Genomic DNA, 144,179 nt, shown 5'->3' with positions numbered 1-144,179 from the left:
CGCTAAACAATTAGCCCTCTAGCAATAGCAATCAAGCTAGCTTTCTAGCCAGCTGGCCAGCCTCTAAATTAGTTAAATGTAACAACTTAATGTTTAATCGCACGCTTTTGCCACATCGTAGGAAAGCACATTTCTATCGCCAGATAAGTGACAATTTTGTTTGGCTTATTTTCGGTAACCAGTGTATGATGAAGGCATGTCTACCTCTTAAGAAATGTGATCAGTTTCTGTTTAAACAAAGCTGCTGCATCTCAACCTAAAATACACGTAAGTGTTGCCTGAAATGATCTGATTAGCTGCGGTTAATTAATTCTGTGTTTTGATTGGCAGACCCCAGTAGAGGACGTGCCTTTGGCCATTGCTCCGTTCCAGGGACGAGTTCTGGTGGGAGTTGGGAAACTGCTGAGAATCTACGACCTGGGCAAAAAGAAGCTGCTTCGCAAGTGTGAAAACAAGGTAAGGCAAGGACCCAAACACACATTGTGTGTTAAGCAAAGCTGTTCAGAGGCCAGTTTGGTCAAATGAGGTTTCTCAATCTCAAATCTACCTGTATTAACCAAATTTCTCTTAACTTAATGTGATAAAAGAAACTTGATTACAGGTAAATCCAAAGCTGTACAGTCTCTCTCTTCTTAAGAAGCTACTGTCTGTGGGTAACCTCAATTCATTTGTAGATAAATAACCTGGAACACTGGCTTTTCTGACCTGGTTTAAATAAGTTGAATTGTTTAATTCAATAATGAGTCTCCTGTTCTTCCGCCTCTTCCTTTTGAAGATTAGATATAATTCTGCAGTATGTCAATTTAAAATGAATCACCGCAAAGGTGCACAGTCCTGTAAGGACAGAAAATAGGCTCTGTCTATCAAAGTGCCTGCTTTTCTACAAAGAATAAACAACCTTCAGCCTGGGTATTTCTTTCCCTCCAAATATCTGTATGATAACTGACGGTCACATCCATGTGCATCGGTATAAGGTTGTCTCCCTTTTTGTTTGCAGAGGCTTTGTGTTTAGGAGTTCAAAAGTTATGACGTTGACATAGTTGTCAAAATATACATTTTAGAGTTTCTGAGCACTAGTGGCACTGAAGATGTTTTAATGAGTTAATGTCTCATTTGTATCTAGCTGGTAGTGAAAATGTGCTAGCAATCTGTTTTGTTTTTTTTTACAAAGAAAACTGCGCAGGCTACCTGTAAAAGCATGGTTGATGTACAACTCTTTCTGCATAACTGTTCTATTGTAAACCAGATGCATGATTTGCATTTTAATTGATACCACATACACACTAGGGGTGGTACGGTTCACAAAACCCACGTTTCGGTTCGTATCACGGTTTTAGGGTCACGGTTTTCGATTCTGTACGGTTCTTATTTTTTTCTTTTAATCTTTAACACTCCAGAAATATATTTATACTTCTATCTATATATATATATATATATACATATATATATATACATATATATATATATATATATATATATATATATATATAGAGATGTATAGCTAAAATTAGCATATTGAATGCATGTTGCGCAATACATGCACACAGTGGCAGTTCTATCTATTGTTTTATTTCCGCTGTCATCATAGGTAACATGAAATCCAAAATGTTCCCACACACCAGACTTATACGACGCTAGCACATCCTCCAACTCCGGGCAGCCTTCCTCATCTCTCCCACTTGACATTTCTGCATGTGACGTGACCTGCAGCACTCCACGCTCCACCTGGGGAGTGGTCGGCTCGGCGCCTCACAAAATCTGACGAAAATCTTTTAAACTGACCTTTGTCGATCAAAAAAGCAGACAGATTCAGCAACTGTATGGCCTATTCCTGGATTAAAATGTTTTCATAAACACGTTTTGGTGAACTATTTTTCGGAAAATACGAGATCGTATTCAGAACGAGACGCCATTAGAGTCTGTTTTGAAATTCGGGAGCAGCAAGAACCACGTGACGCGTTCGTCCAATCAGCTGCCATGTGTTGCGTTCGTCACGCTCATTCCCATCGTCGTTTATATACTGTCTATGGTCGTTTCCAGTAAGTGTTTTAACATAGGTGTTGAAAGTGGGCACTACGGCAGTAAGTGGTTAGTGCACATTAACGGTGTACTGACGTACCGTGCGACGCACACACACGCTCCGAACCGAGCAGTTCGGATGTTTTTTCATGAACCGTACCACCCCTAATACACGCACGTGTAAGTGCAGCAGTTGTGGACTGTACCCAGCTGAGGCTTGTACTTGTTTTTCTTACCTGTTTGGTTCCTCCCTTATTGGTCATGTCCTTCAAAAATAACCAACAGGAACAATGAACAGTGCTGCAAACTGCAGCTTGCAGAACAGGGCCACATCACATCGTGTTTTCCTTTGTCCAAACAAATGCAATTTTTCTCCACAGTATACATGTCATGACTTTTGAGTGGACTTTATTGCTCGCCTATTTAGCACGTTCCCAACCTGGTGACTGGCATCTACACCATTGGCCAGCGTGTGATTGTGACGGACGTTCAGGAGAGCCTGTTCTGGGTTCGTTACCGACGCAACGAGAACCAGCTCATCATCTTCGCCGATGACACCTATCCCCGCTGGGTGACCACGGCCTGTCTGCTCGACTACGACACCATGGCCTCTGCTGACAAGTTTGGGAACATCAGCATCGTAAGTCTGGGGACACGTGTTGGGTGTGTGCGAATATCTGACTTGTATTAAATGGCAGAGAGTAGGCGCAATTACCTCTTTGTAGCATTTGACTCAAAAACCTCAACAGTGATCGTAACACAAAAAATACAACAACTTCTGGAGCCCAGTAGGACTGACGAGCTAAATAAATTCATGTCTTCAATTTCTATTTCATTTTCTCAGGTACGTCTTCCCCCCAACACCAGCGATGATGTGGATGAAGACCCCACAGGGAACAAAGCTTTATGGGACAGAGGCCTCCTTAATGGAGCATCACAGAAGGTAAAACCATCATTCGTCAAACCGTCTGCCCTGCGAGGCTTCTGAAGGTGTACAGTGTAATTAATCTACATTTTTTCCCTTTTATTAATGTCTAGCATACTGTAGGAACCAGTGATACAGATTCCCTGAATGAAATGCTTTCTCTATTTCACTGGTCATGCCAGCATATGTTGTTGTGGTGTAGAGGTCTTCAACTTGACATAATCCTGACAGAACATGCCAGCCTTAAAGATGGCGCAAAATGAACCTAGGGGTTAATAACACGTGTGTACCGAGTCGACCGTTCTCTGGGATATGTTTTCATGCTAATCGAATGTGTCTCTAGCTTGAAACAAGCTAGTGCGAACCGCTGATTAGCTTATAACGCTAGGCTTTCGGGGCACTGGAAGAGTACAAATAATTGCTATTTCTGTACACTAACAAGGCTCAAAATAGCACCACTTCCACGGTAGCATAATGAGGGTCCATAAATGTTAACCGAAGCATTGAGAACTTTGTAAGTGTACAGACCGTTTATTAAAAAGATAGTTTAGAAAGACATTACCATTCGCGTAGACAGGCGGGCGCCATCTTGGGAAAACAGTCATGACCAGTCGAACCACGTACGCCCTGCTTGAGCTATGTTACTGGTTACTGGTTGCACAGCGTTCGTCGGGCCAGAAATAGAAAATACACATACACAAAGTGCATAACCTCGTCAACCACAAGCTTAACCTACTCACAGATGCAAGTGTGTATACACACACACACACACTCTCATCCCATATTTAAATTCTGGTCAAAAACTGTTTAGGTAGCAGATAGACTGGGAAAGTCCCTCAAATTTAGACATTATGAGTTGGTCCCAGTTGTCATTGTGACACAATGTTTGTCTGCTATTTCTGCCTTCGCGCACATTGATTTGAGAATTCCATTTGTGTTTGGAAATGGGGGAGGGGGGGGAGAGAGGGAGAGCGAGATCTGGCTGGATGAACTTAATTATCCATACATGGCTGGGCTAATGCGGTCTTACATTAAATTAGATGCATTCCACTTTTATTTGATTAATTTATCTCAAAAGATGAAGGTCAGGGAGACAGAGCGGTCTGTTGAGTAAAAGGAAAAGACTGACTGTCTTAACCCCAAACGTGTGTGTGTTTCTGTCATGTTTTAAGCTGTCTACCGGGGAGTCCATCCCTTCCCCAAGGCTCCATTAGCCTGGGCTGACTTACTTTCTTCAGCTCCTCAACACTTAATAAACAAAATGCTTCATTCATAACGTTGACATTCAACTTCTAAATTGACATTTAAATGCTGCCCAGCTTCTCTTTTTTTTTTTTTTTGCATGTCTATTCATTCTGTTAAAACTCAAAATGTTGGGGGCGGCCTCTAGCTCACCCAGTAAGAGCGTGCGCCCCATGTAGGCTGAGTCCTTTGCAGCAGCCCGGGTTCAAATCCGACCTGCGGCCCCTCTCTCTCTCTCTCTCTCTCTCCCCCCACTTTCCTGTCTATCCACTATCTAATAAAGGGAAAAAGCCCCCAAAAAATAGTCTTTAAAAAATTCCACTATTAATAACTCCAGAGTGTTGTAAAGTCCAAAACTCAAAATGTAGGGGAAAAAAAGATAGACTTAATCATTTCCAAAATTCTCAACATGTTTCTATCTTAACGAAATATTCTGCTTCAACCATATTTGTTGGCGTTTTAGCCAATCATAAACAACAATTTCACTGCAGTCAAAGAGAGAGGCACGCACCTGTATCAACGGGCTGGTCTAGAAGCAATCTAACAGCACCATCAATTACATTTCTATAACCAAATTAAGGTTTAAAAAAAAAAAAAAAAATTTCGGGTGATGTCACAAAACATGACAGACATCCAAAGCCTTATTCGAGAGAGAAAAAAAAAAAAAAAAAAAACTTACAGAAGCTTTGAATGTTAAAAAAAAGTGGCATTCGGTTCAGCCCTTTGTTGTCTTATATCTGTGCTCTGGGGTGTTTAATCTTGAGAAGGGCTCACTAATCCCCTCTCAGGAGACATTGTTGTTGGTCTCATCCACACCTGTTGTTTCACACCAGAGGGAAGCTGAATTCTAATGTCTGTTGTCTTTTTTGCGTGTATTCTTGGTCTCATGGCATCAGTGTCATGTATGTCCTGAATGCAGTTTACTCAGACTAATTCTGTGGTTTTATTGCTCCTGAATGCTGCCTTTGTATCCAGGGTACATACTGACCTCACATATGACCTCTGATTATTGGCAAAATGTTTTTTTGATGATTATTGGATTAGATTTGACCATCCGGACGAATTTCCTCTAAGCAGAGAATGACTGTGTCTTCTTTGTGACCTGGGTACAGAGGCCACTGTTCGTGTACTTTATACGTACATGCAGCTGTTAGGAGGGTCTTGGGACCTGCATGGCTTCAATGACTCATCTGTTGTTTTATCATATGATCTGATTCCTCCTATCTTAACGGAGCTCCTTGAGATTTTCCATTAGACTGTCACAGGTCCTCAAATTCCACTAATCAAAATAATAGCCCAATCGGAATAAAAATGCCTGTAACCACCTCAACCGGAAGTGACTGGCCCGATCAGAAGACATTTTCATCGGGTTGAGAGTTGGGCTGGGCGATATGGAGAAAATCAAATATCACGATATTTTTGACCAATACCTCAATATCGATACTGCAACTAAATTGTAGTGTTGACTATTGTTGCTTTCAAAAAATATTTACACAATGAGATTTTTGATAAATAATCGTCAGTAATCTGGATATAATGACTAAGTGGGTAAAGGCAAATAATAGAACGGCCACAACAGTCTTGTAAGTTCAGAAATCGACATCACTTTACTGTAATGCAGCCTTTAAAACCAGGAAAAGACAACACTTATGTCATATTACGATAGCCAAAATCGAAGACGATATCTAGTCCCATATCACGATATCGATATATTGGCCAGCTCTAGTTGAGAGCATTTTTACTGTATCAATTTGGATGAAAGTGTCAGCTAAATGACATGTAATGTTGCCAACTATTAAATTAATTGGCAACCATTTTTGATGATTGATTATTCAGTTGGAGTTGTTCTCTGATTCCAGCTTCTTAAATTCTTCCATGACAGTAAACCGAGTATCTTTGAGCTGTGGACAGACAACACCTTTTTCTGACATTTTATATTTCAAACAACTAATCGATTAATCGTCAATGAAAATAATTGTTAGTTGCCGCCCTAAGCTTGACTAACCGGACTACGACGACTAGCGTGAAACAGCTGATAGACGGCAACTAGTGCGCTGCCAAAACGTTGTGTAAAATTTAGAAATGTATAAATAAAAAACCGTTGGTTCTGTGAGGCTGAATACTAGACATAAATGGACTATTTTGACAGTAATTGTTTGGGTCATGGCGTACTTAGTGTCCTTTTTAGCGAATGGTTCGGGGCAAATGCAGGTACCATTAATCTGTTTGTGTCTGGCTGAAGTCTTTCTCCCCCCCCATTGTCTCCCCAGGCTGAGGTGATAATGAACTACCATGTAGGAGAGACGGTGTTGTCACTCCAGAAAACCACTCTGATCCCTGGGGGTTCAGAGTCCATGGTCTACACCACTCTGTCTGGAGGCATCGGCATACTGGTCCCATTCACCTCGCATGAGGTAAAACACAAACATCCACATCCACACACACAAAGCTAGTGTATCATCGTTGCCCCCAAAATACACACGCTCTCCGTATCATGTAATGATAAATTTGATTACACAAAATTAGTTTTCTCATCTTCTGCATCATTGTACTTTTTATTGCCTATTTATTTTTATTTTTTTCTAATATTGCACTCCATTCCTTGTCTTCTTGTTCAGGACCATGACTTCTTCCAGCATTTAGAGATGCATATGCGCTCTGAGTTCCCTCCACTCTGCGGCAGAGACCATCTCAGTTTTAGATCCTACTACTTCCCAGTGAAGGTTGGCATTTATTTTTTACACTTCTGTTTTTGTTGTTGTAAACATCTCATCTGGTCCGTTTATCTCCTTCAGATGTGGATATTTAGCATCGCAGACTATTAGAAATCAATATTTTCATAATTTTTTTGTCGCCTCGGGTTTTCTCTCCAGAATGTGATTGACGGAGATCTCTGTGAGCAGTTCAACAGTATGGACCCTCACAAGCAGAAAAGTGTGGCGGAAGAGCTGGACAGAACACCACCCGAGGTCTCTAAGAAACTGGAGGACATTCGAACTCGCTACGCCTTCTAGGTGTACACCTTCATGCAGCCAGGGGTGTACAGAGACACACTCATAAGTAATATTGCACACACACACACACACACACACACACACACATATACCAATTCTTCTTTTCCACAGTATGCCTCTGTTTAGGACACAGATTGACAAACACTTATGGATTGTTATATGGTTGGCTGTGGGCAGACACAATCCTTATTACATGGAAACATACCACAAGTTGTCACATGCTTGTTATTCTCATACATTGCCCAGTTATGATGCAAGTCACATGCACCTCTTTGCCAACATAAATACCTGGAATCAAAACTAAGTGTGTGAACATACACCCACACAGCATTGACGTCATCCATGTACATACTTACCGACTCACTTACTGAGCATGTTCTTACATTTTTCACACCTCCCCTGTGCTGTTGTCAGCAGAAACCGCCCACACACAGCAACACCATTACATGGCAATTCAGCTCTCTTACATTGCAAGATTGCGTTGCCAAAATTCCCTCAGTTCACACAAACAGCGGTGTGAACAGAATTCACACGCACCCAAATGTGTGACGAGTAACTGTCTGCACCCTAAGAGAAAACACACATGCTGACCCCAAGAAGGGGAGGGTAGTTATGGACTGTAGAGGTCAGGCTTCCCGGACAGAAGACACTTGAGGCTGAGAATATTTTTAGTGTTTTTAATTTAGTAAGAAGGTGTATTTCAGTTTGTGTGTCCCCTATCGTTGATCTTAGCTAAATTAAACAAGCATGTTTTTGTACGGTATGAATTGTTTAATGTGTATTGATTATGATTATGTTATGATGCATATAACATAGTCCACAATGGTGTTGTTAAATCCTAGCCCCTCGCCCTACCTGTCTGTCTGACAACATGTTGGCCCCAGGCTCATTAAAGCATATTGCTTACTTGCAACTGGGAAGCAAACTGAAGCCACCGACTAACCTAATCTAAGCCTCAGGCCACGGTTCAAGCAGTGTTGCCATACTGTGGCATTAGACGACGGCTGAACTCAGACTAAATAAGTGGGTGGAAGAACACTGAAGGTTTGCACTGGGTGTTGTTCTTCTCTGTCCTGTAAATTCCCAACCTCAGCCACAGGCACAGTCATAGCATTCCTCAGTAGTCACTGAATTTCGGGGTTTTTGGGATGGGGGCAGTGGTCTGTTTTTGTAAATAAAGTTGTTGTTTTTTGTGCTTTATAATACCATGTGTTTGTGTCATTTCCTACCAGTGTGTGGAGGAACCATCACTCAGCCAAAGGATTCATGACTGCATTTGTCTCAATAATTAACACATCAGACGTCCAATATTAGGTTTTGTGATTTTTGTCATGGCGTTAGCATAGGAACAGTATGTATGCTGTTTTAATTAAACGTTATATAGCTTAAAGGTATAACATGCAGTGTGTTATCCTTTTTAAAAAAAAAAAAAATGTATAGACTAATACACAAATAATCCCTCTCAGTCAACACTTATGACCCACTAAAAGTGTGTGGTGGTGTCTGTATGAGATCCTGCCCTCTGCCTGGATGTTTTCTTATATTGCTGAGCGTGGAACGTTTGTGTCAGCTAAGAGCCTTTGGGCCCCATGTGGGTGTGTAACTCCCAACAGCGGGCAGGTTGTGCAGCCTATTCTTATTCCTAACTTCCGCTTTGCCCATCAGCTTCTTATACCGGTGCAGAAGTTTAAATGACAGACACACAAATGGACAGATGAAGCTCTGCATTAGCTCATAATACCTTCCCGCTGAGCTGTGGGTGTTTCTATTTGTGCTTTAGAGCGTAACCATCGTGAAACAATCCAAAAATAATGTTCTATTTCTCTGATTCACTGCCTTGTTCAGCGCTCCCTCCATCATTCACTCCAGCTCTCTCTCTCTCTCTCTCTCTCTCTCTCTCTCTCTCTCTCGCTCCCTCTCCCTCTCCCTCTCCTCCCCCTCCCACATTTAGTGAGGTGCAGACCCCACAACTTTTTAAGACCTAAAGTCGAGGATGATTTGTCACAGTAACAAACACTCAGCTACAACAAAGTCCTCACATCTGGCTCAGTGCTTCTGCACATGATGGGTTTTGCTGCTGTGGGAGAATAGCAGAGAACTAGCCAGACTAAACCTTCCCTCTTAGAACAAGGGCATTGTTTTATAGAACAACAACCACATGGGCAGCTTTTTCAAAAAAACAACACGGTGCTCTGCAGTGAATTTCCAGAGGACATGCTGCTAATTTAAGGAGAGAAGTCGATAGGGTACAGAAAAAAAATTTAAAAAAAAATCTGCATCTATAAGAATACCCATTCAGGGAAATTACTGGTTTCACATGCTACTTTAGCAGTCAAATTCATAACTATTTTGGAGGGTTTCGCCGTCCTAAAAATTGCAGTAGTGTACAACTTTGTGATGTGAGGAGGTAAGTGGATGGATTGGTTTTTATTTACTTTTTTTTACTGCAAAACGTGAAAAATAAGCCATCTAAATGTATATACAGTGTATATATGTGTGTAAATAAAATCAACGTAACTCTCATCCAACTGAGTATCAAGTTTTAAAAAAAAATCTGATAACATACCAAATAGTTTTTACTCATGTAAACAATGGAAGAGTAAACTTTTATCAGAGATGACAGTTAAAGTACGAGTTACATTTAAAATGACAAAAATAAGCCTAAAAAGGCAGCCTCTAAAACGTTCACGGTATATACAGCAGTTTATACTTTATTGCATACCTGGCCGTATATACACCATATACAGCCCCAGCCAACAATCCAGCACCTATGCTAAACAAAACACATTTAGCTTGACTCTAGTATAATGGACTAATATAAGTTTCGGTACACAGCATGGCAAAAGGGAAGTTCCGTGGTCATGCTACTACATCTTGATCAGACAAGTTGGTGCCAGCATCGCTGCTATTCTCTTAAGATGTGTCACTCGTTTGGACTGCATGACCGTCAGGGATCATGCAGGCCATTTATCAGACATTCCTCTGACACCTACATAAATCTTTTTTTGTAATTGTTTTTACAGATGCTCAAAGCGTTTAAGGCTTGTGGCTTTGACGTTGAGACGGTGTCTGTGCTTCAGTACTTCCTGTGAAATCGTGGTTCTACCTATCTGGTTTCTGTTTTAGTTGCAATGTCTGCATAACTTCATTATGATGAAATATAATTATACTCTTTTGCCTTCTGCTTGTTTGTGCTTTGTGAGGAGCTATTGCTTAATTTGAAGGAGCACGGCGACTTATTGATAGTTTGTATTATTCACCATATCCCCCAGAGTTAGACCAGTCCATACATACCCTTCTCATCTCCGTGCGTGTTGTAACTGACGCCCACAGCGCTAGCTAAGCCTAGCACAGATCCTGGAGGTAACCGGTTCCAACTAGCCTACTGCTCCCAATAAGTGATAAAATAATGCCAACATTTTCCTATTTACATGTTGTGATTTGTATAGTCACAGCCTATACAAATAACAAGGTCACATGAGACACAGCCATCTTCTAAGCGTATACAAACTGGGAACTATATTCTCAGAAAGGCGAAGCACTGCTACTTGGGCAGAGTGATTTGCTTGCAGCACCTAAAGCCCTTTGGTGAGGAGCAGAGAGTTCGCCTGGAGTCCGCTCAGAGTTGGAGTAATAGAGTCAACAATTACTAGATAGTAAAAGCATAGTGAGATTCATTGTCAAACCTGATTTTTACTGGACACCAGCAATATACAGTAAAGTTACATCAGTGACCAAAACATCAGTAAATAAAAAAAGTGGCCAATGCTTAAATAACAAATATCACAAAAAGGACTATTGTACCTCCACTCTCAGATTTAATTGTTGGCAGTAATATCATGCATGTCTTAAAAAAAAAAGTAACTTTGGTGATCCCTCAACTTTCATCTAGCATTAGCATTTCTCTCAAAGCAACGCTGTGCCTAATTAAAACCTCACAGAGCGGCTGGCAAGGCTGTAGTCTAGTTATCTAATACATTCATTTCTCTTTTTTAAAGATTTTTGGGGCATTTTTTAGGCCTTTATTTTTATAGTATAGATGGAGACATGAAAGAGGGGGAATGACATGCAGCAAAGGGCCACAGGTCAGAGTCGAACCTGCGGCCGCTGCGTTGAGGAGTACACCTCTATAAATGGCTGCGTGCTATACCAAGTAAGCGACCCAGGCGCCCAGTACATTAATTTCTAACAAAATGTGCCTGCTAGCAAGATAATACATCAGATAAACATTTTATTTCTTTTAAAAATGTTTTACCATTCTTACCTGCACTGTATAGGTTTTATACACCTAATAGTCTTTATTTTTTTGTTTTAAAAACCTTATTTTATTTTTATGTTTTGTGAAGCACTTTGTAACGTGGATTTTGGAAAGTGCTATAAATAAACAATATTAAATGAGCAGCTCAGAATGGAATTACACTATAGGTAATCACAGACTAAGTAACACAAATGACCATTCAAAATGTACATTTTCATCAATATGTTTTGAGCACTTAACATTTCAAATGACATTTGGCATTGTGGCCCTGCCATGGTGTTCTGCTGTTAGTTCACCTTGTCATAATCATCTGTTTCCATAAGCATCAACAGAAACGGCTTACATTAATGGCAAGTGTCACACCGTTTTAAAATGCTGTTAAAGTGATGACTGGAAACTGGAAATGGAGTTCTGACACATGATGCAAAAAAAATGACACAATTACAATTCATCAAATCATTCAATTGTTTGAAAGGAGCATTTGGTCCCACTGAGACACCCTGTTGTGTCTGGAACTTTTGGCCAGGTTGTGACTTTTAGGCCATGACCCTTGACCTAGTCTCACATTGCCAGACCTATGTCCACAGCACACACATACATTCTGGGGGTAGGAGAAAAAAAAATGTCTGGGTTGTTTGCATTTCTTTATTGGATTATTTTTTGGCCTAGGGCATAGGACAGCTTAAAGCAGGGAAAGTGTGGGGGGGAGGGCAAAGGGCCGCAGGTTGCAATCAAACCTCGGCCGCTGTGAGTACTGAGCCTTGGTACACGGGGCGCATGCTCAACCAGGTGAGCTACCAGAGCGCCCCTGTTTGCATTTCTTTAAACCAATCACAATCGTCTAAGCTCCGCACAGCGACAGTGGCTCTGCAAAATGGTCTCTGGAAGGAACTTGTTCTGGTGGAACATTTGCACCCCGCAAAAGAAACGCAACACAGTAACGTGAGGTATTTAGAAGTCAGCTAAGAAACTAACTAGTGACTGAAAAGGCTTAGGTTGAAGCAAAATCTTAAATATGTCTAGCCTATGTTCCCATCGATTAAATCTATCCACCTCAAAGAAAAATGAAATAAAAACATATCAGTAAAGAAACGAAGAAATTACCCACATTTGTAACCCTCAAAAACTGCTTTAGAAACCGTTTTTTTGAAAACCAAAAAAGGGAAAAGAAAACAAAGAAACCAAGATATTAATAAGGAAATACTAAATGATTCACATTTGTAATTCGCAAAAATAGCATTACATCAAATTAAAGTGAGGGACATTTAGCCTGGAAATGTACTTCTGTTGATCCAGACTACACTTGACCATAACCCTCACCTTGACTAACAATTAGAGTGATACGCATTGGGAGGATGTCTCCATTTTGGGTTGTCCTATGGGCTTGTAGTTAGACTGGACAGTGGACATACAAACTGGACAGAGCAGAAGGGACTGATGTAACATGGTAACTTTTAAGCTACATTTCTATGTCAAACAGGCCTCAATGTGCATCAAAGTGCTCCAGTCACATTATATGTTCAGTTCTGGGCTCTCATTTATAAATGTGGCGTACGCCACTTCCCACGCAAAGGTTGGGATTTATAAAAAACAAACTTGACGGGAGAATGTGCGGTCCTCCACGCAAACTCTGTCCCGTGCGTACGCACATTTTGGAGACAAAATAGGAATTGGCGACGCTGATGGTGAGGTGGTGAAGGTGAAAATACAGCCGTTAAGCTCTCACGCAATCGTTACCCTTAATGTCCTCGTTATCAGTCCGAACTTTAATACTGTGCATAACAAAACCTGCATGAAGAAAAGTGTGTTTGCCTATTACACTTTCTTTTGTCTTCAGATTGTATCGGGGGGGGATACTACTGCGGTGACCCCCGTGCGTGCTGCATGATGGCACTGCTGGCCCTGCAGGAGGACTAACCCCAATGGAAGAATCAGGAGAAAAAGAGACTCCAGGGACCATGACGATGACTGGCTAATATGCCGATTTAGATTCCCTAAAGCTGCGCTCTTGGATATATGTACTGAATTGGGTCCAATAGAGAGGGCAACGTGCCGGAACCGTGCCATCTCGGTCCAAATACAGGTCCTCGCCACTCTGGGGGCCACCGGCTGTTTCCAGAGGGAAATGTCAGCGAAGTGTTTTAAAAAATATATATATTATATATAATCTTCAACTTTATCACTAAGGCTTGTTTGGATATAATATATAGTTCTGTTAAATCTTATCATATAGGTCTGGTCCCCGAGTGCCGTACTGCCTGCTGTTTTGGACGTATTATTAATACATGTAGTCTATAGATCAGGTTTCCATACACTGTGAGAACAGGCCGACATTATAATTCAATTTGCAGCAATTCCTGAACGTCTGAGAAGTTCTTTGCTTTTTCTCCGCCAGTCATCATGATACAGTGTAACAACTGCCAGTTTCATTCATATCATGATCACCATTCACGAGGTGCTTTGCATTGACTATTTATGGTTAAAATGGGCGTGTACAGGGCGGGATAAGAGGCTGATTCAAGTATGCACACTTGTAAGTAATCTGATTTATAAAGGGAACATTGCTTACAGGTGTGCGTACACACGGTTTTATAAATCTGACTTTTTTTTGGCGTACGCCATTTTAGGCTTTTGGGCGTACGTACACTTATAGTAAGGATCCTAAGCACAGTTTTATAAATGAGACCCCTGTTCTTTCCAACAGTTGGACACACATGAACGCAACGTGGTGGAGCTACCGCTGGGCTCAAACTGCCCTGTTTCAGAAGGAAACCAATCATCATGTGAATGAATGACATTTCTACAAAATAAATCCACCTTTATGCATATGAGAAGACATAATTATTCAAGCACCTGTAACTCTGATAAATGATGCCATTTTTACCAGCCGTGTCAGCGACACTACTATTGGTTTTAACCTTGTGATTCGTGTGTGTGTGTGTGTGTGTGTGTGTGTGTGTGTGTGTGTGTGTGTGTGTGAAGGGGCTTTCTGTGTGACAAATATAGAAGAGATAGAGAGCAACAGGAGGAGACAGTATAAATCAAACAAATTATGAAAAGAAATAAGAAAAAAAACAAATAGGCCTACAATATGCAGGCTTGTTAGTATGTAGCTTTTTATTATTAGACTCATTTAGAAAAACTAAAAACAAACATATGACACGATTAAAAAGGACAGATATAAAACAACAGACACAAATTAAAAACGACAGCTCTACCAGTATTCCCATGAGGGTGACTGGTATCGCACAGCACTGAACCTAGAATTCAGGCGACCAATAACCTTATACATTAGATTCCTCAGTAAAGAAGAGAATGTATTGACTCCAGCTTGACAAAACAATTCACTTGCACTACACCACATTGGTTTTCTGAGTAGTATGCGCAAACAGTCATTATAAGCAACCCATAGCTTATTGAAACTTGACCCACAAGGGGGCAGTGTAAAAAGCAGTACAATACGCTCCAAAGAGGTTTATCTTGACAGTATCAGAACACCATGAGAACTTCCTGGCGAGCATGTTCGCTTGTATATATAACATGCGGCGCTGCTTGTACATATCATCATCTGACATTTGATCCGTTAAGATGTGACCCAGATACTTACTTTTACAACAAACTGATAGCACTTGCCCTGACAGATGAAAAGATGGGGGGGAAAAAGGTTCTTATCCCTTCCTTTCACTCTACAGATAATAACCAAACACCATAGTCAGAACATATATTCAACAACTCCTGAAACCCAGCACTGCTAGGAGAGACCCCAGCCAAGTCATCAGCATACATAAGATGGTTCACTAGCGTGTTACCAATCATACATCCTGTTTTACACTCTCTTAGCTTGTCAGACAGGTCATCCATGTAGATATTAAAGAGGGCTGGTGATAGTATCCCCCCGATGCGTTATTATGGATCCCACGTAACTTCTAGGCAAGTCCCGCCCTACGAAGCAGCTCGATTGGTTGGGGTTAGGCATTGACCTTGAGTGGTTAAGGTTGGGATAGCCAATTGGTCAAGGGACCTGAGGACCTGAACAAATTGGGTTATGTTACCTTGCGTAAGCATGGACGCTTGGCCAATAGTAGTGTGTTAATGCTATTGAAGGGCGGGTCTTGCCTAGAAGTTGCGTGGGTTCCATAATAACTCCTCCCTGACTGACTCCATTACCAGCACCAAAAGGGAGAATACATTCCCCCATTAGATCTGCATGCTCTGATTGGCATACCAAAAAGCCAGGATCCTAATTATACTGTTTGGTACTCCTCTTCGGCTCAATTTCAAAAACGTCTTGTGATGGTTAACTCGGTCAAAAGCCTTGGAGGCATCAATAAAACCAATAAAGACAGAGGAATTTTGTCTTCTGTAGGTTTCTACCCTTTCCTTTAGTGCGTAAATACATAAATCAGTACCATGCTTGGCCTTTTAGCCAAACTGGCCCATTTCAGGTGCTCTGCAGTAATTTGTTCTAAACCACTTGCTTTGTTATCAGCTAGCTGTGTAAAGCTTGACCGACCTCATTGGATGTGATTCCCACTGTTATATGGCCAACCTTGTAGGTTTCACTTTTAACACAATTAAATAGGTCGTAATGTTGCCTCCACAACTCAGCTATGTTTTCAGTCCCAGAGACTCCCTCTGTGTTGCATGATAATGATGCACTGTCCCTGTTCAGAGCTCTCACCTCCTTCCAGAAGCCAGTAACATCATTACCAAGGAGCTTTTCAGACATAGAGTCCGTTCTTATTTCTTGCTCATATTTGTTGACATAACAAAGTGCATATTTATGACTAGCATTAGTACGCTTTTTGAGTTCCAGGACAGGCTCCTCTCTGGGCCTGCCTGTCTGGACCCAGACCTTAAAAATGATGAACCGCCACATACAGTATTTGTTCCACCCTGGCTTGATGCTGTGTCTTTTATTAGGATAAGTAAAGCATGGCCCACTGGCCTCATACACAGCTCCCACAATACGATTGATCATACAGTACATGGCACAAAGGTCCTCACGGTGAGAGCTTATATCACAATTTACATCAGAACACAAAATTGCATCTTTGGGCAGAGATATATTGCTCAAAAGTACATAAGATCTTCTAAAGTATGACAGCACATCTTCATTTGTGACCTTAGTCATCCAGTTTAGCCTTACGGGCACCATTAACCTCCTGACACATCTCAGGGAGACTATCACAGTCAAGTAACATAATAAAAGGAATGTGATCCGACATGGATGCACCATAAACAATCTCTATTGAGCTCTGGCTAGAATGCGCATCAGGAGTGCTGATGCAGTGGTCTGGCCATGATGTTGTGTGCCTCACTTATGTAAGAATAGCTATCTGCAGGTAAGAGCCTTTGGCTGGATAGTATAAGATTATTATCATCACAGAACTGTAGTAAATGCTTAGCAAAGAGTGAACTCCTGGCTGAAAGGTCAGCATTCATATCTCCCACCACATAAACAACTTGTAGGATGGTTATAGGAAATGAATGTTTATGAAAGCCAGTCTATTCAAGTATTCATCTTCATTTTTATGTGACTAATATGGTGTATATACATTCAGGATACTAAACTCCTTATTGTTAATTGTTATCTGGACAGCAATACACCAGTCAACTTCCAACCTGATGACACTAATCACAGAGTCCATTTTTTCATGACAAAGGACAGCCACGCCTCCTGCTATCCTTCCTCTTACATTTCCCATAGATAGGTCTGTAGTGGACTCACCAGCTCACCACTATAAGAGTTCAGTTTCCCCAAATCCTGTTTTGGTAAAAAGGTTTCTTGTAAACATAAATTGTCACAGTTTTGCAGCAGGTTATCCACCACTATACGCCGGCTTCTGTCACCTGCACAATTGCCCATACGGTAGGCCGCAACAGTTACTGTATATGAACTAACCCGCATACAATTTAGTTGGGCAGTGCAGTTGTAGCAGGAATAGGCCTAGCTGTGCTAGCCCCCATCACTCCCACTTTGCGTGGCTCATAATGTCGCCTCACAACAGATCCTTCAGGTCACAGTTCTGGTTTATCCAACTCCGCAACTTCGTTGCACTCAGCGCACACTTTAAACAAGCTGTATCTGTTGCTTGTGGTTATGATACGCTGACAGTTAACATCACGGCCAAGTTGTTCAGATAAGTACCCAGATAGTGTCTCGTTGGGGTGCAGTGCACGCACTCCAAACTCTAAAATAAATATTTTTCCTCTTACCTGTAGCGCTAGTTATCCATCTAGATTGTTTTGGTGTGAGTTGCACAGTGTTGGAGATATCGGCCGTAGCGATGTCTGCCTTCTCTCCAATATCATGGAACTAGAAGTGGTTACATGAATACATGAAAAACTCAACAGCAATTTCTTTTTCCAGAAATCATGATTACTTACGGTTACTAAAGATAATCCACAGAGCTGGTTGTGAGCAGTTTTATGTACAAACTTTTTTCTCTATACCGAACTACACCTGCCAACAGTGTCACCGCGCAGAAGAGCGTACTCATGGATGAAAGGCTCGGAACAGGGCGAGATGTAAACATTAATGGCATCCTACTTGGCTGAGCTGTAACGTTAGCTAGCTCAGCAGAGCTAGCAGTATCCGTTAGCTATAAACAGATCTCCACAATCTAGCAATGTCGGACCACAAGCAATATCTGGTTAATATTAAACACGTGGGGCTCCATACTAAGACGATTTAAATGTTTTGCACTACACTTAGAATCTACCTCTGAGAGAAGATAAGAGATATTATAACAGACATGCATCTTTCTGAGAACAGTGCTGTTGCCTCACAGAAGGACCCTGGTTTGATTTCTTGCCTGCTGGGTCTTTTCCTCCAACAGCCCCATGGAAATTGGAGTCAGACTCTCCAAAGCTCATATCAAAGTGAGCCATCCTGTGATAGACGGGTAAACTGACCAAGATGTTGCCTTGCACGGCTCAAAACCGCTGTGCAAGGGAAGTAAATGCTTTAAGGTGGATTTCTCTCAACAAAAACATTAAACCCTGTCCTTATTCAGACTCTTATCTTTGTTCTTTTTGGACAGTTTTCCAGCGTTAGAAGGATCTGGTAAAGAAATAGTCGACATGTAACAAAGAACCAAGAATGCATTGAAACTCAGGACATCAAAATAAACATTCACCACACATGCATACCATGGCTAACTGAGCCACCAGGGTGCTTACTTTGTGTTGCTTTAATAATGGCTAGTGTTGGGTAGAGTGTCTCCTCACTAAACTAAAGATCCATTAAATAAGTAAGTAAGAAACAGCAGATCCAGGAAGCCAGGATTGCTGCAGCTCATAGACAACTTAACTGAGCTGTTATGGCCCTTTGGGATTTATTGAATTTCAATTATAATACCTGTAAGTAAGAGAATTAACCCGTAAGCAAACCATTGTCACAGGTTATCTTTCAACTTGTTTTTATTTCATTACACTCTCAAACATATGAATTCTGTTTTTGGCCAGTCCTTTCCTTTCCTCTTATTTAATAAGTGTTCACAGAGGCCTTGCAGCTGCATGTCTGTCTCTGTTATGATTTTAAAACTTAATTGACTTATGTATTTGATATAGAGTAGAATTTGATATCCTCCATTCCAATCATATTTAATGTCAACTCTGTATTTTGAACTAGCCACCAAAGTGAGAGAAAAAAGAAAGAAATGAAACTCCAGCTGACAGCACATCTGAATGAACTGACACATTTACTCTTGTTGCCGCTAGCATGCCACTGATTATTAATTAATTTAATTGACAAGGACAGTTCATATTATTGAACATTGCTGTGAATATAACAGAATAATCCAAAAAGTTTGTTTTCTTTTGTTGTCGCTGGCCAGATGTTACAATAGTCTCCCTAAAAAATAAAAGAATAAAAACAAGGAAAGGTAAAGCAACAGCAAAACATTGATAACATTGACATGTTACATTTGAAAATAAACAATCATGTTAATGATAATACAGCTAAAAATGGCATGACAAGCGGGTGGAAGTAGCCAAAAAAAGCATAAAATACTTTATGTGAAGCAAGCAACAGGAGAACATTAAGCAGCATTAAGTATAAGATCAGTATAATCGATGAACAACGACTCCATACACGACGGACACATGGGACCTGAAATGTGACACACCCTTCACCCAGCATGTGGAAGAGGATATGTTTCAGACCAATGCCAGACTGGTCAGACAGAATACTATAATCATATCTATGGGATCTGCTACAGGTTATACAAACATATAGTCACACATACAGCAGCTCAGTGTGAGATGTTCCCCTGCTTAAATGACAATGAAAAGATTAGATTTTTTGTCATGCAGGTGGTGAAATTGAAACTCAAGGGTTTGAATCTAGACCAAGTTACCAAAACTGACCATTTTCAGTATGACAGTGAATGTTATTGTGGCCTGAACTCTTGCAGTCTCAGTCTGTGTGTCTCTGTCTCTGTCTGTCTGAAGCTAGTCTATATACACAACGTTCCACTCCCGGGATTGTGCCGGTGCAGCCGGAAATTCCGCCGGATGACCCTCGTTTAGGCCGGATATCCGTTACCTTGGGCTTTCTGTCTGTTGGCATTCTAAACTCCGGTCTATTTATGAGGACTATGGTTAACTGCTCCTCAGATCTCTGCAGGGTAAATCCAGACAGCTAGCTAGACTATCTGTCCAATCTGAGTTTTCTGTTGCACGACTAAAACAACTTTTGAACGTACACGTTCCACCAAAACAAGTTCTTTCCTGAGGCTATTTTGCAGCGGCACCGTACAGCATTTAGCGGCCACCCATGACGATTGTGATTGGTTTAAAGAAATGCCATTAAACCAGAGCACATTTTTCTCCCATCCCGGAATGCTGTGTGGACTAGCCAGACCTTCCTCTGCAGTGCTGGGGAGGCAATAGTTAAAGGTGGTGTTGTATTGTCCTACATTATAGTCAGAGGTGTTTCAAATGTTTTGTCCTCCCTATTTACATCCATGGAGGGGGGCAGAATATTGGAAACACCTCTGAATATAATGTAGTCCAGTACAACACCATCACCAACTATGACCTCATTGCTAAAACATATTATTTAATTAACAACTCTGTGACATTTAACAACAAACCATTAAAGTGCTCATATTATGCTAATTTTCAGGTTCATAATTGTATTTAGAGGTTGTACCAGAATAGGTTTACATAGTTTAATTTTCAAAAAATACCATATTTTTGTTGTACTGCACATTGCTGCAGCTCCTCTTTTCACCATGTGTGTTGAGCTCTCTGTTTTAGCTACAAAGTGAGACGTCACACTTCTGGTCCATATTTGTTGGGAGTCGCACAGTAGCTAGGTAAGCACTGCTACCCAGTCAGAAGCAGAGTATGAGGGCGTGCCATGCTAGCAGCTAGGCGAGCATTATAACGTGTGTTACAAAGTGACGCACGTTCGTCACGGTAGTAAAGGCTGGACTACAATAGAGCTGTTTGGAGCAGTTTGTGAACAGTGTTTTCTTTTGGAGATGGTGAGTCCCTTTGGGGTGGACTTTGGGCTTTTCCACTTTGTAAACCTATAACATGCACAAAAAAAGATATATAACACAATAAAAGAAATGGAAAAAAGCCAAAAAGCATAATATGAGCACTTTTAAGTTCACATATTATGCTTTACCGTGTTTTCTGTCATATCTAAAATGTTATAATGTTGGATTAAATGTCATATAATGAGGAAAACGTATTTTAGACAAATCCCTGTGAGCTAAAACGTTCAGATTTCCAACTGTTCTGAACACTACGCAACTCTAAGCCAGCCTTCTAAGATTGGTCATCTGCTCCAAGTATGCAGGACTGGAGTGGTTTTTTAAATTTTTTTTTTAAAACACTGCAGTGTTAACATTGTCCCATGTAACTAGCTACATGCTAACAGAAGTAAACAATGTCACCTTGGCTGCCAGTTTTGTTAAATTCTCCCCAATTCCGGGTCACATTACTCCTGAAACATTTTCTGTTAGTAATATTTGGTTTAAAAGCCTTTATTTGCGATTTCTGACTGTATAAATTGCTGCTATATTCTATTAGTGTCAACTGCTAACTGAAGTAGCTACATGGCTAATAGCAGTAAACAATGTCATCTGGGCTGCCAATGTTGTTAAATTCTCCCCATTTTCGGGTCGCGTTACTGCTGAAACATGTCCGATTGGGTAGTGTTTGGTTCAGAAGCCTTTATCTGCGATTTTTGACGGTAGAAAGTGCTGCTTCGTTCCGCTACAATCTAACGTTAACATACTGCTAACTATTAACATACCTCTCAAGTCTCAGACCCACGCATTTCAACCCGTTCACACGCCACACCTTGTATGTCTCACGCAGAGAAATTACCAGGATAACGCCCACCAAGTTGCGCCGCTATTTTTTAAACAGTAGAACAGGTAGAGGAATCAAGTGAGTTCCCCATAGAGTTTAGAACGTCCTGCCACGCACCAGCTGAGAGTGCGGATTTCAAGTTGCGGCTTTCGTCACTGTTTGTGACTTTGCCTAAGATTGAGTGACAAGTGTACTCTCCCTGTTGTTTATTTGGTTGCCATGACTTCGCGAGTGATGACGTCCTGTCACTGTTCCAGTTGAGGGGAGAGAGAGCGGATGACAGTTCGCTTGAGTTCAGTAGAGCACACGGCTCTGTAGAGTCGTGTATTTATGACTTTATATACTACATGTACATAGCGGAAACCCTGTTGTGCGTCTGCCCTATTTCTGATACTGTGGCGGCAGAAATCAACATAGAGGAAACAATGGGTAGCTTTTGCGCCTATTATTATTATTATTATTATTATTATTATTATTATAGCTACATGTTGAATCGGCTACAGGGCTACTCTGACAGTTTTATATTTTTTATAAAGATACCCATTTTATAATAGGCCTACCCATAATACCCACTTTTATAACAATACCCATACTAATTTGGAATATTTTTAGTTTTTTCTTTCCTTTTATTTTTACTGCACAACCTCCCAGCCCCCATTGTGAAAACCTTTGGCCTAGGCTATTTCATTATATTTTATCCAGACAATGCATAGTATTAATTATTGCACACACACACACACACACACACACACACACACACACACACACACACACACACACACACACATACACACACACACACACACACACACACACACACACACACACAAAGAAATACTGAATTAAATTAAAAAAAATATTTGTACGAATTTATGTGTCATTTATCAGATCAGACTCCGTCCCCACCCAAACCCCTGCCGCCAAAATCTCACTCTGAACTCTGTTTAAAAACTTGAGAGCCCTGTATTAAGTAGCTACATGCTGTAATCTCAGCCAATGCTGGTCATTTCTTCCCAAATTCTGGTCACTTTACTGCTGGGACATGTCTGGTTGTGTACTATTTGGTTTAGAAGCCTTTACTGGTGATTTTTCACAGTACAAAGTCCTGCTGTATACCCCGTTGCAGTAACTCCAGCAGTGGAGGCTCCGGAGATTCCAGGAAGCGCACTGGCCAATCAGAGCAGACTGGGCTTTTTCGAGAGGAGGGATTAAAGAGACAGGCGCTCCTACAGAGCATCTAAAGCTCGAAACACACCAAGCCGATAATCTTTTCTGCCGAGGGTCGGCCGTCTGGTCAGTGTGTCTGCAGCTTAATACAGAGGGTGAATACAGGTGCAGCAGCCATGGGCAGTATGAGAAAAATAAAGTTTTTTTTGTTAACATTCAAGCATGTAAACATGTTCTAGTACAACACAAAATGCAAGTATAATCCTGAAAATGCTACATAATAGTTGCCCTTTAACATTAAATGCAGCATATACTTTATAGTAGAGGAGATATATTAGATTGTTGGAGGTGTGTCTAATAAATTGGCCGGTCAGCGTATAGGTTCATCAGTCCACACCATTAACCAAGTCTGTGTGTGTGTGTGTGTGTGTGTGTGTGTGTGTGTGTGTGTGTGTGTGTGTGTGTGTGTGTGTGTGAGTGTGTGGCAACAGCAGAAGAGGGACAGCCTCTTCAATCAGCATGATGCAACCATGCCTTATTTCAAAATCACAGTCAGGATCCAGTTTGTGTTCAGTAGGTAAGGAATTCCACGTTGATCCCCGAACAGTAAAAGCTGTTAGTCTGAAGAAAGATTTCTGTCAGTGCTCTCTTGCTCTGTGTTTGCCCTGTTTGTATCAACTTTCCGTGCAGTTGCTGATGTTATAAAGGTTATATAAGACGTTCCACAGCAGACATTTTGACTTATCAGAGCAAGAATAGCTTTGACGTGGCTAATAACATTAATGACGGCTTGTCTCCATTGAAGTGTACCATTAGGCCTTTCTAGTTAATCGTGATTCACAAGCCTTCGGACCTGGGACGCTACATGGAACGCAGTCATTATTAATTACTCTCCTACTGTGACATGTCTAGGTGGCTGTCATGAAAAGGGCCTATTGCACACATCTTACTGCTTGTTTGCTGGATACTGTAGTTGCTTTGTCATGGCACGCTGTCCACACTCTGACACGGTCAGCACCATGGACAGAGCCCTCTGCGGCTTTGTTTTCTTTGGAGATACTGTGTTAATTGACTCATGTCAGATAAAAGTTGGTTTATTTGGGATTTCGCTTTCTGTTTCGGTAGCTTAGGAGGAGCAAAACCTTTGATTAACTGCCACACTTTCATGATTCATGAAAGCAGTCTGTGCCCCCTGTGTGTGACATCAGATCCTCACTTATTGTATAGTGTGAATGATATGACATGACAAGATGACATGCAGATCATTCTAAATTAGAGATGCAACTAATGATTATTTTTATAATCGATTTGTCACAGTCCTTTCTGTCACATTCCAATAAACCAAAGCACATTTTTCTCCCATTCCGGAATGCTGCATGAACTAGCCACACATTCCTCCTATGCGCTGTGGAAGAAGGTCCGGCAATGCGAGACTAGCCTCTGCTGATCACCTGCTATTACCTGCCGTCATACTCAGCAGAGTGCACCGCTTCCCCACCACCAGACGACATCAACTTCCACTGGATGTCCATCCCGCCCGCTCACCATTCAAACACTCTGCTTTGCATGCACCAAGTTCGGCTTAAGCCAAATAAAAAACTTTCTATACTTAATCCTGTGTCTGAATCTCCCTGGGGGTCTAAACACCCAGTGTGAGAGAAAGAACAGAGATAAAGAAGTTGTGTCTGGCAGAAGGAGAAGACGATGATCAACATGGTGGTCTCTGTGCAATGACACACAAATTCAGAAAATGACATCACTTTACTGTAATGCAGCCTTTAAAACCAGGAAAAGACAACACTTATGTGTCATCACGATATTACGATATCCAAAATTGAAGACGATATCTAACCTCAATATTTCGATGTCGATATAATATGGATATATTGCCAAGCCCTACACTGGGTTGACTTATCGAGTTGATACCCACCGCTGTGTGACTGCTTACCCCTATTTTCCACCGGGCGCGTCTGCGCCATGTTCCAAATGCTTGATAATCCACCAACTGCGCCACGGTGAGTCCCAGAAGTGTGCTTGAAGCAGCTCTCCGCTAAAGATATGCGCCAGGTCTATTTTCACGCAAGCCGCAGGGCGTTTGGACAGCCAAGCAGGAAGTGGAACAGCGAGGTGACGAGAAATTCATCTTGTAGGTGGAAAAACAGAATAAGAAATCACAGATATTTTTTATACGCCAGAAAAAAGAAGGCATGGAGTTCACAGTAATAAACACGTGATTGTTCTGTAAAGGACTTGTAGAGACAATAAAGTCTGTGAGTCGGACAGCAAGACGCTCTACTTCTGAGACGCTCCTGGCGTTGCATGCTGCATGGCGGAGGATGGAAACAAAACCACGGGGCAACCGGAACGCAGCACAGAACTGGTGGAAAATCGGGGGTTAGCATGACTGCAGTTTTTAGGCTTAACGAAGCCAGATAACGAAAATATATTCTGGGGATGCTGAACTCGCTTTGTGGCACAGAACCTCAGAAAAACCGGCCCATTCTGATAATAAACAGATTAAGAGGGAGCTGGGCCCACATGTTAGAGAGACAGGCACACTGAGAGAAAGAACAGAGATAAAGAAGTTGTGTCTGGCAGAAGGAGAAGACGATGATCAACATGGTGGTCTCTGTGCAATGACACTAAAGGTTTACCTTATCTCTGAGCTTATCTAACATTTAAAAAGATGATTGATTGGTTGTCTTGGTTTTTTCCCCCTTTCATGTTCATCCTATTTAAAATGTTTTCTGATCTGTGTTTTATGGTTTGTAATGATGGATCAGTGGTACTGTATTGATGGACGACTAAAAACACATTTATTTACTGTTTGCAAAAATGAAAAGCAACATGAGGAAACATTTCAGTCAATCTAGACGTACTGTATACAGTCTCCTGAGTGATGGCAATATATATATATATATATATATATATATATATATATATATATATATATATATATATATATATATATTATATACTTTTTGGCCATTTTTAAGCCTTTATTTCAATAGGACAGCTTAGACATGAAAGGGGAGAGAGAGGGGGAATGACATGCAGCAAAGGGCCGCAAGTCGGAGTCAAACGAGGAATAAGCCTCTATATATGGGCGCCTGCTCTACCAGGTGAGCTAAACAGGGGGCCCATGATGGCAATATTTCAAACTGAAAGTTGGAACTGTCTGCGAACAGTATGTAACCTATAACAGACTGGGAAAATGGGAAATGAACAAATACCAAGACCTGAGGGGGCCCAAATCCATTTTATTTTTTGGGCTTTTTCAGCCTTTAATGTTGACAGGACAGCTAGGTGAGAGACACATAGGAAATCGTCACAGATTGGCTTTGAACCCTGGACCTCTGCGTCAAGGCATAAACCTCTCAGTATATGTGCGCCTGCTCTACCCACTGAACCAACCCGGCCACCCAAATCAGTTTTCATCACCATGTGCAGTGCAGAATGTCTCACAGTTGTGAATTGTCAGTCTGCCACTAAGAAATGCTAAAATCAAAAGTTGCTGGCAGTCAGAGCAGTCACTGTTTGACAGATAATATTTCCACAGATGGCTGCACCCTACAGAAATCAAACATTGTGTTTTGGACCTGCCTAATGTTTTGCGCATGGACCTGTGTGCTCAGGGTCACGAGTAAATGTACCGGTAGCAAACAAATTAGGTAACACACGGTGTGTGTGTATGGGTGCCTGGATGCCTCGAAATATGCTCTGACTGCATGGGGATCAGCTAATAAAATTTATTTTTAACTTCATTCTGGAGGGAGCGAGTTTTCAAATAATCCAATGCACTTCAGCAGTAACCACTTAGTGGTCTGAAACAGATCAACCTTTGAGAACAGAATGCCACATTTTATTCACTTCTTCTGGTTGAAGGAATGAAAGGTTGACCACCAGTATTTGCTGATCTGCACTTGTGGTCAAAACTCTTTTCAAAACCAAAGTCTAAAAATCAAACTTGTTGAAGTGTGTCATGTTTTTTCTGCACATGGTCTTTCTTTTCAGAGATGGATTAGTTTGTGCCTTCCTGAAAAATGCAAGTGAAGACAGCTGTGTGCATGTGTGTGATGCTTTGAGTGGATACATGTGTTATTTATTTGCAACGTCAAGTCGGAGTAGAAACAACCGTGATCAAATGCTCTGATACAAAAGAATTCTAAATCTCAGAAGAAAAGGTGGAAGGCAATGAAAATAGACAGTTTTTGTTTAACTACAATTTAGTGTTGTCTTTTTCGTCAATGATACATGATGATATCGACAAAGTCAGCGTTTAATGACGGAGGGGCTGTCCCGTCTGGTCATTATTATCGTTAACGAAGTGAACACTTCAGCTTAGGTGTTCATTTCCATACAGGCTTAGTGGCTTTCCGCTTAACGTTGAAGTATGGATTTGATTCGCGGCGGGGTATTTTGCTGACAGTAATGTTATTGGTGTTATAAGTTAGCAGCACACTTAAACAACCGGACCCAGGGTGAGTCTGAGTGAGACGGAGGAAGACTGCTCTCTATGCCCAGTCAGCTCCGAGATGACGTTATGTTCTGCCGTCTGCTTAGAAGCTCCACAGCAACCTATTATGATATAGTGTCTGGCTTTTGTTTGATGTCTAGTTTTGAAAACAATGCCTTTTTATTGAGTTTCCTCTTAGCAAAATGCTCTGATTGAAATTAAGCTGGACTTTTATTGTGAAGGGTAGACACGGAATACTTTTTTCCCTCAACCTTTATTGTGTGGTCGTTTAGCTTAATTCATAGTTTATTAATATCCAATATCCAATGCTGTCCAAACTGCTCCAAATTCCAAACCCCAAGTTTATTGTGTACCCAGGGAAAAAAAGTGTGAAGTAGATTGAATAAACGGTTCATAAGATATTTCAAAGACAGACCACACACACACACACACACACACACACACACACACACAAATAAATCCCGATTTATTAGAGAGATGTCTGTCTCAGGACCAGGGCCTTAAAATGAACACCCAACCACAGTCCAACTGCGGGTACATTTTGCCATTGGCGAGTGAATCTGTCAATCTACCTGCCACATATGCCGGTAGCCAATGAGAATTGAGTGATTCATTAGTTGTTTTTTGCCACTGTTGTTTTTTTTACATTTCAACCAAGTCCGCCATTTCCTTGGATTTAAGTTAAAAAATGTGGCGGCACATTACTGTGATGAAGAGTCTGGCTGAAACAAGCAACCAACAAAAAGACGAGGATGATTCAAAGAAAAATAAAAGAAGACGTTTTAATGCAAGTGGACAGTTGGCGACAACGGCAAGTTTCGTGAGTGGCTGATTCATGACAGCAGTACAGAACAAATGTACTGCAGTGCGGTATTGTTTTATGGTTATATTGTTTGTATATGTTGTTTTATATAGTGCAGTATTGATTTCATTAATAACTTGATAGCACTTACATGTGTAGTCTTAACAAGTTCAATAACAATGCTTGTGCATTTTCTGTATTTAAAAAAAAAAATGTGTCTGGTAAATAGTCTGTGTGACTAGTGGATTTTACAGTAATATCCACCTGCCACAGTGGCTGGTGGCCAAAAAAGTTAACTTCAGGCCCTGCTCAGGACTATGAAGCATCCTGTAAAGCCAGTTTACGTGAAATGTATTTTCTTTTATTGAGTTGACCTTATAACTAACTATAATAAGACATCATAATATCCCTTTAAAGTTTCTTGATCAATCACTGGCAACAATTTATGAAAATACATCAGTTATACAACAAAGTTTTGAAAATCAGTTTGCTGTGAATTGGAAAACCACTGTTTCTTTGATATTTTGTAAAAGCAGATGTTGTGAATATGAAAAATATCTGCAGAAACTCTAACTGTACTTATCTTGAGAAGTTGCCAGACATTGGTAGGGACTTTCACCTTGCATCGCAGCTGGATTCTCACATTATCACAAGATCACGCGAAAAACGCGGGATCACATATCACACGAAAATCCATCTTGTCAGGCTTCAAGAAAAGCTTTAAACTACCAGCTCACCGAACCAATCAGCGTCCTGTGAGGAGCTACTGGCAGCTACGGGCGTGGTATAGGTGTGTGTGACGGCTGCGACGTTCGTTCAAAACAACAATGGCAGGCATGAAAGACAGATGGTTCATCCAATCACCTGCCAGGTAATTTTTTAAAGTGCATGCCTTTTTCCAAACAGTTTCCAATGACAGCTCCTCAGATGTTTCTGTGTAACAAACCATCTGGCTCGTCAGGTTAAAGGCACTTTCCCTCCAGCATAGATTACCCCTTTGATCGATTGTCCTTAGATCATGTGGTTTAGAGCAGAGCTGTGCATTTTTTATTAAGGACATGCCACATGTACCCAAACGTCCCAGGGGAGGGAAATGTGAGCATGCATGCTGTTAGTCCAGGGTCAGACCCATTGAAATACTGTGAGGATTCCAGTGAAACATTACATGCAGAGTTAAGAAAGGCACAGCAGTCCAGCTCCTGTCAACACACACATAACCACAGTCTGGCTAATGTTAACGCTGGTATGAATGCCCGTAAAGTTTACTTTCCAGATGATGTAGCTTTTAGGTGGCTAATTCTGATGCTGCTGCACTACCTTAATAGTTAATGAAGGTCCTGTGGTAACAAGGTAAGATTTTTTGTTCTTGTTTTCCCAGCTGGTCTGGAACCCTCCTCTTCCCCCCATGCATGAGTGCCCTGGTATATGTTATGTGTAGTGATGTCAATATGTCTTAAAAATTACAGACATTTTTGTCTTGTTTTCTTGTCTTTATGTTGTTAAAAATGCCTTGTGATGTGATTTTTGCTGCAACCTAATGTCCCCACAGGGAAAATAATCTAAACTAAACTAAACTCACTCTTTTATGCACTAAATAGACATACATCTAGCATGAGCTCTGCTACAGTCATCCACTTTCATAATTATTTTGGATTTGAAATGCCTTTCACATGTGCTCTTCTGTACCAAATTAGACAGTGGTAGTGATGTGCCAGTTCCATTTACTTTTTCATTAAAGTTAGGTTGTAAAATTGGTGTTACCCAGAAGCTAGCAATAATATTACATAATAATCCACTTTCAGTGTTATAGCTGCCATTGTTAGTTTTAACTTATGGACTTTTAGTTGTGAAAAGGATAAACAAAGGAATGATTTTGTGATCTCAGTGAGTCAGACTGGTTTGACTGATGTTGGGGCTAACAGAAGGGCGACAAAGGAAAACTGGACTAAAAACCTGAACTATGAGCGCCATTAACATATGGCAGCAGTGCCTTTAGAACAAGGGAGCAAGAAGTAGTTTTTACAACAATACAGAGAAACTGCTGAATGTTTAAAGTTTTCTTTATTTCAAAATAGCACAAGGAACTTGAGTCCATTATAATGGATTCCTGTAGGGCAGATATGTTGAGCCCACCAAACCAAACCATGTGAGTGCAAAGAGAGCATGACCAACAGAAACAGATGCACTCCGCTGGTAGATAAACACTCCAATACATTTGTGCAGCTTTAAGTTCTCAAAATAACTATGAAGTTTTGTATTTTATTCTGTAAGTGTCTCCATCCTGACTGGCCTGAATTTGCCTCCTGAACTGTGAACTGTGAAAATATTGAATTTACTTTGTAATAAATGTTTAAAATTGTTTATTGGGGAAATCTTTCCTTATAAAACATATGTTAGTTGTTTTATTGTTTAAATCAATGTATTCTTTTATGTATTAGCTTTGGGGTATTTGAAAAAGGGCAGAGCAGGGTGGAGCACAAATAACAACATGGTCTGGGAGACTAAGCTCAATGGTACACAGGACCCAGGGTCAGGGAGACTAGCTCATGGTAGACAGGACCCAGGGTCAGGGAGACTAGCTCATGGTAGACAGGACCCAGGGTCAGGGAGACTGGCTCATGGTAGACAGGACCCAGGGTCAGGGAGACTAGCTCATGGTATACAGGACCCAGGGTCAGGGAGACTAGCTCATGGTAGACAGGACCCAGGGTCAGGGAGACTAGCTCATGATATACAGGACCCAGGGTCAGGGAGACTAGCTCATGGTAGACAGGACCCAGGGTCAGGGAGACTAGCTCATGGTAGACAGGACCCAGGGTCAGGGAGACTAGCTCATGGTATACAGAACCCAGGGTCAGGGAGACTAGCTCATGATAGACAGGACCCAGGGTCAGGGAGACTAGCTCATGGTATACAGGACCCAGGGTCAGGGAGACTAGCTCATGGTAGGCAGGACCCAGGGTCAGGGAGACTAGCTCATGGTAGACAGGACCCAGGGTCTGGGAGACTAGCTCATGGTAGACAGGACCCAGGGTCAGGGAGACTAGCTCATGGTAGACAGGACCCAGGGTCTGGGAGACTAGCTCATGGTAGACAGGACCCAGGGTCAGGGAGACTAGCTCATGGTATACAGAACCCAGGGTCAGGGAGACTAGCTCATGATAGACAGGACCCAGGGTCAGGGAGACTAGCTCATGGTATACAGGACCCAGGGTCAGGGAGACTAGCTCATGGTAGGCAGGACCCAGGGTCAGGGAGACTAGCTCATGGTAGACAGGACCCAGGGTCAGGGAGACTAGCTCATGGTAGACAGAACAGAAAAGTATTGTTAACGAACTATACCATGCAGTGAAGATTTGGCATTTGTCACAGACAGTGACGCCAGTCGCCCTGTGCTGAAGCTTTGTTTTTGCTTCACTGCGCCAATGAATATATATTAAATAACAATTAGAGCAGAATAATACATTGGCAGATTTCTAACCTTTGCTATGAGATTTGAGTTGGATTCATAACTGCAGGTAGACTCAGTAGGGCTATGTTAACTTTAACGGCAGGCAAAACCATTAAACAGACTCAGTCAGTGAAGTGGTGCTTTTAATGTGACGGCAGTGATTCAGCACAGAGGACTGATGACAATAATTCTATAATTAATCTAATTTGCTAACTAATTGGCAACAGCAGATACGTTTGAAAGAAACGTTGTGCTGCTCGGAGTACATTTTCTATCAGCCTAACGAAAAAAGGTTGTTAATTAACATATCTGTCAAGTTGTAAAATGTTGATACTGAACTTATCAGCAAAATGTTTACTGACATTGTACAACATCTGCTCTTCAATACATGTTTGTAGCAGTTAAAGCATGATTCAACATGTTTATGGTTATGTTTAGTCAGAAATCTATTTTTGTTGAATTTAGGTATTGGTATCCCCATTCTCAAGATTTTTATATGTTTTTGACAGAGACTTTTTTATAACCTTGGTATGATTTTTTAGTCATAGTTTAGTTAATTGAATGGTGTTTTTCTTCAGTTGTTCAAAACTGCAAATTCAGTAGTATGTACATGCACATTTATACAGGATAAGAGATACATACAATCTTAAGGAGGAATTTAATCACAATTCAGTCCTATCCACAGCAGTATAAATTAACATAGGTCTATATAGTATGCAACTCAATTAAGACTCATCATCCCTTATTTGAACAACTGTCTCTGTATCTGTTAACCTCATGCATGTTTAATATGAACTAATGAACTTACATTACATTACAAAAAACTAAATACATTTTGCTCCGACAATTACAGAAAATACAAAACACACTTGATCCCAGAGCAGGATGTTCGCGCAAGTCACACACTATTTACATCCGACAGAATGCTGCAGGAATCAGTGTCTCCTCAATAAAATTAAGCAATCCCCTTTAAAACTAAATGGATGTTCATAAGAGAGGGAAATCAAAATTTCCCACTTGGTTTTATGAAATAAAATCTAAACAAAATAAAACACCTGACATGCTCCAGTTGTCATTTGTGTTTCACATTACAGTAAATGATTTGATACCAAAGTTCACAGAGTTGTTTCTAGCTCTCTGCAGTTGTGGCTGACAGTGAGCTGCACAGCGAAGTGACGCACAGCACTTACCACAACAACATGACAGTGTATTATGAGTCACAGGGGAGCCCTACAAGTTTGAGAAATAAATACTTTTAAAAGCAGACTTACGTTTCTGTACAGTTTGGTAAATTGTAGCCAGATTTGTCTGTGCTGTTCAGTATCCTAACTCCTGCTCTCACAGCATGTTCTGTTAACAGTCCAAAGAGAGGACATGACATACAACTCTCAGCCATCACTGGTGCTCTGTCTCGGAGGAAATTTCTGCTATATTTAGACTCCTCATTGGATTTTCCTCTCAGCTTTTAAGGGTCTATGATGCAGTGATTCAATAAGTCTCTTTCATTCAGGTCCATGCATGAGCTCACTGCCTGACTTAATTATAGTTTCCAGCCATGTGTGGTGGAACTCACAAAATTAAATGATAGAAAAGAGTAGACAAAGGTATTTAGAAATTCATAAATTACGTCTGAGTAAAGACATGATAATCGTCTTTATCACAACTGTAGTTGGTATTTGTTTCAAAGTTGTCTTAAAGCGGGCCCATGTACATTTTGTAAGATAGAAAAACCCCTGCATAGATTGCACTCTTGTCAAATTCAATACATGCAGGGGTTTTGCAGCTACATGCTTTTTGACTTTTCACGTTTGTAAGAATGACGAAAATGTTTGTCAAAATAAGAGCAGATGTTTCAGTAACTTTCCTAATCCTTATTCTTTGTTTCTTCTACTTTTCACAAACATTTCATATTTCTTTATTGAATTTAACATCAGATTTTGAAAAACCGGAATTTCAAATAATGACAATTTCCAAAATTGTAATGTATATTAAGACAGCCTTTGGCATATCTTAGAGCCCATCATATAAGACTAAGCCAAAACCCATAATTCAGAATACAAAATTCCATTATCTTTGGCTAGTGGCACAACTCTTTCACCGTACATCACGCAGGTTGCTTTGAGTTTGAAATCTGCCTCACGTTATGCAACTATAGTCTGCAAATTGCATGTTTAATTTCAAACTACTATGACTGCCATATCAGTTATTATTAGCAACATTATAATGGTGTATTAAAATTGAGTATTATATTATTAAAAGGCACACAGTATGAATCTGGCCTAGATCTAGTCATTAGTCTGTTTTACAAATCACTAAGATAGGGGTCTTAAGTGTGACAGGAGGGCAAAAAGATAGAACAGCTGTATAATACTATAGATCAATAAACACAGCATTAGTCAACAAGCCACTTAGCTGTACATTTAACACACTGTAAACCCAAATAAGTAGGCAGAACTAAAAAAATACCAACAGTATCTTATTTACATGTGCTTCTGGTTTGTTCTGTCAAAATAAGACATCAATTATGTTAAAACCATAGAGTTTTAAGTAACTGTGAAATTATCATTTTAAGTAGTGGTTACTTAATAGTAGTCTATATCCTTCGCATTGCACTTCTGGGATTGCTCCGGTGCAGCAGGAAATTCCGCCGGATGCATGTATTTTCATTTCCTTCCGCTTTCTTTGTGTTGGAATTTTAAATTCGGTGGATTAATGAGGACTTATTGTTGACTGCTGCTCAGATCTCTGCAGGGTAAATTGAGACAGCTAGGTAGACTATCTGTCCAATCTGAGTTTTCTCTCACACGACTATTTTGCAGTGGCTCTGTGCGGAGCTTAGCACCACCCATGAAGATTCTGATTGGTTTAAAGAAATGCCACTAAACCAGAGCACATTTTCCTCTCATCCACGAATGCTACGTGGAGTAGCCAGACTCTCCTTCAGCGCACTTTGGAGGAGGGTCTGGCAAAGCGAGACTACTTAATAGTTCCGTTAATAGTTTAAATGTTCATATTAATACAAAAATAAGAGTGTAATAAACTCAAAAGAAAGTCAATTGCTGCTGGCACTCAACATTTTTAAGTAAGTAGAACCTTTTTTTTTTTTTTATCAAATTTGTATTTTATTTTCATTCAAACACAAAACAAATAGTGATGTACAGCCACTGAACATACCGTTACATCAATTCCCCCCCCCCACATACAAACATACTTAGAATGAAAAATAGTAACTATAAAAAAAAAAGAAAAAAAGAATAGCAATAGAAGTATATCAGCTACACAACGGACCACAAGAATCAGAGTGAGCACTTCAATGCTTCAGACGTAGTGAGCCACATATTCACATTGGCCTCTTTGGCCCCATTTATAAAAAAGTTAAAAGTTAAAACCCATTGTCTGATGGTCAAAGTGTGAGGGGGCTTCCAGCGTACTGCAATCATTTTCTTAGCAGCTGTTAAACCTGCCAACATTACACGTTTCTGACATTCAGGGACTCGAAGTGACGAAAGATCATTTAATAATAACACTGGTATGGTCACAGGCACTGTCTCCGATATGAGTGCCGCCAGCTCAGCGGCCACACCCTGCCAAAATCGAGCAACGGGAGGGCACTCCCACACCATATGGAGGAAAGTGCCAGTAGTTTTTAATGTACACAGGGTGCATGAGGGATCATTGATAACTTTAATAAAATGTAGCTTACGAGGGGTCAGGTAGGTCCTGTGTATGAAATTATAATGGAACTGCTGGTGGTCAGGGTTTCGAGAGGCGAGTTTGATATTGACCCACACCTTGCCCCAATCAAAATCCCGATCCAGTCCGGGGACATCACCCCTCCACAATCTGTCTACTGGGAGCGTTTTGTAGGTGGCCTCAAGCAGGTATAAGTATAGAGTGGATACCATTCTCCTTGCAGTTCTTTTAGTAACAACTCATGAAGTGAATGTGTAGGCAGCGGATGCTGCCAAGGTACACTGTACCGTGTGCTTTAAGAGCTGCTCTTAGCTGTAAATAAAAAAAGAAGGAAGTGCCTGGCAGATTGAAGCTATTCTTAATATCTTGAAAGCAGCGTAAACCATCTAAGCTGAAAATATCACCCAAAAACTGTATCCCTCCTTTTTTCCACTGAGAGTATGTGACAGGTCTCCCCCCAATCAGTAAACATTTATTATTAAAAATTGGAGACTGCAGGTGCCATCTGCAAGATATATCACAAATCCTTTCCACTGAGCGCCAAACCTGGTTCAGATGGGTCACAATGGGGCCGCAACGTAATTGTCTCTGCCTTACAGAAATATTTGTATAATATATATTTGTATGTATAATAAGAAATATACTCTTCCCTTTCCATATGAATTTTGAAACAGCCGCATGAAGCTTATCCCAGTATCCAGCAGGGGGAGAGAGGGGGACCATGGAGCTGACAAAATTTATTCTGGGCACTACATTCATTTTGACAATAGAAATACGTGCCTGGAGTGAGTTGGGCAGGCTGGCTTCTAAATCACCCAAGACTTTGTTTAGTGTCTCAGTATAATTGTGCTTCACAATAAGATGTAGAGAGGAAAAAATTTCAATGACCAGGTATTTAAAATGTGTAACTGAAGGAATATTGGAATGCAAAGCAGAGGTCTTGGCTGCTTCAGTCAATGGCAGCAAAGCTGACTTTGACCAATTGATTTTGAGTCCTGATAGCGCGCCAAACTCATCCAACATTGATAGAAGGTGGGGGGCAGACTGCAACGGGTCTCAGAGAAAAACCAAAATGTCGTCAGCATAAAGTGCCAGGTGGTGGTGTGTGTTATGAACAGTTATGGGTTTAATTACCGACGATATCCGAATCATCTGTGCCAAGGGTTCAAGCGACAGAGCAAACAGCGTCGAGCTCAAGGGGCAGCCTTGGCGAGATGATCTCGATACTGGGAACAGAGTGGAACAAATGTTACCTGTAAGAACCATTGCAGAGGGGTTCGAATATAGCAACTGTATCATTTTTATCAGGCCTTCTCCAAAACCCATCGCCCCCAAAACCGACCACAAAAAAGACCGCTCAAGGTGGTCGAACGCCTTCATCGCAGCCTTTGCATACTGAGCACAGCCTTTTTAAGTTCTTCAAGAGAAATCGGTTTTGCTAAATCATTCGCCTCCTCCACTGCCAGATGAGGTAACTTCAATTGAGCCAAAAAGTTGTCACATTTATCTTTGTCAAGAGATATGTTTGATTTGTACAGGTCAGAGTAAAAGCTACGAAAAGTGTTGTTGATCTGCGTTGGGTCAGTGGTGACAGCTCCTGACTCTAATTTGACTGAAGAGATATCTGAGAACTGCTCATTTGACCTGATCTTCATTGCCAACAGGTGGCTAGGTCTTGACCCATGAAAATAATACCGTTGCCTGGTCCTGTGTATTAAAAACTCTGACTGGCGTCTGAGGATGATGTTAATATTTTTTTTGACCACCTCACGCTGTGAGATCTGTTCCCGAAAAATTGGTAGACAACGCAGATTCTAGTTTTGCTAGTTTGCATTCCAATTTATGTAACTTAGAAGTCTGAGCCTTGGCTGGTTAGAGGCAAACAGTATGGCATTACTCCTGATAAAACCTTTAATTGAGTCCCAAAGTATTCTAGGATCATCGACCGAGTCAACATTGAACTGCAAAAATTCCCTAAACTTTTCTATAAATTGTGTCCTAAATTCCTCCTGTTTCAACAAGGTTGTTTTGAGGCGCCATTTTGGTGCGCGAGGGGAAGCGCTGTTGAGTATCGCTGAGCAAAGCACACCTTTATGATCGGAGAGGGCTATGGGAAGCAGAGATACGTTCGATTCTTGAACTAGATTTGTGTTGGGCAGAGAAAAAGGAGTAGTCACTGATTAATGGATTCGTCGAACGCCATAGATCTGTAAGCCCCAGGCTGTTGGCCCAAGCCTGTAAAGCTGCAGAAGCCAGTTTATGTTCCCTTGTCTCAGATTTGCCTGTCCTGTCATTAGTTGCCCTCCAAACCGCGTTAAAGTCTCCCCCTACAATGAAGGAATAATCACTCAGCTCCAGCATACTATTTGTCAAATTGTCGTAAAAAGCTCTATCAAAACAGTTTGGTGCATACGCCGAAACGAAGGCTATTTTCCTGTTACTAATTTCTGTCTTAGCAATTGTCGGCCTGCCCTCTGTATCAGACCACGTATCTTGGATTTTAACAAAGAAGACCAAAAACAAACAAATGATGTTTATAACCACCCCCCTCCCAGCACAGCCCCCCAAGAGAGCAAGAACATGCCCTAACTATTAACCCTCCCCTATTACTTGGCTCCGTGACCATAGTCAGAGAAAGGGCGGCAATAGGACAGTAGTCGCTGGCCTCCCCCCTCCCCAGATTAAATTGCAAAGCAAAATGTTCAAAAGAAGACATCCCTTCAATACTTAAAACCAGATGCATAAACCATGCAGTAAAGGACTACGTATGAGAATGTACTGAACTATTTAAAATATCTGAGATATACAACAAAAAGTATGGTATAAATGTGGTTCCAAATGTGAAACTAAGGTAGCTGCCTTACCATTATATTTGCGGCTGCACCAAAAGTATAACTGAAAACTGTAAAACTGAAAACTGCCCCATAGTGTGAGTAAAGCTCTTAACGTGTAACAACAGAAATGCTCCACAGCTGATCCTGTGTGATAACAGAAAACTATTGATAGATCAAGTCTACCAAGAACGTCTATTGCGGTGAACCGGCACAACACTCAATTAGATCGATGCAGATAAACATTGCACACTAATTTCGTGACAGATGATACCAGTTTATGACAGTAACAGCAACTCCTAGTGACTGGGGATTATCTAGAATTGTGATGAGCAAAACAAAATAAATAGAGCAACTCAGGCTGTCAATGAAAACAACACAAAATAACCAGGTGCGGTTGTATTATAACGAGGGATTAAACCAGTCCCAAGACTAAACCGTCACTTTAATATAAGGTCAATAAGGTGTTATGTGCATGTTACCTTGTTTCAGTGTTCATTATAACGCCCACAACTCGAGCAGACGCTTAAAGCCAGAAACAATAATTGAGTGTGAAAGATAAAGAAAAGATTGTCTACCGTAGACCGTTATGGCATACACAACGTCAAAAAAGGGAAGCAACTGACTGCCAGGTGTGAAGATAGTCCGTGACGACTCCAAGAATGAAGGAGAAAATGACATCTTAATCAATTCACGGCCTAGCTTACTCCAGGAAGATTATGAGTTGACGAGTCTTAAATCTATCCATTAGCTGCGGTTTTGCATCAGGACTACTATCATGGGGCTGTTATGGGTCCTCTGCCGTCACCTGTGAGGTGTTGGCCCGGGTGTGTCGGCTGACCGCTTCGCTAGCCAGAGCCCACAGGGACCTCTCTTGCGTTGTCATCGGTCGGGAGTTGAGAAACTCCTCTGCTTCTCTGGGGTTGTTGAAAACACGATAATCTGACCCATCTTTGACTTTCAGGGTCGCCGGGTAAAGGAGAAAAAATTCAACTCCTCTTTCTCGCACGGTGTCCATCGCCTGGGAGAATAGCCTGCCGCGTCGTGTAGCGGAGGATGTTGAAGATGAGAGTGCGGGGCCTGTCTTAGGTAGGGCGTCCATTGTAGATCCGGTGAGCCTGCATTATCTCTGGCTGCCCAGACTGGAGAGACGGGAACCACTCCGGCAGTACCCGGTTTACATATTGCACACTGTTCGACCCCTCGACCCCCTCTTTCAAGCCGATGACACGAACGTTGCAGCGTCTGTTCCTGTCCTCCATGTCCGCCAGTTTGAGTTCAAGTGTATGCAGCGCATTAGTGGTTAGCAACTGCCATCGAGTTTTCTTTGACAGTGTTCTTCAGAGCCGAAATATCTGCTTTCACCACACCAATACTCGCCGAGAGCGAGGCCAAATCAGACTGAATCACGTTCAATTTATCCTCTGTGCCTTTACCCATTTCATGAAGTTGAGCGAACCGAGGCTCTAAATATTCACGTTGCCTCTCCATTAGCATGTCTGCAATAGCATCCAGTTCAGTAGCACGAGCTCCTTTGTTCGACTTCGCGGAGGCTCCACTTGCACTGTTCTTTTTCCCAGATTCAGTCATCTTTGTTCCAAGTAATTAAAAGCGCCACAGATATCTGCATAAAAATAAACTTGTAGGGATAAACTAGTTAAAAACGGGGAGATTAGGGGAAGCGCAAAAAGCCTAAGCCGCCATCTTGTCCAGCCGGTCATGTGACTTCCCAAGTAAGTAGAACCTTTAAACAAATTTAAGGTTTTCATTACTTTTTCCAATTAATTTATTTGAGCATTCGTATTAACTATTCACAGTTTGCGATTACAGTATTTACAGACCTCTGAAAATATTATGCAAATGTAAAAATGTAAACCATTGTTAGTGTTAGTGTTACTGTGACCTTGTAAAGTGCATGGATGGTTAACAGGAGATGAAATTAAGACCCAGGTGACATATCCCAATATTACTAGAGTAAATAAGGTGATAGGTCATATAACAACATGAAAAAATGAAGATACAATAAATGATATCAATAAAACAATTAGGAAAAATATTATTAAAATAATATATATTATATATATATATATATATAATATATATATAATATAAATGATGAAGCAAGTTACATAAGATGTAAAAAAAAGGCATGAAGACAAGATATAAAAGAAACACAAGGCAATATTAAAAAACTATCCATCCATCCATCTTCGTCCACTTATCCGGGGTCGGGTCGTGGAGGCAGCAGTCGTGGGTCTTCCCCGAGGCCTCCTCCCAGCTGGACGTGCCTGGAACACCTCCCTAGGGAGGCGCCCAGAGGGCAGCCTTACCAGATGCCCAAACCACCTCAACTAGCTCCTTTCAACGCAAAGGAGCAGCGCCTCTACGCCGAGCTTCTCACGTATGACTGAGCTTCTTACCCTATCTCTATTAGTTTTTATGGTGTGAGGCTCTAATATTAAAAACACATTTTATATAAAGTAAAATAGATAACAGAGAAACACAAAAAAACTAAACATTGTAGTTACAGTGCAGTCCAAGTTATGAATGAATAGTTACTAATTTTCGGTTTGTTGCAGATATGTGGTGAATAAAAACTAAATGCTGCATCATGTTCAGTTGTAACTCTGGAGACAGAGCTGCCCCAGATGATCTGAGAGTTCCGGATGGTTCGTAACATTGGAACATATATATATATAAGAAAAGTATTTTGGCAGTAAACCATTAAGTGCAGAAGTAGCCAGTGCAAAGATCTCAGAACTGAGGTGACGTGATGCACTTTCCTGGTTTAATGAAACCTCTAGCAGCAACATTTCAATCAACTTTTAGAGAGACTTGTAATGCACCATTACAGATTAATCATCTCAGGAACAAAGGTATTCCAAGAAGAAAACTGTATGTCCTGGGTCCCCTCCTCTTCTCTCTGTACAGCAACTCTCTCGGGTCTGTCATTCACTCGCACGGCTTTTCTTATCACAGCTACGCAGATGACACCCAACTAATTCTCTCCTTTCTGGACTCTGAAACTCAGGTAGCAGCACGTATCTCGGCCTGTCTGACTGACATTTCTTCTTGGATGTCCACACACCATCTGAAACTCAACCTTGACAAGACTGAGCTCCTTTTCCTTCCAGGGAAAGGCTCTCCTACCCAGGACCTGACTATAACAATTGACAACACTGTGGTAGCCCCCACCCAGACTGCTAGAAACCTGGGTGTGACACTTGACGACCAACTAACCTTCACTGCCAACATCGCTGCAACTACCTGATCCTGTAGATACATGCTGCATAACATCAGAAGGATACGTCCCCTTCTAACACAGAAGGTGGGTCAGGTTCTGGTTCAAGCTCTAGTCATCTCACGTCTAGACTACTGCAACTCCCTGTTGATTGGCCTGCCTGCATGTGCCATCTGGCCCCTGCAGCTCATTCAGAATGCAGCAGCTCGACTTCTTCAACCTCCCCAAGTTCTCTCACGCTACACCGCTCCTCCACTCTCTTCACTGGTTACCAGTTGCTGCCCGCATCTGCTTCAAGACACTAGTACTTACATACAGGGCAACGAACAGATCAGCCCCAGCATACATCCAGGACATGGTAAAACCCTATACCCCAACCCGCCCACTCCATCAGCCAACCTGTTTGCTGCCCCCTCACAGCGAGGGAGAACTAATCACTCAAAGAAATCCCGACTGTTTGCTGTCCTGGCTCCTAAATGGTGGAATGAGCTCAGGATGGCCGAAAACCTGTGCATCTTCCGCCGAAGGCTAAAAACACATCTCTTCCGACTACACCTCGGATAAAGAAGGAAAAAAATAAATTAAAAAAATGATATATATATATATATATATATATCTCCTATACTTTGTCTATTCAGGGTGATATGGATTCCTGGATCAATAAGGGGACAATGTGAAATGTTGAATATGTGGCATAGTTCGCTTAATTAAAAAGAGCAGCTGAGAATCAGAATCAGAAAGCAGTTTATTGTCACAGTAGTGGAACTACATGGATTTTACCTTAGTGATTGGGTGCATACATACAAACAAACATATTAAACATTACAATAAACATAATGAACAAAATAAACTTTTTTTATTTTTTTACTTTTATTTTTTTTAATAAAGCAGTATATGAAATCAGATGTATTACCTACTACCATTTGTTTTTTTTGTGTTATTTAAAATATTTATAAAAGATCTGGTCATGCCAGACGTAATTATTCCACAGTGAAACAGTGCAATTTCCCAGTTTCAGCCACCAGGGGGGGCAGCCCCCCCCGCAAACTCTGCGTATGCCTCACAGTGCAGCTAGCATGACTGACTTCCATGATGCAATGGCATTTGTAACAACAGCCTTGGTTCTGTGGACACATTAGACATTAAAGGTGCTCTAAGCGATGTCACGCGTTTTTTAGGCTACATTTCCTCACAATCCGTGAGCTGCCTGTCCCCTGAACGCACTGTAAAAAAACACGGTCTCTGTAGAGAGTACAGGCTCCACAAACGCCAACAAAAACAAACTGTGCTAACCTGCACCACGAAACATAACAAACAGTCTTCCCGCGTTACAGCCAATAACCGACAAGAAGGATTTGGGGGTGGGGGTTGGGTGGTTAGTGCACGGAAGCACGGAGGGGAGGGAGAGGGGACGGATGAGGAAGGGGCGAGCTGGCCTCATTTTGTTTGAAAATACTTCAAACGTCAACAAGAAATGCCGTCACCCAACATCGCTTAGAGCACCTTTAAGCCTCACAGACGATGCAGTCGCTCTCTTTCAATCTGTCAATCTGTGTAAAAGTAGCACAATCTTAGTCTATATCCTCAATGTTCCACTTCCGGGATTGCTCCGGATTTAAACTCCGGTGGATTTATGAGGACTATGGTTAACTGCTCCTCAGATCTCTGCAGGGTAAATCCAGACAGCTAGCTAGACTATCTGTCCAATCTGAGTTTTCTGTCGCACGACTAAAACAACTTGAACGTATGCACATTCCATCAAAACAAGTTCCTTCCCGAGGCTATTTTGCAGCCGCTCCGTGTGGAGCTTAGCACCGCCCAAGACAATTGTGATTGGTTTAAAGAAATGCCAATTAACCGGAGCACGTTTTTCTCCCAACCCGGAATGCTGTGTGGACTAGACAGACCTTCCTCTGCTCCACAGCGTGTGGATGGTCTGGTGAAGCGAGTCTAGCACAATCTTAACAACAGACATCATTACTCTTAGTATGGCCTGCATTCCATCTGCAGGGTCAACATTAGCCAACATCCAATCAATGATATTGATTAAATATTTCATGAATGATTAAACAGACTATTGGCAATCCATAGTTATTTCCAGGGAAAACTTATTAGTGGTTCAGTAGCTATTGGAAGAAACAAACATTAAACAAATACTGAAAAATCAGCCCCACAGTCAAGAAGGCAATAAAGCACTAAACTGCTCCAGAAGTTCCCTTATGACTCATCTGTAGCCTACCACTGAGGTCAGTGAGAGCATCTGCCATTTGGAGAACAATTTCAACTTAAAGTAACCGGTCCTGGAGGTCACTTTGGTCTTTCAGGTCAAAAGGTTTATCATTCTGAGACAGTGATTTATGGAGCTGATGTCTTTTAGCAGTGTTTCTGCTCTGTAATTAAGATATTGATGTTTCGAGAGACAACTAAATTGAATAGACATGCCAGCACCAGTGGTGGAAGAAGTAAGATCCTTTACTTTAGTTAAAGTACTAATACCTCACTGTAAAAATACTCTGTTAAAAGTAAAAGTCCTGCATTAAAAATGTCACTTAAGTAAAAGTATGTATCATCAGGACAATGTACTTAAAGTATTAAAAGCAAAAGTACTCAATGCAGAAAAATCCTCACACTTTAGAAACTGGAAACGATCCAAACAGTTCTGTCAATCAACTAAGTGTTTAATCGTCAACATTGTTGGGTAGTTTAATTTATTAGAAAACTAAAGTACAAGTACCTGAAACGTGTACTTAAATACAGTACTACAGTAAATGTTCTTACATTCCATCACTGGCCAGCACATTATGGGTCCATATAAGACAAATAATCTTTAAGATTGACAAAGGTCCCACATATTTGCTCTTAAGGACCACATTCAATTAAAAACCCACCTGAATAACTGATTTGTATTTGTGGCAGTCTGTATAGGCAGGACATTTGACCAACAAATCACAAGAGAACATGTGTATGTCAAATGTCTGCAGTGTCCTAATGACTCATTGTGTTTTAAGGCGTCATCCATTAGGATTTATGTTGGTAACCAACCAATGGTGGCCTTCATGAAAGCATGAACAAATGAAAGGGAGAACTGGACACAATAACCAATCTAAATACAACCACAGAGTCCTCTATTGTTGGCCACTAAGCATTTCTACCAGAGCTGAATCACTACTGTTGGCGGAGGGGAGAGCATTTTGTAGATTTGACAAACATTTTACTTTTTTTTGCTATTACATTTCATGTCTTATTAAAATGTTTGACATGTTTAACAGATACATACAGATATGTGGTTGTTTTCTGTAATTGTTGTGATATATGTCTCATGTCCTCTTGTGTGTTGTGTTTGTGGGTTTACCTTCTACTGCAAATCAAATGTCCCCTTGAGGGACAATGCAGGACTGAACTGTTTTACCAGTTATACTCCATTAACAGGAAAACAAATTAGGTTTTGAAATATCTGTTTGGCTGGTCAGTCCACCTGACAAACTAAACAGCTAAAGGATGTTTTACCAACCCCAAAGTTTGTCTTATTAATGGATATAGCTTATTTATAAAGTAAATTATATATTAGACATTACAGTTTTTCTCAGTCGCTTTGGTACATTTCTCAGATCAGAATTGAAATTCTCAAAACTACATGTTCAGTCTTCACATCATTGTGTCACTTGTGCACATCAAAAAAACATTTTCTCATTTCTTTGAACAAGTTCCAAATGCTTTGGTACATCCATGCAAATGATTATGTACAATTCTCTGCTGTTTCCTACATTATCAATTGCTTATGTCATGTTGATCAAAATGTATTATAATGGGTCTCTGTTGAATAGTTTCACCCCCCACAACATTTAGGCATTAGTTCATAGCATAAGTCTTTACATGCAAAATGGTTGAAGAAGTTGTCATGATATGTCAAGCATATTTCTATACATTTCCATTAGACTTTTTTTCTAAATCTGTCCTGAATTGGTAAATTGCTCCCAGGTGAATCTTGACTTTCTCTAACGAAGGTGCATCTCATGAACCATCAACTGGCAAGTATATATATATATATATATATATATATATATATATATATATATATATATATATATATATAGCCGGAGGACAACACAATGTTACAATGAACGTCAGGAGGTGTAGGAAGACTGCACTGTATTTCCTACAGCACTGCATGTACAGTTTTCCCTAAGGAGATGTCCTATGTTCACATTTCGCCATAGCCATAGTTTACATCAGAACATCCCTCCAGAGTACACTGTTATATTGACAACATGACTAAGCAATTTGACTTATTGTCTTATCTGTACACAATGACATAAGGACTTGTCATTCTGATGGCACTGACATGTTCATTGACACAGATATTTACTTTTGAGAGATGAACTAAGGATTTGGAGCAAGAGACTGGCTTTTGCAGGTAATCCATGGTGTTTTGCTATTTGTATGAATTGTTTTGAGAAATTGAGAAAAGAAACGTAAGTGTACTGTTTTGCAAATGTCTAGGATGATTCGAGAAATGTACCAAAGCGACTGAGAAAAACTGTAATAAAAGACATTAATTACAATGTATAACCCCTTTATATAACCCCATTATAAAGGATGACTTGTTAGAAAGTGGCACCATTTTAGTGTACTGCTCTGCCAATGTATTTTCCCATTAGAGCACCCACAAAAATCTTACTTTTGCTGTATGGTTTCAACGACTTTGATTATACAATATAGATTTTGTATGCAACTCCCATCATAATCCTAACTGATTTTCTTGACCAGCTCTTTCTTGAAATTATAAGAATGATAAAAAAAAGAACGTCACTTTTTAAATCTGGCTATAAACAATATCAAAGAGACCTTTCACTAAATGGAAATATTCATTAAAAAAAAACAACTTATTGTTTAACTTATTAAAACAACCTTGCTGGCCGGGCTGCGTCCACACTGCTGCTCTCCTGCGGGCTTTCCCTTCTGAGCTCAGCAGCCAGTCTGGAGCGGGACATGTGGTTGTGGTGAAGGGTTGGCTCTGAGTGGTTTGGGTAAGATCTGGTTCTGGTCATAATGCAATAATATCCCTCCATCATGCACGCTCAGAGTCAGTCAGTCAGTCAGGCAGTCAGGCAGGCAGGCAGGCAGGCAGGCAGGCAGGCAGGCAGATAGATAGGCAAGGCAGCTTTATTTGTATAGCACATTTCAGCAACAGGGCAATTCAAAGTGCTTTACATGAAAACAGATTAAAAAATTTAAAACAGATAAAATACAACAATAAAAGCTACAGTGCAGTATAATAAATTAAAAATTGAAGCGCGGTTAAAACAGTGAAATATATAAAAGCAGATAAAATAGGAATTTCTTTTTATATGCTTATATAGATTGTCATACAGTGTCAACAATGCAACTTCAGTATAAGGACAGTTATTTAAAGAAAGGCAACATCAAAAAGGTAGGTCTTCAGCCTTGATTTAAAAGAACTGAGAGTTGCAGCAGACCTGCAGTTTTCTGGGAGTTTGTTCCAGATATGTGGAGCATAAAAGCTAAACGCTGCTTCCCCCTGTTTAGTTCTGACTCTGGGGACAACAAGCAGACCTGTCCCAGACAACCTGAGAGGTCTGGGTGGTTCATAGTGTAGTAGCAGATCAGAAATGTATTTTGGCCCTAAACCGTTTAGTGATTTATAAACCAGCAAAAGTATTTTGAAATCAATTATTTGAGGCACTGGAAGCCAGTGTAGAGACTTCAGAACTGGAGTGATGTGATCCACTTCCTTGGTCTTAGTGAGGACTCAAGCGGCAGCGTTCTGAATCAGCTGCAGCTGTCTGATTTTTTAGGGAGACCTGTAAAGACATCGTTACAGTAGTCAAGTCTACTGAAGATAAAAGCATGGACAAGTTTTTCCAAATCCTGCTGAGACATAAGTCCTGTAACCCTTTATATATTTTTAAGGTGGTAATAGGCTGACTTTGTAATTGTCTTAATGTGGCTGTTAAAATTCAGGTCTGAGTCCATGACTACACCAAGATTTCTGGCTTTGTCTGTTGTTTTTAACATTATCATTTGAAGCTGAGTGCTGACTTTTAATCGTTCCTCTTTTGCTCCAAAAACAACCACATCAGTTTTTTCTTCATTTAATTTAAGAAAGTTCTGGCACATCCAGTTAATTTGTTCAATGCACTTAGTCAGTTGTTGGATTGGACTATAGTCCCCTGGCGATAAGGTTATATAAATTTGTGTGTCATCCGCATAACTATGGTAACTTATTTTATTGTTTTCCATAATTTGAGCCAGTGGAAGCATGTAGATGTTAAACAGGAGAGGCCCCAGAACGGAGCCTTGGGGAACTCCGCACGTCATATTTGTATGCTCAGATGTATAATTCCCTATAGACACAAAGTAGTCCCTATTCTTTAAATAAGACTCAAAGCACTTTAGTACTGAGCCAGAAATGCCAACCCAGTTTTCTAATCGGTCTAGTAATATGTCATGGTCGACCGTATCAAATGCAGCACTGAGATCAAGTAATACTAAGACTGAAATTTTGCCACCGTCATTAAAGACTTTAACAAGAGCTGTGTCAGTGCTGTGGTGTGGTTGAAAACCCGACTGGAAGGCATCAAAACTGTTTTTTAGTGACAAGAAAAGGTTGAGTTGTTGAGAAACCGTTTTTTCAATGATTTTACTTAAAAATGGAAGGTTTGATATCGGCCTATAGTTGCTCATTAGTGACGTGTCTAGATTGTTCTTTTTTAAGAGTGGCTTAATGAATGCAGTTTTCAGGGCCTGTGGGAAGATACCTGAGAGAAGAGACGTGTTTACAATCTGTAGAAGATCTGTAGCCAAACAATTCGACACATTTTTGAAAAGGCCCGTTGGTAGAATATCAAGGCAGCAGGAGGAGGTTTTCAGATGTTGTATAATGTCCTCCAGGTTTTTACAGTTAATCATATGAAATTGGGTCATATTGGAATTTGTTTTTCTTGGACACTGTGACAACACATACCCTGTACTCGATATGGAAGCACTAAATGTTTGTCTAATTTTCTGATTTTTATCTTTGAAAAAGGTGGCAAAATCATTGCAGGCCTTCGTGGATAAAAGTTCAGATGCTACTGGTACTGGAGGGTTTGTTAACCTATCGACAGTAGCAAACAAAGCATGTGAATTATTACTGTTTTTGGCAATAATGTCCGAGAAGAAGCACCGCCTTGCATTCCTCAGTTCCAAATTATAAATGCGAAGTCTCTCTTTATAGGTGTTGTAGTGGACCTGGAGATTAGTTTTTCGCCACCTGCGTTCTGCTTTTCAACACTCTCTTTTTTCTATTCTTACCAGTATGGCATTTCTCCATGGAGATCTTTTCTTATCAGACAGTTTTCACCTTAATGGGAGCAATGGCATCAATAACATTTGTAATTTTACATTTGAAATTGTCTACAAGCTCAGTGACTGAGACCCCTGAGAGGGTGGGTGTGGACAAGAAAAGCTGAATGAATGTTTCACTGGTGCTGTCAGTGATATACCGTTTTCTTATTAACTTAGATAGATAGATAGATAGATAGAGATAAGGCGCCATTCTGTCAGCCTTATCCCATTTTCACTAAATGGAATATAATTGCATGGCTGAAGGCAGCGCTGGAGCGCGTTGTAAGGCAACAAGTTGAAACATGATTTGATTTGAGAACTCGATTTTAAGATTTGTGTTACATTCTCTGATATTGCAGGATTGCATTTGGAAATGTCACATTTGGGTCTTGAGATCTTGTTTTGCCAAATGAGCTGTAATTTGATTTGACCAAAAAAGGTTCAAAAGCTCTAAAACACGTTGAGTCAGTCCTCATTTGCCCTCTCTCTGAGGCGTTTATAGGTCATAGCAGCACAGGTGCTCAATTTGTCTTTGCCATGAGCATGTGTGGATGGTTTTTGTACTACTGATTTGTCAGAAATAGATTGCAGGTGACATGTTTTGAAAGCAAGCCCCTTATGATAAAATAACTTGATTAGGAACAAGAAATTCAGCAGGCACGTTTATTGAACAAAACAACAGAAAATAATAATGTTCTTGTTTTTAAGTCTAACCATCCATATCTAAATGATCTATAAAATGTAAGAGAAGAGAAGCCTGATATCGATCATGCCGCTTTGTGAATGCATGCGCACTGACACAGCTGTACGCCGAAGCTGCAGACCGAAGGACGATCAGCAGAAGTTCCGGTGCAAACTCAACTTTCAAAGTAAATTCCGAATTAAAGGACCCATCTATGTTCATTTAGTAATGCAACATACCAAGAAATTAAAGGACAGCTGTGTTACTAGAAACCAAATGTCGTTTCCTGCAGGGTGTGAAGTCCCATATGTAGTCTATAGCCTATGTGGATCTAAACAGTGTGAAACCTGATTATAAAAGGCATCGCACAGATTGGTCACAGTAGGCTTATCAATGCTAGTTCACTGCCAAGGTTTTTAAATGGGTTATTCCTACAGGATGGCCAGGGTATGGAGATTATGGTTAAGGTTGGGGAAATACTAAAAACTAATACAAACTCCAGCAGGTTCGGGTCATTGTCAAATCTGATTTCTCCAATGTAGGCTACTGCTCCTAAAACCTGAGGTAAATCTTATATTTTATACATTTAATCTACAAAAACAAGTTGGTTTAGTTTAGTTTAATAGACAAATATGTTTTTGTTAAAATAGGCAACTAGAGAGAGAGAGGAGGGGACATGTGTGTGTGTGTGTGTGTGTGTGTGTGTGTGTGTGTGTGTGTGTGTGCGCGCGTTTGTTTTTATATCCTGGTGGGGTCCATGACCTGAAATATGACTCACCCCATGGGGACCAGTTTTTCCCGTGGGGACCAAATCACGGTCCCCACAGGCACAAGCATTGCAATCAATAGAAAACAGGCTGCTGATATGCCTGGTGCAATTTTCTTGAAAAAAAAAGAAGGTCCCCATGGAGTTCATTTTCACAACTTTGTGTGTGTACCTAGTGGTGAGAGATGATATTGCGGTGTGTGAAATTGCACTGATGGGGTCATTTTCCTGACAAAAGTGTGTAAGTGTGTATAAGTGTGTATATCATATAAGCTTCATATTTTGTGAATATCTTTGGTCTATGCACTTTAATGTGATCAGACCTTTACATTTTAAATTAGTTTTCCCAAAATCTACAAGGGGGGACCCATTTAATCATTAAACGTCCTTTCAAAGTGGTTTTATTCTTTGAAAGAAACGGATTATAACATTTTTGTTGGCCTGAATTAGAGAAAAAACAACTATAAGCATATAAATTAATAACTAAGGATAAACAACCATTTGTAAATAATGATACAGTGTATATATACTGTGTGTATATATACTATTTTTTTATTCTATTTATTAGTTTTTTATTTTTTCAATAATTGATACACTACCAGGAAATTCATAGGAGAGCAGAAATTAAAACCATTTTAACATAGATACTTGGACACCAGTAATGTCCAGGGGTTTATATTTTAATTAAAATGAACCAATGTATCATTGAGGTCAACAGGTGCCACATGCACATTTAAAAATTAGTTCAGTTTGTTATATACTGTTTTGAATTATGACCTGACCTTTACATACATAGACATTTCCACCATAAATTGGTGCATAAATTGTTGCAAATTCCATTTTCTTTTATTATTAAATACTCTTTGTTATTGATTAGACTGACTTTTGTTTTTATGGTCAAGCAAACTAAGTGATTTGGTCATCTCAAAGAGGGGATCAGTCACAGTTGTATCAACCGAAAGAAATTAATACATTTTGCGCTGTATAGACGAATGTGGATATTATACATTTTTGTTATTCATAGTGTGAGGTGCGAGGTAGGCCTACAAAACCTCTTAGCCCCAGAGTCTAATGGCAGGTTAAGGTGGGACTGCAGACTATGGCTGCCCACTGCTCCTAAGTAGTTAGAATGGGTTAAATGCCAAGCTTACATTCCTTGAATGTGTACATGTACTTATCAAATAAAATAGTCCAACAGCAAGATGCCCAGCTCACAGTCTGTCAGCAGACTTTTAATTCAAGAAGCTCTCGCCAATGACAAAAAGCCAGTCTGAGACTTACCCTTGTTGGTCACTCTCCTTTTCTCTTCTTAGCTTTCTCAGTTATATAAGTCATAACCTATATAAGTTGAGGCGGCAGTTAGCTGTGCTCTGTTAGCCTATACAAACTGAGGCTGCAGTTAGCTGTGCTCTGTTAGCCTATATAAGTTGAGGTTACAGTTAGCTGTGCTCTGTTAGCCTATATAAGTTGAGGCTGCAGTTAGCAGTGCTCTGTTAGCCTATATAAGTTAAGGCTGCAGTTAGAAGGGCTCTGTTAGCCTATACAAACTGAGGCTGCAGTTAGAAGGGCTCTGTTAGCCTATACAAACTGAGGCTGCAGTTAGAAGGGCTCTGTTAGCCTATATAAGTTGAGGCTGAAGTTAGCTGTGCTCTGTTAGCCTAGATAAGTTGAGGCTACAGTTAGCTGTGCTCTGTTAGCCTATATAAGTTGAGGCTGCAGTTAGCAGTGCTCTGTTAGCCTATACAAACTAAGGCTGCAGTTAGCAGTGCTCTGTTAGCTTATACAAACTAAGGCTGCAGTTAGAAGGGCTCTGTTAGCCTATACAAACTGAGGCTGCAGTTAGAAGGGCTCTGTTAGCCTATACAAACTGAGGCTGCAGTTAGAAGGGCTCTGTTAGCCTATACAAACTAAGGCTGCAGTTAGCAGTGCTCTGTTAGCCTATACAAACTAAGGCTGCAGTTAGAAGGGCTCTGTTAGCATATACAAACTAAGGCTGCAGTTAGAAGGGCTCTGTTAGCCTATACAAACAGACAGTACAGAACAAAAGACAGAACAGGCACATCTGGATGGGGGCTTTTGGTCAAAAGAATGATCCACGATTTCATAAGTGAAAGACACAGTATGATTTAGCAACCACACAGGATAGATGGTATTTAGTGCCATCCAGTATTAATGCGTCTACTGTATTTCAACTAAGTTACTTTCCTTTACTACTGGTTCAAGTAATCAATGTTCAGATTATAACATTGACTAAGGCTGAGTTCCAGACAATCAGAACTTTAATATTTCCAACCTCCTACTAGTTTAAGCATAATGGAACCGGCCCAGTTCCTGCCTGTACTTGATATTGATGACTCCGATGAGGATAGCATAGTGGTGGAAGTCACAGTTTTAGTGGTTCTCTCTCTGTGCTTTGCTTTCTCTTTCTCTCTCAGTGAGATTTATTTGTGCTAGATCGATTAATGCCGGCAATAACATTACTTGCAAGTTGCACCAGTAACTTATTGGTTAATGTTCGTTAGCTGACAGAGACAGGTAACTGCTGTCAGCTAGCTGCAAGTTTCTATACTGTAAATCTAGTTTGACATTTTTTTCAGTTTTACGGTTTTGCCCTCTCTGTCATACACAGAGCAGAGGAGCAGTCAATAATGGCAAGCTCTATGGTGTTTCACAGGACTGCTCTTCAAATCCAGTCCCTCCTAAGCCGCTGCCTCGCAGCCCAGTTACCCAAACACCAGTACCCCACCGATCCCATTACTCGCCCATTACCCCACGCACTAACTTTATGACCCGAGGCAGTGTTTTGGTGCCGCAGTATAACTGACAATAGCAAAGGCTTGAACAGCCTTGCACCATCTCAGCCCAATGCCTTCGTTTTCCCTAAGCGCAACTTTGGTCAGACTGCATGCACATTCAGTTAGACTGTAATGTGTCAAAAGAGATGTGATGGTGACAGGTGAAGGTATCAGATGGTACATAAAATTGTAACGTGTAACATTGATTAAAACACTATGTAAGATTCAATGAAAGATTAGATAATTAAATAGCTCAGGAAAGGCTGTTATGTTGTGGTAATATCACAGCTAAGGGGGATTGTTTGGCCTGACGTGAAGCGTCATCCAGTATGGCAATATGACAGTTATAGGCACATTCCAATTAAATTTAAATTAAATTTTTTTTTATAATATTCACAAAAGAATAGGCCCTCCATAGCAACTGCCTGCATATCAAGGCAGTTTCTATGGAGCGCAGCACAGGAAATGCTAGCCTTCACTAGCAGCTAGCACAGACACACACATTTCTTTTGCTTAACACTAAAGAAAGTCACACTATAACACAAACTATCCGATCGAGGCAGCGGTAGAGCAGCATTAAGAGCTGGCCAGAACCGGGCCTGAATGGAACACCACTCAGTTCAAAATTCCTACATGTAAACTCTGGACAAAACCATCTACCCTAAAATTAAGGATATTAAAAGTGTATACAAACATTTTTCTTTTGGATGCAATTATAATTTGGTGAAACACAACTCAACAATACCATGCAATACAATGATACCATGCCCACACTAAATCAAAGAGGTGAGGGAGGAATACACCTTTCCTGACTTTTTCGGTCCCCAATTTACCTATGCCTGTCACGGGGATTCAGCTGCTGACCGTCAGAACACACTTTTCCTGACTTTTTCGGTCCCCATCTCGACTTTGCCCATCCCCCACCCACACGAGAGCTGCTGACAGTGAGTGGGCGGCAGCATGTGCAGGTGCAGTTAGTAGAAGCAAGCAGGAGCACAAGCTGGCAGCAGCACAGACAGAAGGTGCTCCTACAGACACTAATGGACGAGGAACACATGGAAACTAACGTTAGGTAAGTAAAGTTACTCTAAACTGTTTTAGTAATTATTAATTAAGCGTGTTTTCAGTCTTAGGTTTGCAGCTAATTTTTATATTAGCATGGTTTGCCAATGCTAACAATGGCTAAGTTGTCACCAGCTAGCTAGCTAGTGTTACAATATTGTTAGCAAACACTAATGTTAGCTACACTTTTGAGCTGGTATTTCAGCATTTTCATTTTGGTTATGGACTGCAGTTTTTGCCGCTGACTGTTAATGGGCTGGTCTCCACTTCTGTATAGTTATACTATTACTAACATTATAAAGTTAGATAATATTCATGTGCGTGGGAGCAAGGGGCTAAGGTGAGAAAATGGGGATGTTTAATGAGCATTTCTCACCTGCTACAGTCATCAGTAATGTTAATATTAGCTACCGTAACTACCAATGTTCAGTATCTTTCTAGAATAAGTTCTTAATACAGGGCTAAATGAGTTATACACCTAAAGTTAAACAAACAGCAGCTGAGTTGGGCTAATTATTTTCTAATCTTAATGAAAATCATGAATTTGATTTACTCTTCTCATTCATATCAGTGGTTTTGCACAGTTTACTTTAATTCTGTAAAAAAATGGTGTCGGAGCAGCCATACAGCGCAGTGAGACAGACCAACACATTCTTTTTTTTCTTCTTTTTTTACACACCAACGTGTTCTCATTTTTAAGTCGTCATTACGCTTTGTCATTGTCAACGCACAGGACACCGAGGGCCCAGACTAGGTTTAATATTTGATCCTATGGGAATAAGACCAGGCTGGACAGACGCTCAGAGCGTGGCTTGTCCTCACAGCGCAAAATGTGTCTGAATGTAACAGTCAAATGTGAAGTGGTGGAAACGCACTTATTAGACTTCTACAGGCTGCTTTGTGTAAAGTTTCAGCTGTTATTTTAAATGTGAGGCATTGCTTCTATAAGTATCTCTGCTTTCATTCTGCCACACCTGCAGTGCTGTCTGTTGTTCTGCACATGGTCACATTTATCTGGTTAATTAAGTGCAGGTAAACAGACTGATAAGAGCCCATAAACTTCATTCAAGCCATTTTATCATCTCTATAACCATCTTTTAAGTAAGGGAGATTTTTTTTCTCTGTATAGGTTTAAGCATGGACTTGATTTTCTTATCTCCACAAACATAACCTTGTTATTTGTTACTCAATGAAACTTAACTGTAGAGCAGCTACTGGGCACCCTTCAAATTACAGATATTTAAAAAAATTATGAAAAGAACGATGGGATACATACAGATGTTACAGCAACTGTTTGTGTTTAACCACTTGCAGATAGAGTGCAGGATACACCACGCTTACAACGCCTGAAGGAGCTTCATAATACATCTTTATCCGGGAACATGGAATCCGTAAAACACCAAAGCCAGGTAATAATAAGGTGGAATTTTAAATGTGATACAATAATGTAATATAATATTCATACACACATTCAAATTTACCTGTCTTTTCAATGAGGCCTCTTATACTTTGTTTTAGTTTTTAATAAAGAAAACTGTGTGTAGGAGGGTAGTGCCCTGGCTCTTTAGCTCTTTGTGAAATCAGGTGAACAGTGCATTACTCTGAAAGTCACCCCCATCGGTGGGAAACATCTCGCCTCTCTCCCTTGACTTGTATTGTGTGAAGGTTTCCTCTTTATTCTGTCTGCTAGAAAACATAAACATGTCTAAAAGCTGCTGTGTGGCGTTATTCACTACCAACAAGGTAAAGAACCCAGAACTTAAATTCTTAAGGGAGAATGGAGAGACACAAAGCTAACAATATGTCCGACGTTACGTTTGCAAGCATTTAGTTACCAAGTCAAATATCCAAATGTTAGTTTTAGGCTAACTATATGTCTGTAAGTTAAGGTGTAACATTGGACATGTCTTTAGATTAGTGTCAGGATCCTACAGTTTCTCCATTCTCTCTGCTGATTCCTCACATCTGTATCCACGTTTCTCTTCATAAAGCTCAGTTTTTTTGGATCAGCAGCTTATAAAAACTTAAGTTCTGGGTTCTTTACCCTGTTTGTAGTGAATATCAGCCCTCAACAGCTTTTAGACATTTTTCTGTTGTTAGCAGATGAAATAAAGAGGAGAAACCTTCACACAATACAAGTCAATGGAGAGCAGAAAGTTGTTTTCCCCTCTGGTGGGGGCAGGACTTAAATGCGCCCTGTCTCTATGACGCTCACTCTCCCTCCATGCTGCCAGTGCCCTGAGTTCCTCATTCATCCACTGACAAAAAGTCATCCAGATGCTGGCAGTAGTACGGGTGCTGGCGGCATGGAGGGAGGTCAATACCAAACTCATGGTGTGAGCGCAACCGTAGCGTGATGAAGCGGGAGATGGACAACTTTTAAAAACATACGCACTATGAAGAATAGAAGACAACTGCCAAGATTATGGGAAAACGTTTTATTTATCAGATTCACTGCTCATTTTATTTCTATAGTTTGTAGCTGACTTTGCTAGCTGGCTTCTCTATTGTCTGTTGAAACAGGTGACATCCTTACGTTATAAAACCAGCCTCTGAAGACTCAACCAACTGAGTTGGGACGCCATTAGCTGACTTGAGTCGAGTTAAGACGGGCCGGTTCAGACCCCTGCAACTTTTACCTGCTACGTTCTAAAATTTCATCTCATTGCGAATCTTTGGTCTGAACTGAGCTTAATAGTTTACTTCAACCTGGCTTTTATGGCTATCTTTTTTTCCTAAATTCTACATACTTTGCTCCCTTAACCTGAAAAACTGTAAGGGAAGCATGCCATGCTTATAGCAGAAACACTGTGATATAGTGATTATTTTGCCAGTGCTTTATATTGTTTTTCCCCCCACAGGAAGTAAGCATAGATTCTGAGAGTTCACATGATGAGAAGTAGAGCCCTGTTGACTGGCTTCACCTACAGCAATGTGATGTTTTTTTTACAGTCTAGTTTGCATACTCAGATTAGGTGACCATTGGTTAATTGTTGTACAGTGATTGATGATTTTGGGTGGAGTATTTGCAGAACGTTTTTTCCCCCATATCTGGTTTTCCACAGTGGCAACCTACATATTTTTCATTTCAAAAACTATTTATTCTTCTGATAGGAACCTCAAGATCCAACAGAGGACAGCGGACCTCTGATGAGCCTGGCAGTGTTGAACCTGCTCCCACAGGTAACCCACAGACTGAGGCCATGACACCTGATACTTAACGCCTTGTTTGGTCTTTACCTTTGTCACTAAGAACTACTAAACAGTAGGAGTTGGAAGTGAAAAGCCCAGTTGGGAGCGTTAGAGCACTTCGGTGCAGCGTTTTTTCCTGCTGAGATGTCTTTGTTTGGTCTAATTGCTATGATACAAAATATCCAGAAGTTAGAATGTTGCCACAAGGTAGAGATCCCATCAGCAGTTAGGATGTCTGATTTCCCCCTGAGAGACTGGGCTTTGACTCCTGGTCTGACCATTCCTTCTGTAACACTAGATGTGCCTACTGTAGCTGCAAACGTGCAAGTCATGTTGGATAAAATTATCGATCAAATAAAAACGACCGCCTTGGCCCAAAAACAGGTATTTCACACAATAAATGCACTGGAATATGGACTGAACCATTTTTAATACTTTAGGCCCGGTTTTAAAAAATATGTATGTAGTTAGTTTTTATGACTGTTATTCTCAAATATGATAAACCAACAGTCTATATAATAAATACACAGTTAACTGACAAAGCAGCCAATAAGTAAATTGTTGCCAGTTAACTGTCAATTTTTGTATTGAAATTGTCATTGCAAATGAGAACTTGTTCTCAACGGCCTACCTGGTTAAATAAAGGTTAAATTAAAAAAATGCTCTTCTTGCTGTTTTAAGAGCTCTTCCCTCAGCCCCTCCCTCCATATAGTAACCTATATGAGAACTAGTCGTTTATTCCAATCATCGCCATCTTTATTGTGATCCCGATGCTGTTGTTTAGCTGCAATTTTAATGAGAATGACAGTCCTGAGGCCTGTACTACGAAGCGAGATCAACATGTCCTGGATTTATTTCAGTTCCCTGGCTTCACCTTACCTAACACCCACGGCCCTGCATAAGCTGTATCACGACGCTGGTTATCATCTAGTTCAGTCAACCATCAGGGTTTCCCAATCCAGCGGCGTGCGCGTTCACATAAAAGAGCCGGGGTTTGCACAGCACGACCAATCACAAACATCTACCAGAGCCGCATATTTTACATAAGAAGAGGAAATTATAATTCTACATAAATATGAAGAACACAGACACGGTTTACAGGCAAACGCAATACAGTCGCTGCTTCCTAAATGTTTTAACTTTTATGTGCTCTCTCTCTCTGCACACCGAGCTCCGCCTGATCTTCTAAGAACGGTGACGCCGTTATCAGTCGAGTATTGATTGGTCAGTCGGCGATGCTTTTACACCGGTTGATCTCTGATCTCCAACTTAACCTGCTCCCGACCAGGTTAGGTTAGGTTAAGTCACCACAGCAATTGAACCCGATCACAACTGATCCACCTGTGCAAATGAGAACTTGTTCTCAATGGCCTACCTGGTTAAATAAAGGTTAAATAAAAAAAATGCTCTTCTTGCTGTTTTAAGAGCTCTTCCCTCAGCCCCTCCCTCCATATAGTAACCTATATGAGAACTAGTCGTTTATTTCAATCATTGCCATCTTGATTGTGATCCCGATGCTGTTGTTTAGCTGCAATTTTAATGAGAATGACAGAGTGACATACTGTTATTCAAGACTCTAGCTAGCTACATAAATTTTTATGAATAAAACTGAGAAAATCATTTCAGAGATTGAGAGAAAATGGTGCTAATAGTTTAGTCTTCTGCCCACAGGCTTGTGAGCCTTCAGTTTCTAAGAAGAAGTAGAATAAAGTGTTCTCTAAGTAGTATAAATACACCTTGGGCAAGTTGAGACTGAGTAGCTTATTTTAAAAATGACACAGCAGTAGTTGTGTTTGTTTTCTTGACAGTAACTTTAGGTACTAGGCAGAGTACGTTACCTGACACAGTAAGCATGGTATCTGCAACTGAGAGATAACACCTCTGCTCGCAACAGGTGATAACCTGGTTACTAAGTGATTAGTAAATATAGTCAGTGCTTGTGTTTTGTTTTCTGTTGTCAGCCACTAAGTACCCACAGCTTAACATTTCACACGTTAATAATGCATATATACATTAATTATACATATATAATTATACATTATTATTACATACAATAATTAGTCAATTTACAGGCTTTGACTTGGTGCAGAATATTCGCTTTTAGGATATTGCTCAATTAAAATTACACATTTGATCAAAATAATAAAGCTGTTTGTCACTGGTTATTGAATAATATTTTACATCGCCAGACTATGACCCTAATTGTCTTTCTTTTCTATCTGTTTCTTTAGAAACCTCAAAGAAGAGGAGTTGGTCATTGGCAGAGGTCCACGCTGTGGAAAAGACACTAGAATCTGGTAAAGTACCAGGGAAGTCGGAGTGTGTTGCCTGTATTAAGGCTTCACCAGAAGCACTTACAAAATAGAATTATTTCTGTTTCCTTTCATGGCAGTATAGGCTACAATGATTTTAGCAGTGACTTGTCTGTCAAAGATCCATTAGTCATAATTGGCTAAACTGCATCTGATGTGTAGCTGGACTTCACAGTGGTACTAACAATATGCTCATGCTACAATAAAGTGTTGCAAAATAACAATTTGTATATCATGTTACTTATTAAGTGTTGCGTAGAATTAGTGAAGAAAACCTTTTTTCTTGTGTGCCTGAACTATAAATGGCAGAATAATCTGAGCATGGCGTCAGGGTTATGTGCTCGCAAGCAAATTATATTATTTCACATGCGCAGATATTAGTCTTCACGCAGCAATTAAAAAATCAAGCTGTACAGGTGACTGCGAGCAAGAAACAAGACATCGGGAGAGGTGAAGAATGGCTTCAGCATGTATAAAACAAAGCAGCAAGGATACGGAGCAGCTTTGGGAGCACTGGAGGGAAATACACGCTCTCACTAGTTACTATGTTTTCAAAGTGGATTTCTGCTGTGCTAATGAAACTGAGTTTTTACAAATGTTGGGCAGAAACTAAGGGAAGCACTGGCCCTCTTGTGATTAGTCACTTTCAAGGCCCTCTCACCCACATGGAGCTCCTTAGTCTACCCAGTGATTGACAGCTATCGTTACAGTAAGCACAGAGTTGGTGTACAGGAAGAATAACAGTTTTTCTGTCTTTATTAATGACAAGTGACCTTTTGGAGTATATTTTCCCTCCAGTGCTCCTAAAGCAGACATACTTACGCGTGTGGTGACTGCTCTGTGTGCTTGCTGCCTTGTTTTATACACACAGGAGCCACTCTTTGCCTCTCCCCGTTTTGTTTCATACTAATAGTTGCCTTTACAACTCTCGATAGTGTGTGAAGACTAATATTCGCACCTGTGAAATATAACTTATTAAAGATAAATGTATAACCAAAATAGTTACATGTATCAACATGCAAGAACAAGTGCAGTCTTTCAGTAAATCCTTCTTGCACTTTCACACTGAATGGCAGTGATATGATTTTTAACACGTTTCTTTTTGTAAGTGCTTCTGGTGAAGCCTTAATACAGGCAACACACTCCGACTTCCTGGTACTTCACCAGATTTTGTGCATTCTAAAGTTTTGCTTCTTGTAAAGTTAAATTAGAGGCAGAATGAGGCTTGTAGGATGTAACAAGATTAATAAAAAAAAAAAAAAATGCAAAGGCCGTTTGAATGTTTTGTGAAAATGTGAGCTTAACTTGTCCCTCTTTTTTACAGCAGATCCATTTTGGAAGAAAACATCTATGTAATGTATTTAAATCATCAAACTCAGTAAAAAGCAGCTTTGTAAAGCAGGTCTGGTGTTTGTCATTAGAGATTGATTGACAAACCAGTATTTCATTTTAAAATGATTTTATTTGCTATGAATTCAATCATACTAAGTAAAAGAGCAGTAAAAACAAAGCATAAAAGTGAAATCAGCTTGTTAAAGGTTTGGATATTGAAAGAATCTACTCTAATGTGTTGTTTCAATCTAACAAAATGCTTGTCATGAATTGTGCAGTGCCCAAAAGTGGTGTTGATTGTATGCCAATAGACATAACATGAATGGTCCCCAGGAAGGATAACAATTCAGGTTTGTCCCCAGAGGGGGAACAAATTCAGGTTTTAAATTTATATGAGAGTGTTTGATGTTTAAAGTGATTTTTGTGTTCACATAAAATTATAATAATTTTAGCAGTTAAAATCATGTCTCTAGACACTTTAGAAAGGGTGGATCCCATCAGGCTGCAGCCTGTCATAGGTCCCCACCAGGTAATAAAAACCCGCATGTGTGTGTGTGAGAGAGAGAGAGAGAGAGAGAGAGAGAGAGAGAGAGAGAGAGAGAGAGAGGAGGGACTGCAAGCCATGCAGAGGCTCCGGGCTGCGTACGCTTTTATTTTGAAAGCAGGCTGTATTTGTGTGTGTCTGCGGCTTGATTGGAAGGAGCTACAGGCCAGCCTGTTGCGCACTTAGCGGCACACACAGACAGAGCGCACAACAGCAGCGTGGATGGACGGATCCACTAAAGGACTTCCCTTGCTGACTATTATAGGCAATGTTATGATTGGATACCTATTGGGTCGGCGTTTCTTCTAATTTAACGAGGGCTCATTACAACGTGCCACCTCTGACCGGATATAGCCTTTACGCATCCCGGGAGCCGGTGGCAAAAAAGGGATTCTCCAGGTGCGTGTCTACCCATGTGTGCTCTTATGTGCGCGCTCCTGGGTGTAGATTTTAATTTCTCAAACTTTCCAGTTGGTCACACAGGTGTGCGCTTGTGTGTGTGTGACGCACGTGAATGTGGCCGCAGCTGATTTAGTTGTCCAGCAGTAGCCTATACTTTCACTTTCGTCATGTGCCTAAATTATTTATTAAGCCGACAGTGACACTGACTATTGGCCCGCTGATGATGTTTGCAAGGCAAATAGACGCATGCAACCAGCAGCAGCTGTCAGAGATCATGCACGATAGTGTGAGAGAGCTTATTGAGCCCAGAAGTGGACTCGGGACGGGTTCTCACGGCAAGAGTCCATCTAGATTAGGCCATATAAACATCTGCATCAAACAATTTCAACACTAGAGCAAAGGTAGGAGTGAGAGAGAGAATTTTATTCTTATTCTCTATTTTTTTTATAAAGGAAAACAACGTTTAGGTTTCATAATTAAGAAGTAGTCAGGCTGCTGGTTGAACTTACTGAGGCAAGACAACACTGTTACTCAGATCTAGTGTTCTAGTTCTAGTAGATCTACTGAAGCGAGCAGCGCAGTGTGAGACGCGCTGAGAACTGATGCTGAATTGAAATTCCCCAAATAGTAAATGATTATTACTGGTAGACATGGTGAGAGGAGTTCATGGAGCCACAGAGAGTAGCATACGCTTAACCCTAACCCTAACCCTTCAGTTTATTTAAATGCAGTTGAATGAGCATTTTTGGCCAGGATATGCAACTGCAGATTATGCAGGGCAATAGCTTCTAGTGCTGCAAAATTAGAGCCGATATGCTACTGTCATATGTAGGGCCTCTTCTCTAGTATTGGCTAGTGTGTGTGTGTGTGTGTGTGTGTGTGTGTGTGTGATAATATACTTATATCCTTGTGATGACAAGTCTGAGGTGTGATGACTCTCTTTTTGTGTGAGGACAAGACTGGAAGTCGCTAATATGACTAACCAATGTACTTCCAACTACAGTAGGCTGCATATGTGTGACAGTGTGCAGAGCTAACTTAGCTCTGCTGACACAATATAATAATAATAATAATAATAATAATAATATATTGTTTGTATCTGCAACATAACATCAGAAGCCAAACCCTGATGAAAATCTATGTCGGTCGCATCGCGTCATTTTAAATGCATATTGCCACATAAAATAAATGGCAAATAATGACATTTTAATTTTGTCACAGACCAGTGTGCCTTGGATCGTTTTCCGAAGAGATTTGCATTTGAGAGTGGATTCTACCCATGCAATAAGCCCTTCCCAAGAAACGCCAAAAGAATACGCAATAGAAATCAATTTATACCTGATTTTTCATTCATTCATTACTTTTTTTTACTCAGACATAGATTATATCTCCATGTAACGCTGCTTGATTATGGGAAAAATCATAATCACAATTGTTTTGGTCAGTATTGAAATCGCGATTATTTAACACAATCACTCAATGACTTTTGGAAAGATGTTGCATTTATTGAACTTTTAAAACAGTTAAACGCATCAAAAACACCTTGAACTGTGAAATTTCCCTTAATACTTTTCCCATTTGAACATTTTCAATTCCCCTTCAGAACACTAGACAAAATAAAAGTTTACTTCCAAAATTCAATGTGGAAAAAAAAAAAATAATAATAATTCTAGATTACATTGTTTCTTTGATCGTGATCAAAATTTGATTAATTGCACTGCACAGCCCTATCTCCATGTTAATGTATCAATGTTGAGTCTTTCAAAATGAATCATTGTTATGCTTAGTTACTGAGCATTACAGGCAAAGTCAGGATTGTGACCGCACCATGGATCAGGGGAGTCTTGGAATGGGCCGTCTACAGGTCACCCCCGCACCCCTAAAAAAAAAAAAAGAAAGTAAATTAACTTACTCTTGTCCTCTTCACTATTATCCCAGTAAGAGCGTGCGCCCCGTGTAGGCTGAGGCCTTTGCAGCAGCCCGGGTTTGAATCCGACCTGCGGCCCTTTGCTGCGTGTCTCCCACCTTTCCTGTCTATCCACTGTCACTCTGAAATAAAGGGAAAAAAAGCCCCAAAAAATAATCTTAAAGAAACAACCCCATTCTTTAACATAGGGTTTTAAATGGGACACTTTGGAAAAAAAACTGCCTGACAAACTGCCTCTAAAACTGCATTTAGACAAAACTATTGTTATTTCTTGTCACCTTTACTTTTCCTACATGTGACCAACGCATGCTGTACTTACAACCTACACACTGTTCCATTTCTTAGCCGGCTGTGAAACCAACATTTGGGTTCAGTCATTCGTTGATCCCTGCAGCGTGGCTGCCTGCCACGATGACTTGAGCGCTAGTGGCCAATTCTCCCAGCCAAGAAGTCATCGAGTTAGTCAGCTGCCTACTTACTAAGGGTGTGACGTGCAGCTGTGGAGCGCTGCAATGAGTTTGGCAAAAGCTAGATGAAGAGGGCGAGCAAGGGAGGAAGAGATGAGGAAGCAAGTAACGATTTGAAGAGAGGAAAAACAGGAATAAAAGCGGGAGAAAGGGAAACAGAGCAGGAAGGAATGACTCATCATTACATAGTTTATTGTCTGGGTAAATAGAAGTGAATACTGAGACTTGTTTAAACCTCTTTCTAATTAGCTATGAAGAATACCATTGACACGTCATCAGTACGTTGGGTTGAATTGTGTAACATAAACTTTCTCTCCCAAAATAGGCACTTTTTGTTTGAGTGAGTGTGTCAAATCAGTGCCTCACCAGTGCTTATACAGCATGTTCCTGTGTGTTTCATCAGAATCACTCCTGAGCTTTTTGCTGAAATTTACTTGAGGTTGTAACGTTTTATTGACGACAAGACAGACAGCATGCGCTGGCTCTCCCTCTCTGCAAGTCCTTGAATCATATGGAGAATGCCTCTGTACTCCCTGAGATGTTTCTAATATTTCACCTAACGGGGTTAGAGAAATATTGCAAAACACCTTTAAATATAATGCACTCTAGTACAACAGCACAACCAACCACAGCCAGCCACAAGATCTGACTGTGTGAAATGTATACATCTTAATCATGACCGTCTTTTTGATCTTTCTGCTGCTTGACTTACATCTAAAATGACCTTGTAGTTCGTCAGAAGGTGCAATATGTTCTATGTGCCGAATGTGATAGGATAAACCCATGGTCTATATATGGGGAGCACTGATTAAAGCGTGCCAGCGTTTTGTTAGAAAAACCAAAGCCTTGACCAGTGATTTTCCGTTTTCCTTCAGAGTTACCCATGTGTGCTGTGAAGAAGTCTGAAGTAAAACAAGTTTTTTAAACATAAGGACTGAGTGTGTGTAAAACAATATCCAGCCAGTGCAGTTTCTCCCATTTTCAACAAGCTTTATACATGTTATATATATTTCAGCAAACAATTTTTTGGCTCTGGGAAGGTTCCACGAACCTGCAGGGTACACACAGCATTACACTGTAAACACACTATTGTGGGGGCCAACTGTCACCACTATTCATTGCAACAATACCCAAACAAAGTGTTAACTAGTTTATATTATCCCACAAAACCAGTTGTCACTAATCAGTTAGTGACTTGATGCCTTCAGGAGTGTCCACTGAATTTCAAAGTTTACTGAGGACTTACATTCTGTTGGGCTAAAAGATCATTTTAAAAGGAATATAAATATTGATAGCAATGAGTGATTCAATTATATGTTATTCCAAACATCTCACATACATTTCATTAGAGTCAAGCAGGGGCAATTCTAGGCTTCAGACCTTTAGGGGGAGCCCGAATGAGAATGTGACACAGATATAGTGCCTTGCAAAAGTGTTAACCCCCCCGCTAAATCAGTAATTTCACTGGATAACAATGAATATATGTATTTATTATAACAGAGGATAAATGCTAAATATTGAACATATGAAAAAACTACAAAAGTCTCTTTATGGACTACCAGAATCAAATGAAATGATAATGAGGTGTAAACAATAAATAAATAAAAAATAAAAAAATTCCTTGACTGGGTTACAGGTGCATAGCATTGGCAACAGTGACACAGTATATTAAACCTGTTTCTTTGAACCTGTAATCGTCTGTCACTAACAGACAAGTTCACAAACTGTAAAATTGATTAAAAAAAAAAAGGGTCAAAAAGCACCACTGGAGTCAAGGCAATACTAAGTCCATAAGTCATTTTCATCTATATAATCAACTGTATTTATTTGAAGATGAACTTCTGGCTTTCATAATAAGTTACCATAGCCTTCTATAAAGGAGGTTATGGTAATGCAGCAACCATTTTTGATCTATGTGAAGAAGTCACTGAACCGACTGACTCGACATGTAGGCGGAGCTCGGGAGCTTCAGAGCTAAGGGCAGGGCTACAGTAGTTCCGCATTACATTAATTAATTTGCATGCAAGTTTTATTTATTTTTATACCGTGTAGGCTATTCTCCATGTAAATTCATGTACTGAACCGAGACGCCCGTACCGTTTCGGTTCAATACGAATAGCCTACATGTAGGGGAGAGCCGGGACGATTGAAACACGGGATGGATGAAACATTCCAGTTTTCTCCGAGTGCAATGATGATAGACAGATTTCCTTAGGTCAAAACATAGAGCATGTTAACCTTCTATCAGCCAAATATCTTCCTGTTATTTCCTTTTATCACAGCGTTACAGGCGATAAACGAGTTTTGATGGTCCAAAGTAAACTTCATTAGTGGTTAAATTTTTTTTCGATTATTAATGATTTAAAGGTTCGACTACATGCTTATTCAGTAGCTAGACCATTTAGTGTTCTCCACAATCCCAGACTTTCATATTGCATGCTTGTTTACATGGAAAGCAAAACAGGCTATAATGGCATATATCTATGTCGGGACGATCGAAACAGCTGTTTCAACCAACCCGACCTGGCTGTAACTCCATGTATTTTAAATAAATGCGCAATTATCTGTGTTTATACAATAATTTATGGAGGTGAGACATGGAAAAGCAGTTTTAAAAAGATGAAAATATATTTGAGCCCACCAGGTAGGGGGTTGAGTTTTCCAATGTTATCCTATTGAGACTGACCGGGTGTGGGTTGTTAAGGGCACTTATTTGGATGTGCAGTGGCCTAACCCATGTAAAAACCTAGTGAAACGACATTTTCCACAATAGAAACATGATATGAATGGGAAAACTTACTGTTCTAGCTATAAAAATGGCAGAATCATCCAAAGTGCATGATATTTCAATAACCGCTTCATGATGACGGAGATTAGTTGTTAACAGACATTCACGAAGACGTATAGCCCAGCAACATTCTATCTAAAAATAACACCTTTTTGGAGTACCATTCATGATATGTAGTAAAATATTGAAGTTGTGGGAAGTTTAAATGGCTTAAACTGTATGTTTCGTCCGTCCCCCCATGCTGTTTCAATTGTCCCGGCCAGGAGGGATGAATGAAACATTACGCTTACGTCCCACTTTTGCTGTAATAATTCCTGAACGGTTTTGTTCAAAGCTGAAAATGCAACTGTATTTGACAGATGACAGGTGTAGGTTGCTAGTGACAAAATATTAGCTTTCAGTGCGATATGATCGCTTTGTAAATTACGTTTAATTAAAAAGTGTTTCAACTGTCCCGGCTCTCCCCTACCATTCCACCCCTACTATTCAGGGTGTAACAATTCCACTTTCACAGTAAAGGCCTGCAGCTGTTTTTACATTACAGCACATTCATGTCAAAGCACATGCACTTAGTATGAATGACAATGCTGTTCAAGTGACAACATTACTGCTGACAAATAACGATACTTGCCTTATGCATAATAATATGCATAAGGAATGAACAATCAGGCGTGGTAGGCCACCGTGACTGATTGAATGAAGAGGAAACACTGATATATGTTACTGATTCCCCACATTCCTCTAACCTTTTCCAAATCTTCACTTTGACTGGAGAACAGTTTACCTCTGTAACTGCCTCTGTGACTGCTAAAGTTACCTAGTGATGCCAAAAACTACTTTAACCATTGCAATATCAAAACCAGTTGATGACGTTTATGTAGCTGTTAGCTGATCTCCACAACATGTTATAAAGAAAAGTTTGTGTTGGTTGCTCAACATTCCTTTTCGTTCTGTTTTTTCTTCTTCTTTCATCTTTGATTCATCGCTTGTTCACCTGTTCAAGCCTTTACACATTTTGATCTGTAATACAGAGAAATACATTCTGAGGTGGATTCTCTCCCTAACTAGTTATTTAACAAGTTTCCAGAGAAAGTGGCAGGACTCCCCACCGATTGTAGCTGATCAAATCTGTCATTCTGCCGTTATGCATTTTAGTTTGTGCTACTTTAGCTCAGATTTTTCTCTCATTTTAATGACTATTTGACTCACAGCGAGCCATGCTATTTGGTCGAAAGCCAGGTAAGGTCAGACAAAAAGGTTATTTCTTGTCAGTGGATCATACTAATCATCAAACATGTTGATCAGTTACACATGTTATAATAAGTTAAACCTGATGGTAGTGCTAGAGGAAAAGTCAGGGGATCAAAGTTATTGCAATTTAATGAAGAACATGACATGGCAATCTATCCAATAGTTATCATTTCAGTCTGCACTCAAGTAGTAGACCAACTTTCCCAATCCTCTGACGGTCCTTCATCCTCAGAGCCAGGCCACTAGCATGGCTAAAAACAATCAAAATATATATATATATATATATATATATATATATATATATATATATATATATATATATATATATATATATATATATATATATATATATATACGTATATATATATATAAAAAGTGTTAGTGGCAGCCCCTATAATCCTCATACTTGGTGAGCCATCTCATATTTAACATATATCTTTATCAGTTTGCAAAGATCCTAAAATTCTATAAACTAAATTTCAGGTAACATTGCCCTTTGTTAAAAGCTCATTCAAGTGATTAGCTAGTCTTCTGAATGGCTGTATTTCTTATATTTTTAACCAACTCTGATTGGCTTCAGCATTTTGTTGATGCTTTTGAACAACAACTATACCTTGGTTATTGGGAATTGTATCACATATCCTAAATCTGTAAATGCAGTGTGCACTTTTCAGTGTTGTTTTTTTCACAGTGGGCTTTTAAACACTGGTGAGATGCATGATATCCCCATATTTCATCAGAATCGGAGATACTGGATGTGATGAATGAGTGAACAAAAAGCTAGACCAAACGACCTGAAAGTGTCCTTTGACCTATAAAGAATTATCTGAAGAGTACGGCTGGGTATCGTTCACAATGTTTCGATACCGATACTGGTGCCGATAAAAAGAGATAACACCATTACACATTACTGTACTTTTTTTCAGCTCCTTTACACCTATATGACGCACACTGTAGTCATGCCTCTCAAAATCCAACAACACATACACTAGGCATGGGCCTATGAGATTCTGAGGGTATGATAACTTTCAGCAAAACTCTCGTGGTTTCACGGTATTGCAATTACAGCTTTAAAATGTATTATTTTGAAATGCCTGGGTAAAAAGAAAACATTTTCCCCCCCATTGAACACAATATATTTTATTTTTGAACACACTGCACACTGGCAGGGAGAGGGATTTCTAAACTGCACTTTCTGTCCTCAATGACTCATAAAACAACAGCTCATACCGCAGGAATGGTATGACGGAAAATTTTAGTGGCTTTAAAACCGTGACTTTTTTGAACCAGGGTATACCTTGAAACCGTTAACCGGCCCATGCCTAACACACACGTGAGCCCGTCTCTGTGCGTAACATAGAGTTACTCCTGCATTCCTCTATGACGTGTAACATTAGACAGCCAATTAACAGCATTATTAGATCTAGGTACAACCATGCTGCATGCTCATTGGCTCTCCTGATGAGATTTACTCCTTAGGTATTGAAATGTGGGATTGAATGACAAGGCATTTTTCGATACTCGATACTCTGGAGGCAATTCGGTCAGTGTCTAAAAGTATCAAAGTTTGGTACCCAGCCCTACTGAAGAGGCAAACATTTAAAATGGAATAGATTCCCCTCTAAAAGAAAAAAAGAAAAACAACAATCCCTTCCTTCCCATCAAAATACTGTACATCAGTGCATGTGTCCAGGTCAGATGCTGTAGTGTGAGTCAGAGGCTGGTACGGCATGGGAAGTGCAGAATGAAGTTGATACCATGCATACCATCTTCACGTACAAAACCAAGCATTCTGTTACAGGTGTGAGATTACGAGTAAATCAAAATATGTGGATATTTTGATTTGAAGACTTATCAGGCTTTAACTCATCAGTGGGGTTGACTGCCAACCCCCCTCCCCCTCCCATCTGTTTGATAGTTTCCTTATTTCCCTATCTGACTTCCTGACTGACTTTTCTCGTCTTGTTTTCAGATTTCCACAGCAGGGAGCTACAGAAGTTCAAGAGCCATAAAAACCAGCATCTGTCTCTGCTGGCATTTTCCAAAGATGCTCAACAATGCCATAAAGACCTGAAGCCCAACAACCCATGTGTATCCCACCGAACACACTGAAGAGTTTCAGACACCAGTGTTGTGTGTGTGTGCTGAGTTTAAGCACTGTGGATCTGAGGACTTAAGCTCAAGAGTATGGTCCAACTGTCCACCTCAGTCTACTTGCTGGGAGGCCTTTTGGGTAAGGGACATCTGCACATCTGTGTGTGTGTGTGTGTGTGTGTGTGTGTGTGCGTGCGTGCGTGCGTGCGTGCGCGCGTGTGTGTGTGCGTGCGCAGTGGCCGGAATTTGTCTGTGCTCTGTTGCAGTCTAGTCAGTGGCTACAACAGATTATTGCTTTAATCTGTTTTGGCAGAAGTTGATATCATTGTAAACACTATTAAACACTGTTAGTTTAACAGCACAACTTTATTGCAAGGCACATATGTGCTACTGTACAGTATACTCATTAGGTTCTTAACTATATTACTACAAGAAGTTATGACTCTTCTACATCCAGGACAAGAATAGCGGGTTGCTTTACAAGAAGCTGCTTGAGCTGTAGTATTGTAGGATTGAAAACAAATCGGATTATTGTTACAACTATTGATAGCTTTCATTATCAATTCATCTGCTGATTATTCTGTACATGAATCAATTAATCTTTTGTTCTGTAAAATGGCAGACCTGTATGTCTTGTCGGGTTGGGCAATGTGGCCAAAATATCATATCACGATCTTTTCGAATTCCCCTTAAACTGCTCTTAACATTGGCAATTAGATCCACCGCACAGCACAAAATATGTCACTTTTAAAGCTGGTTCATCTCTTACTCCTGTTATTTCCTTCTTCCAAAACAGTGGTGAAGAACACCAGGAGAAAATGCCAGGAGTTGAGTTGTCATTATAACTAAATTATAAAACAGCACACAGAAATTCTTTCCTTATTTATTCATTACCATATGACCAGCATTTAAAAAGGCTCTTTTACAAATGAAGTGCGGCGCAGTGCTCAAAATACGCTACCGACAATGTTATCTTCACTTCACCTGTCTCTCCTCCACTCCATGTGGAAAAGCTAAGCCCTGCACTTGGTGAAACACGAACTTTGACACGACCAATAACTAATAACAGCTATAATGGCAGCTACACACCGGGCTGATAGTCGGGCGAGGTCGGTGACTGGAGTCTGTTCGGTGTGTTCCGTGCCGTCGTCTGTTGGAGGAGCTGTCGGCCTTCATTTTGGCCGACCTGACATGCTCAGTCGGAGACAGGGCAGTCGGGACTCACCCGGAAATGGCAAGCAGGATGAGCGTGACTAAGCCTCTCAAAATCTGACGAAAATCTTTTAAACTGACCTTTGTCGATCTGAAATGAAGACAGATTCAGCAACTGCATGGCCTATTTCTCGCTTAAAATGTTTTCAGAAACACGTTTCGGTGAACTATTTTAGTACAATATGAGATCGTATTCTGAACAAGCCGCTATGACAGTCTGTCTTTGAATTTCCAGGGGGGAAATCAGACCAGTTTTCATTTTTTGGGCGACAATACAGATTAGTGCTGCCTGCTGTTATGGAGACGTATTACGTCCTGTCGCTTTGGTGTGTTCCGAGGCACTTTTTTGACCAACTTGGGGAGACTGATCAGTCCAACTGCCTTTCCTGCCAACGGTCGGCCGTCTGGTTGGTGTGTAACTGCCTTAACAGTGACAGTGTCTGGGGTTGTTGGATCTATAATCCTCGCTCATCCCCGACTCTGACTTCTTAAAGTAGAGATAGGAGTTTTTTTGCTTTGGGGAAGATTTTTATATAGCAGAACTTTTAGGAGCAGCATTGCACCACTATATGCAGGGTTTACAGTGGAGCCATAGAACTGCAACTGATAGAATTGCACTGTAGCATGACAATAACGATCATCACTGTAAATACAGATCCTGGAGACATTTTCACAATCTAATATTGTCATATCGCACTCCCCTCTTGGATAGGCTGCTGTATTATTGAAAAATCATTGAGGACTTTTGTGAACCGTAGTGCGGTCTGTAAATTAGGAACAGCAATATTTCACAATGCAATGTTCATTATTTATATATTGTATGTATTTATAGGTATTAAACATGTAAGACTTCTTGATGTTTCTAGATAAGACAGCGATTTCCATTCTAAGATCAATTGCTATCGTAAAGACAAAAGGCAAAAGTGGGCTGGCTGAGATTCTGGAACAAATTAAGTTCTCTATAGTGGGCTTCCCTCATGACAAGTCACTAGACTAAGTTATTTCCCATAGGTAATTCAAAGGGTTTCACCCACAGGGGTCTATCATTGAAGTGTACATATTCTGTCTCTACACATGACATGCATCATCACTAGTTGTCTATTAATACAGGTGTGTTCACTTCCGGTTTAAATCATTGTGAAACCCTGCCATGGGTACAACAACTTTGACATGCTTGATTTAGATTTTGTCAGCATCTTACACATTTTTTGTGTGACATCCAGCTGCGCATGGTGGAGTTGAGTCCAAGGTCTTCAAGCTTTGTGACAAGCCCCCCCCCCCACGGTCCGATGTTCATGTGGGCCAGGGCAGTGTGGATGAGGTCTGTGGATCTGTTGGAGCGGTATGCAAACTGCAGCTGGTCCCTCAGAGCACTTCATCACTACAGGGGTCAGAGCTACTGGCCAGTAGTCATTTAGATAGCTGGGATGAGGTTTCTTTGACTGTTGATAGCAAGGGGATTAACAGACTGGGGGAGGGACATGTGGTCGGAGCAGGCTCTAAGAACACAAGTCCTGCTGCCTTCCTAGTGTTGACCTTTCTGAAGCTATTCCTCACATCTTGCTACTTGTATGACCCTGTACCTGCAGAATGAAGATCTATTTATCCCCTGTGCAGTCAGACTGGAGTCGCTCCCTTGTCTTCTTCACCAGTCACATGAAAGTTGTACAAAGCTGCGTTAGCATCTGGAGAGCTACCAGTTTTTTTCTACAATAAAAATAATATTAAAAGTAAGGGTTTCCAAACAGGTATTGTACGTTAAATCAGGGACCGGTCGTGAAAAAAAAAAACTTTGACAAATTATTTTCCGGGAGACAAGAGTAAAAACATAAGGACATAGATAGAAATGCGTGGATGTAGATGTGAATGAACAATGGGGCAATCTTCAAGTTGGGAAGATGTATTAACTACGTCTAAATTTATGAACAAACCAGTGTTTAATGCCAAATACATGTCAAACTACACCGGCACTGAGTATATACTGTATTTTGGCTCGTAAACGCCATAATACATTTTCTGTTCAATATTTTAAATGTGACATATTTCTAAATTCCACAGTACCTTACGATCAAAGCATTACAGCCAGGGAAAACATGCAGACACAGTATACTTCGATCACTTTACTGATGATTGATTTCAAATGCCAAGGCAACAATCAGTTTACTACAAACGCAGTTGGACATCTGTTATGTATTTGCTACAGATGTCCCTGCAGTTATGCCAGAACACAGTACTGTACAAAGAGAATGTAACATATTTCCCAATCGCAGTACAACTTTTTAAACCTACACATGCATGACCATGTTCAGCTATACGTCTTTAAACTTGTGTGGGAAAATTTAAACAATCTAAACAATACCAGAGAAGGTTATTCTGATAATAAGCTCTGGGTAAAGCATGGCCTTCTGTAGAGACAATGAAGACAGATGGGTTGCAGCAGATAACTGACAGCTCACATGTCATCTACTGTGTGAATTGTCAATGTACTGTAGCCTGGCAGTCTTGCTACTCAGGGTTGCTTTGTGATGGTAATGTGCAGTGCAAAAGAGTCAAAAGAGTCAAGAATTTGTTTTCCCCCTAAGCAATGGAAATTTCCACTCATGGACACAATGTGCTTTTAATTAAGGCTAGGGCTGGGAAAAATATCTATATTATATCAATATCGTGATATGAGACTAGATATCGTCCTAAAATTTGGATATCGTAATATCATAATATGGTTTCCTTTTCTGATGTTAAAAGGCTGCATTACAGTGAAGTGATATCATTATTATTATTTATCTAAAATCTAATTGCGAAGATATTTTGTTAAAGCACCAATAGTCAAACCTAGAATATTGTTGCAATATCGGCATTGAGATATTTGGTCAAGAATCTCGTGATATCTGATTTTCGCCATATTGCCCAGGTTGTGGCCCATCGGCATTTATTTTATTTTGACACTTTGATGCCTGTTACATTTATCAATGACATTCTCAAGTGTTTAGATTATGCTCAGCATCATCATTAGGCTAGGGCGGTATTTCTTCATACCCTCAAAACATTTTTGACATTTTACTGGGGTGTACGGTATATGGTGGTATTTGTATAAAAACAACAACCAAAAAATAACCCTCTCCCCCAAATGTTTGCTGCGTTGAAGCTTTACATTGAACATCTTTGATAATCTGAAATGCAGATATAATATATAAATCAGGCCATGTGGTAAACCTTGAGCACAAGTGTTAATCAGAATTTAAGAGGGCGCGAAGTAAAAGTATTGTATTATATTATTGTATAATATTATAATATAATATTGTATTAACAATGATAATGAGGTTTAAAGTTTCAAATGTTCCATATTGGGCAAATATAATGGAAATAGTATGTTGAAATGTGCTCACATAATGCATATTGAACATCTGTTGATATAACAACATTTTCAATATCATTCAAGATGGCGCTGGCGTAAGAGGCAGGTGTAGACGTCTGCTCAATGCTTTATTTTTTTGGGCAGTATATGCTAAGTTCCAGCCTACTAGTTTACACGTAACAAACTAGGCTATCAACCGACTGAACCTTTCCAGTTTGTACGACTGATTGCAGCGATAATATTGGGCTACTTGTGAAAATAGTCAACAACAGTTCAGCAGTCTGCCATGGACCAGCAACCTGTTTCCAACAACTTAATCTGGGAAGCCATACAGCAATTAAAGGTGGAAATGGTCTCTCACTTTGATGCCAAAATGGGCTCAATTCAATCGAGTTTACAGACCATAAAAAGCTCACTGTCCACTCTCGGGGAACATGTGTCTGTACTTGAACAAAGAGTGAGTTCAAACGAGGACAATTTTACCGACCTGAAAAAAACGTATCGAGACGCTGGAGAGTGATAACACTTACCTCCGTGATAAAGTCGAGGATATTGAGAACCGAAGCAGGGCTTACAACCTGCGTTTTCTTCATGTTCCGGAGAAATCTGAAGGTATGGATATTATTGGATTTGTGGGTGGCCTTATTGGGCAGCTCCTGGGAGCTGAGAATTTCCCCACTTCTCCTGTTATCGAGAAGGCTCATCGCTTTCCCTCTACTTTACAAACCAACGCTCTGAAAGTTGGACCAAGGCCGATTTTGGTGAAATTTCACAGCCTCCGAGATCGTCAACATATAAAACATATTTGTTCATAAGACTTTCACAGGAGAAAAAAAGAGTTGAAATACGAGGGCAAAAGGATCCACATCTTCCCAGACTATACCGCTGGAACAATGAATGAAACGACGGCAGTTTGATAACGTAAAAAAAAAAAAGCTTTGTGAACTTGATATGGAATACTCTCTTATCTTCCCAGCAACATTGAGGATTAAATCAGCTGGAAAGATGTTCCAGTTCAAATGCGCAAAAGAAGCCAAACAGTTTCTGGACACCAGGCCCATGGTATGACTGTTTGCACGTTGTCTGCGACCACTGAAGGTAGCCCACAGACAGACTTTGATTGATATGATTTATAGAATCTTTCAGGCATATTGTTGCATTCTTAGCCTGAATTTCTTAAGGCTTTGTAAAGCTCTGGTGAGTTAGCCTACCTAGAGAGGAAGGGGAGAGAAAAAAGAAAAAGAAAAAAAAAGGGCTGCTTCTCTTATTTTTTCCTTATTAGCCGGTGGAAATTCTAATTTTCCTTGTCTGTTTTTTATTTATTTATTTATTTATTTTTTCTCTCTCCATTTTTTTTTTTTTATAATAGTTTTTCTGATTTAAGAAACACAACTTACCTGACTATAATGGAACGGTAATGATTTTGCTTTACATGGTGCGTCTTTTCTACCGGTACTTAAAGTGATTTTGCTCATGTCCTAATATGTGGTTACAATGACTTATGATGATGATGCTGGCCTATGTTATGTTATTCTACTTTTATTAGGCTCTCTTTTCTTTTTTCTCTCCCTTCTTCTTCTTCCTAACTTTTTGCTTTTTTCCCCCCACAAAACTAAACTAAATTAAATTAAACAGTGACTGTTAAGTATCTAGGCCTAATGATAGTTTATTTGCAAAGGTAAATACAATTATGTTGGACATTATGGTTTTCCTTTATTGAAATTGGGCAGCCAGCGTCTGAATGGCCAACTAGTTTATGTTCTTGGACAACTATTTGTGTGTGTGTGTGTGTGTGTGTGTGTGTGTGTGTGTGTGTGTGTGTGTGGCTTCCCTTCCCGTCCCTGCTTCACCCCTATCCCTGTCCCTACACTACTAAAACAGCTAGTCTATTATTGGTAAAGGTTTACATGTAATACATCTTAATATTAGGAGTCTGCCAAACAAAATAGATCTCATAAGAGCATGGCTTGCCTACAACAAACCAGATGTTATTACTCTGTGACTTGGCTGAATACTAATATTTCAGATGAAGAAATTAAACTTGACAGATATACATTGTATAGAGCTGACAGGGGTGCACGTGGTGGTGGTGTAGCCACCTATGTTTCTTCATATTTATCCTCGGAGCTTATCACTCCATGTGAAAATCCTGTATATTTTGAATGTGTTTTTGTAAAAATCTGTTTCCATGCAAACAAACATCTGATTATAGGTAACATTTACAGACCACCAGGCTCCCCCTCAGAATCAATAAAGTGTATTGGCAATACTATTAGTTCTTTAAATTGTCCAAAAGAAATGATCATCTTAGGGGACTTTAATCGTAATTGGTTAGACCGTTCCTCCCTCAACCAAAGACATTTTTTGGAGAGCCTCAATTTAACACAGCTAATTAAAGAACCTACTCGAGTTGATAATAGATCAAAATCTTTATTAGATTGGATCCTGGTCACTCACCCCGATAGGATTATGGACTCAGGAGTACTCTCTGATTGCTTTAGTGATCATTCCATAGTGTCTTGCGTATGGAAGATCAGATTACCACGCCTACCACCTAAAATAATTAAAGTAAGACAGATGAAAATTTTTAATGACGAATATTTTATTGAAGATCTATTGAATATAAAGTGGGACAGACTTAATTTAATCCCTTCTGTTGATGATGCTTGGGACTTTTTTCATACTGAAGTACTTAGAGTTATTGACAAACACTCTCCTTCGAGGTCAGTACGAGTTAAAGGAAGACATCTACCTTGGATTAACGGTGAATTACTGGCACTATTCAAGCAAAGGGATAAGGCTTGGGAGAAACACCGTTCATCAAAGGACCTTCTTGATTGGGAAATATATAAACATTTAAGAAATTTATGTACAACAAAAACACAGAATGCCAAATTAAATTACTTTCAAAGTTCCCTATGTAATGACTATAACAATCCCAAGAAATTCTGGAAAAATCTTAACACCTTACTCAACAAATCTAATACAAGCGCTCCAACCAAAATTAGACTTCAAAATGATACTATTTCTGATCCTCCTGCAATGGCTAATGCCTTTAATCAGCATTTCTCTGCTATATGTAATTCCCAGTCTCCTAACTACCTTAACACCACAAATAATGCTCAACTCTTCTGTTCCTCTTCTTTCTCTTTTTGTCCCATTGATGTTCAGAGAGTTATTTCAGAACTGAAGTCTGGTAGCGGTAGAGACCTAGATGGTTTGGAAACTAAGTTTTTAAAGATTGCTTCTAACATACTGGCATATCCATTATCAGACCTATTTAACTTATCATTAACCTCTGGCAAGGTGATGGAAATGTGCCAGATTAACTCCAATCCATAAAGGAGGTGATCCATCCGATCTTAATAATTACAGACCCATTTCTATTATTAGCAATGTGGCAAAACTTTTTTAAAAGCTAATATTTAATCAGTTATATAACTATATTAATCAGTCCTTCATTTTGTCTCAACATCAATCTGGTTTCAGACCAAAATTTTCTACCACAACTGCCCTACTAAAGCTTACTAATGATGTGTCATCATCCTTGGATAACAATATGTCCACCGGAGCAATTTTTATAGATTTAACTAAAGCATTTGACCTTGTTAATCACTATTCTTTTGGATAAACATCATGCCATTGGTCTCTCTAAACAAGCTCTTCTCTGGTTCAACTCCTGTTTACATTTTCGACATCAGTGTGTCCTTATCCACGATAGTTTATCTCGCTTTTCTATTATGGAAAAAGGTGTCCCTCAAGGATCATCAGTGGGGCCTCTCTTATTCTCAATCTTTGTCAGTGATCTCCCCCAAGTTTGTTCTGATTGTTCTATACATTTATACGCTGATGACACAGTGATATATACTTCTGATACTATGGTATCTAAGATGCAGAACAATCTTCAATATGATTTTGATACTATTCAAAAATGGCTCCAATGTAATGATCTTCTGTTAAAAAAAAATCATACTGCATGCTTTTCCCAACAAGATCTGCTGCCTTGAATCAGACTAACCTGTTAATTAACTTCTTAGATGGCACCCCTCTTGGGAGAGTAGATTAATATGAATACCTTGGCCTTTGGCTTGACTCTCAACTGTCCTTCAAAGTACACATAAACACTATTGTAAGGAAGTTAAATCGCAATCTAAGGATGTTGTATCGCTTTACGCAGCAGATAAGGTTAAGAATTGTGAAACAACTATTATTTCCAATTATAGACTGTGCTGATGTAGAATATCAGAATATTACTGAGACCAATCTCAAACCTCTGACTGTTGTTTTTAATAGTATCTGTAGATTTGTGTTGAGATGCCCCTACATAACACGTCATTGTGTCCTGTATTCCTCATTGAATATTTTGTCACCTAACGCAAGGAGACAGTTTCACTGGTTTCAGATTATTTTCAAATGCATATATCTTAACTATCCACCCTATTTGAAACAATACCTAACACCTTACCAAACAATTTATAGTTTAAGACACACTGACTTCTTATCCTTTAATGTGCCTTTTGGTCATCTGATTTTTCATTTTTTCTTATTTTCTTTTTTTTCTTTTCAGTTTTCCAGTATTTCTCTCTTTTGTTCTTAATTACTCTTTATTGGACAAGTGTGGAATGTTCATTCTGGTGATGTCTGGGCAGGGGTGTGGGGTGGGGGAAGTTAGTATGTGAGTGAATGTGTATGTTGTACTGTAATGTCTTGTCCTTTATAATAATAATAAATTGAATTTATATAGCGCTTTTCACGAACTCAAAGTCGCTTTACAGGGTATAGATAATAGAGACAAACAAAAAAAAAAAATCAATCAGGAGAGCAGAGAAAGGAACCTTTTTAAAGTTGGACAGCAACGATATGATTGGCTCAAAAAGATTATGTCAAAATCTGATTGGATTAAAGATGCTCTAAGCGATGTTGGGTGACGGCACTTCTTGTTGACGTTCAAAGTATTTTCAAACAAAACGAGGGTAGCTTGCCCCTCCCTCCTCCTCATCCCGTCCCCTCTCCTTCCCTTCCGTGCTTCCGCGCACTAACCCCCCCAACCCCCACCCCCAAATCCTTCTTGTCGGTTATTGGCTGGAACGCTCGTTTGTTTTTGTTGACGTTTGTGGAGTAGTGTGTTCAGAGGACAGGCAGCTTGCGGATAGTGAGGAGATGTTTGCTGTATGTGATGAAAAATGTTGTAGCCTAAAAAACGCGTGACATCGCTTAGAGCACCTTTAACTGAAAGGGTGAATGCTTATAGTGAGCTGATTGAGTAGAAGCGAGAGAGTGAGACACAGAGAGAAAGTGTGGATGAGTGAGAGTCTTCCTGACTGAACTTCCACTAAGCTTCATGTGTATGACGGGTTTGTTAAGTTGGAGGTGGATTTGTTTAGTGTAAATGTTTTTTTTTAGTGGGAATGTGTGGAATGCAGAAACATGAATTACCCACAGACCCACAAACAGAGGTTTTTAAAAAACACAGATTCCATAAATGGTTGTGGTTGATTGAAGACCCTAACAGGAGATAGTCTTCTATGTGCAAATCAGAGGAACTTAGTTTCAACTCCTGTGACATGCAGGACACCACTTGAGGAACTCAGATGCACTACCTCAGGGCACCCGCGGTGCTACCATTGGGGCCGGGTGGGCCTGGACCCACCCATTTTAGGTCCGGGCCCGCCCATTTTGACCCAGGCCTATAGTGAGTAGTGAGTGATTTTCATTCCAGCAGTTCATCCAATAAGCAGCCCGAGAAAAGCTTTGAGTGAAAGCTCCTCAGCCAATCAGTAGCTTCTACCCCACGTGTGGACTTTTAAGCCTTCCCACAGGTTGCATTGTCACCAGCAAGTGATCCAATGAAATGAATGACGTTGGCGCGCAAGCTTTTCAAGCAAGCTCAATGAGAGACACAGATGGTAGCTATTAGCTAATATGAAACGCAAAGCAAAGCAAAGCAGCTTGTTTTCATTTAAATGCAGCAAGAAATGCTACGAGGAGCAGGAAACTCCTGCCATTTTAAGTAACAGGGTTACAAGTGACGAGATACCATCCTGCTCGGCCGCCCTCTCCCCATCAAGTCCTCCCGTAGCCACCCCCTCACACCAGCAAGGCAAGTAGGGAACAGTTTACACTTACAGATAACGTTTAGCCTCTTTCCGACCAAGGAAACAACAGGAACGTAGTTATAGGAAAAATCCACTTCTAAACAGATCTAGTAACTACTCTCCCCCAAAACCGTTTTTTCCAATTGCATTCGCACTGGCCAAGTGGCCATAGGGACTGGTAGGAGGGGTAAGGGAGTGATGCAAGCACTGCAACGGTCTTTATAGCGTTAAAATCAGAAAAAAAATACACCATTTTTGTCATAATTTAAACAAGTCTCCCGAAGAGAAACGGGTATCTCTCTCTTCCCCGCCTGCGCTGTGGGTGTGGGTGTGTGTGTGTGTGTGTGTGTGTGTGTGTGTGTGTGTGTGTGCCGGCCAGCCGCAAGACACGCTTGTGTATTTTAACTCCGAAAAGACAGTTAACCACAGGTTCCTGTTAACTTATGATGTGTTGTGATATTTAAACAAACGAACCGTCAACGGCGAAATACAAGCCTCTTATTTACGAGACCGGTCTGAGAGACCTCCAGCTTACAGCGGGGTCTCTGAGCATAACTGGCCGAGCGAAGAGCTAGCGGCCGGGACAGGCGCCTGCTGGCTGTCGCCTCACTTCATGGAGCTCCGAAAACTTTGAAGCAAATTGTCAATTCGGCATCAATTTTCGCAAGACTGCCTATATTCGAAATCTAAACAGTTAATTTCTCGCCTAAAACGTTGTCAGAAGTGAAATTAGTGACGAATAAGATGGTGAAAATTGTTAAAATTGTCCCGTTGTTGATCTGTCTGTACCGGAAACCCGACCCTCATTCACCTAGGTTCATATGCTGAAAAGAGAAAAGACCCTGCCCTGAAGTATGAGCTGAAAGAGTTACAGGAACTGCGGCCAGAGGAACTTAAAAATCCCCAAATTGGTCCAGTCGGAACACGAGAAAAAAAGGGTTCTAGGAATTTTATGTTCTAGGAACTGCAAAAATCCCTCCGGTCGGAAAGCGACTGTTAACGTTAGTATCTGGCTGTAATAATTCCGTTTCAGTCTTTTTGTGTATTGAACGTTCAAAAGAGATAAATGAAGTTAGGCTTACTGCCAAGGTGTATGTCTTTGTCCGCTTCAGCACTGAGCTAAGGATTATGACTCTTTTAGCATGTAAAGTGGATGATTTGGCAGTTTTCTACAGATGACACATCAGCCAGGGCCAAAGTTGAAATGAAACGCAATTGCTGTCTACTACGCTAAGAAAAACACAACACGCAATGAAAAGCTCACTCAATTAACAACACTAACAAAAAAATGTAAATAATCTTTAAAGGTTGTACAGTACAAATGAGACACACACATTTGATGATGTAGCAGCACTTTCACTCTCCCACCATGTTTAACCAAAGGCTAGTCTTAAGGCATATCTCAAGACCGAGATAAAACTAGTTGTGATAAGAAGTATTACAACTATTTACAACTGTATTGTGTACATCTTCACCCGTGCAGAGCAGAATCCCGAATGCTTCCTCTTTCCAACTCGCCAAACCAGTTTTGAAAGGAGCCCAGCCAGCGCACCTGCAACAGATAACCAAATTAACACAAGACACATTCTCACAGTCTGCAGCGAGTCATTACACAGCAAATCAAGAGTGCTGTAAAAGACCTCCCATTGAAAAATACATGCAAGATCAATTCAAGGAATTAATAAAATTAGATAGCATATGCAAGATTAAATTAAGAAATGTCTACATGGGATAAAACATACTAGATTGAATAAAAAAAATATTAAAACATGACTACAGAACTATTTTGAAACAGCATTCAACCAGTAATTTCTTTGTGACTGTTACACATGTGTAGTACATTCAAAAGGACATGTGGTTCTTTTTATAGAAACTGGAATGCTGTAGTGAGGGCTAGTGGATTTCATATCCAGTTCAGACAGTAAAGGAGGTTTCTGTTTATTATTCTATTCAATTTTCTATGTGAAAATTTGTCACATCTGTAGAAGCTTCTGCTTTGGTTTAAAAAGTTGTTGCTGCTGTTGTTTTGTTAAACATGACTATGCAGCAACATTTTGGTTGAATGGAAAAGTACATCCCAGATAAATCTGACCTACGAGTCTTGCAGATTGTATGTATTCTTGGTGCAATAGGTTTAATAGAGTGGTAGCTAGTACAGCTACAAGCTACTACTTAATGAATTAATGAACGTCCGTTACATTCAAGTAGAGATGCACCGATTACAACTTTCTAGGCCGATTCCGATTTCCGATTTTCTTTGAGTTAGATTCCGATTTCATTTTTTTTAACCACTTTACAGCACACACAAATATTTATTGTCTATCTTTTCTTTAATAGAAAATGTTACATTTTGCATAGAACATAGAACATTTTTTAAATAGATAATTGATCGCTATAAAATACAACTATATAAATTACTCCTGGTGTGGGAAATTAACACACATCTAAAGTGCAATGTTATGGAAGAACCATTTCCTTCTTTTCACATCCAATATCCAACTAAACAAATGTTTTATATTTAGCAAACTAAACGTCTGTATGTATGAAAACAGGGAAAACAGGCAATGGCAATAAAATAATATAAAAATAACAAATAAAAATAAAATAAATATAGCCTTAATGCAGTATAAAGATATTTCTCAAAACACACACACAGGCTTGGAACATCAACAGTAACGTTACCTGAAAACAGCGTGTAGTTCCTTTTTTAGCAAGTTTGCTTTATGTGTCATTGTGCATAAATGTGAACACTACCGTTGCTGTCAACGGGCTTATCTGCTAACGTTAGCTACCGACGGTTAGCTCGGAACAATCCAGCAAATAGACGGTAGGCTACCCTAGAGTGGCGTTACCTGAAACAGATGATTTAACGTCACCGCTCATTTTCCACACAGTTTAACAACAAAACTAAACTCTTTAAAGATTACTATGTTTTTAATGTTGGTTTTAAGCGGTATGCACCCCCACTAACCTGGAAAGTGTTTTAAACAGTAACGTTAATACAGCGTGTCGGAGGAATACAGTGGAATACAGCGTTTTTTTGGTTTTTTTGTTTACAGCGTCTCCTACAGCGGCCAGCGGGGCGTCAGAGGCAGAGGGACCACACAGCATTTGCTAACGTTAGCTTCTTGTCTCATCTGGGGTCTGATAAACTCATCAAAGTCAGTGTGCCCAATGCTATTTTCCGATAAACTGTAGCTGTCATATTTCACGGGACCCGCGTGAGTGCGGTTTTCATGTTCCAGTTTTTCAGCCTCAGAGGGGAGAGAGAGCGGCCGACAGTTCGAGCCGTGTACAATGACGACTTTATGACATTTCATAAAAAGTGCGCTGCTGCTACATGCATACAGCGAAAACCCTGCATGTGCACGTGTGATGTTGCTGTTGCGCGATGTAAATCATGCAGCGCCCGAGTGCATTTGACCGGCATAAAATCGGCATATGTCAGACTGACCGGCAGGTCACCGGTCATGGCCGATGACGTGAAAATCGGCCAATTCCGGTCACCGGCCGGTCAATCGGTGCATCTCTACATTCAACCCATTGCCAAATGAGTTGCTACAAAGCTAATTAAGACTATCAGCTCCACACAACTCTCTATGTTCAAAAGATTGTGTCGGTGACTTTCCCACGCAGAAACTCAAGTGAAGATAATTACCTCTTCTGAAGAGTCCATCATGTTTTTTTTAATCCTCCATGACCTTCTTGGCTATTTGCAACTGCGTGGAAGAGGGGTGGGGGCGATCACGGAAGGCTTGTATTATGTGGACGCGCCGACAGTGTTGTTGTCATTACTTAGAATTCCCCAAGGGGGCGACAGAAACTACGCACTATAGCTTTAAGGTTTCTACGTAATTCATCTTGGCCATAATTCATCTCTTCAACATGGCCTTTCTCTGTTTTTTTGATTCTCCATTCACGGCGGAGGAATGCGACAAAAATGAAGTTTTCTTTATGAATTCAAGGCAAAACTCTAAGTAAATGATATACAAATGGTCATTTTGAGGGTAAAGCATTCCTTTAATTGAGGAGGTTGAAGCATTGGTGATGGAGGCCATCAAAGACAAAGAGGTATATGACAGGCAGCTCATCCTTGCTTATTGTATGCATCCACCTGTTCTTAAAACAAAACTTTAGACATGTCAAGGCTGTATTTCAAGGATTTAAATGGATATATAATGGCATAAGGTATGGTTGGCTAGTTATGTTTGTCTTTCTGTGTTGTGTGTGTGTGTATGTTTCTGTATTAGGACTAGGCGCAGAATGTTCATGCCTGTTGGTGGCTAGCTGGCTATTAGCTGTAGTGATTACAGTGTCTTCAAGTGCAACTTTTAACAGAAGAGGTGAAGCCACATTAAAGGCCATTTCCACCAACTTTACACATAAATGTCTGCTTACAGGTCTTGCTGAGTATGCATATATAAAAACGTTATATAAATCCATTTGTGGCTTCAGAGGGTACAGACGTTGCCTCGAGTGATGTCACTTGAATCTGTGTCAGTTGGGGCTGAAGAAGAAGAAAGGATCTGGAAGTGAAGTTAGAAAGAAGGAAGCTTACCAGATTTCTCTAGCCCGCTCCTCATCTCTGTTTGTGGTTCAAGGCTCGAGGCTACATTAGCTGCTACTAGCATAACACCTGAATCTCCAACTTAACTGTTGGTGGGTGAGTTGCATTGTGGCTAATGGCTAATGTGGACACAGAGAGCATCCTCAGTACTCTAGTCTCGATAACCAACCAAATTTCCGTAGGTTTTCCATTATTGTTGAGAAATAATACTACTACTGTTGTAACTGCCTCCTAATGTCAGAATGACAGAAATGTGATAAATGTATAATGTCATAACCAATGCAAGATTTTTAGCATGAGTAAATCACGCTATAGACCACTGTATATTATGTGGCTTACCTAAATGACCCCTGATCTGGGACTCCTTGTCGGAAATTTTTAACTGTAGTTTGAGTTTAGAGCTCTTTAACACCATTCCTTAAAGTGATAGATACGGCCTCTGGGGATTGGAGGTGCATTGAGTGACTATCTTTCAAGAGTCTGACCCAGTCACTAGTAAAATTAGTCTTTAAAAATACCCCTGACCATCTGGAGGCCATCTGGTCTTGATTTTCTTTTTTTGTAGTTACATTAATTTCTGTCAGTTTACATTTTTACCAGTATGGTGTAAAGGAATAATAGAATGTCCTCACATGCCTTTATTTGTTAGAAAAATGCACTACAGTAATTGCTAAGGGGGGAATAGAAAGTATCTTTGGCGATCAGACCCTGGCGTCAGCTAGTAGAAATCCCTTTGAACCTATACAGGGATTCCCCTACCTCAAGTTTGATCCACACCTGAAGAGCTGGAGGCTGGATGGAGACCTGGTTTGGGTCTCTAAAGGCCCTAGACTGGACCTGGGCCTAGATTCAGATATATTCAGCCAGGGATGGAAATGTTGGTTGGTTGCTCCTCTACTTTGGTCCAGACTGAAATATCCTCAAGAGATATTAGATAGATTTGCACTGGTTGAGATTATACTAGTTGAGATTAGAAATGAATGTTTAAAAACAATTCTCAGTGCTCAGTGAACATGTTAAGGATGTGAATACATAAAACACATATTTGTACCTACAGTATTATTCTTCCATCCATCCATCCATCTTCATCCGCTTATCCGGGGTCGGGTCGCGGGGGTAGCAGCTCCAGCAGGGGACCCCCAAACTTCCCTTTCCCGGGCCACATTAACCAGCTCCGACTGGGGGATCCCGAGGCGTTCCCAGGCCAGGTTAGAGATATAATCCCTCCACCTAGTCCTGGGTCTCCCCGAGGCCTCCTCCCAGCTGGACGTGCCTGGAACACCTCCCTAGGGAGGCGCCCAGGGGGCATCCTTACCAGATGCCCGAACCACCTCAACTGGCTCCTTTCGACGCAAAGGAGCAGCGGCTCTACTCCGAGCTCCTCACGGATAACTGAGCTTCTCACCCTATTTCTAAGGGAGACGCCAGCTACCCTCCTGAGGAAACCCATTTCGGCCGCTTGTACCCTGGATCTTGTTCTTTCGGTCATGATCCAGCCTTCATGACCATAGGTGAGGGTAGGAACAAAAACTGACCGGTAGATTGAGAACTTTGCCTTCTGGCTCAGCTCTCTTTTGTCACAACGGTGCGATAAATTGAATGTAATACCGCACCTGCTGTGCCGATTCTCCGACCAATCTCCCGCTCCATTGTCCCCTCACTGCGAACAAGACCCCAAGGTACTTGAACTCCTTCACTTGGGGTAAGGACTCATTCCCTACCTGGAGAAGGCACTCCATCGGTTTCCTGCTGAGAACCATGGCCTCCGATTTAGAGGTGCTGATCCTCATCCCAGCCGCTTCACACTCGGGCTGCGAACCCGATCCAGTGAGTGCTGAAGGTCACAGGCCAATGATGCCATCAGGACCACATCATCTGCAAAAGCAGCGATGAGATCCCCAGCCCACCGAACTGCAACCCCTCTCCATCCCGACTACGCCTCGATATCCTGTCCATAAATACTACAAACAGGATTAGTGACAAAGCGCAGCCCTGGCGGAGGCCAACTCTCACCTGAAACGAGTCCGACTTACTGCCGAGAACCCGGACACAGCTCTCGCTTTGGTCGTACAGAGATTGGATGGCCCTGAGAAGGGACCCTCACCCCCGCACTCCCGCAGCACCTCCCACAGTATCTCCCGGGGCACCCGGTCATACGCCTTCTCCAGATCCACAAAACACATGTAGACTGGTTGGGCATACTCCCAGGCTCCCTCCAGGATCCTTGCGAGAGTAAAGATCTGGTCCGTTGTTCCACGACCAGGACGGAATCTGCATTGTTCCTCTTCAACCTGAGATTCGACTATCGACCGAACCCTCCTTTCCAGCACCTTCGAGTAGACTTTACCGGGAGGCTGAGAAGTGTGATACCCTGTAATTGGCACACACTCTCTGGTCCCCCCTTTTTAAAAAGGGGAACCACCACCACCCCGGTCTGCCACTCCTTAGGCACCGTCCCAGACTTCCACGCAATGTTGAAGAGGCGTGTCAACCAAGACAACCCCTCCACACCCAGAGCTTTAAGCATTTCTGGACGGATCTCATCAATTCCTGGGGCTTTGCCACTGTGGGAGTTGTTTAACTACCTCAGCAACCTCCACCAGGGAAATTGATGCCAATCCCCCCTCATCCTCCAGCTCTGCCTCTACCATAGAGGGCGATTAGTCGGATTTAGGAGTTCCTCAAAGTGCTCCTTCCACCGCCCTATTACCTCCTCAGTTGAGGTCAACAGCGTCCCCATCCTTACTGTACACAGCTTGGATGGTTCCCCGCTCCCCTCCTGAGGTGGCGAACGGTTTTCCAGAAGCACCTTGGTGCCGACCGAAAGTATTATTCTTGGGTTTTCAAAAAAAATGATTGGCCTGTCTTTGATTAATGTCTTAACTGTTTTTTTTTTTTTAATTATTATTTATGTATTCAAATGCCATCTGCTCCTGATGTTAGTATATTTTGCCAATTGAGTGTAAGTAAAATAAAGGCTCAACGAAAAAAAGAAATTGGTATAAATATTCTGACAAAGATCCATACTAATGACAGTTATCCAGGGCTCTAGAGTGCGACCAATTTGGTCGCATATGCGACATCGATAGTAGCATATCGATAGTTTAATGTTGCGTTACATGACCCATTCCTTCTGTAAAGCCTTGCCTGTGTTTGGATCTCTCCTCCGTGCAGCCACGCCCCCATTCACTCACGGCTCCACTGCAACATGAGAGACATAGCTAGCGCCGCGGGTCCAAACTGCTGTATATTGTTAAGTATGAGAGGGAAACCGTATTGGTACCAGTGTTTCCGCTGGTAACTCTCTGTTATTACGGCCGCCATGACGAAAAACACAGAAGAAGTTATTGAATGGAACTAACTTCAGTTCGTTGAGTAATCGCATGTGAGACGGAGCCTGCTGGACCTGGGTGAGAGATGTGACCCATGGCCAGAATATCATAGTTCATAAAAATGCAGCGCAGTGACGATACAGACATTTCATAGCCTACACAAGACGTGTGTAATAATAAAAGAGCTTGTGAAAAGTGGCTTTGACATAAAACATTTAGCCCACTTTGTAAAAAATATATATTAGAGATAGAGATATATATTGTGTATCGCCATTCAGCCGAAAAATACAGAGATATGATTTTTAGTCCTGGACTAGTGGAAGATCTGATAAGAATCAGTGTGGAGGGGCCCAGTTTGATGCTAGGGAGTGTGGCAAGCTGGTTTAGCCAAGGCCAAAGGGGAAGAAGGCCAAATTACAGGTGTTGGCCATCTGAGGGGCATTTGACAGCAAGGGGGGACCCGCTTTAAGACTTTGACTACAGTATAATTGTGCTTCAAATAAAAAAAAAAAAAGTACCAACTCCTTATTCTTGTTTAAAATAACAGTGACATATATATATATATATATATATAGATATATATATATATGAATGTATATGGAGCGTGATCAAAAGGTGACCCTGAAATTGTGGTGTTAATGGCGACGCGAGGAAAAATTTGGGTGCACCTAAACTTTGTGCTGGTGCGCCTAAATAAAAAAAGTTAGGTGCACCAGTGCGACCAAGGCAAAAAGTTAGTCTGGAGCCCTGCTATCTGATTGCCAGCATGCATGAATATGTGAAGTCCGTCAACTGTCGGTATGATTACTTGCTTGCTTGATTGGTGGTTGGTTGAGTGAGTGTAACCTGTGGTTATTGTGAATCTTTATGGGCACACAGCTGCTAAAATAATGACAAGGCTGATTAGAACAGATTAAAAGACAGAGAAAGAATGTTCCCCATTTCCACTATAAGACATGCAGTACCTTTTGTCTTTGTCCTGAAGAGTGGCCTGAAATCTGAAATGTTTCCTTATCCAAAGTAAAGGTCTAGGGATACTTCTGCCAGACTATTTCACACGTGTAAATGTGTTTCAACTGTACTTTGACTGTGTTCTTTATACACACTTGATTGGGACATCCCTGGTGGACAGTGTGAAAAGTAAAAATAAAATGGCAATGCAGGGGCGCCCTGACGCACTCACCTGGTTGAGCGTGCACCCCATGTACCAAGGATCAGTCCTTCCCGCAGCGGCCTGGTTTCAATTCCGACCCAAGGCCCTTTGCTAGATATCATCCCCTCTCTCTCCCACTTTCCTGTTTTAAGCTGTCCTATTCAATAAAGACAAAAAATAATCTTTAAAAATGGCAACGCAAATAATCTCATGCTTTGTGGTTTCTGTAGGCCTGTTTCTGCTATCACCTATTCGGGTGGCCCCGACACCAGCCAGCATGTGCACACCCTTGAAGACGCTCAACGACAGCCTCAGCCACAGGCGACGGTACATGGTGAGAGAATGATGGCATGTTTGCAAGCAGGTCTCAGTCAACGTGGAAGCAAGCAAGCAGATTTCCCCCTCAAATAAACACATTCGAAATATCATCACCCGTGTACGAAGTTCGGTGTGTTCTAGGGGTCATTTTTAGAAGCTTTGTCCACTTTTACTGAGTGACTTCCTGCTATTCCCAGAATGACTTTTGACCGGCCCCAGCCAACTAGACAATAATAGGAGACAGCAACAGTGATAACAGCAAGATATTTTTCACCAAAGGGTACAACATTTTAAAATAATGATTGCTGACATATCCTGACTTTTGGTTACTAATTTGGCACAGACTCCATAAACACTTGCTCCTACAATTCCCATAATGCAACTCAATATTGTCTTTCCCTCTCTGCCTGATAAACGTGCCTGAGGTCTTTAGAACTCTACGCCCTCATGTCTCTGTTAAAAATGTTTGTCCCCAAGCCCATGTTGAGATGACCCTAATGACATCACTATATCACTTTACAAAGCTCCACCAGAGCGGCAGAAGACATTATAGAACCGTTTCAACAGGCTGAGTAGTACTCCCAGTTAAAAAAAAAAACTGACCTTGTTGTGTAAAATTGGTGGAGTGACCCTTTACATTTTCTTTCTAAGTTGATAATTGTCCAAACAAACTGCACAAAATGGCTCATTATCCATCACGTACAACATCTTGGATGCTGAGAGAAGACAAACTTCTTTGTTTGTATTTAATGTTATGAATTCATGTTGAACTTGCATGTGCAGGACACAAATAAACAACAATTATCCAATTATCCAATTTTGACAGAACTCATGGAAATTATGTATCTCACTGTCTCAGTGATTGGCCCAGATGGGAAATTGAACATGACATATTTATGGGTTATTGCTGTGTTTGAACAGTTTGGATGTGTGTGATTTCACAATAAGTTATTTTGAATGTTCTAGTTTCGATGGTAAATGTCACAACCAATTTCTCAAAAACAAACTATTGTTCCTGCTCTCTGAGTTATGAATGCACATGCTGATTTTTTCTCTCTCTTTTTTTCTTTGCATTACAGAAGCACAACTTCCCCATCAACTACACCATCAGGGTTCATCGGAAGGAAGTCTTTAAACCGTCAAACATCAACTCAATGGTAAAAGTCACAATGCTGTTCTTGATTCAGTGACTGAGAGAAAATGGTGGAGGAGATGCCTTTGTGGATGCTTGCCATGTGCCTTAGCGTGCATTCACACTGACTGTGTTGGCCATCAGACAATCTGGCGAAAAGTTGAGACAGATTCGACGAAAAGCAACCCGATGTCCCCCTGTGGCGGCCAATCATGTAACCGGTGATCAGACTTGGCAGTCTGTTTTTTTTTTTTTTTAAGATTTTTTTGGGCTTTTCCGCCTTTAATTGACAGGACAGCTAGGTGAGAAAGGGGAGAGACATGCAGGAAATCGTCACAGGTCAGATTTGAACCCTGGACCTCTGTGTCGAGGCATAAACCTCCAAGTATATGTGCGCCTGCTCTACCCACTGAGCCAACCCAGCCACTTGGCAGTCTGTTTTGAGGCGGTGTGAGAGTCCCGTACAGTAAACAGGAAACATCCCTGCCTCTATCGCTGCCACAAGATAGTTTTAAAACACTATGAGGGTAGAAAACGGAGCACAAGCACTGAACTGCCCAGGAGTTTGTGTAACAGCTGACTGTTTCCTGTAACAACAAAGCAGAGTCCCGCCGTCTCTTTCCTTTTTCTCTTTCTTCGTGAAATAAAGCTGCCTTCAACTGCGGTCGGAAATGTCGAGATCTATAAAAGATCTGACTGTAAACAGTAATTGAGGAAATATAAAGTCTATTTGTGCTATGTTGGGGGGGTTAAAGAACACATCAGGACGTCACACAAATGGACCATTTCAGTTAAACTCCCACACTGCCACACAACCCTGCAGCTATGGAGACTAATGGAACTCCAACCACCACTGAACCTGCATAACCATTACCATAGTTTTCCCTTTCAGTATTGCCAATACACTGTTGCTGCACATGCTGATGTACTCTCGTGTGAACGCTGAAAAAATGTCAAAATAAATTTGTCAAACGTTCTTCAACGTTCTTCTGAATGTCGCAGATTCACATAATCTGGTGAGCCTATTAAATACATTTCTCTCCTCTTCTCGACCAATCAGAGGTTACAGGTGGAGGGGTTGGATGAGCTGGTTCTCCAGAGGTTGTGGTTCCAGGTCAACCAAGGCGTGTTAAAAAAGGTAGGAATATTGTCTGAGTAAAAATGCAATTTGTTAGATTGGTAACACTTTACACTCAAGCTATAGTGTGTAGTTTCTGTCTCCCCCATAAGGAATTCTTAGAAATGACAAACAACAATCTACATGACGCAAAGCCTTCGGTGATCGCGCACCCAACCATCCCCTCCCCCCCAGGGACCAGCTAATGATTAGTTAGGGCGTTTTCACACCATACCTTATTTGGTCTGGACTTTCGGGTTTTTTAGTTTGATCCGAACCAAACTTACAGGTGTGAAACCCCCGCCCGGACCACGGTCCGGATCAAAAGACCAAATTTTGGTCCGATAAAAAGAGGTGGTCTCGGTCCGGACCAAACTGAACCATGGTCCGGTTCTTTTATAGTGTGAAAGCATTTTTTGGGTGGTTCGAACTTTCGGACCAAATGCAAGGAGCTCTGGCAGGTTCTCCTTGTGTTACAAGACCGGGGAAGCTCCTTTAAGGAATAGCTTGGTGCTTAGTGTGTAGGCTACATGAGAGAGAGAGTGACGGTGAATGCGTTCAGAGCAGCTGTTGGCTATCAGAGCAGAGAATACATCAGCAGTTTATTTGTTAAGTGGTAGTAAATGTACAGTGTAGGTCTCCGTTTGTCTCTGAATAAATTCTCCAGAAAGAAAGTTCCCATGTCTTGCTTCTCAACAACACAACAAAACAAAAAGAGTCGCAGCGGTAGGGGAGAGCAGCAGTCAGCTGAAAAAACTCAGACACAGAGAGCGGATACGAGAGGATAGAAGCCCGTCTACAAACCAATCAATTCTAAGTATCTGGAGACGCAGCTCACGTATGTGATGACGGCAGGACGTAGTTTTGTCACGTATAGATCTTTAGTGCGCTTGCATAACTCCAGTGTGAAACCAAAACTTACCGGATCAAATGTATACAATGTAACAAAAATATGAACCTTGGTCCGGACCTTGGTTCGGACTTTCAGGTGTGAAAACGCCCTTAATGACTAGTTCATTGCGATACGAGTGAGGAACGAATCAGGAACGACTTGTAGGGCTTTATAGTAACTAGAGGACAGCACAAGGGACACAAAAAGGGCAAGTAATCATACGATTATGATGGAGTAATGAGGCACTACTTAATAACTATTCAGTTTATTATGTATCATATAAAGTTCTCCAAGAGGAAGTGAAAGAAAAGTACTTATTACCTACGTTTAATCAATTATCAAGCTGTTCCTGATTTAGTCCTCACCTGTTTCTCAGTTAACTATTAACTAATAACTTGAAATGTGTCCTTGTATTTTTTTCCACAGAGATATAATGCAGCTCTGTGGTGAAATCATAAGACTAAACCTCCGTCAGTCAGTCAATAAAGTTCAGAATTTTAAAATCACATGTTAGTCACTGACTGATTAAGGAAACAGGCACATACTGTATGCGAGGGGCTATTCAATTACAAGTTCAATTGGGCCAGATTTTAAAACCACAAAATGTATTTGGACCAGACATTTTCAGCAGCCTATGTAACTGATAAATATGTGAAACACAATCACAAACAAGCAGTGATCCAAAGCCATTTCTAATAATAATAATAATAATAATAATAATAATAATAATAATACTACTACTACTACTACTACTAATAATAATAATAATAATAATAATAATAATAATAATAATAATAATACATTTATTTTATATAGTGCTTTAAAAAGGTACTCAAAGGTACTACAAAGACTATGCGGCCGGGGAGCTCCGCATTCCAAAAACTAATTGTTTTCTAAAAAGAATGCACATCACATGTCAGTCTGACATTTATTTCATTTATAAAGTACATAAAGTACATAACATGGATTTTCTCCATTTTCTGCTTTTGGTCTGTTTTGTATTTTGCTGGAAACGGTAGTCACCATCGGTGGAAGTGTATAAACAGAAAATATTTAGGTGAATCATTTGTAAAAAAAAAAAAACATGACATATACGTGAATGGATTTTTTTCCCCACCCCTAGTTTATAGTAGATAGCTGAGTGTGTTGTTTGCTGTCTTTAAGTTTAAGAGCATCTTGTTGCCTTAAAGGAATACACCACTGTTGGTTGAAATAGGGTTATTCACCGTCTCCTCTATAGTTATGTAGGTGGGCAAACGCATTTTTGTCTCAGTGCATGCATTGTCTTAGTCTGGCAGAGCCGCCGCTAGCTTAGCTTAGCGTAGTGAATGGAATCCTTTGTTGCCGGTTAGCATGTCGTGAGTAAAAGTGAGCCAACAACAACAAAAAACAACCTAATTACTTCTTGTGGCCTGCGTATTCACAACGAGTACAAATAGCAATGCAGATTAAGACTAGACAATTTCCTAGGCAGATATAGAAGCACTGCTACTTGGGCGCAGCATGCAGCACCTGAAAACCCCCAACTTCCGTCAACATACCGGCGTGAATATTAGCTGGCTATTTTTCCTACAGTAGACAGTGAATGGCGATGAACATGGCGGATTTTGTGAGAGACGAAGAGGATGACTTCTCAGACAGTCAAGATCCAGAACCATACCTCTACGAACCAGAGTTTTCAGAACAGGAGCTGCGTGCTTTGGAAATAGAACGACAGGAGGAGGAGGAGGTTGCGATCGCTCAACGGCCTGAGGACGTGAGGATGAGCGGCGACACAAACTGGTGGTGTGAGTGTGGGGGAATATGCCAACCTATGCCGACTGAAATAGAGTGTCTGTGCTATGGCGAGTGGGACAAGGTACTGTCATCGATGACCTCAACGTGTCAGATCAAGATGAGCGTGCCTGCAGTTGTGTCACAGCTACTGATGATTTCTCGGCGTTGATCCATCCTGACCTCGACTTTTTTTCCGGTGCGATAAAGTCAACTGGGAAAAACGCCGAATGGACCCAATAAAAACAGCTGTCCACAGAGTAAGTGATTATTGTAAACATGACGCATGGTTATTTTACGGGATAGATTGACCCATATAAGACCTGTACTCACACAGAGTTGCTGCGCGATATCTCTGCGCCAAAGTAGCAGTGCTTCGGCTGTGCTTCCACCCAATATAGTCCCAAATCAATATCTGCCTAGGAAATCGTCTAGTCTTAAACTGCATTGCTATTTGTACTCGTTGTGAATACGCAGACCACAAGAAGTAATTAGGTTGTTTGTTTTTTTTTGTTGTTGGCTCACTTTTACTCACGACATGCTAACCGGCAACAAAGGATTCCATTCACTACGCTAAGCTAAGCTAGCGGCGGCGCTGCCCGACTAAGACAATGCATGCACTGAGACAAAAATGCGTTTGCCCACCTACATAACTATAGAGGAGACGGTGAATAACCCTATTTCAACAAACGGTGGCGCATTCCTTTAAACTAAAGACAAATTGAAATTTCAGATCATCCGGGTTATGCCAGAGAGACATCCTTCACGTCCATACACCACTGAGTTGGAAAGACGCTTCAGGGATGTGGAGGGCGTCTTTGTACAGTCACATCCCGCTGAGGTAAGCTAGAGTTCAGGTATCTGCACCACAGCTGTATTCAGTCCCTCTTCAAATGAAGCAATTCACTTAGTAAGTGAATTTCCCTCAGACTGTAGGGGTCAGAGGATATTTGACAGGAGGTGGATGTCACATTGATCCTATTTATCAATATTCGGAATGAATGCCCTTATCATTAGAACGTTGAATGCGGCTTCTGTTTATGATCCAACAAGAGTTAAGTGAAGGTGAATTTAGTACACTCATTGCTCATTCAGTGAGGTGCGTATGAGGGATATTTTTCAGGGGAATGAATACTTCTCTATTCTCAAATGGTGACTCGTCTGTGCTGGTATTTTATCATAAATGTCCTCTTAGACTTCCATCTTAAACCATGTTGCCCCAGCGGTAGCAGCGATGAAAAAAAAACACTTTCCAGGGGTAATGTCATCCCCCCTCTCTCTCCCTTGCATTCACTCTCTCTATCTCCAAGCTATCACTTTCTAATAAAGTATAAATCCCGAAAGAATATCTACTGTGTTGAAGTAGACAATGAGTCTAAAGTCAGCAGACAGTAAGTGTGGACTGATCACAGCCAGATCAGATGTCTTAATTGTGATCAGTTTATGATTGTGATCCATATTTGGTCTGTGTCTTTCTTGTGATTTGCAGTAAAGCGCATATCCTCTCTCATAATTTTTACTAAATCATTTGGTTAAATACACATGCTAAGTTGAGAAGTGAACCTCAGTGGGGTTTGCCACTTTTGTCGCCTGGCTTCTGCTGGTTACCCTCAGTTTTTACTGCCTCATCTGGCTTGCTGCAATGGACTCTGGAGTGGACTGGAGTATTTTATCTCATCACTATGAGTGATGACACTAATTTGCTGCTCAGGAAGTTCTGGTTCTTTTTCTGCTATCAGGCCAAGATGAACCGCCATTGTTATCACATTTTTTTAAATGCTCACGGCCAAAGCTCTTAACGTAATAGTGACATTTATAGATGGATCACGTCAAGCCTACCTGGCTGTCTCTCACTCAAGCGTCTGTTTCTGTGTGTGTTCTCGTGTGTCCAGCTGTTCCAGCAGGAGCTTCCAGAGACTATCCAGGAAACCTGGGATCATTTAACAGAAGAGTCTGACAGAGTACCAGAGTCCAGCTGGCGATTAGCTTCCCCGAAATCCCTCCTGGACAACTTCTGCCACACCATGCACTGCCTCTTCAGCGAGTGCTTTGCCAGCACAGAAGCCAAGCAGGACTGTGAGTATAACAGAGGAAACCCTCAAGTGACACTGCAGGCTGTAACTAAAAACACAAAAACAAAAAAAGGCTTTGTAATTAACCATTCAAAGCAAAGAAAAACCATTAGCTAGCTAAACTCCCTAGGCAGGGAATTCTAGTATGTTGGAGTCCTGATGTCAAAGGGTTCATCAACATTTGTTTTTCCATCTACATTTTTGGTCAGCCAGTGGCAAAAAACACTGAAACCATGATCTGCCTCATTTGGGGTTAAAAATTGTGTGAAGCAAATACAGTCAGGTCCATAAATATTGGGACATCGACACAATTCTAATCTTTTTGGCTCTATACACCACCACAATGGAGTTGAAATGAAACGAACAAGATGTGCTTTAACTGCAGACTTTCAGCTTTAATTTGAGGGTATTTACATCCAAATCAGGTGAACGGTGTAGGAATTACAACAGTTTGTATATGTGCCTCCCACTTTTTAAGGGACCAAAAGTAATGGGACAATTGGCTGCTCAGCTGTTCCATGGCCAGGTGTGTGTTATTCCCTCATTATCCCATTTACAAGGAGCAGATAAAAGGTCCAGAGTTCATTTCAAGTGTGCTATTTGCATTTGGAATCTGTTGCTGTCAACTCTCAATATGAGATCCAAAGAGCTGTCACTATCAGTGAAGCAAGCCATCATTAGGCTGAAAAATCTAAACAAACCCATCAGAGAGATAGCAAAAACATTAGGTGTGGCCAAATCAACTGTTTGGAACATTCTTAAAAAAGAAAGAACGCACCGGTGAGCTCAGCAACACCAAAAGACCCGGAAGACCACGGAAAACAACTGTGGTGGATGACCGAAGAATACTTTCCTGGTGAAGAAAACACCCTTCACAACAGTTGGCCAGATCAAGAACACTCTCCAGGAGGTAGGTGTATGTGTGTCAAAGTCAACAATCAAGAGAAGACTTCACCAGAGTGAATACAGAGGGTTCACTACAAGATGTAAACCATTGGTGAGCCTCAAAAACAGGAAGGCCAGATTAGAGTTTGCCAAACAACATCTAAAAAAGCCTTCACATTTCTGGAACAACATCCTATGGACAGATGAGACAAAGATCAACTTGTACCAGAGTGATGGGAAGAGAAGAGTATGGAGAAGGAAAGGAACTGCTCATGATCCAAAGCATACCACCTCATCAGTGAAGTATGGTGGTGGTAGTGTCATGGCGTGGGCATGTATGGCTGCCAATGGAACTGGTTCTCTTGTATTTATTGATGATGTGACTGCTGACAAAAGCAGCAGGATGAATTCTGAAGTGTTTCGGGCAATATTATCTGCTCATATTCAGCCAAATGCTTCAGAACTCATTGGACGGCGCTCACAGTGCAGATGGACAATGACCAAGCATACTGCGAAAGCAACCAAAGAGTTTTTTAAGGGAAAGAAGTGGAATGTTATGCAATGGCCAAGTCAATCACCTGACCTGAACTGATTGAGCATGCATTTCACTTGCTGAAGACAAAACTGAAGGGAAAATGCCCCAAGAACAAGCAGGAACTGAAGACAGTTGCAGTAGAGGCCTGGCAGAGCATCACCAGGGATGAAACCCAGCGTCTGGTGATGTCTATGCGTTCCAGACTTCAGGCTGTAATTGATTGCAAAGGATTTGCAACCAAGTATTAAAAAGTGAAAGTTTGATTTATGATTGTTAATCTGTCCCATTACTTTTGGTCCCTTAAAAAGTGGGAGGCACATATACAAACTGTTGTAATTCCTACACCGTTAACCTGATTTGGATGTAAATACCCTCAAATTAAAGCTGAAAGTCTGCAGTTAAAGCACATCTTGTTCGTTTCATTTCAACTCCATTGTGGTGGTGTATAGAGCCAAAAAGATTAGAATTGTGTCGATGTCCCAATATTTATGGACCTGACTGTATGTTGTAGTGGATGTGCATTTTTTCATGTCGCATGCAATCAGGAACCAACTCAAGGGTCAGATTAGACACAAGTTGTTATTTGACATAAACATCATTTAGTTGACATTACAGTACATACCCATGATTTTTTTGTGGCTCTGTCTTGTTATGGAGGATGTTGTGTAAGTGTCCTCTTCTGCTCTCAGTCAAAGCATTGCCGAGCCTTTGATGCTCCGGGTCGAAGTTTTGCCATGTGGACAAATCTTTGTGGCTCCAGATATTGTTTGACACACAGAACGCTTGACACTAACATTCCTGCTTGTCAAAAACATTGCCCACACACACACACACACACACACACACACACACACACACACACACACACACACACACACACACATTTTGTTTCACTATCTTTGTGGGGACCCGTCATTGACATAATGCATTCCCTAGCCCCTTACCCTAACCTTAACCATCACAACTAAATGCCTAACCTTAACCCTTACCCTCACCCTAACCATAACCTAATTCTAACCCTAATCCTAAAACCAAGTCTTAATCCTCAAACAGCCCTTTAACCTTGTGGGGTCCAGCATTTTGGGCCCCACAAGGCTGTGCAGACCCCACAAGTATACTGTATTCCCCGGTTTTTGGACCCCACCAATATAGTAAAACAAGCGCGCGCACACACACACACACACACACACACACACACACACATATATTTGTTTGTTCATAAAAGAGCAATGGAAAATACCAAAATGGCATGGGCCTCATTCACCAATATCTTCCTACGTTTTTTCTTAAATTTGTTCTTAAGAAAGTTCCTAAGAAAAGTCTACGTCTGATTCATGGCTTGTTCTTAAACAACAGGTGTGTTCTTAGGATTGATGAATCCCACGTCTTCGTAATCGAAAGCGCGTGCCAGTTGTTCCTAATTAGCATAAGAAGACGCCCCACAAATTCCCATATAAGGACATGACACTTCCTGTGCACCTCCTGGGAAGCGGGGAGACCGCGTTCAAGAGATGGTTGTCGGAGTTGCAGATGACTTGTACATTGCAGTGGTAGAGGAAGTACTGAATCTCAGTACTTAAGTAAAAGTACAAATAACCAGAGACATATTTACTTTAGTAAAAGTAGAAGCACCACAATGACAACCCTACTTAAGTAAAAGTTAAAAGTACCTGATTTTAAATGTACTTTAAGTAGTAAAAGTACTTGCATAACGATTTATTCTCAATCTTATTTGCATATTACCATTTTAAATAATAATATGTCCACTACCACAAACAAGGCCTGGCTTTTAAAAACAAGTTCCTGTCCTAACCAGCATAAAATATAATAAATAAATAGATGGCAACTATGATTTAAAACGGGAATAATAAAAAAAAAAACATTTTCATTTTCACTTTTAACGGAGGCTGTATTACCGAGGGACAGCGGCGCTGCGCCCAGGCTCTGGAGCACTGGAGCCGGCTTGGAAGCCAATGAAGGACCGGCGGTGCTCTATATATATCTATGGCAACCAAACTTCACTGGTGAGACACACGTGTGACTGTCAGGAAGATGTTTTGGCAGGGGGGAAAAACTGATGAGAAAATGTAACGGAACGTTGTAGAAATGTAGTGGTGTAGAAAGTATAGATAATTGCTGCAAAATGTAACGAAGTAAAAGTCAAAAGTATGCACCTTTTGATTCTACTTAAGGAAAGTACAGATACGTGAAAAATGTACTTAAGTACGGTAACGAAGTATTTGTACTTGGTTACATTCCACCACTGCATTTTGGCCCTAAAAAATAGCGCAATCAATCACCAAATAACGCAGGATTTAATCAGTTTAATTGCTGATGTAAATTGCAGTGTTAGTGTTTCCTTTCATACTATGATTTGTTTTTCCAACAAATGATCAGAAATACATTACAGTACAATACTATCATTGTAAGCGCCTGTAGAATTAGATAAAATGCAGTAACCAATTATTTGGAGCAAACTGTCATCACTCAAATGTGCGTAAGAGTGCTCTTGAGTGTGCGTAGATTTTGTTCTTAGCCAAGAACAAATCCAAGATAAGAAAACATTAGTGAATATCAGTCTTCGTAAAAAGTGCGTAAGTGGGGTTTAAGAACACATTTCTTCGTAAGAACGGTGGATTGATTGGTGAATGAGGCCCATTGTTCTTACTAGTTCCACGCACGCACCTTAAAACCAATCAATAGATCATAAAGTCATACGAATGGGGCAAATCATACAATGGCAAAAATGCCGTTAACAAAATGAAACAAAAACAAAATATGGATTCAATTTTGTAAACATTTTGGCCAACATGGTTCTTCTACACTAGCTCCGTTTCACAACAATCATCTATTCGAGCCATCTCGCCTTGACCCCACATTTCACATTTGGTTTGATAGTGGTGTTACCTGTGTTAGTGATCTTTACAACAATAGGGGTTTCTTGTCCTTTGCTGAACTACAGTATCACTGAAATTTGGCCTGCCTAAAAGCCACCTTTTTCGTTTTTTCAGATGAGGCATTTTTTGCAAAAGCGATTTCCTCATCTCCCCAGTCACCCTCCTGACAATAAATTAACAACCTTTTGAATCTTGATCTCGGTCAAAGTGATCTCATCTTAGTTATTCATAAGTTAATATACTCTTGTTATCCTGATGTCTTTGTGAATCTTAAAAGAACATAAGAGGATGACTTGGGAACAGGAATGTCTGATGATAAATGAAAACACATTTTCATTCAACAAGTTCATTCCTCTGTTATGCGTGCAAGGCACGGCGTTCTTCAGCACACGATCCTTCACATAGCTCATTATACAAATGCTAGGTTGGCCAAGATATTTCCAAACCTAGCCTGCCAATATCATTCATCTCTACACACATATGAAGATAATTACCTCTTTTGAAGAGTCCATCATGATTTTTTTAATCCTCCGTGTCGTCTTTGGCTGCTAGCAACTGCGTGGAGGAGGGGTGGGGGCGCGTGCCCGTTCACGGAAGGCTGTATCATGTGGACGCGCCAACAGTGTTGATGTCATTACTTAGAATTCATCATAGGGGTGACAGAAACTACGCACTATAGCTTTAACTGACTATTGGACAAAAATATTCTAAACTTATTAAAATGTATTTCATATTTCCGTAGATCCCAACCTATTTACAGCGATATATGGAAGACAAGTTTCCCATAGGCATGCAGAGGGTAATTGCCTTCACTACACTGTTAGCCAGATGCCTTATTTTCTTCAAATGGAAACACATACTAGATGGATGTGGAGGCCTGCATAGCATCACACTTGAGAAAATTAGATTCTCTGGTGAGACCTGGGGACCCTTTTTAGATTATATAGACACACTGTTCAGCCTGACGACTTTGTAAGCAATAGTTGTTTTTCACTGTAAGAGCCCAGGCCTCCATTCTGGGAGAATGCATAGTGTTATGTGTCTCACCCCTGCAAGAAGGATTTAATAAGGCAGTCAACATTTACATTAGAGATGCACCGATTACAACTTTCTAGGCCGATTCTGATTTTCTTTGAGTTAGGCCAGCCGATACCGATTTTAGCCGATTGCGATTTAATTTTTTTCTAACCACTTTACAGCACACACAAATATTTATTTTCTATCTTTTCTTTAATAGAACATTTTGCACAGAACATAGAACATTTTTTGAACAGATAATGGATCACTATAAAATAGAACTATATAAATTACTCCTGGTGTGGGAAATTCACACACATCTAAAGTGCAATGTTAGAACCATTTCCTTCTTTTCACATCCAATATCCAACAAAAAAAAATGTGATTTTGGTTTTTGGTGTCGTCCCTCCACGCCCTACTTTTTCCTTGCAGGTGTTGCATATTGCAAACTTGTTACGTCTCTGCACACACGCTGAAGAATTTCCAAACAGCTGACATGTTGCAGGTTAATTCACGAGGTTCCCTACATGTGCGAGAATAGCGCCGACACGCGCTTCACACCGCGAGCCAGTACGCGTGACACACGGCGGAAAAGTTGAGAGATAGGAAAAAGAGACGGTGCTGTCACGTCCGGGTGTGCGTAAGCGCCCTGAGAACTGTAACTCGTATAACTTATGTTGTCCGTTAATTGTAGCGTTGACCGGCATGAAATTGGCATATGTCAGACTGACCTGCCGGTCGCCGGTCATGGCCGAGCACGTGAAAACCGCCAATTCCGGGTCACCAGCCGGTCTATCAGTGCATCTCTAATTTACATACACATTTTGAATCTGTTTCATGGTTCATCACCAAATATCAAATGGCAGTGTGCATCACAATCGCAGCATGTTGCAATAGCACAAATATCACTACAGCAGCCAACACGACGCATTTCAGCAGCAGATGACAAAGTGATTAACAGCAACACATCACTGTCCTTCTTCTCAGCTGAGGGAGCAGTCAGTAGCCGATGAGTTATTTGTTGCTTGGATGGATTGATCTACGCGTGGCCCTACACTTGACACACCGCAATGTAAACCTGTTGCTTCTCCAGTATTAACCCAGTAAAAATGTACACTTTTTCTCAGCAGTTGTGTCGTAAGATTTGTGCCGTAATGTTGCAATTTCTTTTTTTTTTTTAATAAAATTGGTATCTAAAAAACTATCGTTTAGGAAACGGTATCGAAGTCACGGTATTGGTATCGGTACCGAATATTGAATATCGAATATTTTTGATTGATACCCAGCCCTAGTAGTAATATCCTACATATTGGTGAATTTTTTATGGAAGAGTTTTATGGAACTAAAAATAAAGTTATTGTATAGGGGTGCAACAGATCACAAAACTCACGGTTCGGATCGGATCACGGTTTTGAGTCACATATCGGATACATTTTCGGATCAGCACAAAAAGGGGGGAATTTAAATGATTTAGTTAAAAATGAAATAACTTTTAACAATAACTTCTTACACCTGTAAATTGCTGTTAACAGATGCGAAAAGGGTATTTTACAATAACTTTGAATGCACCATGAGATTGACCAGTTTTAAGTAAACGCAACCTTTAGTCACTCCTGTGTTGTTTTTCCGACAATAGCAGCGACTAGGGCTGCATCTCATAACCCTTAGCTAGACGAGATAGCTCCTCGACTCCTCGGTCATCGGCTGAACCGGAAGTTGTTCTGTCCCTCCTCTGTGAAGGCCGCCTCAAAGCTCTTATTTCTGCCCCGAGGAGCGAGCATCGAGGAGGGATCACCGAGGAGCTATAGGCAAGGATACACGAGAGCAGCCTTCCTGGAAGCTGTGCAGCTGAAGGAGTTGCTAACTCCGCCCAAACAGCTGACAAATTCATGTGGCGCTTCAGAGGAAAGGACGTCTCATCCCCCTAAAACACATTTGCTCATTGCGTCTCTCCTCCCAATATTTCCTTGCATCTCTCCTTTGCCTCCTCGGTTGGAGGGACTAAGACGCGAGGAAGGGAGGCAAGCGGCGGACTCTAGGAGGCAATTTAAGGGCTATGAGATGCAACCCAAGTGCTAGTTTGTGTCTTTTAGCTCATAGCTTTAACTGCAGCCTGTTATACGACCTGGTGTTGGAATCCTCTACAGTGAAATACAGTCACACTTCTACACCTCTACTCTTTTTAATGAAATGAAGTTGCTTCCGTCCGGCCGTAGATACCGTCTGCCTATTTGCAGGACCAATTCATTTATTATTTATTCAAATTAATTTGAGATTTATGTTATGCTCCATTTGTTGTTTTTACTGTCTCGCTGTGATTGTGTGATTTTTACATTGCTTGTCTTGTGTGGTACTGCAGGCTGTAAATCAAATTGCCCCTCGGGGATAATAAAGTTTCTTTGAACCTTGACAACACAGACACATTACTGACAGTATGTTAATAACATCCAAAACACACAATTCATTCTCAGTGGTTTATGTGACATGAGAAATACTTGAATACTTGAATGAGTACGTAGTCCCGCTCACAGTTGAGTAGGCGTTCTTTAATGTGGTCCAGGACCCATCCCCGACCTCACTGCTATAAGAATGTGGACAAATGTGGCTCAGACCACCTCTGAATGTGGTTTTAATGATCGGATCTCAATGCGTCCTGAGAGTATTTTCACCCGTTTCACTCAGATCGGATTTTAATACCAGGTGGAAACAGGGTCTAACACTCTACATTAGCTGTTAAACAACTCAGACTGAAATATGTTTTGTAAAAACAAGCCAGGCTAGCTGTTTCTCCCCGTTTCCAGTCTTTAGGCTTAGCTAAGCTAACCGGCTGCAGGCGGTAGCACCATATTCAGCATAGACATGGGAGTGGTATCAATCTTCTCATCTAACTCTTGGCAAGGAAGCAAACTTGTGTATTTCCCAAAATGTCAAACCATTATACTACTATTCATTTAAAGATGCAGTAGGTAAGACTTATAAAACTAACTTTCTGTCATATTTGCTGAAACTGACCCTATGTTCCAGTAGAACTATATGAAGCTGGCACCACCTACAGCCTGTAGTGTGATTTGCAAAAATCCACCGCTCCCTGTTCAGATGCACCAATCAGGGCCAGGGGGGGTGTCTAACTGCATGTCAATCACTGCTCATGCACACGCATTCATTCTCCCTTGTGGGGGGAGGGGCTTAGGAGACCGTTTGGGCTTTAGCAGAAAGGGGGGGAGGGACTGAGAAGATGTTCAAATTCTTGGCTAAGTCCTGGATCTTCACAATCCTACCTACAGCACCTTTAAGCACTTTGCTGCATCATTCAGAAAAATATATATATCTCATGTATACAAGTGTCAAAATAACCTTTATTAGACTTCAGCCTGCATGTATTGATGAATTTGGAGTGGCCAGAAATAAACTTTGCTGGCAGATAAAACATTGTTTATGTGTTAAAATTGATACCTCATTGTTTAAGGAAGCCTATGTAGGCTATGGTATGTAAATTAACCAGATACTATTAGTTTAACATAATGCTACAGTGATCCAAGTCTCTGTGGTTTAGTCATACTGTAAATAGTGAGATTTTCATGTCTTTTTTATTATAAAGCAGGCCGAGGTGTTATATAAATACTGTGAAAGTATCAAAACGCTCAAGCCACAGAGAAATGCAACCAGCCCATATTCAGAAACAGTGCCTTCAAACGAGCCACCGGGACTTCTGCACGGTTGTGATGTCACAACTATACCGTGTATGGGTAGAAAGTGCACATACAGGTATATTTCAGACAGACAGAAAATATTAAAGCGTATAAACACAGTCTAGTAGAAACCCAAGAATGAACCTGAGAATTAGCATTTAATGGGAACTTTAACAAGTACACCTGTTTGTACGTGACTCCTCAAAAAGGTGAAGCCTGAGAGTTATTTACCTATCCCCTAACCCTGTTTTCAAGTACCCCTTTTTGAATGATTTATTTTTCCATGAGTTATTATTCCATAAGTTGAGCAGCTCTGAGTTGTCCCAAGGCTCATACTGTAAATCGATATGGAGAGAGCTAGAGAAGTGGTGCACTTCAGATTCATAGCGTGCCGGTAAAACATGTAGCGAGATACACGGAATAATATTTATTTTAGGAGTTCATCAAGTTTCTCTTCTCGTCTTTTTTTTCCCAGACTGTGCTGTTTCCAGTTGGAGGAAAGGCAGGAAAAAAGATTCCCATCCCGAAAGCTGAGAAGAGGACTGCAGGGTGTAGTTTCCCTCTTGATACTGATAAGGGATTGGTGTCATTATCTCCCTTGAGCGAGAGGGATGAAAGAACAATCCACACGGTAACAAGAAAGTTCAGTCCTGTATGTGAACATCAACAAGTCTTTCCCAAATCTACCAAACAGACCTAAGATTGTCTTGATGATATGATGAAGACACAAACAATGGCTCCATCAGCCAAAGCAGACTGATATTGTAGATACAGCAGCAGTGTGCGTGGCGATTTCACGAGCGTATGGACTTTCTGCTAAGATGATATACGATATATGAATAAAGCTCATTTGAGATACAAGCTCCAACTCAGATTTTTCCAATTCTCTGTCACTCAGGAAGCCTAAAGTATTTGTCCTTTGATGGCAGGTCAGATTGATACTTTGGTACTTGGGTTTCAAGTTTTTGGAAGAGATATGTTCATTTTCACATATACGGACTAAATTGATCATCAAATCGATGTCGCTGTGGCTTTGCCAAATCTGTTTCCCAAAAAGCCTGTGATGTGCTCCAGTGGACCTGCATGGTTCACCTCAGAGACCAAAAAGCAGCAGTAGGAGAGACTACACATTGGATTACTATATTGAGAAACTTCAAATGACTTTGTACCATAGCAAAACTTCTCTTCTATGAGCGCCTCTTTCAAACATCAATGAGCTACAATCTACATGAGCTGAACCTCAAACATACAGGTAAACTCATAACTTCTGTTTACTCTTCCCTCTTCAGTTGTTGACTATGCATTTCTCACCTTATTTTTAAGATATGTGCTATATAGGCCCATATTGCCTATTCAAAATCTGTCAAAACAAGTTGATTCATTTTTGCCCCATTTGTATATATGTATATGTATTTTTCATGTACAAAGAGTGAGAGTTGAACCCGGACAAACGACGACATACAATCATCTCTCTCTGTCCAAGTCAAGTATTTTTATACTTACTGTAGTTATGGAGTTGTTGTTTCCCCCCTCGGGTAACTATTGAATATTTTGATGACACAGTTAACATTTGTTTATACTTTATAATCAGGCCCCAAATTGACAGATTTAACTAGAATGTAATAAATTAGATAAATCTTAAAATAATTACATGGAAAACTATTTTCTGAAAATTTGCAGTTTGATAGGTTACATTTCGTCATAGCAGAAAAACATTGGCATCCCAGGCTGGTTTGGGGTGTTTTTAGTTGCTCCGTTCAGAATTTCAGCTCTGAACATGTAACCTGAAGCTCAACTCCATACCATTCCATACTACACTATAATAGACTGGAATAGGTATGCTTAACATTTTTAATCTTTTACACTTACAAGTTTTAGTTATACGACAACAAATTCTGACTAAGGTTTCACTTCAAACAAATCACTATCTCCTGTCATTGTTTTCTGTCGGAGATTGCCTCTCAGGTTGTGTCAGCCTCGTGCAATTGAACTCAAGGCTATATTGTTGCTGTTCTGTTTTGAATAATTAAGACATACAATATATCCGTACAGTATATATCATAGAAATCATACTGTAGTTTAATAGTCGCTATGGTTATGAAGCGCACATATAAAGGATGATGCAAATCTGTGATTTTTTTTTTTTTTTAAATGAAGACATGAATAATGCTTTGGGCATATAAAGGACACTGTCGGCCTTCTGGGAGTCTTTTAAACGACTGAGGCGTAAATTGTTGTTTCATCTAAGCAGTTGGGAGTACTCATTATTTTTTACTTTATATTTTAATTAAAGTGTAACTCTCGCCAAAATGCAACCTAGGGTCTTTTTGTGAATGTACCCGAGTCAAACTTTGGTTTAAAAGCATATTTAGGACGGGAGCGCCACTTTTAAGATTTACCGTATTTTCGTTTTTTGGTCAAATGGCCTTTTGAATGGGAGAGCTAGGGGCACTTTTATGCTAGCCTCAAAATAGCTATTTTTAAAACACTAAGAAGGCTCGACAGAACATGAGACTTTGCTCGAAGTATGACCAGGGACTCTACACCTTAACGAAAGCATTGACAACATTGTTTGTATTCACAGAGTTTACTAAAAAAGAAAGGTTTTGAGCAACTCACTGTAGCCGTTGTTCTTCCGGTCGCCGTCTATCGAGCCAGTCAAAAATAGTCGAGGGAGGAGTAAATATGGAAAGCTCCTAAAGCTTAGTTCCATATAAATGCACGGGTAATTCGTTATTTGTCGTTAGTGAAACACAATATTGACCTTGTAGTTGAAAAAGGAGCCTCATATAGGAATGACATTTCCTCCTATGGAGTCCGTTCATTCGCATTCAGAGATCGCCTATTTTTGACTGGGAAAATGGCGGATAGCGTAAACAACAACTGCTGATGTGAGTTGCTCAAAGTTTTTTAGTAAACTCTGGGTCCACAAACAATGTTGTCAATGCTTTCGTTAAGGTGTAGAGCCCCTGGCGATACTTCAAGCAAAGTCTCATGTTGTGTCGAGCCTTCTTAGTGTTTTAAAAAAAGCTATTTTGAGGCTAGCTTTTTTAAAAAGCAAACAAAGAAAACATACAAAGTAACTAGAAATGTAATTTGCATTACAAGAATGGCACTTACACTACACAATTTGAATAAGAAATGTGGTGTTTCACTTATAAACTTCAGGTATTTGTCCCAAAGACAGTTTAGTTACTCCCAGGACTGCCCAAAGTATCGGTTTGTAAAAGCTTACCAAGTTTTAGTTCATGTGTTCACTCCTTACGTCACACAATCCACAAAAGCGTTGGAAGCCTATGTGCGTCACTCGTCAGGGGCATAATGATGATGTTTAATGATGATGTTGTTGAGCCTGAGTCTGAAAGAACTTTAATTAGCACAGCTTTAATGATGTATAATGATAATTATTGGTGTATTGATCTAAATGCAGCAAGCATATTTTTTGTTATACTTAATCATATATAACTTTGTGGTTGTCTTTTTGTAACCATTAGAACATTTTAAGGTGTATTCCATGATCCCTAATTGTGAACATAAAGTGATATTTCCCAAAGCTGACTGGCAACAACAGAGAAACGATTACTGCAAACACATGGATGGTTGTTGTCTGTGGTCTTTAGAAACAGATTTTTTTTATACACAAGATATTGAATTTATTTATTTTTTTGAAATGTATAATGCTATGTGACAGTACGTTCATGAAATAAATAAAAATCAAATAGCTATTTTTATCAACTAACCCTGTGTCTAGTGTCCAGTCATTGTTAAAGTCAGTCTTTAAATATGCTGTCAGTATTATGCCATTATGGCCAATTGTTTTGCATGATAAACTGCAGGTCTTTCAAACTTTTGTTGATCATTTTATTTCTCTAAAATAATAGTGGATTCATTTTCGTTGTTTTTTTTGCTTAACCTGGTTAATATATAGGTTGGAAAAAAAATATGTAATACATAAAGTTAAAAGTAGGATAATAAAACTAAACAAAAATATTTTCCTAAATGCTTAAATAACCCTAGAAGTTACAATAGACCGTATTTTGTACCTGAAACCAAAAGAAAAACGTGCTTGTGTTCACTTCTTCCAAATGAATTGTAGATTGTGGTTACTAGACTAGTTGGTTATTATATGGAAGCACAGAGAGGTCACCCGCATGCACAAATAGGCTTGCATGATATAACCTTAATCTCAACATTGTCAGAAAAAGGTAAACATTTGCCTTGTGTTACTGTATTTAAAAGACCTGCCAATCAAATCTGCAGTACTAAGATGTTCCAACTACTAAAGTGACTTTGGTGGAAGAGTTATTTAGATCCCTCAACTTTATGTAGAAATACCATATTGTTGGCCCATTAGACTACTTAAGTAAAAACAGTGAATCTTCAAAATGTACTTGAATTATCGAAGGTAAAATAAAACATTATGAAAATTGGCCCGTCAGATTATATTATTATATTATTATTGCTGATGTATTACCATGTAAGAAGCATTTTAATGTCGTACCTGGTCTAGATGGTGCGCAAAGTTATTAAGTACAGCACTTGAGTTAAGTTAAGTTACTTTCCATTCCTGAAACCAACATTAAAATGAAAAAAGAGCAACACAAAGGCTGTAAACATCATTGCAACTTATTTTGCAGCGTAAATGTAAAGCAATAACGTACAGTTTGTCCCTATGTACTTACCGTAGCCAATACACACAGGAAGTCAAGGAAGTAAGAGCATTAGTAGGAGCTGAACAACTCTTAAATGTGTCAGTTCAGGGCAAAAGGTGAGTGTGAAAACAAAAACCACCGCGTTTTAATTTCAGAAACATTATCTTTCAAAAACATGCTTTTTTTTTTTTTTTTTTTCATTATGCGTTCAGCTCGTCAATGAATTTGATGAGTTGTATTTTGAAAATACTACTCGGAAGTCTTCTGTTTACACTTGCCTGGGCTGTTTGACAGGAGGAGTGCGTATTTGTTGGCAAGAGTTGTGTTGTAGACAGTGGCCTGGCTTCTCGAAATATCGGACAATGGACTCCGGCGGCGGAATACAGATACCGAGCCGTCTCCCGCTGCTGCTGACCCATGAAGGGGTGCTCCTCCCGGGTTCCACCGTCAGGTTCAGCGTGGACTCTCCGCGGAACATGCACCTGGTCAGCCAACGGCTGTTGAAGGGCACTTCTCTGAAAAGCACAATCATAGGAGTGATTCCCAACACCAGAGACCCAGAGCACGACACCGACGACCTCCCCACCTTGCATAAGTAATACACATTTAGTTAAATATGTGGATAGAGAGTAAACAGTGAGTGATTTCCTAAATTTGATAAGATGGTGTTGATGTTGTTTTGGAGGTGAGACGTAGCTACAGCTAATAGACCTTTTTCACGGCAGACATGTTGACATGGCATAGTAGGAAAAGCACAGGTGTATTCAAAACCATTAATGATGGCTGCATTCCACTTAGGAGAGGCCCTGGTATTCACTGAAATAGCTTACTGGGACACTTGATGGAATTGAGCCATCGTTAAGATTATCAATTTCAGCTGTGCTTTTCCTACTATGACAAGTAAAAATGTCTGCTGTCAGTTGTGTGAGTTGTTCTAGAAAAGTCTAACAGTTGTATCAGTGGTTCTGCAGCCAAGCACAGTAAAGTGGACTTTAACCTTTCACCAGCAGTTTACCAGGTCGGTCTGGTTACGAAGTAGCAATTGTTTGTCTCTCGATGGTTTGTCTCTTTCAGTCACAGTTACTGGAAAATAAAACCATGTTTGTCCCACTGCTCCTTAATAGCTAGCTCAATTGATTAAAGGATGCAGAAGATGAATTTTGTAAATAAATAAAAAGAAGATGTCCCTGTCCCTTGTTGTGGTAGACCACAGTAATGTGGCATGGATGTTAGGGGAAATATGGATTTAATGCTGGTTGTCAAAACATATTTTCTTTAAAGCAGTACATTTGTCTTTGATTTAGAGCCACAGTACATTTTAAAAGGCTTCTCAAATCAACCATTATCCACACATAACTAGAGTGTGTGTGTGTGTGTGTTTTTCAGGCAGCATCGCCAGAATCTGCTGATGCATAAATACAAGTTGTACAATGTGCTGCCGTACTGCACACTGTCCTGCACACTCACAGTAATATTTGAAGACGCTCAGCTGTTAAAGTATTGGAGCTGTCACACTCAAAGATTTCCTCTGTCGGTAAATTGTGGGGATCTCATGTATAACAAGCCTTTTGACAAATCCTGTTTAGGTCATTGAGGCCCCCACACTGTACGTATGACGTGTAAGCATCACACAATATATTAAGTCCCAAAGGACTGTCAATTGTGTAGAGTTTGCGTGTTCTCCCCGTGTTTGCATGGGTTTCCTCCGGGTGCTACGGTTCCCTCTTACCATAAAGACATGCATTCTAGAGAACTAGGACTACAGACTACACTGGTGCGTTTACAGAAATGTTGATTAATGTGCATTGTCCTAATAAATAAAGCTTGTGTATATGAAAAATCAACATGACAATCCTTTTGCGTCACTGAAAATAACGCTTTGTTAACGCTTTGTTTAATTACTGTTTAAAGTTTATTGGGTTCAGTACACTATGTAGCAGCAAAGCTTGGCTCTTAGTGTTTATTGACATGAGACTGAAATTAGAGACTTCCACATATTGCAGCACTAGGGTTGGGCATCGTTTGGATTTTAACGATTCTGATTCCAATTGCGATTCTTCCTTTCAATTCTGGTTCTTATTGATTCTCGATTCCGATTCTTTGAGGGGTGGAATTGAAACGGGTCACATGCTTATTTCACAAATAAGAGGAACGTTTTATTTTGATTCAATGGTGGGTTGCAGTTTTACAAGCGCCTGGCTGCTATGGAAACCAAAATTTACTTTGGAACCCATGATCAGATTTGGAAACAAATCCTCCAAACGATTCCAATAAAGAAACGATTCCACTGGAATCGTAATTTTTGAAACGATTCCAAGTAGGAATCGGTTCTCGATGCCCAACCCTATGCAGCACACCTGCCGATTAAAACAGAGTTGTTTGATCCAAATCAGCAGGAGGTCCTCGAGAGGTCTCGACCAGATCCAAGGTTGATCTGAAGACTGAATCTGGACAGGCCAAATCGGCCGTGATCCCCCTGCGATGAGTTTTCTGTCATCGCCCACCTCCTCTGCCTCACTTTCTCTCTCTCTCTCTCGATCTCTCTGTAGAATTGGTACAGCGGGGATAGCAGTGCAGGTGGTGGGCAGCAACTGGCCAAAGCCCCACTACACCCTCCTTATCACAGGATTGTGCCGCTTTAGTGTGTCAGGTCTGCTTAAGGAGCGACCCTTTGTCCTGGCAGAGGTAAGAATGACAACCCCATCATTCTGACAATGTCTCGCAGTTAAAGATTAACTTAAAGCTGCCCTGTGGGCGTCTTTGTGAGTGTGCATGAGATCACAAAACGTCCGACCCATTCATAGAAAAATGGCTCCGTAGCACTACAATAGGTCTGAAACTCAACAGGGAACCTTTAACACTAGCCGTGCAGTGAAAGTCAGTAAAACTGACCCCTGTAACTAGTATTAGCCAGTACTTTAAGGCAGTGGTTCCAAAACATTTTCACATCAAGGACCCCTAAACTGACACAAATTAGACCACGGACCCCCATTTGTTAAGTTGTTGTGTCCCAGGTTCCCCCAGTTTTGCTTTTAGATGTTTATTATGATTCCCCTTTTTGCTGGGGACCCCCTCAAGGACCCCGGAACCCCACTTTGACAACCCCTGCTACGAGGTACCCTGTAGAGTTTTCGTGTGAACAAAAATAAAAAAAATGTTATGTTTTACATGTAATGTCAAAACACATCATTTGTACCCCTGAGGCCTAACAAATGTTTGGAATGCACCTCATAACAGCTGTTGTTTTTTTTGTTTGTTTTTTTTAAAATCATGTTTGCCTGTCTGTCTTCATCATTTCTTGTTTTGTTTGTTGGTGCATCGCTAGGTTTCTTTGTGCATTACTGCTGCCAACTGTTAAGTCAGCAGAGAACTGTGAAACCTGCAGCAGCAGTGTATCGTGTCACCCCCTTTCTTGCTTGTGTACAAATACAGGGTTTTTCCTGGGTTTTAAGCGCGCTTAGGCGCAAGTAACGTCATGCACTCATTTGCATATATGTGTGACATCTTCGCACGATTATGTGCATAAAGCTTAGTGGTTGTCAGTTGCAACAAGGGTGAGATCACCTTAAAGTGATGGTTCGGAGTAATTTCATCCTAGGCTGCTTCGCACCTTGACCTCGAGCCAAACAACCCCCCAATAAGCTTTTTTCCCTTGTTATAACGTTGGTCGAGTTAGCGTTATCAGCTGGTTAGCTTAGTGCAGGCGCTAATGGATCCACGTTTGTATCTCGTAAATTACCCCACTAATAATGCCCGTAATGATACCAAACGTCTACAGTAGTACAAATAGTTTCTGTACTTATAAAACGAGGCATTAGAAAGTTTGTAACTACACCAGAAGTATATTTAAATAACACTTGCCTGATGGATACTCCTTTCGGCTGCTATCGCGCTATTGGCGCTATCGCACACTACTTACATACTACTACTACATACTTCTGGTGTAGTTACAAACTTTCTAATGCCTCGTTTTACAAGTATATAAAGTCCTCATAAATCGACCGGAGTTTAGAATGCCAACAAACAGAATGCGGCACCTGAACAGTCCCGGAAATGAAACGTCGTCGATATAGTCTAGGCTGACTGCAATATGTGCCTCTTCTAATTGGAAAATCATTGCAGGTGCAGCAATTGGATAAACTGGAGCAGTACACGACCCCAGCAACAGAGGGCGTCCCAGCAGAAGAAGGAGAGCTGGGGGAACTGTCCCACAATTTCTACCAAGCTGCCGTACAGGTGTGTGTGTGTGTGTGTGTGTGTGTGTGTGAGACCCTAACCCTATACAGGGGGGTGTGTGTGTAAACCAGGGTTCATCAACTACGTTCAGACGCTGTGGGGGCTGGACTTTATACAAAAAGAATACAATTTATTTTGGCCTAATTAGCCTAGCATTGTTTGATATTCTGTCTGACCAATGAAATGCCTTTTCATCAACTTGGTAGGTGACAGATTTGACGGATACATTAAAAGACAAATGGTCTGCATCAGCAAGCATGTACGCATATTCAACAATGAATGAAACATGAATGACTTGAGTTAGTGAAGCTAGTCACCAGTTCATTGTGGGCTGGCTGACTCCACAAAAAAGCTCTGCAGGACTCCCCAGTTTGTTTGGAAGTGAATTTTCTTTATAAACAAACAAAAGCTATGTTTACATTCAGTGTTACTCACCAAAACACTGTATCTAACAAATATGTTTTGAATCCACTATATTTGTGCTTACTAGCGAGTAGTTTTTCTTCTTCACTGCCTTTGCTGGCACATTGCAGTGTATCTTGGAGCATTGAGCACACACATTTCCTTCAGGATGAATAAAGATCTTTCTTATCTTATCTCGTCTTGCTGTGAGAAGACCTGCAGGTTGCAGGTGTGTAGCACTTAGGGAAGTTGGCAAATCTATTACTCAAAGCACTGACAAGCCCATTCATCAATTACTGAAAAGGCTTCGTCATATGTCTTTGCATTCATAATTTATACCACAGCTATACCAAATTCCTGGGAAACTCTGTATATGAACTCTAAAAATGTCAAAGGTTAGTAACAAGATCTTATCTGTTATAGGCAAGGCAAAAAAAAATGAGTATTGCACCTTTCAACTACAACAACTAAGGCACTTCAAAGTTCATTACATAGGAGAGAAATAAAAAAAAAAGAGATATAAAGATGTAAAGAAAGATATTAAAGAAACACAAGGCAATATAAAAAGACACATTGGGTTTTAGAGTAAAACAAAATAAAAAAAAAGAGGATAAAATAGGCAATAAACTGTGATGGATCATGACAGCAACAGGCTATGATGGATTGGACTTAGGCCTCGAATACACGCTTAATTGTGTCAGTAAATCTAATGTCTCTGTGTGTGTGTGTGTGTGTGTGTGTGTGTGTGTAGTTGTTAGGTATGTTGGACATGTCCGTTCCAGTGGTGGCTAAGTTCAGGCGTCTGTTGGACAGTCTGCCCAGGGAAGCTCTGCCTGATGTGTTAGCCTCCATGATCCGCACCTCAAACAAGGAGAAACTACAGGTGAAGTGAACCGTTGGGTCTGTGTAAACCAAATTTCAAGCTGATAACTTCAAAAAAGAGAAAGAAACAGGATGTGACAAACCACTATTTGTAGAATTTTTAATGATGTGATTACAGCATATTTTGAATAACTCAGATTAAACATTTTTATTAATTTATTTAGGGAAGAGAAACAAGTCAAACACGGTGAAAATGTTGCGTTGAGCGTAATGTAAAGATTTTTTCTACAGTGAATGTATTTTGAAATGAAGTTTTTGTTTCTCCACGTGTGCTCTGAAGGTCCTGGATGCGGTGACTTTGGAGGAGCGATTTAAGAAGGCTCTGCCCATGTTGACCAGACAGATAGAGGGACTAAAACTGATAAAGAAAACCAGGAAAATAGGTCCTGACAATGAGAAAAGGGTAACAAACGTTTGCATTTCTCCTTTTCCTTTCAACCATGTCTGTATTGATATGCCCGTTCACCTCTCGGTGTCTCATCTCATCAGGTGTTATCGGTGCGTAAAGGTGGAGTGTTCCCGGGCCGGCAGTTCAACCTGGATGAAGACGATGAAGATGAGGATGGTGATGACACTGCAGCCTTGGAAAGGAAGGTCCACGGGGCCAAGATGTCTGAAGCTGCACTTAGAGTTTGCCTCAAAGAGCTCAAGAGGTAAACTTGCCCTGATAAGCCATGACGTTTGTGGTCACTCTGTCCTAGTTATCTCTGAAATGTATTTAACAGCTGCAGTTTAAAATAAGCATTTATTTGCAATAGCTTTCTTGGACTGTGCCTTTGACTGCACATTTCTAAAATGCAAATACTTGTAGTGAAATAATGGCACATGCTGATTGGGGCTGCAAGATTTTTAATTTTTAATTCTTTTATTTCATTTTTATTTTTTTTAATTTAAAAAATAAATACATATTTAAAAAAAAATTTTTTTTAAAAACAGTGTAAAGATATTTCATACATACATCTCGTTATTCATATTTCAGATCTTTCACACTAGGACAAAACAGACAAGAAATGCCAGAAACATAAATACAAATAAAAAATAAAGACACAAAACTACAAAACAAACAAATCAAACAACATAATAAATGCACTCAGATAACACTTTTGTCGTAAACCCTAACATTAATGTAAACATTTATAAAAATCAAATTCTCTACGAGACTGCCATATCTTCAAAAAGTCTGAGGTTCTGTCTTTACTCTTATAATAAATGCTGTCCATAACAAAGTAGCATGAGAGTTCATTCCACCAGTGGACTATTGCTGGGGGTTTGGAAGCCTTCCATTTTAAAGCTATGCATTTCCTAGCTGCCATCAAAGCAAGATCTATGTACATACGTTCATATTTATTCCACTTGTCAGACATATTAATTCCCAAAAGACATAAACAAGGTGAAAGGGGAACAGATACATTTAAACGCAGAGATATCAGCTTGGTAACAAATTTCCAAAATAACGAAAGTTGTTCACATGGCCAAAGCATATGAAAAAAAAGTACCTTTTTTATATTTCTATATATATATAACGCCAGCAGAGGAGGGCTGCAAGATTCTTGATAAAATGAGAATCACGATTTGTTTTGTAAGAATTTAGATCATGATTCTCAGGGAAAGCATCTATTTTATTCTGTGACCAAAACAAATGATTTGCACTATTGCATTTCTTGCCTGTAAAAGCCTCCTACAAAGAAACAAAGCAAACATATGGACTTACTGTATATTAAACAACAATTATTAAAATACCAACAAGGTCAGAAAAATACGTCCATAAAAAACAACAATTGCTATACTTACCTTTCTATTCATCTCATCCCCATCAATCCACAGTAGTACAAATGCTTTCTGGGAGTTGGAGGAAATAGGGTCAAAAAGGTTGCATGACCAAAACCAATCAGATATGACGCCTCCCACAACTGCTTCAGTTTCCACACAGAGCATTAGAGTTGAGAAGGTAGATTGTCATGCACTTAACATAAGTCGGATAACAATTGCTATCAAGCTAGGAGAGTTTTAAATAATTTGCGCTGGGCAATGGACACCAAACGTAACAGAACTGTACACGCATGCATGCATGCATGCATGCTACTTTTCCGAGCAAAAATGGTTCATTCATTGACTACACAATAAACAATCTGATAGTGTGTTTACAGCCTACATTAGGGCAACACACATCGACGTACACGTCAGCATATCCAGCCAGAATAATTTGATTGCTAGAATGTTGGTGACAGTCAAGTTTAGCCATCAACTTTGGCTCTATCTCACTTTGTTAGCGTAACAAAACCGAGCGTAGCCTCGTATTTACAGTAGTTATTGAGGTTGTCCCTGCATCCATAGCCAGCCTGTGTAAGATGAGCAGAACCAGTCAAACAAGTCATTCTACGCATAAAAATACCTCTGATAGAGGTAGTAGCAGTAACAGTGCTTGGTGTACGATGCCGTTATTCTGCCATGTTTCGTGTGTAACTTACTGATGCCGGGTCAACATGGTAACTTTAGCTAATAGCATTATCTTACCTCCGCTCGGTCTGCAGCTCTCCACTCTTGGAACAGCATTTTTTTCTTTAGGAAAATTAGCGTTGGTATAGGATTTCTTCTCCTCTTTGGCTGGGAGTAGTCATCCCTGGTCAAAATGGTCACTGCAGACCCGATGGTCTGCAAGGCGCAGTCTGTGGAACGGAGTGTTTGGATCCATTTGTAGCTGTATGCTAGCACAGCTAGCGACAACTTCAGCCTATTCGTAACGTCTGTGAAAGCTGTGCAAAGTGTAGCTCTCACATTTTGTTAGCACAACTCGGAAATGCGCAATTTCAAATCTTTTAGACAACACAAAGCTACACTTTCTGTACTCCCAATACATCGACCTCTCCTCGGCACTCCCCTCTCCAACTCTCTCACTCACCTTCCGCACCGCTGTCTTCCGGCAACAAGAACCTCACGAGACTTTACAATCTTTCCATAATGTAGTCAGACACTAATAACAATCTGAGCCTGTCATGGTAAAAAAACAAGCACTTTTAGTGGACGTACATTGACGGTTCATAATTGTTACATTGTATCCCATTTTGCGGCTGCTAGCTGCAGCTGCACTCGCTTAATACTGGACCCATTTACAAAAATGGTTGTTCCCATTAGTCACTAAGACACAAATACATGGAAAAATAGGTTTCAGGTTGAAAAATATGACAGTTCCCCTTTGGCCATTAAATGTGCAGCCCTTATGCTGATATTTTTTTAGATGATGTACTTTTAGGAGAACAAAGCTTGATTCTTTTTTTTTTTTAATCCAACATTTTAAAGAACCCTTTCAATTCTTCTTTGATCCCTTCAAATCATTACTCAGATGTGGTTTTGTCTTGAATGCATAACCCTACTTTTTTTCTGTTTAATGCGTCCCTGTCCACAGCGTTACATTTAAACCCATTCATCTGTATTCAGGTTGAAGAAGATGCCTCAGTCCATGCCTGAGTATGCCCTGACCCGAAACTACTTGGATCTGATGGTAGAGTTGCCATGGAGCAAAAGCACCAAAGGTAAACAAAGCTGGTGACCAGGTCCACAAGCCAAATGTTTCAAATGTTTCATAAGCCTAAATATATGTTTCAATAAATGTTTCATTAGCAACTAGCTGGTGAACATAGTGCAGCATTTAGCACCTAAAGAGACACACAACAGTTGGTGGAGAGCCAACCAGAGCTAAAAGGAGAGTGAATATTAGAATTCCATTCATCATTTTAATATGATGACATGTTAGTGATACCGTGTCTACAGCTTGTTCTACTGCCCTTCACAGCTTTAAATAAAGTACTTAACGCCACTTACAAGTCTCACACCCGGTATCTCTCATGTCAAAATGTGAACCCAGTGTCATTTCTTTTTTTAAAATACCAAGGCAACGATCTTACACAAAGAGAAAATACAGTGTACCACAAAAAAGACATTATGTATTTGTGGTGGCCAGCGACAATATCAGAATATCAGGCCCGCTGCCAATAGATTTCACAAACTGACATAACACTCGTGTTCAACACCGAGTCTTTGCCACTGCTTTGCTTTGTCTCTGCTGCTGATGGCTCAATAACTAATATTAGTGGAGACTAGCCAAAGATCACAGCCGAAGTATTACCTGCAAATAAATCTGATTGTTTTTAAAAAAGCTTTAAGCAAACTTGTTTATACTGTACTCTTCTTCCTCCTCACTTTCTCAAATTACAGTCACTCATCCCTCTGTTTCTGCAGCTCCCACCTCACTAACTAACTAACTAACTTTAATGTTTTCTCTTTTTTTCTTTGATCCATTATCTCATGCACGCGCGCACACACACACACACACACACACACACACTTCAGACTGCCTGGACATCCGAGCCGCTCGCACTCTTTTGGACAACGATCACTATGCCATGGACAAGCTAAAGAGACGCGTGCTGGAGTACCTGGCTGTTAGACAGCTGAAGACTTCCCTGAAGGTGCGTCTATTAGACCGCTCTGTCCATTAAAAGTACAAAAAGTCAGGGATTTCTTTAATGTGTCACATAATACCTCACTTAGTATAGCCACTGTAATTCTGTAAGGTGTCCTTGGGTTTCATGAAAGGCGCTATATAAATAAAAGTTGTTGTTGTTGTTATTATTATTATATTAATCCTGTGAATTTCATGCCACTGCTCTGTCTTTAGGGACCCATCCTCTGCTTTGTGGGGCCTCCAGGAGTCGGTAAGACCAGCGTGGGACGCTCCATAGCCAGGACTCTGGGCAGAGAGTTTCACCGCATCGCTTTGGGAGGCGTCTGTGACCAGTCTGACATCCGCGGACACAGGTACGCTCATTAAGATGCAACTCCACTGGAGATTCCATAACAGCAGAAGACTCATGACCACAGTGTAGAGGCTGAGTTTTCTGGAGCAGAGGGGAGAGTTTACCTATATGGTAGAGGAGCACACAGGTAGAGGTGAGGCAAGCACAAGTACATCATATAAATATACATATTTCCTTAGACCTGTCAAAGATAAGAATTCATAGACTTAAATTAGAGGTTATTCATCTTATTAAAAACTTGATTCACTGCAGATGGGTTTTTGTTGCTAAACAGTGTGTAATTCTGTCATCTGGTTTCAGGACACGGGTAATCGAGACATTGGCTAGTGCCACTGCAGTATGAGCAGAGCTGGGTAGAGTAGCCAAAAAACTGTACTCAGGTCCCAGTACTGTTACTTTGCAGAAACAGGTACTCAGGTTTGAGTAAAAAAAAAAAAAGTATTTACTGAAAAAATTATTGAAATAGTGACTAACTTAAAAAATAAATAGAAATAAAACACCGGCACACTCTGAAAACTAACTAAAACTAAACTAAAATGAAATTGAAAAGTCCAAACTAAACTAAAATAAAAAGTAATTGAACATTCATAACTATAATAACCCTGGTGGCCTGGCTCTGTAGGATAACAGAGGGCCAGCAGACCTGGGACCAGCTGACCACCTGCCTCTTAATGATCATGAATGAATTAAATAGTAAATAAAAGTTGCGGAATGATTGCATCTAAATGTAACCGCGTAATAGGAATGATCTTTCTCTAAAAATCTACTCAAGAGTGCATTGAAACTATTCTGACAAGTACAATTTACTTAAAAGTTACTTGTACATGTAACGGAGTAAATTTAACTTGTTAGTACCCACCTGTGAGTAGGAGTATATATTGTGTGGATGGTGGCGCTTATATTGGCTCTGTGGAAGTGTATTGGAGTACATGAGTAAAGTATTTGGATTACATTTCAAACATCACACTGACAAGTACAACCCAGGAAAGATTAACGCAACTTGGACGTTTTTCTTAAAAAACATGTTGGAGAGGAATAATGAAATATTTTCAGCACACTGGCTCAAGATGTATCGAGATCGCTTGGAAATCCTGCCAATATGTTTCCAGCCCACCTGTGTGTCATTTAAAAGACTGATGATTAAAACACACCCATGTGCATGTTAAGGTCCTGCTGACATTTATAGGTTCTAACAGCACATCAGTAATGTAAACCTCCACATTTAGTGATGTGGAAATTTGGCCTCTGACAGGTAAACCCCATTGTCGTTGCCTTTTATGTCATATAGGAACAAGTAAATCAAATAACCTCAGATATGGGCCACAGGTGGTCACTTGTTATGTTCTGGCAAAAAGTACGACAGCGTTAATCTGTGTGGAATTGACTTTCTTCTGAAACTATAATCTGACAACCATAAATATGTACTTTGCAAAATAGATCATCAGCCGTGGTAATGAAAGATTATGGTGTAGTTTCTCTCACATCATGTATCAAGTGAACTTCACTGCAACACAAACAACATGTGAACTACAGTGTATTAATTGACTCACACCTACACAGTATCTTTCGTAACCCGAGTCAGTAAAAAATCAGAGTTCGGCAGTAACGTCACTCAGCTCGCCTTTGATCGTTCTGTTAACAGCCTCGGTCCCAAATGAGTCTGAAGAAGGGATGTCCCGATTGCAAGTATCGGATCGGGGCCAATATGGGCTTTTTTTTTTTTTTAACTGATCAGGGAACGGTGATTACTCCGATCACCTTACTTCGATCACTAACGTCAGTTGAGCACAATTTGCGGCAGAATGTAAGTTGATTTTATATGTGAGTTTTTAATGAAAATGCTAGCTGCGCTAAGTTAAATGTATTAAGCTGAAGACATTTTTGTAAACTTAAAAACGGCGTGCAGCTCTATTATCTAGGCAAATACAAGTATCGGATGGGGACTCCGTATCGGCAGATATTCAGTTTATTTTTCTTTTTTTTTCTTTTTAATCGGGAGCCAAAAAAGGTGATCATGACATCCCTAGACTAAAGTCTATCAAAACACACACAACACAGACACTCTGTTGTGTGTGTGCGCACTAGAATATAGTGATATCTTGATGTGTGTGTGTGTGTGTGTGTGTACGTGTAGTAAGTAAGTAATACAACACAGCAAATTAAAATACAAGAAAATTTAAATACAAATAGAAAACATAAACAACCATAAAAACCCCTCGACTAAAAGCCTGCTTGAACAGCAGAGCCTTCAATTGCTTTTTAAAAGATTCGACAGAATTCACACAACGTAAAAAAGGGAGGCAAGACATTCCACAGCCTAGGAGCCACTGCTTGGAATGATCGATCCCCTCTAGGTTTAAATTGAGTGCGGGAAAGCACTAATGACCTCTGACCTAATGACCTGCGACTAAGGGTGGGAGTATGAAGCCGTATCAAGTCAGAGATGTAGGGAGGAACTTGACCGTGAAGGGCTCTAAAAGTAAGGACCAGGATTTTGAATTGAATTCTATACCGGACTGGTAACCAGTGAAGTGCTGCTAAAACAGGTGTGACGTGTGCTCTTTTATTAATGCGAGTTAAAAGCCTTGCAGCCAAGTTCTGAACAGCCTGGAGACGGTAAAGCTCCTTCTTACTCAAACAGGTAAAAAGACTGTTGCAGTAATCTAAACGAGAGGAAATGAAAGCATGAATGATCATCTCCGACTAACCCTTTGACACTAGTGTTCTTAGAAATATTCCTCAGCAGCACAGTTCATCATAGGTCGCAGGACTGATCCTGGTATTTTAAAGGAAGGCAGGACAGACAGATGGGAAACATGTGTCTGACATACCAACAGCAGGAGGAGTGCAAGGGATAAAGATTTAAAGTTTTTAATTTTTTTTTAATTTCTTTTTTTATATCCTTTCTTGGAACCACAGAAACTACACATTCCCTGCTTTCAGTTTGCAAATGCTTAAAACATGCTCGCATTTGTCACTGACAACTTTGTGTCTGCATTATTTTATTATTGTTGCGTGGTAGCGCAATGCACTCTTCTGGAATTAGTCTGTGGTGAGGCAGGCCATACACGTCCAGTTTGCCCCATTAATAAGCACAAAGCCACTAGCCTCTGTTATGTCCCCAGACCTGGGTTTATCGTTACCCCTGAAGAGCATGTAGATTCCCCTCTGGCCACTGTGCAGCTAAATTGTAAACCCCACAAAGCCCTGTATTGTGAAGATTTTATATTTGTTACCTATCAGCATTGTTTTTAATCACTTTTGACCTGTTTGTGGACATTTGCCCACTAATGACTGATTAATGAGTGTAACACCTTGGTTGAGATGGGTGTATCTTCAGGCAGCTAAGGCCCCTCTTACGCACAATCGCACCTGTTGATGATTCTTATTAAGGGCTTCATTGCCCATTCTCTCCAAGGACTCTGATGAAGATGTAACCCTACATCGAAACATTAGTCACTGTACAACTATTAAGTAAGAAGACATTTGTGTTGCACCAGCAATTTTTTGTTACTTTGCACTGTTTTGTTCTGCCTTGGTTGCACTAGATTGTTGTGGTCTGCAGAAGCGCAGAGAACACTTTTTTTTTTTACCCTGTTAGACACTGGTTGTTCCCAGTCCTTTGTTCAGTCTCAACTTTTTTCAGAGTGTGTCGTGGAGTGAGGGAGAAACTGTCCCAGTTATTGGTGTCCATGGACATGAGGAGCAGGTCCCCACAGCAGAGGTTTACATTGAGGCTAAGACAGACACATTGCAGCTAATGCCATTCCATGGGGAAGATGTTGTGACAGGGCCCATAGTCAACAGTTTCACATTCAGTTATTCCATGGTTTTTCTTTTGGTAAATAGTTTCTTCTCTCCAGTTAATTTATATATATTTTTGGGCCAGACTTGCACTGTAAATATGGCTGCACGAGATGAACGTTGCCATCTGGACTGCAAACTGGGTCTCCCTCTCAGTTTTTGTGCCTCGGCCAACGTTACAAAGTCGATAACAGCCGGCTATGCAAATGATAACGTGTCATTACAAAATAGAATAGAGACGTGATGTTCACCTTTTGCACTTTTCTGTTGTCAATACACAGTAGGTCAGTAGTTCAAATTCTGCTCCTTTCTCCAGACGCACATATGTAGGAAGCATGCCCGGCCGCATCATCAATGGTTTGAAGACAGTGGCCGTCAATAATCCTGTGTTCCTCCTGGACGAGGTGGACAAACTGGGGAAGAGCCTGCAAGGAGACCCTGCCGCTGCACTGCTAGAGGTCAGCTCTGTTTCTCTCTCAATCCAGTTCAGTCACTTCATTACTCTCTCTCAGTTTAGTTATTATTTAAGTTACGTGGTTACTTAATGGTTGAAATTAAACTAATCTGCTTCCTCACCAGTGTTTTAGCCCCGTTTCAGAACTAACCTCCGTCTATACTAACACGGCTGTAAACACAGACCTGTCGCGTACACTGGTCAAGCGTGTGCCGATGTTGTGCCGAGTTTTGCATCCACCTCGCGGTCAGCAAAGTAATGCTACTACCATTGATGGAGTACTCGAGTCCGACTCGAATCGATATTCCCTGGACTTGTGACTCGACTCAAACTCAGGTAATGGGGACTCGACTCAGACTCCTCTTTGGTGACTCGGATTCGAACACTGGGGTCTCGAGACAGTTTACTAGTCTAATAAAACATTGATGATTCTAAACCTACTAAAACTTCAGACTTCAGATCATTTATCATCATTGATGAACATCACGACGAAGATTACATCATTTTTAAACAGTACTTTGCCTGTGGATGCAATTCTTGGCAGGGACGCAAACCTTTGCACAGCACCTGTAATGACGCTAGACACAGGAATGGTCGCACGTCGCTCAAATAGTAGCTTGCCTCCTGCACACGTAGGCACTAGTAGCATTATAAAATGCAAAAATATTACTGCACAACGGCTGCTAGCATCAACAACCAGGTCAAAAACTGCTGTAATTCGTTATCCATGTTGAATTAACCTCCGGTGGTGGTGAAGGATGTGTGTTCGTGACTGATAAGACCCAGTCAGGAAGTGAACGTGGGTTTCTGCATCATTGCGGAGATTTCAAATTAAAACGGGGTTAGCAGTGTTTCCAAACGTCTCTGTTTTAGGGGCTCGGAAATAGGGGCTCGGAAATGTGAGCACCACATAAATTAGCAAAAGATGTTAGTTTTAAAAGGTAGTAGTGGGGATGTAGCCTCAGATGACTTGTGTCGTAGTATTGGATGTCTTTACTGCTTTTTAATTCCTGCTTTAACCGTTGGTGCATTAAGCTTAACCTGGCGGTTGACTTAGCTTTCCAGCTAATTGAGTGAATGAAATGAAGTTTGATTAAACAGTAAAAACACACGCACTGAAACGGTCTCTACTGTTCCCTAAGGTCCTGGACCCAGAGCAGAACCACAGCTTCACAGACCATTACCTCAATGTGGCCTTTGACCTCTCCCAAGTGCTCTTTATTGCCACTGCAAACACCACAGCAACCATTCCCCCTGCCCTGCTGGACAGGATGGAGGTGCTGCAGGTACCAGGTGGGTGTAGACAGAAAGTCACTCTCAGGAATCCGCTCCGCAGTTTCCAGTTGATCTTGAAGACAAAGGGCCCTATTTTAACGATCGAAGCGCCTCCACTTTTGCTAGTTTAACGGCGGGAAAAAGGGTCCGTGCGCCAGGCGCATGGTTCAAAAGGGTTTTACTTCGTGTCTTAATGAATTTGTTGGTGTGTTTTGGGCGTAACATGCAATAAACATATTGGAGTGTTATCTCCCATTCCCTTTTAAAAGCCAGGCGCGTTTGTACCTTGGCGCGTTGCTATTACGATGGTGGATTTGCACCGTAATATTTTTATTTTTAATCTTTAGGATGTTTGTGTGCACGCTGTGCACGAGCCTGGGCGCATTTGACTAATTTGCTGTTGAAATAACAATGAAATGCTGCGTTTTTGACTTTAGATTAGGTTTTTCTTGGACAATGGTGCGATCGCGTTCCGCTGCCTCAAGATAACAATACGCCAAGAATGCACCTGAACACACCTCCCTGTAAGACCAGCACGTCCATGGGCGCACAGAGGGACGCAGGTGAATTTGCTATTTGAAAGACGTGGGAGCTGGACGGGAAACTGACAACTGCGTCGGTCTTAAACTAGCAAAGACACTTGCGTCGGGCCTTGCGCTGCAAGATAGGGCCCAAACTCTTACTTTTGTGACATAACTAATCCCAAGCAGAGTGCATCTGTGTGATTGAATTGACTGCCGTGTAGTCGGAGTCCAGCTGCGTATCCGATGGCAATTGGATCCATACAAATGTGTGCACACACACAACCACCACAGCCACCGCTGCCAGCACTTCATTTATTACAGATAGTCATTCACAGGTTACAGAGGGTCTTATGAAATCTGTTCTAATATTTTCCAGATTCTGTTTTATTTTTTCCCAAATTCCGTGTTTTAAGAGTCAAGCCTAATTTGTCATTCGAAAGACAAGTTAGACATGTCTAATCAAGAGGTGGAACAATAAAATTATAACAACTCAATAAGAAAATACTCAAAACGTTGAAGAAACACAATATTGCACAATTTTATTCATGAAAGACAGTGCTTCAATACAGTTATAAAACAAAACATTCCATCATATTTGTAAAATAAAGTGCTTTACATCTGATCTTCAAATTATAAATGACAAAAAACATTCTGTGTGTGTGTGTGTGTGTGTGTGATTTTCCTCTGATCTGCGGCTTTTGACGGAAAAAAAGTTGTCCAAATTCCTAGAGGAAACACTGTACCATACTGTTTAACTGTACTTTTCTAGTACAGATCCTCCGATAGTACACACCAAAAAGTCCGACCTGCGATGTCTGAATAAACTTTAAATAAAAAAAACGCCCAGAATGCTGTTAGGTTGGGACATGACCATGTGTGATAAAGGCTGTCAGAAGTTTGAAATAACCCTTAGACCTATGAAGCCAGTGTACGATCTTAAACCATTCCTCGCACAAATAGATGAAGAGTTAATACTTTTTTCCTGATTTATGCTAAATAATAATAAATAATTTCCCCAGTTTTTCTTAATCATAGAGTGTGATGAGTCTTCCATATCCTGGTTATTGTTCCCTAACCTCTGGTTTGGTTTCTAGAATTAAGTCAAGAGATGTTTTTGGTGGCAGCTGGCAGGGAAGGAAAACTGACTTTGTATAAAAACAATGTGCTGGTCGAGCAAACTCATTCTTAACTTGATCAAAATACACTATTAGATTGAGGGAATTAAGTCACTTTAGGGCACACATTTGTAATTCGAGGGAACAAAGATAAAATTGAAAAGACCAACTTAAGTAACTTTTGCACATCAATTATTAAGCACATTAAGTCTGCTTTGGAAAGTACTATTATTCATTTATTTGTTTATTTCATAGGGACAATGGACAGTCGCTGACTGTCCCAGAATTAGCTCAGTAGTTAAATTCCATCAGCAGTCCATGTCCGCTACTAGCACAACACACCCAAATCTGCAACCAAACTGTCGGCGGTCAAGTTGCATTGTGGGCAGTGCAGGCACCTAGAAGAAGAATGGAATAAAAAAGACAATCTCTTTGCGCCTTCAATTTAGATACTGTATCTACTACTTTTAAACGGTCAATCATAAGTCTGACATTCTTACAGATCTGTTATCGGTTGAGTACTCTTTTTAAATGTAATTAGATAGTATGATTTACTACTTTTAGGGGATGATTTATCAAAGTGTGTGTGTGTGTGTGTGTGTGTGTGTGTGTGTGTGTGTGTGTCTGTGTGTCTTTAGGCTACACTCAAGAAGAGAAGGTGGAGATAGCTCACCGTCACTTGATCCCAAATCAGCTGGAGCAGCATGGATTAACGCCTCAACAGCTGCATATACCACAGGACACCACACAGCATATAATCAGCAGGTACACACAAACACACACTAAAGAACGCATACATAATGAGCAGATGTGGATTTTCATCTCTTTAGGGGTTAGACAAGGTTGTCATATTTTTTGAGGGCACAAAGGCCAAATGCCAGGACAGCAAGGCCATCAAATAAAGCAATGGTTTTGAGTTCAATACATAGTATAACTGTCAATGAAATGAATACATAAAAAAGTTGTTTATTTCCCAAAATAATTGATTGATTTACAAAATGACCAATATTTGTAGTTCACTCAGTGTGGCATTGGCACATCAGAATGAGTTTGATTATGTAAGTCTCCTGGGCCCAGATGCTTGCACCTTTTCCCACACATAAACTGGTGTTTCTGTATAATGTAAATCACAGGGCCATTTATATACTTTGTTTTTAAATTATCTGTGAGTGATGGATATCATCATTCTTTTTATTTACATTAAAGCCATCATCTCCCTGTTAATGACCCGTTAATTTGATCCTGAATTGTAAAGCACTTTGTAAAGTCAGTTTCAACATAAGCAGTATGACTAAATCATTGATGAAGATTTTAGGGCTTGTGATTAGTTGTGTTTTGAATGACAAGAAACTGAACTGAAACTGAACAGAACTGACCTGAACTGAGACATTTGTAGTAAAATGAATATTTATAATGTCAGTACAGGCATGATATGTACAGGCATATCCGCTTCTAGAAGACATTTTTCTCCTGCTGCAGTAATCATGTATATGTAGTACTAAAATTGAATCAAATTATTTTTTATTTATATGGACATTGTGGTTGCATCTTCACTAAAGCTTCTACGTTTAGCCTGTGAAGAACAGATCTAGTGTGTGATGTGCGAAGTGGAGCGCTCAAGCCAGCTGGCAGCTTACATCTGAGGCTAACCTGGAAGTCATTAAATTGTCAAGTGGTTTTGTGGCTATTTGTTTTTAATGTTTACGAGTACTTCTCTGGCAGGGTGGCTTTTTGTTCAGGGAAAACATCTTTCGACCAGATGACTGAGTGCAGCCTTTTGTCTGCGAGCATCTGCCTGAAATAGACAGAGTGTGTCGGTCTGATTTTGTTTCTTCAGTGTGGATTTAATATCAGTGTTGTTCTCCAAAGTGGTTATTGTTTCTAACACGATGTCATCTGCTCCAGTGTTTTTAGCTAAAGTCTGGCTTTGGATCTCAATCATAATTTAACAATTCTTTTTGCTGTTTAATGTTTTTAAAACGGCTTACTGTGAGTTAGAGGCAGTTTAAAGATCAGATCAGTTTGTCTGTTTTTTTTTTTTTTTTTTTGATGGATTGCTTAATTGCTTGTTTTGTCCCATCAGTAAATCCGTCAATCGTCTAGTTAGCACTAGTGTGACTTTAATAGTAATATTTGTAAGTACGACCTACACAGCAGGCCAATCAGACTGTCTGGCATGTTGAAAAGAAATCGGCAAACATGGAGCTGCTGATACACAGGCTTCCGGTCTTTTCGGATGGTTAGCAGTATGCCGCCTGCAGACCTGCAGAGCCTCTGTACAACACTCGCCACACTCCAGTCCGGTTACCATAGAAACAGCCAACAGCACAGAGCTTTGTGCTCATCCATCGAGGGATACTCCTGATTTTACTGGCTAGATCTCTTTAGGAAATCAAAACAGAAGAGGCCGGGGTGGTTTGGGGTTAAAGAGGATTTAGGAGAAACCAGGCAGGTTAACAAAAGTATCCTCACATACAGAACAAGATGGGATTTCTGTCAGGGCTTCAGATATTCCAGTATATGAATCCTGTTTATTTTAAAGGGTAATTTCTATCTAATGCGGATTATCAGGTTTATTTAGAGTTTAAGCAATCCTGATAATCGGCATTAGTGCAAACACTAAACACTGTTTAAAATGAACTGCTTTGCCTACGTTTTGTGTTCCTGATCACATCTCTGACCTGATCCTTGATACACACCTAGCAAAAGAAGCTTACAGCACCAGTGAAACCCTTATCCCCCCCATAACTGTGTTTGTTCTTTTAGTTATACACGCGAGGCGGGTGTGCGCTCCCTAGAGAGGAAGTTCGGGGCGATCTGCCGAGCCGTGGCTGTGAAAGTCGCTGAAGGCCACAGAGTCACCAAGACAGAGGCTTCTAGCCCCGAGGACCCAACACAGCAGGAGGGTAAGAGTCGGAGCTCTGTCTCTGTGGGCACATTGGATTGGCGGAAGGTAGAGGGTCAAATGTGTGAGCCGCCTATACATGAGCTGCGTTCCGTTCCACAGTGTAATAAACAGTGCTCCCTACTCCCTGCTACCTGTTCAGGGAATGTCGGTTAATTCAACTTCAAAACGACAAAATTCCTGCAGAACACCCTGCACCAACGCAGATATCACTTCCTCTATGCGTTACCCTGGTAACGTACATTTTACACTCCTAAACTAAAATATTAAAACAAAAACTGATACCATTATACAACTTGTTCTATTGAAATGTCTGTTACTTGTGAATAAATGTGATTTGATTAATTCACAAGATGTAGGGTGTCATTTGAACGAGGCGCAATGACTGGTGGGTAAACTTGCTTATGAACTTCAGGCGAAGTGATGAACCGTTGTTCACTTCTTCTCTACACAGTTAACCGTTCCCTTTGAGCTGAGCACGTTTGCTCCCTAATAAATCAAACGCACATTGTTGTAGGATTTCTCTTTTTCTGCTGACAATCACAATTTTCTACAGGCACGCTCGCACGGAACGTTTCACCGTTGCTTCTTGCTTCTACTTTACTGCTTACAACAGTGGTTCCCAAAGTGGGGGCCAAGGAACCCCAGGGGTTCTTGATGGGGTTCCAGGGGCTCATCAGCAAAAAGGGAATCTTTTATTTTCACTATAAGGCAAGCCAAGGTGGCTTTATTTATATAGCACATTTCAGCAACAAGGCAATTCAAAGTGCTTTACATAACACGTTAAAGAGCAGTTAAAAACTGTAAAAAAAAAAAAAAATTTAAAAAGTGAAGCGAAAAGAATACAAAGGTTACAGTGCAGTGTACGAAATGAACAATTACTTGATTTAAAAAAAGGTGCATTCAAAAATAAAAGTCTTCAGATTGCATCCATAGTAACACAATGACAGAATGTATGACTATTTTGGTCATTGGTTTCATACACTTTCTGTTATAACACATCTAAAAGCAAAAATCCTATCAGATGGGGACCCTGTGACAAAGTCATATCAAATGTGGTCCGTAGTCTTATTTGTGTCAAAACATTTGGGAACTGTTTTCACCGTCGCTAATAAAAGGGGAAGCACAAGTGCATTTCATGATATAAATAATTCATGTGCTCCAGTTTCAGGGTCCTGGTATTGTGCATGCTGGCTCCCTCCATGTTACTTATGACCTTAATGTTATAAATAACACCCTTTTCCTGCCATGACAAGTTAAAACATCTCCCATGATAAAAGCCTATATGAAAGATAATAGGCTCATTCGAGATGAACTGCGCCTCGCCTGTAAAGTAGAAGAGAGCAGCCGGGGGAGGTGACAAAAATCCGCTGTCAAGTCGGACAGTTTCCAGTTTTTATTAAGACAGAGTAGCTCTCAAAATACTCTACATGCGATCTGTTGCTGATTTGAATTAACAATACACTGTAGATAATCAGTAATGTGAACAGATTTAGTCTCTCTGACTTCTAAACGTAACTATCAGCCATAACAACATGTGATCTGTACAGAATACGCCTTTAAATCAGACAAATAACAGTTAAAATCCCTCAAATTCAAAATCAATAAAAAGTTTATATAAAACATCATTATGTTGAGTCGATTCTGAACCAATCAGCTGAGAGGCCGGCATTTCCCAGCATGCCCTGGGTCCGCCTGGGTCTTGCAGTCGGTGAAAAGCAACTGCGCTGCCTGCGTCTCAAACCTGCGGCCGCCTTGGTCTCGTGAGGTTATCGTTGCCCACGTGTGCATGACATCAGAGCAAGTCGGGATCAAGTCGGACACAAATCTAACCGGCATGCATTGGGCGGCGATCGACTCTGCGCAGACCTGGCTCATCTCGAACGAGCCTATTGCTGCTAAAACGGGGCCTTAGCGGTCATGTCCCAGTATGTACACACCAGTCAGCACTGAGGAGAGTGCTAAGTGAAAACACCTGTGTGGGTGTCCCGTGGCCACAGAGTAACAGCTGATCAGCACAAGATGGCGATAGTCAGTTTGAATAGGAATTGTCAAAAGTGCCCCGATTTTAAAATTTTTAAATGAGTATTAAAGGTGCAGTTATTTAGTCAGAGAGCCTTGAAGGGGTTATACTTAAAATACTGAGAAAAAGTTGTCTGGGATTGCCTCTCACGGACCATTCCCCAATTGGTGAATTATCCCGCGTTTTGTCACGGACTTCATTCTCAGCTCGGATTGCCATTACTCCACCATATCTTTACATTGCAAATATTTGTTTGCTGCCTTATTAATGTTATGAATGTTAAGTACAGAACCTTTAAGGAAAGGAGTGGAGATGGAAATTAGAGCTGGGGATGAACAGAGGATAGAGGTCGTTTTGTGCTGCTTTGTAATTAGAAAGCCCTCTGTGTTGCCAAGTAACTGTCACGGCCAAACAAGGGTGGGTGGTTGTGTGTGTGTTTGTGAGAATTATGTGCTTTCTAGTGCATGTATTTTGCATTTTTGTATGTTTGATGTCTCTGTTCACTGTTTGTAGTGTCACTGTAGATGTATATCTATGTTTGGTTTTCTGTGCATCTTTGCATAATGTGTGTGTGTTTGTGAGAATTATGTGCTTTCTAGTGCATGTATTTTGCATTTTTGTATGTTTGATGTCTCTGTTCACTGTTTGTAGTGTCACTGTAGATGTATATCTATGTTTGGTTTTCTGTGCATCTTTGCATAATGTGTGTATGTGTGTGTGTGTGTGTGTGTGTGTGTGTGTGTGTGTGTGTGTAACATACATAGTGTTGGTTCTCTATACAATATGTAAGATATGTGGATGGTTCCAGCATGCAGTGCGTTTACATGCACTTTAGTAATGCGATTATTTCTCACACTCTGCAGTCACCTGATTCCATGAACGAAGACGTTCTTTTTCATTCAGCCCTGTGACACTTCCAATGGGACCTCTCACCCAAAGCGTGAAATACATTTGTATTTTATACAGATGCTGCATAATGAATTAGCTGTGTGACCAACATCCAACAGTACTTTCATTTCATGTGTTGCTCAGACAAGGCGGTGCCCCCCGAGCTGCCCATAGTGATCGACCACGTCGCCCTGAAAGACATCCTGGGACCTCCGCTGTTTGAAATGGAGGTAAGCAGGACCAACAGAGGTCCACAATTGCAGAAAGCTGTGCACAATTAATTAATTTTTTTTTTTTTTTTTTTTTACTGTGGCTGTCTGAACTTTCTAGAGCGCTCTTGCAGCTCATGGATATAAAGACAGCCTGTGATGATGTTTTACAGCTCCACAACAGCTGCTGTACTTAAAGTCAGAATAATGCAGTTTGCCTTCCAGCATGCATTTTCTCTCCTTTTTGTTTTCTTCTCACAATTAGTCTTTTTCATCCCTCTTTTCGTCGTTCTCCCTCTACGCTTCTCTCGCCCTCCTTTTTATACCTTTTCATCTTACTTCCCTCTCTCCCTCCTTCACTAACATGTTGGCCTTGTGTTTCACATTCATTCCTGAATTGTTGAAATTATTGACAAGATGACAAACCCTCCTTAAAGCTGCTCTGTTTTATCTTCTGATAATTCCACCAACTATAGCTTGATGTGTGTTGTGTGTGTGTGTGTGTGTGTGTGTGTGTGTGTGTTGGAAGGTGTCTGAGAGGCTCACCCTGCCCGGTGTGGCTGTGGGCCTGGCCTGGACCCCCCTTGGTGGAGAGATCCTGTTTGTGGAGGCCAGTCGAATGGAGGGAGAAGGTCAGCTCACTTTAACCGGTCAGCTGGGAGACGTTATGAAAGAATCCGCCCATTTGGCCATCAGCTGGCTCAGGGCCAACGCTAAAACCTACCAGCTCACCAACAGTGAGTTCACACAGACGTTGATGTTGATGCACTGTACATGCCTTTACAGAATCCCATAATTCACAGAATATAAATCGTCTTTCAAACCCGACATTTGTCTGGGTTTGAACAGTGGTGGGAGGTCCAGACCCGCTAGAAGCAACAGACATCCACCTCCACTTCCCTGCTGGAGCTGTCACCAAGGATGGCCCTTCTGCAGGTGTTACCATAGTAACCTGCCTAGCCTCGCTGTTTAGCGGCCGATTGGTGAGATCAGACGTTGCCATGACGGGAGAGATCACCTTAAGAGGGCTGGTGCTGCCGGTGGGTTTTCACATTTCAACCATAGACTGTAAAATAGTGGATGTAGAATGGTGACGTCACCCATTGGTTTGCGGACTGCTGTTTTGAAGCCTCGAGTTTGGCGATACGGGCATCGCGGGAGGGTGGAGCTGGGGAGGATGACGCGGCCAAGCCATTTTTGTTTATGGTTGTAACGACGCTGCGCAACGCTAATCACTAAAAAGGGAAAGTTGACGGTTTTCACCCCTTCTGAAGCGAGTCATCCGGCAGAGTTTTACCGGCAGGTAAACGCGGACCTCCGAGTACTGGCTCCATTCATCTGCATCTACCGCAGTACAGAAAATCTTGGTTGGCATAATGCTAAACAAGACATTTTTAGGTGACCAAATGTTCCAATTAACTTTGAAGTGAAAACACACAGTGAGAGGGTTAAAGTTTAAGATAAAAACACAGACAACACCAAAAAACAAGTTCACGTCTATTTTAATGTACAGTACACAGGGCCATGGTTAGCATTGCTAAGCCTCTGTCCAGATTGACAGGTTGACACGTAGCCACGCCCCTAAAGCATCCCCTGCTTTATTGTCAATTTTAAAATAAATGAGACCATATTTTACAAAATGAGCATCGTGCTGTATTGAAGAAGACAACCAGTGCAACCACTTACAACCAGTGGCGTCGCCCCCTGCTGAACATTAGATAGAAGGCAGATTACAGGCACATTCAGCACTTTTGGCTTAACTTTTCAGGCCCGGAAGCTCCGTCCATTATTTTTGCAGTCTATGATTTCAACACATAATAAATGTAAACCCGTCCGCAGTTTTAACAGACGGGATTGGTCTGTTTTCCTCAGGTGGGCGGAATCAAGGACAAGGTCCTGGCGGCCCACAGGGCAGGAGTGAAGCGCGTCATCCTCCCTAAACGCAACGAGAAGGACCTGGAGGAGCTCCCGGCTAACGTCCGTGCCGACCTCGACTTTGTCACGGCTGCGAACCTGGACCAGGTCCTGAACGCCGCCTTTAATGGAGGGTTTCCAGGGACAGCCAGCACCCACACACACCCTCAGCTGAGCAGCAAACTGTAACCCGCTGATGAAAACACACACACACACACACACACACACACACACACACATTCAAATGATTACTTTCCTATTGAAGAGATAATTTGAGATAAATGAAGCTACAATTCAGAGTCAAGCCCTGTAGGAGGATTCTGTCAAACTTTACATGGACAAGTGTTACATCGTTGTTATTCACATATTGGCCATTCACAGCCAGCTCGATGGTGTTTTAAGCCCCCATCGTCGACTTCAAGGCACCTAACCCTAACCATTGCCTAATCCAAGTGCCTTCCAGGCAGCGCTGCCTGAAAGACGACGTTGGGGGCTTAAAACGCCAAACACCTCACAGCCAAGACTCGATTCTAGGTCACGTCACCACTGTGTGTAATCATGTTGGTGCGTTTAAGGGTTCAGCCTTAGTTTTTCTAGACCGACTGGCTGCTGTTTTCTCGGATATTTGCATTATATTAACAGCCCTGCTGTAGCCAAGTGGAGTGGATGTAAGCTTATTAAAGCCTCAACACATTGGTGAGCACCCTGTTGATTTAGCTTAATTGTTAAAGTTTGTGCTGAAAAGAAAGGTAAAGGTAAATTTGCTGATATGTTTTTCTTTTTGTAAGTGATTGAGGCTGATGAGATGTGATCAGATGGTCTGATGGTGTGGTGCAGCCTGATTCCAGCTATTTCGGTTTTACCAGTTCTTGTAAATGCACATACATACAATTAGCTGTGCAAATGTTACAACAACTGTTAACAAAAGACTACATTTAGTTTGGTCATACTGTTCTAAGTATCAGATCTGCTGGACAAATATTCTTATTCCAAAATGCCATTTATCTGGCAGAAGTGATCAGACCAGTTTAATGTCTGGAATCCTGTGCACCTGTGGGTATTGTATGAGCTGACATTGTATGGAGAAAGATTAAGGGTTGGATAATTCCAGGAATATTCAAGGTAGAAACCTTCCATGGGAAGTAACCGGAATAAAATGAAAATATCGGGGTTACCTGCTCAGGCTGTATTTGCCATGTCATATGTAGATAGAAACAAACCTTTACAAAGAGACAAAATCCATTAATTTGCTGAATAAATCCATTCATTTGTCAAATGCATACAATGTGAGTGAGCTAGCTAGTAGTGATAGACCGATTTTATCGGCCGGCCGATACGCGGCTGCTGCGTTCGCCGATAGTTTTTTTTCCCGGCATTATTTACAGACAGGCGTCCACAGGCCGCTCTGTGTTGATGGAGACGCTGCAGTTCACGTGCAGACCATGCACTGCCCCTCCACCACTAGCACCATGGCTTTCTTAAATTACAAATCAAGCACTTTATTTCAATGGCTACTTTTCAGGTTTATTGTTTTCTTAAATGATTTAAATGTGTCGACAAAGGACATTTTGTGATGACCTGATTATGTCTTATAATATGTCAGCAAGCAATGCATCACCAGGGCTGTGTTGTAGATGTTGATGAAAGCCTTTTACCCTTGCACAGTTAACCATATGCAGTGCACCCATCCATATGATGCACATTGCACACATCATTTGGGTGATATGAATGTAAGATGATTGCAGAAGTGATACTGATCTGTGTTTTTGTTTATTATTTTTAAAGAAATGGCAGAGCAGATTCCGAAAACGAAAATCCAGTGTGGCAGGGTTTACATTTTTATGATGTAAATTGATGGAGCAAAAGCAGTATTGGCTCCAAATATCGGCTCGAGTAAATCAGCAGCTCGTATCGGTCATCAGCTAAGGCTGATGAAAAAATAAATCGGTAACGGCACTAAAAAAATCCATATCGGTCGATCCCTACTAGCTAGCTAACAAGTGAACTAATGGGGAAGGGTAGTTTTGAAAATTCAAGCTGACGATGTGGGCTGTGTGCAAACTCAGGGGCCTGGTTTTCACCTGGTATTAAAATCCGATCAGAGTGATCAGATCACAAGTGGAGTACACTGAGTACAGGTGTAAATGCACCCAGGACGCACTGAGACACGGTCACTAAAACCACATTCAGAGGTGGTCCGAGCCTCAAGTGTCCACATTCTTATAGCAGTGAGACTGGGAATGTCTCCTGAGCCACATTGAAGACTACTCAACTGTGAGCAGAACTATCTACTCATTCAAAGTATTTCTCATGCCACAGAAACCACTGAATGAATGTTTTGAATGTTATTAACATGCTGTCAGTAATGTGTCTGTTTTGTTCCTGTGCTGCCTGCTCTTATATCCCCGGCTGTCTGGAGCTCTGTGCAGAGCTGTTTATTAGAAAAGGCAGCCGCCGTTCTACAATAATGTTATTTTTAGTTTCACAAAACGTCCCCGAATTGACCAATATGTAAGATATTACTCAGTCCTTCCAGAAAAATCCAGTTTTTTTTGTGATTGTTGCGGGCAAAAACCCTTGATTAAAGCCACGTTTTCTTAAAAAATGCGATGGAATATGGAAACTGCGGTTTCATCATGTCTTCATCGCGGGGTTTGCAGCTTTTCGATGATGTTCACGTTGCGTAATTACGTCACTTCATAACGTTTCCATGGCAACAGGGGAAAATGGCTGCTCATGTGTGAAGTAAACGCAACATTTTTCAACTTTCTGCTAAGATGTGTGACTTTTTTGCAACGAAAATGCGGGGATTATGAAATCATGCAGGCCTCGCATATTTTGCGTAGAAATTGGCAATTTATGCGGCGAAAGTGCAGCGTATTTGAAAAAATGCGGCCCCCGCATAAATATGCGGATTTTGGCTGATTATGCATTGAATTATGCAATCGCATAATCACGTTTTTCTGGAGGGACTGAAATTACTACACAGCCTGAGTGGTCAAAGGAGCGGATGTAAAACTATTTTGCACACTAAAAGTCCCTAATTCTGTTATTTAAATACTTTTTTTTTATGAGGCTGCAAAATTAAGGAAATGTTGGGTCTTCATCAACAGTAACGTAACACGACTCCTATAAAACGGACATGAAATGTAAAATGAAGTAAATATAATATAGAAACTAAACTTCAGCCCACAGATATCCAGTAAGAAGCTGCAAATGTACTGAGAGCTGAACACAGAGACTTTTCAAATGTCTATCTCCTGCAGAGGACCCGCCGCCCGTCAGTAGACAGCCTTCTGTCAGCACACAGACAGTAGGCAGCGCTTTTTCATTAGTCATCCCAAGTTTCTAATGTATGATTTATGTCAGAATAACAACTGACATTTATAAACTGGCTCAAACACAACCAGCCTATATGCAAACGGAAATGAAGAACTCTACGTGTTTATTTGCATATAGAGCGGGGAAGTGAGATCCGATCACAGGACGCATTTGGAGACACATTGTGCTGCCAGGTGAAGACACACACACCTAGAGCTATCCACAGATGTTAAAACCAGGTCAAAACAGGCCCTCAGGGTTTAAAGTGAGCGCCTAATTTATAAAGAAAATGTTTAACAATAAAGAATGAATGGAAATAGATGAATTAAAGCTTTAGTGCCTAACTTTTTTTATATTAATGAATGTCCTTTACATTCAAGCACGGGATTAGCATTACCTGGTGACCTCTAGTCATTTGTAATAATTGGTCGGAGGTTGTCTGTGATCTTAATCCCGTGCAAATCGGCCATGTCTGTAATTTGTCAAGTAAAAGATAAAGATAGAGAAACTTGACCCAAGTGCACGCCTCCAGGTAGCCAACTCTCGGAGTAAAATCACAGGCTTTAGTTATCCCGTGTGAATGCGCCATGCGGAACTTAGATGTATGGCAATGTTTAGAAAATTGTGTCGTCCGGCGACTTTCGCACGCAGAAACTCGAGTGAAGATAATTACCTCTTCTGAAGAGTCCATGTTTTTTTAATCCTCCGTGTCCTCCTTGGCTACTAGCAACTGCGTGTGTGGGGGGGGTGCGCAATCACGGTAAGTTTGTGTCATGTGGATGCAACAGTGTTGTTGTCATTTGTTGTCACTTAGAAATCCTCATGGGGGAGACAGAAACTACGCACTATAGCTTTAAAACTCTTCACTTAGCATGCTCAATCAAGCTACACATGGTAACGGCTAGCTAGCAAAAACTGAAAGAAGATGTTAACAAGTTGTGTTACGGGCTTTCGCGTCGGGGTCCTGATCTGATTGTATTTGCTATAACAACCGCCTCGCTCTACATTATCCCTTACATAGTGATGGTCAGTGCTGAGTGGCACAAGTTACAGTGGGGAGAAGAGGAGGAATGAGAACTACCAAACAACTGAATCTTCTTTTGAGGAGGAATGGTAAGAAGTTATCCTATGTAGTAACTTTTACATTGCCCTTTATCATGATTGTCGGTGCTGTTGTTTAGCTAGCAGGCCACATTCGTCTGACGACTCATTCATTTTACTATAGGTAAATAAATCTGCACCACAGTTGTGGTAAGTAACTAAGTACATTTACTCAAGTACTGTAATTAAGTACAGTTTTGAGGTACTTGTACTGTACTTGAGTATTTCCAGAGTACTTCTACTCCACTACATCTCAGAGGGAAATATTGTACTTTTTTGACAGCTTTAGTTACTTTGCAGATTCAGGTTAATAATACAAAATATATTTAAAAAAAAGTGAATGTATTACTATAGGTTAAACTACTAAGCAGTATATAAAATAATTACAATTTGTTATATATTCATCTGAAATGAGACATTCTACATAATGAGTACTTTTACTTTCTGTACTTCAGGTGGTTAGTTGATGCTAATAAGTCTACTTTTATTTAAGTGTAATTTTGAATGTAGGATTTTTACTTGTAACAAAGAATTTTAACACTGTAATAATGCTAGTATTAAGTACACAATCTTAATATTAAAGATGGGTGGTGTAGAAAACCGTAGCACTAATAACTTTGACACAACTCTGATTTCAAACTAAACCGAGATGCACTTGTGTCTTATTAAAGGACGCGCGAAATGAACCTAGGGGTTAATAACACCTGTGTACCGAGTCGACCGTTCTCTGGGATATGTTTTCATGCTAATCGAATGTGTATGTAGCTTGAAACAAGCTAGCGCAAACCGCTGATTAGCTTAACGCTAGGCATTCGGGGCACTGGAAGAGTAAAAATAAATCTCGAAAAGGCTCAAAATAGCACCACATTTCCACGGTGGCATAATGAGGGTCCCTGGGAAAACGCAACCAGTCGAACCACGAACGCCATGCAACCAGTAACATAGCTCAAGCAGGGCGTTCGTGGTTCGACTGATCGTGACTGTTTTCCCAAGATGGCGATTGCCTGTATACCCGAAGGTAATGTCTTTATAAACTTTAATTACAAAGTTCTCAATGCTTCGGTTTACATGTAGGGACCCTCATTATGCTACCGTTGAAGTGTGGTGATATTTTGAGCCTTGGTGGTGGTATAAAATAGAGATTTATTTTTACTCTTCCAGTGCCTCGAATGCCTAGCTTTATAAGCTAATCAGCGGTTCGTGCTAGCTTGTTTCAAGCTAGAGACACATTCGATTATCATGAAAACATATCCAAGAGAACGGTCGACTCGGTACACACGTGTTATTAACCCCTAGGTTCATTTTGCGCCGGAATTGTCCTTTAAATAACAAAAAATTGAGAGTTAAATTAAAGACGCTTGAAATCTTGAGAAAGTGCTTCTTTTTATTCCTTCAGATGTCCTTGTCCTTCAGTGAGGGACAATTAAATGCACACAGCAGGGGTACAACTATCGGTATGTGTGAACATGTATCGCAGCTGAATTCACTCTGAAGCAGAAACATTTGATTTTCAACTCTGTGCTACAGATGGGATTGTTTTTCCCTCCCCTGTAGCGATATAATGTGAAACACTAGCGTGCAGTGTGGTTTTTCCATATTTAGACAGCCATGAAAAGATTAATGGACCCATGCACAAATGCATGAATAAAAGCCAAGAACATCAGAAGAGTGATGCGTGTACATGACAGATTTTGCAAACAGCACCTGTGTGCATTCTAGCAATGTACTTTCTTGTAACAAAATATGCAAAAGCCGTGCGCCGGGGCAGCTCACCTGGTAGAGCGCTCACCCATATACAGAGGAGGCTCAGCCTTCGACGTAGCGGGTTCGGTTCTGGCCTGTGGCCCTTTGCTGCGTGTCATTTCCCCTCTCTCTCCCCTGTCACGTCTAAGCTGTACTATCAAAAATAAAGCCCTAAAACAAACAAAAAATGCAAACACCAGCAGTGCTGTTTTTATCAATGTGAAGGATTAATCTTAGTTTTTGTTGTTCATTTTTCAAATGATAATAAACAAAGAAATAAAAAATATTTACCATTAATCCATATGTGTCTGTGTGTATTTGTGTCATCATTACATTGTAAGTAGCAAAAAAAACAAAAACAAATACATCATAGCCATAGCCATAGTGAGAAATACAGAGAGAGTTGTGTGGAGCTGATACTCTTACTGTAATTAACTTTGTATCAATTCATTTGGCAATGGCTTGAATGTAACGGACATTTATTAATATAAAATAGCTGTGCACTATAGCTTTAAGTTGTTATGGTGAACTTGATAGCAAACATTTGCTTATTTACACATCCAGCAGAAAAGGGAAAACCATTCACCTGGAGTCTTGTTTCTGGCCACCTGATGAATGTCCAATGTTTGCTCTTCTCCATCTCCTGAAGAAAATACCTGGCTCTTTAACTGTTAAATGCTTCACTATGTTCACCAGATAGTCGCTAGTCTATATCAACTTTTTGATGGCATTTCATTTCCGGGATTGTTCAGGTGCCACCGGAAATTCCGCCGGATGTCCCTCATTTTCAGCCGGATGTCCAGTAGAGGATGGATACCCGAGCCCGATGGGACCTGATGGGACCCGATGGGACCTGACGGTACCCGAGGGGCCGGTTTCAGACAGATATTTAGAAATGTTGTTTTGGTTCGGGCTCGGTCACATCAGCGCGATAAGGCATTGGACTTTTTAAATTTAAAACGGCTCATTATGTACTAGGTACTGCGCGCCTGTGTTAACGTGCGCTTGTTGCCCCGTGTGCGCTGATGCGCTCATCTGTTGACATTTCTGAATGCATTTCTACAGTTAACGCTTAATAAAAGCGGGCTTTCCACACAAACAAACATACATGTGCCATTAGTATGAGAGAAAAAAATGAGATTTTAACTGTGTTTGGCTTGGACATAAATATCTTAATGCCTGTCGGGCTCGGGTTGGGTTCGGTTACTGCTCTGTCGGACGCGGGCCGGGCTCGGACAGAAAAACTCTCTAATGTCCAGCACATTCCGCTTTCTTCTTGACATTTTAAACTCTGGTCGATTCATGAGGACTATGGTTAACTGCTCCTCAGATCCCTGCAGGGTAAATCCAGACAGCTAGCTAGACTATCTGTCCAATTGGAGTTTTCTGTTGCACGACTAAAACAACCTTTAAACGTACACGTTCCACCAAAACAAGTTCCTTCCCGAGGCTATTTTCCATCG

General features: G+C 40.7%; 3 protein-coding genes and 1 long non-coding RNA gene across 5 annotated transcripts in view; all 4 read left to right on the top strand.

The window, feature by feature from the left end:
- sf3b3 (splicing factor 3b, subunit 3) overlaps positions 1–8,405 on the top strand; it is a 35,152-nt gene extending 26,747 nt beyond the window's left edge. Inside the window, exons 22-27 of the mRNA XM_078257840.1 lie at positions 331–456; positions 2,447–2,659; positions 2,864–2,962; positions 6,457–6,600; positions 6,805–6,909; positions 7,060–8,405. Of these exons, the coding sequence (XP_078113966.1) occupies positions 331–456; positions 2,447–2,659; positions 2,864–2,962; positions 6,457–6,600; positions 6,805–6,909; positions 7,060–7,200 (828 nt within the window). The 3' untranslated portion in view covers positions 7,201–8,405. The remainder of the gene's footprint in view (positions 1–330; positions 457–2,446; positions 2,660–2,863; positions 2,963–6,456; positions 6,601–6,804; positions 6,910–7,059) is intronic.
- A 45,598-nt stretch (positions 8,406–54,003) lies between these two features.
- On the top strand, positions 54,004–59,835 carry LOC144522611 (uncharacterized). The gene is made up of 4 exons (XR_013502414.1): positions 54,004–54,117; positions 55,422–55,516; positions 57,222–57,290; positions 59,531–59,835. It is a non-coding gene; the product is annotated as an uncharacterized LOC144522611 (long non-coding RNA).
- Positions 59,836–61,601: 1,766 nt separating this feature from the next.
- On the top strand, positions 61,602–110,193 carry il34 (interleukin 34). 2 transcript variants are annotated; one of them, XM_078257838.1, is made up of 8 exons: positions 61,602–61,886; positions 70,295–70,555; positions 90,358–90,461; positions 91,525–91,602; positions 92,638–92,715; positions 96,093–96,200; positions 97,252–97,435; positions 106,930–110,193. In XM_078257838.1, the coding sequence occupies exons 2-8, from the start codon at positions 70,510–70,512 to the stop codon at positions 106,986–106,988; spliced, it is 657 nt and encodes a 218-aa protein (XP_078113964.1). In that variant the 5' UTR covers positions 61,602–61,886; positions 70,295–70,509; the 3' UTR covers positions 106,989–110,193. The 2 variants fall into 2 exon arrangements, with proteins under 2 accessions (XP_078113964.1, XP_078113965.1); XM_078257839.1 differs by lacking the exon at positions 61,602–61,886 and adding an exon at positions 62,168–62,290.
- Positions 110,194–111,385: 1,192 nt separating this feature from the next.
- lonp2 (lon peptidase 2, peroxisomal) lies at positions 111,386–136,782 on the top strand. The gene is made up of 17 exons (XM_078257837.1): positions 111,386–111,701; positions 113,656–113,791; positions 115,229–115,342; positions 116,496–116,627; positions 116,907–117,029; positions 117,116–117,279; positions 120,062–120,156; positions 120,974–121,092; positions 121,302–121,441; positions 125,561–125,702; positions 126,841–126,991; positions 129,251–129,377; positions 131,379–131,518; positions 134,573–134,658; positions 135,167–135,374; positions 135,487–135,677; positions 136,510–136,782. Exons 1-17 carry the CDS (start codon positions 111,469–111,471, stop codon positions 136,738–136,740), a joined length of 2,532 nt encoding a protein of 843 aa, XP_078113963.1. The 5' UTR covers positions 111,386–111,468; the 3' UTR covers positions 136,741–136,782.
- Positions 136,783–144,179: the final 7,397 nt, after the last annotated feature.

This window comes from Sander vitreus, chromosome 8 (genome assembly GCF_031162955.1).
Source record: "Sander vitreus isolate 19-12246 chromosome 8, sanVit1, whole genome shotgun sequence".
NCBI lineage: Eukaryota > Metazoa > Chordata > Actinopteri > Perciformes > Percidae > Sander > Sander vitreus.
This window is presented reverse-complemented; position numbering and strand designations above follow the sequence as displayed.

What these genes read in the sequence shown, in the direction of transcription:
- il34 (XM_078257838.1), top strand. Translation starts at nt 70,510, where the DNA reads ATGGTCCAACTGTCCACCTCAGTCTACTTGCTGGGAGGCCTTTTGG. An exon ending in CTTGCTGGGAGGCCTTTTGG is followed by an intron (nt 70,556 to 90,357) that starts GTAAGGGACATC and finishes TGGTTTCTGTAG; the next exon opens with GCCTGTTTCTGCTATCACCT. An exon ending in GCCACAGGCGACGGTACATG is followed by an intron (nt 90,462 to 91,524) that starts GTGAGAGAATGA and finishes TTTGCATTACAG; the next exon opens with AAGCACAACTTCCCCATCAA.
- lonp2 (XM_078257837.1), top strand. Translation starts at nt 111,469, where the DNA reads ATGGACTCCGGCGGCGGAATACAGATACCGAGCCGTCTCCCGCTGCTG. An exon ending in TCTGACATCCGCGGACACAG is followed by an intron (nt 121,442 to 125,560) that starts GTACGCTCATTA and finishes TCCTTTCTCCAG; the next exon opens with ACGCACATATGTAGGAAGCA. An exon ending in ACACAGCATATAATCAGCAG is followed by an intron (nt 129,378 to 131,378) that starts GTACACACAAAC and finishes TTGTTCTTTTAG; the next exon opens with TTATACACGCGAGGCGGGTG.